We start from the raw sequence: 141555 nt of genomic DNA on the forward strand, positions 1-141555 counted from the left end.
CACGGCCATCTGATCCCAAATTAAGCAAAACTTGCGCTGTGAAAACAAGACAACTGATATACTACATATACTACTTTTCTTTTGTAAATACATACTTATATAGATAATTACACCCTAATATAATAATATAAATATAGAAATAGAATTCCAGGCTTGAACGATATAAGCACAAAGCATGTAAAAACAAAATTACTTGCGTTTGACTTTCACATTCCTTAAAAGATATAACAAACTTGAGTAAAAATAAGTAGTTATAGTGTTTTTAATGTTAGATTATGGTCAATGAAATATCAATAATTATATCCACTTAATTGATTCACTCATTTTATTTTTTGATTACTTTTGTTCTACTATAATTGCGATTGATGATTACATATCGTAATCGTTAATCATTACTCTGATTGCATTTTGCATAAGTCGGATTATATGAATCTTTTCTGGTGATAGTACTTGTTTCTATATTAAGATTTCGCAGATATTTTTAGTTATTAAATAAATTTACATGTCATATTAAAAATCATGAATAACAAGGCTTATTATTCTCTAAAAGACTGAATATTATATAATAAAAAATCCTGGAGTTGTAGTTTATTTTCATGCATATTTTCAAATGCTATATTAATTATTATTTTTTCAATTTAGTTTAAGGGTAACACATTTGCAATTGTTATTGCTTTGTATACTGTATAGTGTATACATATCCTATACTTTTAATACATATTATATTCTCTTTGCTTATTACCTATATTATTTGTAAAATTTATGATCTTATCTGTATTCTGTACAAATATACTATCCATTTCCCAATTTCCAAATGAAACAGAAATGGACTCAATTGAGGAAGAACAATGTTTACAACAGTGTGAAAACTATATACAGAATCATAATATACAATTATTGTTAAAAGAATGCATCGTACAACTTTGCTTGCATAAGCCCGAGAATCCCATAGTCTTTTTAAGGCAATATTTTCAAAAGTTAGAAAGAGTAAGTTTAGTTTTATATAAATATTAAAAAACAAACGTTTTGTCTATCAATAATTAGTAAGGGACTTATTTATAGCATAAAACATAAAGCGAATCCTGATGATAACTCGTTAATGTCTTGGACCCAAAGATTTGATCATCTGATACTTGAAGTGACAGCTAACTCAAAATAGAAACGCGCAAGATTCTCGAGATGTGATCTATTTAAACTATAAATATTATCTTAAACCTATATTTAATAACTGCGTAACTTTTGCTGTTTTCGAAGGAAAATTTCGTGTGCCTAACCTGTAATCATTCCGTTTTTTAGTATTTTAATATTCATACTGTTATACAAATGAAGTATTGTATGTTTATAATTCTTTGAATGAGTTAAAGAAGATTTTAAAATGGTAAGATAATATGAAGCATATTTTACTCACAGACTAGCCTTAAAAGAAAATTATCTTTATACTAATTAATAAAATAGCTACCTTTTTATGTGATACATTCTATTTGGCTGCTGCAAGCTATTCCATAACTATACTCCTTTTATATATGTATATATATATTCAAATACTATAATTACAAATAAGTTGTTTATTTGAATGCTTCATTATTTTGTATTTGCTTAAGACAAAGATATCTTTTGGCCATGGCACCCCTAGACTAACCAATTCAATTAAAAAGTCAATATGACTAATTATTTCATGGCATAACACAAAATTTTATGAAGGTCACCAGCTAAGAATAGAACAGAAGTAATTGTGTTTTTAAATCTTCATCTTATTAAAATGTTTTTTATTAGTTAGTACTACAAATGTGGAAGAAATACCATAAAAATATTTTGCAAATAACATACTGGTAGTGTTTTCTAGTTGTTACTTAACTATAAAAGAAAATATTAAATTTAATTTTATTATTGACTAAAACTGCAACTTTGTTTTATGTATTAATTTATAAGAGTAAAATATTTTCCTGTGTAAAAATTAATATTATTACATAATATGAATAGGAACTTTATATTTAGAAGGATTAGGTTAATATTTTCGATACAAAATACTTTCATTTATAGAAATGAAGTAGTAGCTGTATGTGGGACTTATTTCTTCATAAAACATATGTAATAAGGTTTTCTGATGGCAATAAATAATTTCTCATAGTCATGATATGATTATTATGTCTAATAATTAGCAATTTTATCATTTCACTAAACGAAAACAATTATGAATATGTCCTAAAACTCCATTTTTGAAGTATATTTATTACTAAAATGCAATTTTTATAAAAAATGGCAATATCTTATTCATTACTTCTTTAAAGCATTGAAAAGCCTACCTGTAGAATCAAAAATCAAGATCTAAATGATGAACTAAAGTTAATTTATTGTAATTGTTATAGATGTCTTTAACTTGATTATTTTAACATTATTTCTTACATTATTTCATTATTATATATTTATAGTCATGATTTAACATTTTGGTAAAAAGCTTAATATTTTTTCTGTATTACAACTGCAACTTAAAATGGGATATAAATTTGAAACATCCTAAATAGTAAATCAACCATAAACAGAAAATTGAATTGGTTAATAGTATCCTCACTCAGGAGTGAGGACTTTTTTTTTTCTTTTTTTGTATCGCTGGAAAAACGCGTTTACTCCTTTCCTCCACATGAAGTGGGCGGGTATGTGGGACTCGCGGACGCTGAAGGCGCCGGAATACCCACTAAAAACCACCAGTGCCCACTCTGTCTCTTAAAGGGACGTCACATGATCGCTTGTGCACACTTCCGTGCAGTAGTGAGGACTAGGTCAGGACCTAGTATTTCTTTGTTGTGACAACTGACCAGTTTCTCCATATATTTCAAGCTGTTTTATATGTTACATAAGAAAAAATATGCTAAAAATATTTCTAGGAACAAGTTAAAGCTGCAGCAGCAGCAGCCGCAACTTCAGAAGGAGAGGCAGATGGTGAATTATCACCTTTGCCAGTGCCTGGTGGGCAGTTACCACGTAGACGAGGAGGCATTAGTGCTGAGCCAGTTACAGAGGAAGATGCAACAAGCTATGTTAAGAAGGTAACAATATATATTTAGAAGCCAATAATATAAAAAAGTTGCCTAATATTTCCAATTATAAATTTTAAAATATTATTTTTCACTATAAACATAACTGGACATGCTATAAATACAGACATAAAAAATATTGAAACTAATTTTTCCTTGACAAATTATGAGATCTTGGGTGAAACTAAAATCAGTAATTATTTAATGGATTTTAATTAGATACGAAAATATTTACTACAGTTAGTAAACAACATTATATGTAAATATATTTCTCTTATGATAAAAAGATTTTATACACTTTGGGTATTCACATACATACAAATATTATAAAGCTGAAGAGTTTGTTTGGTTGAACGCGCTAATCTCAGGAACTATTGTTTCAAATTAAAAAAAATATTTTAGTGTCGGATAGCAGCCTTATCATTAGCATTTATCGAGGCTATAAAATAACATCACACTACGACCAATAGGAGCGTACCATCAATGAAAAGTGTTGCAAAAACGGGGAAAATTAATTTTGAGAGCTTGTGCTGCGTCAACTGTTAAAGTTACGCAACAATCATGTATGATAGAATGGTTCTAGAATGAAAAAGTTGTAAAAAAAGTCCGCAGTAACATATGTTTATCTTTTAAGTTTGACTCATTATAAACTTTTTTGTTATCAAAGTTGTTCATTATTTGCGAAGTCGTTTTTATAAACATGATCTTAATTCTTATAAAATATCGAGATGAGATCATAGACAATTATTACAACCTTTATAGTTATGACATATTTCTAAAAGGCAGTTGAGTACATTGATTGAAAATACTCTTACTTAAGTATTTGTTTTCGGTTTGTAAATAATTTTGTAAGTTAAAGCCAATAGATTAGGTAGGTATTTCGTTTCGTCGCCGTATAGATTTTCTTCTCATTGTTTTGTTAAATTTACACTTGGACAGTTTTTTAATGGTTAGTTGATAATAAGTAGCAAATAACAGCCTATGAATGTCCCACTGCTGGGCTAAAGCCTCTTCTCCTTTTTTTGAGGAGAAGGCTTGAAACTTATTCTACCACGCTGCTGCAATGCGGGTTGGTGGAATACACATGTGGCAGAATTTCAGTGAAATTAGATACATGCAGGTTTCCTCACGATGTTTTTCTTCACCGTAAAGCACGGGATGAATTATAAACACAAATTAAACGCATGAAAATTCAATGATGCTTACCCGGGTTTGAACCCACGATCATCAGTTAAGATTCACGCATTATAACCACTAGGCCATCTCGGCTCTTAGTTAATAATAAGTACTTATTTTTTAAAGATAGATTTACCTTTCAGTTTTAAAAGGAGTTTGTAGTCACAATAGACAAAGCACAGGGACAGACATTCAAGTCCGTCGGAATAGATTCAAGGGAATGCTGTTTTTCTCATGCCCAATTGTATGTTGCTTTATCTAGATCAGCGCGCGGCGAAAACCAAAACATACAAACCCCACGAAAATAAAACTGAAAATGTTGTATATACTGAAATACTATAAGTCTATTCTTAGTGATTTCTGTAAGTTATACGCGGATGAAACCGCGGGCACAGCTTGTATTATCATATTTATCTTTACTGTTCTTAAAACAACTCAAAAGTATTTTAATATTATCTGGCCACGATCAGAATGGGATGTGACGTTTTGGATTATTACGCCAGTTAGCGGTAGCGTCAACGATTTATGACATTACGATTATTTCAGTAAAATGTATAGGTGGATAGGATAGGATAATTGGTCACCTCATAGTAAGTAGTCACCGCCCACAGACAGCCACCAAAATTGGCAATTAAGATGTTTTGTCCCTTGTGCCTGTCGGTAGTTACACTAGCTCACTCACCCTTCAGACTGTAACGCAACAATAATAAGTACCTATTACTGCTTAGCGGTAAAATATCTGATGAGTGGATGGTAACTACCCAGACGGACTTGCCCTATCATCAAGTAAAGTAATCTTTTGACTTATATAGTCTGACAATTATTTTTCAGATCTGACCAATTTTTATCCGTTGACAAGGTATATTCCATCCCAATCTAATTATAACAATCATTTGAAGATTATTGATACCTATTAAAATATATACATACACGCTTTCTATTAACAAATCTTGGTAAATAAACAATCAATCATTTTTTAAACTCACAAAGGTTACTTATATTAGTGGACCGTTTACAAGCTGATGTTTTTGTTTTTTTACGTAGGTGGTGCCAAAAGATTACAAAACAATGGGAGCGCTATCCCGAGCGATAGCATCTAATGTGTTATTTACACACTTGGATGAATCAGAACGTGCGGATATGTTCGATGCCATGTTTCCAGTGCAATGTTTGCAAGGTGAAACTGTCATACGACAAGGTGACGAAGGGGACAATTTCTACATAATCGATTCCGGTGAAGTTGAGGTGAGTGTTATTTTAATACTTTTATTTATAAAATTGACAATGTTTTCATCATTCATTTTCCTAAAGTAAATATCACTTTCAATTTGCTTATTTATATGTATGTGGAAGTTTGGTGACATTAATGTGATACCGTACTTACATGGTTTGTCTTATTTTATCCACATTTTATTCCATTACCCTCTACAAAATTTGGTACAGAAATTAATTCTAAATTTTGAGCTTAAAAATTAAACGCTTATTGCTAACCTGTTATTACGTTTCTCCTGAACATTTTAATCCACATATAAGTGGTGAGGTTTTTGTAAAAAATAAATTTATGTGAAAAGAAGAGATTAAATATCAATTTGTATGTATCAACTGAACTTTAAAACTAATAGTACTTCTATGTCATTGCCATTTTAACAATAAATTAAATTTTCAATATCCATATTATGAATACTTGTGTGCCTAATGTTACTCGCACGCTTTTACTTTTTGTTATGAGGATGAAACATATTTTTATAGTACCTACTACTCCATATATCGGATTACAGCATCAAAATTGCAGCTCATTAGATTCAGTGTGGTTTGCTTTGGATGTTGAAGGTGAATCAGTAATTATAAATATAAGTCTAATACTTTTATAATTACACTAAAAAAAACTAAAAATCTTAAGATCCTTTAACACAGATAAATAGATTTATAAGTTAAGTCGATTCCGCTCGTCAGGTGCTGGTGAACGGCGAGGTGGTGACCACGATCGGCGAGGGCGGTAGCTTCGGCGAGCTGGCGCTGATCTACGGCACGCCGCGCGCCGCCACCGTGCGCGCGCGCTCTCCGCTCAAGCTGTGGGGGCTGGACCGCGACTCCTACCGCCGCATACTCATGGGCTCCACTATCAGGAAGCGTCGCATGTACGACGAGTTCCTGTCGCGCGTCTCTATACTGGGTCGGTTTCATATATTTAATTAAAGTTGTCATTTATTTCTTTAATCGTTAATATGCAGTCAGTTATATTAATGGTCAAAATTGATCCCGTTAATAGCTTACAACATAACCATGAGGTTACCCTTATGTCGTAGAGAGTCTAGAGAAGTGGGAACGCCTCACAGTGGCCGACGCGCTGGAGCCGGTGTCGTTCAACGAAGGAGAGACCATCGTGCGGCAGGGCGAGCCCGGCAACGACTTCTACATTATCGTTGAAGGTAATATGTTCTCTTTCACTACTAATCTCTCCGTAGTAACTACGACCGAAATCATCGAATACTATATACATACCCTCATTTTTGCTATCCTTTATAATCTTTGAAGATCTCTGTATCCACTGTATCTCTGTATCAGCGTCACTTGAAAAATAAGACAGTTAAAAGTGTTATATACATATTTTGATTAAAAAAAAAAAGTAACAGGCGATCCGATTCTATCAGTGTAAGTACACGTTGTAACGTCGAATTCTGTCGCTGGTCAGGCACGGCGGTGGTGCTGCAGCAGCGCGGCGCGGGCGGGGACGCGGTGGAGGTGGGGCGGCTCGGCCCGTCCGACTACTTCGGCGAGATCGCGCTGCTGCTGGACCGCCCGCGCGCCGCCACAGTGCGCGCCGCCGGCCCGCTCAAGTGCGTCAAGCTCGACCGCGCGAGGTACTGTCTTTTGACGACTCTCGTCACCTTACGAGCGTTTTCATTATAAATTCTCAGTATTGGTTCCGCTAATGCTAATACGTAATCATTATTTGTAATATTTTCATATCCAAACAATATCATATTATAACAATTCTATTTACATGTACTCATTTTTTACAGGTTTGAACGAGTGTTGGGTCTCTGTGCTGACATCCTTAAACGAAATATTGCGCAGTATAACAGTTTTGTTTCTCTTTCGGTTTAAATTTACGTGAATAAAAATAATGTATAAAGGTAAATTTAAATTATCCAACAGAAATGAATAAAATTGTTATATTATTTATAAAACACAATGTTGGAATAAATAGCAAATATTTCTATAAATACAATGGGTCGACACAACCCTATTTCTTTGCTTTGCACTACTTCGAATATTAAGATAACTCTCACTAGTTATAAGTTAAAAGTAATATTGCTTATTACTGTTTTAACATTAAATAATATCATATCTGATTTGGAACTTGCATTTGTTCTTGCATTACTATATTTTATGGGAGCTATCTTTATTAAATCTTAATAATATAGACTTAAAACATATTTATTAGCACTGTTATTTAGTTATTTATATGTTTAATATACTTTGGCCATCAAATCATATTATTTATAAGCATTTGACTTTTAATTATATTTTGTCTACTAAAATATTCTAATAAATTGTTTTATTTGTTTCATTAAATGTCAAGAATTTCAACATGCAATAATGTTAACTTAAATTATTTATTTTATGTTATAAATAAAGTTTTGTTTTGCCATAACAAAGTATTTTTTTTAATACTGAAGCACTAAAACATAAATCTTGTTTTACAGCGAAGTGGTTACAATTGCTTGGTTGTCACCGATCTATATTAAATAATTAACAGAAAAACATAAACAAACCAATTGAAGAAAACCCCAACAAATAAGCCTCTTATTTATTATTATATATACACATCATAGTAGAGAAAAAGGTATTCTGGCAATAATGCATGTTACTCCCTAGTTTTTCTGATTGTAGCTTCCAATAATCGAAAGATCTACTAATGTCTTTTAAACTTTATTAAAATGTATGTAATACAAAGATATATTTAAAATGAAGAGAAATAAAACACTCAAGAAAATATGATATTTTATTTCATGAGTTAAAAAATTACATTTTCATTTGAATAATTTGTTGAGTTGCTATTCTAACGATACCATCAAAATCTTCGTGAAGGTGTGATCGCCAAAACTTACATCTACCCCAAACTAAAGCTGGGAAATTGGGCGAAGATATACCTTGAAATATTCGCGCTATACTTCGTCCTGTAAATTTGCAATCTTTATAGGTCGCGATTAAAGCGCGAACGTCGGAAGCCACTCGTTCAACATGTAATGGTCGTTCTTCCAATACAATATTATCAGGCAAATTATTCTCTCTTGTGAAATAGTTATTAATTATTAATTTTAATTCATCAGACTTTTCTTTAAGTGCTTCTTCAGTAAAATTGATTTTGTCACACGATATATTGTTACGAAGTTGATAAAAAACTTTATTTATTTCTTCCAACTGACATAACATAACTTTTTCTTGAGTATGTACAGTCTCGTGCAACTCATCTAATACACTGTCTAACTCTGAAGCAGATAAATCACCCGGAGCTTTAAGCCGAAATCCAAGTGTATTAAATTCTACTTTCAGGTAAGACCTTTTCGATATGCCATCTTTTATTGTCCATTCTAAATTTTTTAAGTGATACTTTGTCATTCCACTTTCCCACCCAATTGCAGAAGCTACTTCTATAACATTAAATTCTAAAATACTACTTTTTGTTATGCTCGAGTCTTTTTTTCCTTGTAATAAATATGCCATGGCAAGAGGTGGACAAGTTTTCGCTGCTTCTAAAATTTTTATAGGTCCACCATAAGACGAAATTTTACATATTGTATAAGCATTGTTAAGGACTTTTATGTAATGTTTGTGATGAAGTTCTACATAACATAACAATGTTGCAATGTTTTCAGATGGTAAATCCAATTCTTCTACCGTATTATCAATCGGAATACCTACTTCGTGACCTGCACATCTTAGTGGTTTCACTTTTGTATTTGACAAATTTTCGGTAGATATGCATTTGCAAGGAATAAATACCTTCTGCAATAATTTTCTTATAACTGGTCTATCAATAGAGTTAGCATAAATATGTTTCAATAGTTCATCCTTGTCGTTGCAATTCTCATTCATAAAAACATGGCAAAATGCAGGCTTTCCATCTCGTCCAGCTCTACCAACTTCTTGTACGTAAGATTCAAAACTAGGGGGCATATTATAATGTATAATACATCTAATATCTGATTTATTAATACCCATTCCAAAAGCAACTGTTGCTACGATAATTTTTAATGAGCCATCCATGAAATGTTTTTGAATTTTTCTTCTCTGGGCAGCTGACATACCTGCATGATATGCTTCAGCAATGTAAGACATTCTCTTGCGTTTTTTGCTTGCTTTCTCCATATTGATTTTTCCAGGCTGTGAGAGACATGATCTTATTACAGCTGCAACCCTTTCACATTCATTTCTTCTAATACAATAAACAATTATAGAATTAAACAAACTTATTTTTTCAGATGCTAATAAAGAAACAATTGCCCTATCTTTATCTTTTTCAAAAGATATAGACAAATGGAGGTTATTTGGTAAAGCAGGATTTGTTAAAACACCTTTAAAACCATCTGATATATTAATATGACCAATAATACTTTTAATAGTAGCTTGACTTGCTGTAGCTGTTAGGCCAAGAATACATGTGACATTTAATTTTTCCCTCAATACTCTACAAATCATTAAATAACTAGGTCGAAAATTATGACTCCACTGTGAAACACAATGAGCTTCATCAATGCAAGCAAATGCAATTTGTGGTAATGATTTAAATAATCCTGCAAATCCACTAGAAGAATCTCCAGAAATCAGAGCTTCGGGTGACATTAAAAGAACATTAATTTCTCCACTTTTTACATACTCAATAATTTTACGCCTCTGAGTTGGCTGCTGATTAGTATGTAAGCATGCAGCTTTTAAAAATTGTGGCATGCTTAATACCTGATCTTCCATCAAGGATACCAGAGGGGATATAACTAGAGTAATACATTTGTAATATTTGCTGTAAATATAGGCCGGAAGTTGATAACAAAGTGATTTTCCACCTCCAGTTGATAATATGAGCAATGTGGACAATCCACAGAGAATCCTCTTTATGGCTTTTTCCTGACCTGGAAGAAACGCATTGTGCCCAAATTCATTTAGTGCTTCAGACAATTCTTTTGAATTTTCTTCACCTTCAGTGTATACAGGTTTAACTTTAGTTTTCGCTTCAGGTGTTTCAGCTAGTAACTTTAAAAAATCTTCAGGAATTTTGCTTGCTTCAAATAGCAATGAGCTCAACTCATCTTCTATTGGTTTATCATTTTCCTCTTTTTTATTATCAGTAACGATTTTTTGCATGTCTTCTAATGTCATCATGTTATGTTCTTCATAATTTTCCAAGGGCAAAAGTGTATCTTCACGATGTGCCGTACAATATCGCCCCATGTGACCTTCTAAGCCACATTTGAAACATGTTATTTTTCCTTGTTCAGGAAATTCCATTCCACCATGGAGAGCTTTTTTATCTTTCCATAACTTTTTTTTGTATTTCGAATAACTAATATTCTTTTTGCCCCTTACAAAAACTTTTTTTTCTATATTGATTTTAACAAAATTTTCATTTAATATGCCATTTTGAATTTTCTTTTCCATCTTATCACATTCCTCTACTCTTTGAGTAAGCTTGATTTTATCCTTCACTGAAGGTGTTTCTATAGTTTCAAGGATATCAGATATATTATTATGTCTTGGCTGTACTTTTTCATTTAATCCAAATGGCATATATTCAGAAACATCTGGTGGTTGTGTTGTTTGTTCAAAAGATTTTGAAACCTGTTTTTTAGTTTCAATCTTTTTAATATTGCTAACTCTTTCATTTTTCCTTTTTCTTATCTTATTTTCATTTGTGAGATCTGTACTATTACTAATACTATTTGTATGATCATTATGTTCTTCTTTATGTCTATTTTCATTATTATTTACTTTACAAGTCTTTTGTTTTTTAAGAGCTGGTTTAAGTTTACTTATAGCAATATCATCATCCGATTCACTATTTTCAACATAATCACTTAGTTTCTCCACTGGATGTACCATTGTAATATTTCCTAATCCAAACTTTTCTACTTGATTATTGCTTTGCACATTATCAGAAAAACCAGTTGCTCTTTCAACCCAACCCTTATTAATTTGTCTCAATGGAAAAGATTGCAACATATTTGTTAAATTTCCAGGAGCAATTAAATTTTCATTATTGTGTACAATTTTACAGGTTAGTCCTTGAGATGCTACACCGTTCACCTTGATTTCTATACTATTTTTATTAATAAAATTATCAATTTCATTATTATCACTTTTTATTTCAAGCTTTTCATGATTTGCAGATCCAGTACCATTGCTATTATCTATAATTAGCTTACTCTTTAAAGGATGCTCGACCTGACTTTTGGTTATTATACTTTTTCTAGGATTCCTTAAAGAAAATTTAGTATTTTGGAATAATTTTTTTGAAAATTTTTCAGTGAAAGTACTGTCATTAACATAATTAGGATTTGGAGTCGACAGCAATCTGTCGAGTTCTTGAACGCTAGGTAATGTAGGTAATAATGATTCTGGAGTTGTTGAATTATCTACAATATTTTCTAAGTGTAGAGTTGGTTCTGGGGACAAAACTGATTCTTCGTCAGGATCACATATAGACAAGGAGTTCTCGAGTGCTGTACTTTTAAGTTGAAAATACTTTTTATATGCATATTTTATGTTTGAAGGAGCTTCTTTTATATCAAACTTTGATGGAGTTCGCGAGTGTTTTAATTTGAAATCTTTTTCCCAATTTTTTACTATTAATTTACTTTTAACATATGCTCTATCTTTTTTGATAGCTTCTATTAAATCCATACTTCCAAATGAACTTAATTTCAATAATTTTAATTATTAAATATAACTATTACTGTTTTGATAAAAAATTAAAAATATCACTAAGCAATCACTAATTTCACGCCTTTGAAAGCACTGACAACTGACAAGACAGATGACAAATTACCATATCAAGACGTAGACAGAGAAACAAATAGACCAAGGGGCCGTGATTGAGACAGAGATAGTTTGTTAATGTGTGCGTATAATGATGCCATAGTAACTGCATTCCCTGCTTTGGGAGATAAATAATTTTCAGGATTTCATTAAAACAAAATAAGTTTATTAAATTTTACTTTTCAAAATGTATTATACTGTTTTAATTAAAATATTTTTTGTTTTCCAACTACACCCAAAAACTGTTGCATTCTTTGTTTTTGTTTCTGTTATCAATAGTAGTTCAGCATCTTTATATGGTACTGAATTAGCATTCTCCTCAGAAGTTGAAATTTAAAACACTCAATTAAATTATTACTAAAGAATGGTTGCCACATAGATTTCTATGTTAACCTCAAGAGGTTAACATAGTACATGAATATAACTTTTTATTTACACAAAACATCCCTTCCTGTATCTTAGAAAAATAAGAAGGGTTTTTACACCCTTTATGAATGCGTACATTTTATAATATTAAGAAACATTTATTTAGCTAAGTTCATGTAAAAAGAGTAGTCCAACTCAAGAAAAAAGTTATAATACGTGACTATATCAAGCATAGACATTTGTCTGGTGGTAGGACTTTGTGCAAGCTCGTCTGGGTAGGTACCACCCACTCATCAGATATTCTACCGCAAAACAGCAGTACTTGTTATTGTTGTGTTCCGGTTTGAAGGGTGAGTGAGCCAGTGTAATTACAGGCACAAGGGACATAAAATCTTAGTTCCCAAGGTTGGTGGCGCATTGGCTATGTAAGCGATGGTTGACATTTCTTACAATGCTAATGTCTAAGGGCGTTTGGTGACCACTTACCATCAGGTGGCCCATATGCTCGTCCGCCTTCCTATTCTATAAAAAAAAAATAGACGTATATATGTAGAAGGGGGTCCGATGAGCCGTACCCCCCCCATTATGGTCTAATGTCTACCCCAGGTTTTTGGGCTACCAATTCCAAATTATTAGCTGGCCACCTAAGAAATTTCAAAGAAAAATCATTGAAATCAAAATATTACTACAACCGATAAATCTATATATATCTCTATACTATAATAGTATGTAATAAAAACTAAGTTTAAAAACATTAAATACATATTAAGAAAAAAACATATATTTAACTCAAGACACAGACGTCTTTGGAGAAAAAATAAATTGAATAAAAAAGACCTCTTCAAGGAGAGATTGAGGCCTTAGCCAGCAGAGGGACAGTCACAGGCTGTTACTTTATTTACTTAATTTTAATGTTTTACTATTAGGCCGTGGACACATGCTAAGTGGAAAGCGGCGACGCGTCGACCCGCAGAAAGGTGCACCGCACCGGCACACCGCACGGCAGCAACCATCGTTTCCAATACAGTTTTTGTCTCGACATGGACCGCGAAAGACGTATTCTGCTTCTGTTGCTAAGACGACGAATGAAAAAAACAAAATCAAAGAAAATATTCGGTGAATCCATATATGTCTTTAATTAAATATGATAGAGTTCAATTTAAGAGGAAATATGAAGCGCTGAAATTATGTTGATGATAAATTTTACGAATATTTTAGAATATCTTATTAACACGTCCAAACTAAGCAACAGCAAAACAAACTAACGTGCGGTGCACCGTCCACAGCACTGCTGCGGCACGACGACGCGCCGTTGCCGCACCATAAAGATGTGTCCACGGCTTTATATAGTCAATTCATTGTTAAATGGTCATGACTATAACAAAACTAAAGTTAATGCACAAATGTATAATTTGGATTCATGGAATATCAATGAATTCATTATATTCCTGAGAGTTTTGGTGAAATAGCAGTTTTTTAGATTGATATATTATATAAAGAAAATGATGTGAATGTACTGTATTTGTATCCTTGCAGAGAGAGGGCCAGCCGCTAGAAGAAAAGAGGATTTAAAATAACGGAATTCAAATAAATACATTTTTGTTTTTTTTTTTTAAATTTAATTATATAATAACAATTATTTTATTAAAAAATATATAATTCAACTGTCATATCCGTTTTAAGCGGCCTGATTGTTTATCTACTTTGCCTACAGTTCCTTTTGGATCTGGTGAAAAAGAACTCCATTCTGATAATGAGCATTGTTGAAATTTATAATTCCCACATAAAAAATTATCATTGTTGTAATATGATATACATGAACCTAAAACATTATAAAATTCTAAATTTAAACTATCTATCCATTCTATTAAGTCACCATTTACTCTTTTTACATTTGAATTAGATATTTCTGCTAATAAATTTTTTTCTTCTTGTTCAGGTAAAAATTTTACAGGTTTTGTGAAAGTTAAATTTTTATATGAATTTTGCGAACCACTGTGAACTAAATTAGCCTCTTGGTGAGACAATTCCTTTCCGGAAAAGTATTCCAAGGGTGTAATTAGAAATTTTGTTCTTGCAATTAATTTTTTTTGATCAAACAAACCAACTTTCCATATACCAGGCAAAAATGGTTGTTTTATGGTAGGTTTAATAAAATTTGTTAAATTATTTTCATCTTTTTGTATTATATTTACATCTGCCACCATTCCAGCTGGATCCAACCATAGTACTGTTAAATTTCCTAAATTTTTATCAATATGTGTAGAAAATTGGTATAACAAGACTGGTTCAGAAAGTGGACCTAAAATATTTCCTAAATTTCGAAAAGTCATTTCTTTCTGATCATACTCTGAGCTTACTTTAAAAACTTTTATAAAATCAACATTGTGATTCTCAAAATTTAAATCTAAATGTTGTTTTGGTTTATACCATGTTTCCAAAAATACTTCTTTATTTTGAACTAATGCTTTGTGTAAAATTAAGTTACCCTTGTACACATCAGCATATTTATATACATTTACTTCAATTATTTCATTTATTTGAATCTGACAACCTTCTCCACTTAGTATTTTAGCATTGAGACGAACAATACTTCCAGCATGAGTTAGTATTGTATCATCCGTAGGAGCTGTTAAATCATTAATATCATAAAGATTTTGCCAATAAGCTTCCAAATTGTTAATTAAATAATGGTCTGTATATCCTATGTATTGTTCTACTCTTGTAATTATTTCTTGATTTATAATTGGTTCAAATTTCCTTGCAAAAAATAACTGCCGTGTTTGAGTATTTTGTATTCTTGGCCAGTCGTCAGTTTTGAAATCATTAGGAGAGCATCCACACCAATCCACAACATGTTTATATTGACACTTACAACCAAGTTTCCTTTTCCAATTTGTGACATGTAAATTGTTATCTACATATGTATTACAAAAGTGTGAATTTCGTAACACAGTGTGAAAATAAGACTCGGCAGGTAACAAAGTATGTTCAAATATAACTTCTAAACCTGCCAAAAGTTCATCATGTTTTCCAATAACATAATTCACAAATTTTGGTGATAGTGCTATCCAATCACTCCCACCATCTATAACTATTCCCTGAGGTAATTTCCTTTCACCGACCCTCCACATATGTGTTTCACATTCAATAAATGTTTTATCAAGGCCTTGTTTTTTAATGAACCTTTGTACTTCACGCCCATGGGACTTGATAAAATTAAAACCTTTATTTGCAGATAAAAATTTTTCAAGTTCTTCTAATGATTTAATAGGAAAGTCACTTTCACTCAAGTTAATAACATAATCCCATTTCCATCCTAATTGTGATATGTCCCTCATGGATGAGAGCAACATTTTAAGAAGGGATGCACCACCCCATATTGTGGAATATCTTTTTTTTGCTAACTTTATGTTCGGAAATTGTTTTTCCAATTTAAATAATTTACGATGTAAGTAATCCTGTCTCTGAAATATCAAAATTGTTTTTATGAATTATATTATTATTTTGATGTGGAAGTAAAACCAAAATATTATAACAGAAAGTACTCACTTTATCTACATGTATGTAAAAGTAATGGTTTGTCCTATAAAGAGCATTTATTAGTCTATGCACTTGACGCAGTGCTCTTCCATTTAATGTTAAAAGAAAGACAATTTGAACTGAAGTAATTTCGTCGTCACTAGGATTTTTAGGCATTTGTGGAATAAATTCTAGAAAAGTATGAGAATAAATATTATAGTTAAGAACTATATTAAATCACAATATAACTATTATTAGCTATTCCCACTTCTTTATACAAAACATAGGATGTTTCTTCGATAAGAAATAAGAATTCCTCTTTTTAATTTTAGTATAATTTAATTTATAAATAGTGTAGGATGTAAAGCTTATATTATTAAATAAAAACTTATACGTACTATCTAAACCAGTCTCATATATATTCATAGTAAAGTATCCCCCACACAGTTGTAATGAATCACCTGGACACTTCATGTCACATGATGCTTCAGAAGTTTTAGTAGTTGCTGGAGGTTCATTCTCACCACAGAAACATTCAGTACTAAAAAGACAATTATAATAAACATTGCAAGTTGTAAAAAGTTTAATTTTTAACATAAATAAACTGGAATATTACCTATTAAAAGTTTATATATTATATTTTCTTTTAATATATATTGTTTGTTTGTTTTAAGTAATAGGTAGTAGTTTTAAGTAATAGTAGTATGTATTTGCAATAAAAAAAAATTAACTTACGCATACTGTACTCCAGCATAAGGAAATCCAGCTTGTACACAGATATCCAAACAAAATGTTGGGGAATTTGTGGTTGCATAATTACCGTAAAAACTAGCTAGTAATCTCATTTTTTTTTCATCTAAGTAACATCCTAAATGATGTCCATAAGTTTTTTGTTTCGAAATGCAATAATTTGATAATTTTTTAGGATAAAAGTGTCCATTCTGTATGAGACAAGTCTTATTAACAATTTCTTGCTTACAAATTTGAGTTTTGGCTCTGTGTATAGCTGAGATGGCTTCTCGATTTCTAATTTCACAAGTTGGTATAAAATCTAGTTCTTCTAATCTCAATTGTGTTATAACTTTATTATAAGGACGATTTCTTGAATTCAAGTCTTCATCGTCTTCAACGCTAGGTTCCAGTTTCCTAGCGGAAACATCATCTACTTCATTTCTCGCTATTGACGTATATCCTTGCCTTTTAAGTAAATTGTCATGAACAGAAGGAAAGAAACTTATTGAAATAAATAATTGAGCAAAAAATGTTGTTAAAACTATTAACCCCAAACACTTTGCGTATTTGTAAAAAATCCTTCGAACCATCGCCATTATGATTTTTAAACATCTTGGTTAAATAATCTTAATTTTGTTTATCTTGACAAAATATAAAATGTTTCTAAGCTGTCTGGAAAAGTACATTTTAAATTAATAAAATAACGTAAATTAATATTTATGCGCTTGTAGGTACATGTTCATAATATTTCAATTAAAGTATTCTAATTCTATATATCTCTCTTAGTTTGCTATGGCATTTGGCACTTTTGGCAGATGCCTTTCTGTTTTTTTTATTGTAATATATAGCTCTGGAATCTAAAGATTATAGTGGATACAGATTATATTTCTAAAATCAATTAGCACACAATTTAGGCACAAAAGTGATAGTTTTATTATATAAAATTCATATTTAAAGTTTGAATTATTACGTCAAATTTAAAACAGTACAACTGTTTTAAAATAAAAATTGAGAGTATTTTTTTTACATAATATCAACAAATGTTGGTTGTCGTGAAATGAAATTAATAATTATGTCATTATTTAAGTGTCAGTGTCACTCACAGCAGTAAGTATTATTATTATATTCATTGGCTAAGCGTACCACCTCATGCTTATAATGCTGTGTGAAAACGGTTTTACAAAACATTTAATATCTTTATAATTTGCATGAACAAAATTAACATATTCTTTGTTTGGTATTTGATTTTATATTTGTGCATAACAAGCACGGCACACGGCATAAATAAAAAATAATACATTGTATTTAAAATTCTATTTTGTTACGGTTTTGTTTATTATAATCCAAATGTCTAAAGTTCGATTTAATCAAAAGTATGATGATACAATTCAGTGCTTTATCTTTTCTGCAAAAAATTATAATAATAGCGAATGGCAACAACTATGCAATTCTATAAATAAAACAATAAAATTGTTATCACAAGAATACATATGGCATCAAGACGAATTTAAAGTGGTTTTGCCTATTATTTCTGGTGAAAAAAATGGTATGTCTGAACATTTCTACAAAAATAAATTTGAATATTAATATGTTACTTTCATGCCTTTCATTTATATCTATGATCAAGTTGTAAACAAGAAAGGTTTTTCCCTTATATCAAATGATAATCAGGTACACTATAACTTACCTGATGGCCAGCAGTCATATTTATGTCTAAACATTTCTCTAAATATAATTTAGAATTTTAATATGTTACTTTCATGCCTTTCATTGATATCCATGATCAAGTTGTAAACAAGGAGTTTTTCCCTTATATAAAATGGTAATCAGGTACACCATAAGTTACCTGATGCTAAGCAGTCATTTCTATTTCAGTGGATCGCAAACTCTTTCAAATATTGGAACCAATTGGTTTTGCTCACCAGCACATCAAACTAGAATTGGCTATTAGATTATTTGTGTCTAATCTTTCTCTAAATATTGATATCCTAAAAATTTATTTAAATGGTATAATTAGAACAATCTTTTTTCCAGATATTCCACATCATCTTATTAGCATAACATGTTTTGGTGACAATGTTGAGGATGAGTGGTTTATTGTGTATCTTTTATTAGAACTTACAAAAAAGTACCCAGACCTAATTATACAAATTGAAGACAATGACGGCGACTTTCTGCTAATAGAGGCTGCCGATTATTTACCTACATGGGCTAATCCTGACACTACTGAAAACAGAGTGAGTATTATAACTTAATTCATATAATTTTTTCCTAACTATAACTTATCTGTTTATGTAAACCACAATATAAGCAATATTACATTACATTATATAAAAGCTATGTTTGGTTAACTTACTTACAATAGTGAGTAAAATTTATTTAATATTTGGAACATCAATAAATACCATTTTTACAGGTTTTTATTCATGAAAATTCTGTTCATATAATACCACCTTGTATTGTTCCTGTTGATTCAACTCTTACATTGAATGAGGCTTTACAACTTCTTACACTAAAGTCTGAGGAAACTAAAGCTTCTCCAGAAATACAACAAGCCATTTTCAAAAGGATTGAGAATTACCCTCAACAAATAAATGAAAGTTGCCACAAAACTATTATAAAACTGCCTTTAGAAATAGCTGCAGTATTGAAACTGAAACCATCTCTGATTTCTTATCTTGTGAGTACATATTGCAGTCTTGACACTCTTGATGCAAAACTTTGTAAAGATATTGATTTTAATGATGCTTTAAATGTTGAAATCAAGTTAACAAAATTTTTATATGCTATGCTTGTGCATACAAGGTTCCCAACTGGTTATAGATTTAAGGCACTGGGAAACGACACCAAAACTCAACTTGGGTTAAAGTTGATATGTGCTTATAAGAAAATCATGGCTAAGTCATCTAATGATGTTTTCACTACACCAGAATATATAACTTTTATTAACAGCTTGATAAATAATGGTTATTTCAAAGAAAATTTACAGGGGTCAATTGAATATACAAGATTATTAGCAAATGCAAAATCTTACTTCGCCAATATGGAATGTCCCATAAGTACCTATGTTTGTAATGTTATTAATGATATTAAATCAACTGATAAATTTAAAAGTACTATTGAATTATTACAAAACAAAAGTGATAGAGATTTATTAGAAGAGGATGATGATACATGGCTAAATATTCATCCAGACCAATTAAATGTATTTTTGAATGAACGTTATGGAAAGAAAATTCAAATAAAGAATAATGATCCTATAACTCCCCATATTATAAACTCAGAATTGACTAAATTTTTAAAAGAGACATCGGACTTTGAGGGTGTTGAAGAAGATAATAAAGAAAATAGAGAAGAAGATTCAATTGAGTTTAATTCGGAGCAATTTGTAAATTGCTTAGAAAAAATGCTAAATATAATTTCATGTAAGGATGTTTCTGATGATTCAGATCAAAGTAATTTTAGTGATGAATGTGACAGTTCTGCTGAAATGAATGATGTAAACTTAGATCAAGACAGAGAGCTTGCTTCAAAATTAAAAACCACAGACAAAGGCAGTGAAAATGATGAAAAAACTGTACTTAAAAATTTCATCCATAGCATGAAAGAAGAAGGCTTATCAGGGCCTGCTAGTACTGTATTTAGAACAATTGGAGTTAATAAAAGTGATTTAATCGATTCTGATGATGATGTATAATTATTTGTTTTATAAATACTTTCTAGTTCTATATTGTGTTTAATTTAATTGTCTTTAATATTATTAAGAGATTGAGGTGCAAAAATAGATTCAACTAATTCAAATTCAAATAAATTCAACAAAAAGACAATTTCTAAAACTCTTTTAATTTGAAAATCAATGATTTAAGAGTCAATTAAAAATATTGCTTTTATTTAAAATAAAAATATTTAAATTATAGATAAACACCCCATCAACCATAACAAGAAATAAATCTTAAACATTATCTTTCTCTAGTATGGTAAAAGTACCATAATATTATTAAAAAATGACAAATTTATAATATGACGCATATGGTCTCAAAGATGCGCATAAGTGCCCCCAGCTACGATCAATGTTTCTCCAGTCATGTAACTTGCGTCGTCTGATACCAGAAAAGCAACAGCTCCAGCTATTTCTGAAGGTTTTCCAAATCTGTTCATGGGCACTATTGACAGACTCTTATCTTTTCCCGCCTCTGAAGAAGTTATCTAAACAATACGAATAAAATTAATTACTGCAAGTAGAACTTACATATTGTGCATTTTAATTTCACCAGCACTTGAATAAACAAAATATTGATGTTGAATGAAGATCGTGGGTTCAAACCCGGGCAAGCACCACTGAATTTTCATGTGCTTAATTTGTGATTATAATTCATCTCGTGCTTTACGGTGAAGGAAAACATCGTGAGGAAACCTGCATGTGTCTAATTTCACTGAAGTTCTGCCACATGTGAATTCTACCAACCCGCATTGGAGCAGCGTGGTGGAATAAGCTCCAAACCTTCTCCTCAAAAAGAGGAGAGGAGGCCTTTAGCCCAGCAGTGGGACATTCACAGGCTGTTACGGAAGGATTGTATGACTAATTGGTAATTATATAAAATACAGTTTATAAATTAGCAAACGATACCGTGATCTTAAGTAGCCTCATTTAAATTAACACACACGTATGATTTATTGGTACAATACATAGGTTAATGGTAACCATATATATATCATCAGGATATTTACTCGACTGACTTCTTATTTTACGCCCGCTCTATATTCGCGGCGCATAAACTTTTTTAGTGTAAACGTACCAGAGGGTACGCTCGCAACCTTTATAAAAATTTAGAAAGTGTAGAGACATTCTAAATTCTAAATTTTTCACGCAGAGATCACGCGCAGATTGCGGCTAAATAAATTCATTAATTTCAAGCGATTCGGGCTTGAGTTTCTTGATTAGCACACTATTAAATATTGAATGTACTTGATACTTTAAAAAGTTATGGAATCGGTACAATTCGTCGATTTTAGTTTTTGGTTTGTGTTAGTGAATTGTTTAATTATTTGTTTACCGCAGAAGCAAACTTTGTCGCAACTATTCCAGGAGCTACACAGTTGACTCTAATATTGTCATGAACCACTTCACTTGCGATGGCCTTTGTCAATCCCAGGAGAGTTGTTTTACTGACGCTATAAGGTCCCAACGGCTGAAAAGAAAAAAATATGAGTTAAATAAGTAATTCTGAAAACGTAAAATTATATTATTAAGGTTATTTCAAATATAAACTAAAATTACTTGTTTTATATGTAGATTTGACACACGGGATGCGGTTTGAAGAATATAAATATGGCAAGACTTTGCCTGACGCATAGCCGCTTATACCATAAAAAATGTGAAGGATATCTAACATTATGTATATACTTATTTTTTAATCGCTTACGTACTTCCATAGGCTGGTAACCAGCAATAGATGATATGAATACGATGTTTCCACCTCCTCTTTTGATTAACTCTGGATAAACTTCTTTGGCTAATAACCACGAACATTTTACATTTACTTCAAAAATTTTGTCCCAAACTTTTTCATCGGTCTAGAAAGTATACAAAATCATTAATAAATATGATTATAAAATGATTATTTGAACAGACGATTATCTAGGTATCTATATACCTCAAGTATTGGTGACACGGCGGGATTTACAGCTGCGTTGGACACAAGAATATCAATACCTCCATATTTTGTTTTCGCCTGCATAATTAAAATAATTTTTTGAAACAATTTTAAAAATATCGATTAATTTTTACAAAGTCTAGTTTTACAATGTCTCACTCCTAGGCTAAGGCCTATACTGCAACTATAATTATCGTAAGAGTAGCTTTTTTAAAATATTTATTTTGAAAATCGAACCCTCAAAGGGTTTTTGAAATAATCCAGAAAACTTATCAAGACACAATTATTAGATATTGTCCTTAAAAAAATAAAATGAGTACTGTGTATTGCAAACTAAATAAAATATTTGTTACATTTAAAAATTAAAATAATTGTGCTGTTGTAATGAATATTGTAATTCTTCCTATATACTTACAAAATCAAATAGTTTTTGTCTATGTTCTGCATTGCCTACATGACAAACTAGACCTTCAGCATTTATACCATCTTTACGTAAACTATCTGTGGCTTGTTTCACATTATCTTCTTTTCTACTGCTTATTACTACCGATGCTCCTTCATCGCCCAACCGCTTAGCTATAGCGTAACCGATACTGTAATAATTGATAAAATGTTTCTGCATTACTTAAAAAAACATTGTTAATTTATTCAATAACTAACATAACTTTATGAATTGCGAAATTAAAAATTGTGTAAGAGCTGTTAAGGCCGTGTTGTCAAAGGCCCGCATAGGCGGGCTTGCCGTCAGAGCGGCATGGTAGCATTCGCAAGCGATCCTGTGGCGCTCCTCGTTAAGATGGAAAGGGTACCGCTGGTTTTTTAGTGGGTCAGGGGAGCCCCTGGGGCCTATCTTTCAACTAACGATAATACATATCAATTAGTGTCAATCGATAATCAAAATGTTACGTTGCCGCACGCACTAGTTCCTTTTGTCAAAGAATTAATAACCAAAGTCCAACTATGATAGTATGTAGGAATTAATATCGATATCTTGACAACTGACTATTTGGGAATCCTAAATTCCCATCCATTATAACTAATGCACTGAAATATGCACATTGTGCTCTTCATGTATTTGTTTACGTATTTACTTAAATAAAATGTCTGAAGCAACATTCGGTAAAATTATTACATCAGGGAAGAATAGAAAAACAAGCGTTGGCTAATCATATATATAGTTATGGAGATTATGGCGAATATGATGAGAATGAGACTTCGACATTCGATAATTTGATTCAATTAATGCAGTACATAATTATGTATAGTAAGATAACCTGAGATATTTTAACTTAGTGATTTTCTATAAATGAACTATTCTCTAGAGGAAAAGGTATTCGATATTAAGCAAGATAATTAGTATAAGAACTATCTTATACTCAGTTTTTTGGAAACATTAATGTTATTCCCGATTTCCATCAATTTCTCTAAGAGTAAGAAAATTATATTAACCCTTAAACTGTGACCCTTCGGCCTTCAATATGACATTGTCATAGTCATTGGATTGCCAGAAGATAAACATCGCATATCTAACACGCCAGAAAAGAGAGAAAAAAAATCAATATCGCTCTATTATTAAAAATAAAACTGCTTATCGTACAGGTGATGCACTTATGCATCTTAAGGCAAATACATTACATGTCTATGACGATGTTTTCATGTTTATTGAAAATATCTTCCACAGTTTTGACTTATCATTTTTTATAATGTGTACAATGGGGTATATAAACTTAGTGTACATTGTAACACGACAAACTATGCTAATAACTAGCAACCCTTTTTGCCTCAAATATCAGTTAAATATCTTTTGTTATCTTAGACTAATCATTGATTTCAATAAGGTTAATGTATTGTACATAGCTATGATTGACAAGAAACCATATTTATAGTTAAAAATATTTAATGGTATAATTATTTTCCCTTTTTTTTAAGATAGAACCAATAACAGGTACTTATTTTACAGTAACGATGATAAAATTATTGCTGAACAATATTAATAAAAGTACTACTGAGTGGTTTTTGTTTAAATAAAATAATATAATTTAATTTTAAAACATTACAGAAGTTTTAAAAATAAAAAATGAGGGTAAATTGTCTGTTAAATAATACAATTATTAAATTCATTTTATAACTGGTATTCACACTTTGAATTAGTATGAATTTATATAATAAGCTACTATACTTAGCAAAATGTACTTCTTACTATACAAACTGCTACTGGTGGTAGGGCTTTGTGCAAGCTTGTCTGGGTAGGTACCACCCACTCATCAGATATTCTACTGCAAAATAGCAGTACTCAGTATTGTTGTGTTCCGGTTTGAAGGGTGAGCCAGTGTAATTATAGGCACAAGGGACAAAACATCTTAGTTCCCAAGGTTGGTGGCACATTGGCGAGGTAAGCCATGGTTAACATTTCTTACAATGCGAATATCTATGGGCGTTAGTGACCACTTACCATCAGGTGGCCCATAAGCTCGTCCACCTACCTATACTTTAAAACTCTGGATAGGGTATATTGTTTATGTTATTTATATTTTCCATTTTATTTGGAATATTATATCCTTCTTAATATTATGAGAGCAAGAGTAAGTATTTTTATTACCCTTTCACATTTAACTACTCAACTGATCAACATCAACATTGCCAGAGGTACAGAGAACTACAAAAGGTAACCAACACCTGCCCGTTCCTCAACGCGGGCAAAGTCGCGGGAGGCAACAAGTAATATATATAATTGTAAAGCAATACATATCAAATGTTATGATAATATATAATTAGTTAACATTCAAATTTTTACTACTGATAAATATGTATAATATCAAATATATATGATAAAAATAAATACTGGAAATAAATTGGTGTTTTTTTGTAAATGGATTTATTATTGAACTTTTTTTTTAAATAAAATAAAATAATTTAAGAGATTTCAAAAATATTACAATAAGAATTAAGACGTTGGTTTCATTTGACTTACCCTTCAGTAGACGCTGTAATTACAGCTACTTTACCTTTAAGCCTACAACTATGAAAGTTATTTGCACTTGTAAATTGTGTATATAATTTTGGCATAGCAATTTTAGACGTTAAATTGGACGATAAAATCATTGTTAGTAGATGTTATAAGTATTTGAATTTACATTGAAGGAGTCTTTACTCTTTCAGTTATAAAGGTCGTTATCATTAGGGTTAATGTCCAACGCAGTGATAAAAAATAATAAAAGTAAAGACGTTCATAATAAAAACAGAGACACAACATTAAAAGTCACAGACCAGTAATACCAACTCCTACAGAATAATCCCCCTAGGACCAACTTCATATTCCCCTAAATATCGATTAAGAACCCCTAAATTTTTTGTTGTACACTTAGTTTGAGAGGTAATTTCAAATACAAATTAAAAATACATTCAAGTAGTATAAAATAGTTGTTGTATTTATGAGTGCATTTTACACATTTACATATATTAATTAATTAATGACCTAATAATATTAATGATAATAACAATGAAATTAAACGATTTTTATTTTTCATTCAGTGACCAGAAATCGAAGCCCGGACCTCCTCTATGTTGTACAAGCATGCTGACCGTTGAACTATTATTTCAATCTCAATATTTTATAGTTTTTTGATATTTCAATTATAGCCATAACTGGATTTATTTAATACGCGTTTATATTTGGTTCGGTTTGTTGGTTGCGTTCGAGGCTTAATATAAGTTGTATGAGGTGTACGTTTTTTTAAGGAAAAAAAATCTTGAATAATAGATACACTAAAAAATCCCCCTTACATAATGTATCTCCTAAAAAACCCCTGAACATCTTGATTCCCCCCAAATTTGGGGGGAAACTCCCCAAGATAGCATCACTGTCACAGACTACTCTAGTAAATACTCATATAATATTACAGTTATCATAGATAATACTTAAAATAGCTTTGAACATTTTCAAAGAAGATTTTGTTCTGATTTAAGTAAAATGCAATTTAAACAATACTGTGTTGTGATAAGTATCATTTTAAATAACACCAAAAATCAAGCAATACTTCTAAAATAGAAAAGAAAACTTTCGTTCATTGGCTTGGTATTTTTTTTACACAAAAATTAAATTAGAACTTTAATACAAATGTATCAAAATACGTATTTTAATATGCTGACATGGTCGCTCTACCTTAGTCTAAGGGATTACATCGAGGCTGTTATAAAAACAGCTTCATGGAAACTCGGAGTTCTGAACAAGGGGCGGCGTTTTTTCACGCCACAACTGTGCCTGTTGTACAGATACGGTCTTGCGTGGAATATTGCTCGCACCTTTAGGATGGCTCCGCTAAGTACCTACTGGAGGCCTTGGATCGGTTGCAGCGACATGCGGTCCGCATTATTGGCGACGTAAAGGTAACAAACACCCTCGAGCCTTCACAATTGCGTTGAGAGATAGCAGCGCTCAGCGCTTGCTATCGACTGTATCACGGCGAGTGCTCTGAGGAATTATTCTCTCTAATTCCTGCTTCTCCCTTTCTTCATAAGTCTACGCGTGCTGGCTCTCGATGTCACCGCCTAACTGTGACATCAATTCCATCCCGCATAAAGAAATTTGGCAACTCCTTTCTTTGTCGCACTTGCCAAAAATGGAATTCCTTACTAGCTCACGTGTTCCCCTCCTCTTACAACCTGTGTTCCTTCAAACGAGGCGTGAAGAGGCATCTTGCGGGCCGACAAGGTGAAGGCGGCTAGTGCAGAACATTCTTCCCGATTGTACTGGCCGTCGTCGCGTTTGGACTCTACTACCACTTACCATCAGGTGGAGTAGAGTCATTTGCCGTCCCAGCAAATATATATATAAAAAAAAGTTTTTATCGAAAATCGGGACATTCTTTTAGTTGACGCTGGCAGCACTTTCATGATAAATAATTATACGTTATGAGTGATAATTAGTGGAAAATCCTTTTATCTTTAGATTTTTAATGCGATATAAGGTTCCATCATGCTATGGCATAAATAATCATTGCTGAGAAACCTTTACTTACGCGTGAAAACACACGTAGGCAATTTTCTTCTTGCTATAGCTTTAACATGAAATAATACTACAATGCACCATTGTATAACCTTCGATATGATATAAGGATTATTTCTCTGTCTCTTCACTAGATTAGAATCGTTTTCTAACATAAAAACAAGCATAAATTGAACAATAAACACAATGAACGTACCAACTGTCAAGTTTGTTTCGCTACTTGAGTAGCCGACCTTGATAAAACTGGTTACGTGATAAGGGACAAAATTTGATAATTCTATCTCTGTCTAAACCATTTGTAAGGTTACCTTCGTTCTCTTTCTTGTGTAAGTGAGAAGGAAATCGTCATTGCGTCTATTAGTTTTTCTGTCTACGGCATTGATACATAAAAAACCCTAGATACAAGGTCACGAACAAAACTAAAACTCGAAACTTTCACCAAACACTCGGCAATTCTATATAAGTAGTTATAGTTATACTATAAGCATTTTTTTTTTTGCAAATTCAACCTTATGCGGATTGCTTAAGATTGTTTTTACAAAAAGCAATACAATTTTACGACCGAAATTAATCGGTAGGACTAGGCATGGAGTGGAGACGAATATTATTAATTAGTTAGAATTAGTTTTTAAAAGTTTGTTAAATTGTGTTCTAAGTACATATTCAAAAGTTCAAATTAAAAACTATATGATAATATATAAAGTATAAATATTTGTCAAAAACCTTAATACAAAAAAGTTCAAAATTAGGAATATGAGCTTATTTTTTTATGATCTCAAAAAAATCATATTTAAAATATTAAAAACACTGGTGAAATAATTTTAACGATATCAGTAAAAATGAATTTATTACAATTTTTTAAAGTTACGAGTTCTTAAATTCTTTTATGGAACGACCGATCGACGCGTGACGTCACATCGCCCAACGCCGCTCGCTCGCCCATACAATTTCACCTGTATTTTCGCGTTATTCTTGATTTTATTTATATTTCGGTTAGTATAAAAAAAACTTTCATACATTCATTTGTACTGTATGTACAATAGCATACTAATTCAACAAATAGAACTCGGGAAAAATACTTCTTCCATATATATATATATTATCAACAAAAACATTTGTTCCTTTGAAAACTAAGCGTTTCAAATATTTCAAATCCCCATGGATTACAGATACCATTAAAGCAATGATGAGAGACAGAGATGAGGCTTGTAATATTGCTAAAAAAATAAACTCTGATCGTGATATAAATTCATACAAACAATTGAGAAACGCTGTATTTGAGGTAACTCAAAAAGAAAAATCTTTTATTTCACAAATAAAATTAATAAATTCATTAATAATCCGAAAAAAACGCACGGTGAACTTAAAAAGTTTTTAGGCACTCACAATAACATAATTCCAGGATATCTATGTGATCCAAATATAATAAATAAAGCATTCCTTGACTCGATACCTAGTGTTTCACATAATAGTAGCATTATTAATAAATATAACTGGATGTGATTTTACAGAACTTTCCGCCGAGAACATCTTAAAAATAATTATTCTATAGTCTCTAATGCCGTAGGTACTGATGACATTTCTATCAAAATGGTAAAACTTACCCTCCCATACTCGTTAGTTGCTATTACACATATAATAAATACTTCATTACGCACGGGATACTTCCCAACAATTTGGAAAACTATAATTATTAAACCTCTTCCGAAAAAGAAAAATGTAGACTCAGTGAAAGACTTACGACCAATTGGAATATTGCCTGTTTTATCAAAGGTTTTGGAAAAGGCGGTAAATCAACAAATTGCTTCCTTTTTTTCAAAAACATTGCATTATTCCGAAATGCCAATCCGGTTTTAGAAAGTCACACAGTTCCACTACAGCGTTATTACATATTGTTGATGAAATTCTTTCTGCATCTAATAATAATATGGCTTCAATTTTAATACTATTAGACTACAGCAGAGAATTTGACTGTCTCAATATAGATTTACTTCTTGCCAAATTGAAATTTTATGGTTGTTCTGATCTCATATGTAAGTGGTTTTCTAGTTATTTCAAAGATAGATTACAAATAGTAGAAGTTTCTGGCATGAATAGCACGCCTACAAGCGCTATAAAAGTTAATAGAGGTGTTATCCAAGGTTTTATATTTGGACCTATTTTGTACTCAATTTATACGGCAAATCTTCACGAAAGTGTCAATACTAGTTTAGTCCACATGTACGCAGATGATACACAGTTATTATTGAACATCAATCCATATATAAATAATGATGATAAAACTATCCAAAATGTTAATGATGATCTTTCTCAAATTTTTAGTTGGTCGAAGAATCATGACCTGTCATTAAATCCACAAAAATGTACTTACATAATTTTTGGTACTGGGCAACAAATGGTATCGCTTGGTCAAATGTGACATAGGATTTTTATAGATGGTCATTCCTTAGTTGAGTCTAAGCTAGCGAAGACTCTTGGGGTTAAGTTGGATGGGTCATTACGTTTTGAAGAACACATATCATCTGTTACTTCGAAGTGTTACGCTTTACTCAAAATGATTTATAAGTTTATACCATTTTTGAGTGAATCAGCGCGATCAAAACTTGTAGAATCCTTGGTTCTATCTCAATTGGACTACTGTGATGTCCTTTATGGCCCCTGCCTTTATAAAAAGACTGAAAGGAAAATACAGAGGACACAAAATTCTTGTCTAAGATTTTGTTACAATATACCTCGATATTCGCATATTACACCTTATTTAAATTCCAAGAATATATTAAATATGAAAAATCGCCGTACACTTAAATTAAATAATATAACTTTCACCTTAAAATATAGTAAAATTCCCAATTATTTGGCGGATAAACTTAAATGGTCTGAAACAAATGAATCCAATTGTAGATTGAGCCGAGTTCCGCGACTAGTACTGCCTAGACCACATTTGCAAGCATTTAGAGGTAGCTTTCGTTTCGCTGCTTCTAAGTGTTGGAACGATATCCCACCTCCGATTAAGAACAGTATATCTCAAAATAAGTTTAAGGCACAATACAAGCAATGGCTTCTATCTATGCAAAAGACGCAATGTGTCTGGACAAATGTGTGTAACTAAACTTCAATATTTAACTGTTACTTTAATTGTAATTTATTAAAACATATATCTCTATTTGTTTAAACATTGTATTATTATTTTATTTTCATTTTTTTATTCAATATGAAATATTTTCCTTTACCTAGAATTAAAAAAAAAACCTTACTGTTTTAGTAATGCTTGCATGTTTTCTTTTATTTTAACCTATTGTGCGTGTTATAAATTGTATTAACTTTTATTATTTAAGTAATTTTATCTCCTTTTACCTTTTACTGCACTGAATGTAGCGTTTGTGTTGGCAGTATATGTACAAGGCGTAGACTGAAAAGCAGCCTAGCTGAGACTACGACCTTTTCACCAAATTATGATATTGTTAACTTTTTTTTATGGTTTTGTCTTACCTTAAGTTTTTTGTCTTTGTTTCTTTGTGGTGAATAAAGTTATTTATTATTATTATTATTATTAAAAAACAAGTAGATATTTTCGTGATAAGCATTTTAATGTACCTTAGTAGTAAAATTTATCGTATTTATAAGTGTTTAGTTTGACGATCAAATAATTATTTTTTACAAGCTAGTCATAGGTATTCGTTTAATATTAACATAACTCAGAATGTTCGTAATACGGCGTTGATACGTTGAATACCGATAGTGTTGTCATAAGTATTTGTATCGATGAAAAATGCATTTCAACGTTAATCTTAAGTTTATTGTTAATCTTGAAAATAATTTGTGAAAAACGCCGTATTGCCAATGGTATACGTTGAAAAAATCCTTAATGACTGTGACCCATTGAAATTGATTTTTACCATATTATATTCGTTGAAAGTCAAATATGTAGTCTAATGCTATGAATACATACTATGTATGATACAAATTAAATCAAATAATTATTTAATCAAATAGGCTTATAAGGGCACTTTTGAATTACCATGTTACAGTATTGAATTATACGTAAAGCTACTACTACTTCTACTAAAGTGATCTTCTAATTTACCTTTACTGGTGGGCTGAAGCAGTTGAGTCTAAGAGGCCGTCTCTTGGACTCAACTACAATAAAATTAGCAGTTAGTCTGGACATAGAATAAGCCTTTGATTTGGCTTCCCAGTAAATAATGCAACTAAATATACAACAAGGTCACTGTCGACGGTGCATACTCTTACTTAAAATTCGTCAATTCTGGTGTTCCACAAGGTTTTGTGTTATCACCTACTCTGCTTCTTCTGCATATTAATGACGTGTGCAAATTAGCACGCAGCAGACGACAACACTGTAGACTTATATATATTTGGCGAAAACACGTCAATGACTATAAACTTGTGCCTGAAATCACAAGTGCTTATTAACCAAAGTCTGAGATTGGGGCCAACCAAATTTGATGACTTATTGCCGATCATAGTTATGATCAATCTGCATTAACAAAAAATTAAAATAAACAATAATAATAAGCTCACTAGTATATTTCGCATGATTTGTGAAATAATCCGTAATCATAAGATCAACTTTCGGTAGATTATTTGTTAGTCTACGTGAAAATACTGCTCTTATTTTAGCATAAAATAATATATTAATAATCGCTCTAATATTAATATAAATGAAAGAATGTATTTGTGGCGTCAAATCACAAAGAGAGATAAAATAAATACAAAATGATCAACGTGCGTATCGCAAAAGAGTCGCCCGTAATAACGAATGGGCAAAGTGACGTCACAGTCAAAACTCGGTCGAAGCAGAAATTATACGAGAGCGCCAAAATTGTTTTGCTTATAAAAAAGAAACTTTACATGATATAATCATAATTTTTTTCACACATGTTATTATAATCATTTAATGATTACTTTAGTACAAAAAAATAACATTTTTTTTAATTTACATCTTCCTAATTATTAATTTATTAAACATAATAAAGAAAATCGACTCCATTGAATAAGAACAGAGTCATTTGTATTATGCGACTAAAATAAAAGGCGGCTGCTAAGCATCGTTCTTACACTGACAATGCGGCCATTTAAATTTGCCGTATTATACTTGCACCGATGAGTGAAGTTTTAAGACAAATTAAATTAAAATCACATATTGCGTTGTATATTAAGTCATAAAAACAAATCAATAAACACTTTTACTTACCGAAAATACGATACTCCATCCTTTTTTAACGTTTTTGACGTAATATTTTTACAATTTTAAACGAACAATTTGGCATTTTTAACGAGCGTGCAGTGACGCGGGCGACGCGAGACAATTCAAAATTGTGTGCTCATTTTATGCGGACGATTTTGAGACGCTGTGTGTATCTAGGGTTTTTTTATATATCAATGGTCTACAGTCTCGATCCATGTTTCACGGGCCTTTGGTCTATTAGTTCCTCTGTCTACGTGACATTCACAGACCACCAGTGTCAACTATCATATATCTGTCACTACTAATTGACACTTTGTCAGTAGGTAGTCCAGTCCAATTAAACCTTATTTTTTTCTATGTTTAGTACTTTAGTCGTGGCTTAGTCATAAAACCAATAGATTATATCATATATTTTTTATATAAAATAACAAACAAGAGTTTACTGCCCTCAACTGTGTAAGAACTTTTCTGTAATTTCATGTCTGCATTGGCTTACATTCGTGATTACGGAAGCGAAGAAGAGACATCAGAAGATAGTGAAAAAGAAGATTCTGAACATTGCAAAAAGTATGTAATTAGTAGTATCTGACTAGTTTTTTATTAACGCATCTATTATAGACTAGATTATTTGTCCGTAAACAACATGGACCATTATAATATAATTTGCTTAAAGTTTAATTAAATAAATGTCAAAATTGTTAAAATACTTACTAGTATCATACAGTTACAGTAACAGCCTGTTAATGTCCCACTGCTGGGCTAAGGCCTCCTCTCCTTTTTGAGGAGAAGGTTCGGAGTTTATTCCACCATGCTGCTCCAATGTAGGTAGGTGGACTTACCCGCATTGGAGCATACACATGTGGCAGAATTTCGGTGAAATTAGACACATGCAGGTTTCCTCACGATGTTTTCCTTCACTGAAAAGCATGAGATGAATTATAAAGAGAAATTAATTCATAAAAAATTCAGAGGTGCTTGCCTGGGTTGAACCCACAACCATCGGTTAAGAGTCACACATTCTTACCACTGGGCCATCATACTTACTTAGAAGCCGAGAGGCTTCTTTCCACTATTACTAGTATCATGTTATATCTTTACCTAGCTGTACAGTCATTTAAAAATACTTACATATTTGTATGAATCTCAATGGCTTTGTAATAACTACTAGATTAAAATTACCAACTCCAAATTTGAGTGGAGTCTCTGTTGTGCCATCAGAAGATCATATTGACGACCCCTCACTTCACAGTGGTCGTACTCGTTCCTTTCCACATGTTAGAGGAAATTGGGCTACATTTATTTATGTTGAATGTAAGTGTTTTGGCTTTTATATGTAAATAATAAAAAAATAGCTTAAATACCTTAACTATATACATGATGAATTATTTTTTAAGATTTGAAGATGATTTCTTGATTATTCATGAAGTCATTTCAAATAATACTTAGCACTTTGAACATTTCAGATCCAAATAAGGAAAATCTATTTCAAATAATAGCTAAATTAGAAGCTATAGTTACATCTTTTGATGAATCATGTATTGTATGTGAGGATGTTCACATAAGTCTGTCTAAAACATTTGTTTTAAGGTATCACATGATAAAGTCCTTTACATCAACATTACAGAATGTGTTAAGTAACAATAACAGGTATGTACATAAATATTTTAAAGTTATGATTTTTACAATTTCTCAAATATGAAAGAAAGTTATTACAAATCATAATTGAAGGCCATTAATAAAAAAAGAAAAAATGTTAAAAATTATCTAAAACATAATTATAATGTTTATTGCAGTTTTGTTTTGAATTTTGATTCTGTTGAAGTATATTGTAATGAAGAAAAAACTCGTACATTTATTGCCCTTGGAGTAGATGCTATAAGTCATGCATATTTGAATAATATACTCAAACAAATAGATAGCCTTTTGGATGACTTCAAACTACCGACATTTTATGAGGTAAGATATTCATATTAATTAATAATAATAATGAATACTATTTGCTGTAAAAATAAATTCCTAAAATTTTGCAATGGCATGAAAATGTGTAAAAGATCAAAAGATGCCATGGTTTAAGGAGTTTTGTTAATTTTCAAGCACTCAGTTTGAATTGTATTAAAACTGAAGTATCAGTAATTATTACTTGTTTTACTATAATAAACATTTAATACTATAATTTTTTTTTATGAAATTATTACTTTTAACTTTATCCATGAATTTGTTATACTTCACACTGTTATGAAATTATTGTTGTAAGAGAAATATTTTTTCCACAGAATCCATCTTTTCACATGAGCATTCTTAGCGTGATTGGTAATAAGAAAGAGTTACTTTTAAAAAATTTTAACAACTTATATGATATTTTTATACAACACAAATATATACTAAAATCTGAAAATATCAATAAGGTAAATTGCAAAAGTGGGAATAAAATTTATCAGTACTGTTTAAAATAATTTCCGCAATGGACAGAAATCCAAATAATAAAGTATATATTAACCCAAATTTTCAAAGGACTCCTCTTACAAATGCATGGTCATTTCAACACTCAGACAATACAAATTTATATACACCTTGTTCACAACAAATACAAAAATATGGTCCTGTATATAGATTTGGCATGGAACAAAATTTCAGTCGAAAAATATATGTTAATCCAAATTTCAAACAAATAAAACAAGAACAGCAGCCAATACCAGCAGCAATAGAGAGAAATGAAAAAATTGAAAATGTAAATGCTTACCCAGTACTAGTATCTAAATCAAAATATTCTCTTGTTTCCAATGCAAACAAGAATAAAGGTAATAAAAGTAACCATTCAGAAGACAGACCTCAAAGTCATAGTGTGGATACAATGCACAAAATTAACATTTTGCAAAAAGATAATTGCACCCAAAAAGTGTTGAATAATAAATATCCAAATGAAATTCCTGTTATAAAATCTCGTTATACTATTGTTAGAAAGAACAAAGTGCCGTCTGAAAATCAGGAAGAACTTAAGCAAAAGAAAATGAAACAGGATTATAATCCCACTATGTTGGTTACAAATAAGACTTTAAGCCTAGAGATTTCTTACTCGAATTCTAATAATGTACTTGGAAAGCAGGAAAATACAATAATTAAAAATAAACCAATTGAAAACATAACAAAAATTAAAATAAGTAAGTATAAAACAATACCTGCTACTTACTTGAAAAAGAATATTCCATTAAATAATGAATTTAATTCAACTGCAACATCACAATCATACACAAATGGCAAATTTTCATTTAATATAAACAAATATAAACTAGCTAGGCCCAGCTCAAAGTCTATTATGGAAGGTAACCCTTCAAAAACTATTGTTAAAACTGGTAAGAAAAGTCACTGGTCAAATCAAAGTAAAACTAAATTATTGAAAGCAAATTTCAAAGTTAATAACATTCCATGTCGATTATTTACAAAATATGGAAAGTGTCTAAGAAAGGACTATGGAAACTGTGAATATGTTCACGATAAAAAACATGTTTCACTGTGTAGAAAATTTTTGAAGGGAATCTGTCATGATAGTGAATGTGCCCTTTCACATGAATTAACTGCAAATAAGATGCCTACATGTTACTTTTATTTGAATGGAATTTGTACCAAAGACAACTGTCCTTATTTGCATATTAAATTGAATGACAAGACTAAAATTTGTCATAATTTTTTGAGAGGATATTGTGAAAATGGCGATAAATGTCAGTTTAGGCACATAAAAATAAACCAGTGCAAGAAATCTAAGGTATTTAATTTAAATTCATGTAACAGATACAAAAATGGACCAAGTAAAAGTACCAAACTCAAAACAACTAAGACTAAATGTAATATTAAAAAGAAAGATCTAACACAATTGAATAACAAAAAGGATATTAAGCCATGCAATGTAAAAGATATGGATGTTGATTGTAGATATTATAAAGAAAAGGTTACTAATGAAGGTAGTTGTAAAAACATAAAACCCACTAGATGCAAGATAGGAACTTTGCCTGCGTTTATACAGTTTTAGTCTTTATTTTAATGTTTTTTTTTTTTAAATTGTAAAATTGTCAATACATTGGAAATCTTGTAAATAAACTGAATAAAATTATCATTGTAATAATTTATTATAGTGTCCTAACCTACAGTGTCCTACTATCAAAAATAATATCCAAAATTTTTATACAAACAAAAATAAGTGTTTTATTTAATAATTGTGTATTCAATATTGTTTCTAAGAAAATTACAATATAAATAAAACATTTTACATAACAGGTTTTTTGTAGTAAAAAATCTGATGTGCAGTATTAGTAACAATGACTATAAAACTTAATATAAATACAAATAACATATTAATAATTTAGCAGACATGTTTAATTTTTGAACCATTTAGGTACTTTACTTTTAGATACAGATGATCCAATGCTAGATTGTTGTGAACTGTTATGAGGATTTTCCAACTTTCTTCGGCTAGGTGCACTGTAAAATAATTTATCATATTAAAACTTTTTAGATGTAAGTTTTATTCCGGATTTACGAAAAACTACTAATTCTTTTGATTTGGACCAGATATTTAAAAAAATAATTGTGAAAGTCATGAGCCAGGTTATGAAAAGTATTTTGGTACACATGGCTTGTTAGTCAAAAAATAACATAAAACATGGTGTAAACCATAGATATTAGGATAATAGGTAAAACTTAATAAATTATAAATCTGAAGGATACAATGTATATCAAATTGAATAAAATTTTCTCACCGATACTTTGAAGCTAAAATGCAAGCGGCATCATTTGTTGTCTTCTTAGAGTAAATTTCCTGTCTTAAATATGGCTGACCTGAATTTTCTTCCAACCATTTGAAATGCATATGAACACATGGTACAAATTTTGCTTCTAATAATGTTGTCTTTGGATTTAATTCTTCTTTTAATGTAGTTGTAACTAAGGAGAACAAAAATATTTTTTTAGATCATATTTTACTGGTGGTAGAGCTTTGTGCAAGCTCGTCTGGGTAGGTACCACCCACTCATCAGATATTCTACCGCAAAACAGCAGTACTTGGTATTGTTGTATTCCGGTTTGAAGGGTGAGTGAGCCAGTGTAATTACAGGCACAAGGGACATAACATCTTAGTTCCCAAGGTTGGTGGCGCATTGGTGATGTAAGTGATGGTTAACATTTCTTACAATGCCAATGTCTAAGGGCGTTTGGTGACCACTTAGCATCAGGTGGCCCATATGCTCGTCCGCCTTCCTATTCTATAAAAAAAAAAAAAAAAATATTACCAATGTAAAAATAGGGTGTTATCATTAGATTACAATTTTTGCAGATGATATTTTAAAATCATTGAATATTTATGAATATAATAACATTACTAAGTTGAAGATTATACATAGATTGATTTATTTAATACAAAATCAACCATCCAATATTTTTTATAATGTCCGTATAATGTTTGCTAAATTTGAATATTTGGTTGCAAAGTTTGTAAGATTAGTTAAAATGATAGCAAATCTTGGGAATTAAATAATAGCCTAGGCTAGGCTTCAATTGAAAATGAGAGGAGTTGTCTTGACTGTTTATAAATGTAATAAATCAATATTAAGAAACATTTGAATTTTACTAATTTATTTGTTATTCAAATGACTTCAATGGTAAATTAGTTGAAGCATCTAAATATATTTTAATTTTTTAAAATTACATGGTAATTTTCTAATCAAAGCCAGGCAAAAAAAAAATACTATGTCTATGTGGCCACATTGTCTACAGTAATTAAATATTAAGATTATACATTAAAAAAATTACTATTAAATGACTAACTGTTTAACTTACAAATATGAAAAGGTTTATCTTGATTGTGTAGATGCTCTTTAACAAAATTTTGTACTTCTTCTATAGTATTGTTTGGGGTGAACACTCCTTGCAGTATAATGTTATCCGGAAATTGTATTCGTACTACTACATTTTTGTACATGTTTATTTTGGAAAGGGAGGCCTATAAATAAAGAATTATAAAAATAATTTTAATATATTGTAAATTATATATTTGCTTCCTAGGATAGTACTACGTCAGATTATGCATATGTCAGTTTTTTTTGTAATCAATATGTATATTTCATGTAAGCATCCAAAGCGATTATACTTTGTTGCAGAAATAAAAACTTCTGATTATAATAAGAATAAAAAGAAGTATTGATTACAATTTTTTAATCAAATTCAAATATTTTAAACAAATATAGAAAATGTTTTTAGTAAAATTGATTTTATAATTAAGTTGAATTTAATTATTAAAGACCAATTATTTGTTTTTTATTATAGTATATTCAATATGAACTTAAAAATAAAATATTTACCTGCTGTGCAAATTCTTCTCGTTTTGTTGAAGTAAGGATTGGCATATTTTCAAGTTCAATACGGCGTTGTTGTAATTCATGGTAGATTTTTCTTACTTCTTCAATAGTTAACTCATAAAAATCATCAGGTAAATCAGATAATTCTCCTTCATTTCCATCTGGTTGCATGAAAGCTATGGCTTTTTGGGATCCAATCTATGAAGAGTAGTGACACAATTTGAAAAAAAATATACAACCTGTTTACATATAAGAACATATAAAATATATTTCCTATTGTGGTATAGTAAAATTAAAACTTCTTAAATTAAAATAATGTATTTAAGAAAATTAAGCTTTTAAGTATCTCACAGTGGAAATAATATCATTCTGCCAGTTTTTAGGATTAGTAAAGTAGTAAGTATCAATTACTTACAAAAGTAACTTCTTCTTCAATTCTCAAACGTCTTTCGAGATTCTCCTGAGTTATTTGAGGTTGTGGTGGCTTATGAGAAATTTTACTTTCATGCAGTAGAGGTAATGTTTCCTGATCTTCATTTTTAACATTTTGAACATTGTTGAGTTCATTAGGCAAGTCCATTTCTAATTTACCATCTATCTTCTTTTTTTCTTTTTGTATTAATTTCACTGTATCAAGGGAGCCATGTTCAACATTTTCATTATTTCTTTTATTAGAGGGGCCTGGTATTAATGTCTCATCATCATTTAATTTATCCTCATTATGAGAATGTGTTGGTTCAGTTGATGTTACTAAGGCATTTTCTGGTTTTTCAGTTTTGACTCGATGATACACTGATGATACATTTGCTTGCCTGAAATATATTTTTTTATTTATTTATTTATTTATTGGAAATAAATAAATAAACATATATTTATTTTATATAACAGATATGCAAATATAATAAAAATTTGAATTATTGGCCTACAGATTAGTCAATATGTTTTAAACAGTGTGGTTCCCATTATCATGAAGCAAACATGATAAAATAATATGACATAATTAAGACCAATGTCAAACTTATTATTATTTGTGGCAGTCACTTTCCATCTGATGAGCCTACTACCAGCCATCCATTACATTAAAAAAAAAAACTAGAACATTTAGCAATAATATGAACATTTATAGCTTGTTTTGTATGAATATATATTTGAATTTTTCATATTTTCACCATATAAACAAAAAAAAAAACATTTTAAAACTAAATATAAAATTATTTTCAAGTTACAAAACTGGAATCAATTCCCATTACACAAAGGAATTAAGATTTTAAATTTAATTTCTTATTTTTAAAAGTTTAGTACTTACATCGGTTCTGTTTTATCCAGCAACCGAAGAATTGCTCTACCTGTTATCAAGCCCAACTGTCGCAAAGATTTTTCTTTTAAAGCATTAACACCTGTTACTTCTTGTCTCATGTAGGAAATAGTTGGGTTTTGTAAATGTGGCAGTTCATTTGGAGCCAATGACATTATTAGATCATAGAGTTTTGTATTTGGTGTAAAATCACCAGTCTTCCTTTCACCTAACAAAATAGGTAATAATATTACTATTAAATAAAATAAATAATAAAGTAATAAAAAATATAGTTTTTTTTTTTTATTTACCATCATTTAACATGAGCCCTACAGTTATATTTGATTCCACTCGTTTCTTTTCAGCTTCAACCATTTCAAGAAAAGCTTTATTTGGCAAGTTACAGAATCTTACTGTTGTTGTTAAATCTAAAATATGTTTATGATGTTTTAAATCATAATTACTTGGTTCAAGCCCTTGCTTAGCACATACATCTTCTAAGAGCTTAAATAAAATAAAAACATTTTTAGTTATTCCATGCTACAATACAATAATAATGTTCTATTATATATAACATTATTATATTTATAATTTATTTACATAGCTATAATTTTTCATACAAATTTTATTTTATTTTTGAAATCATTATTATTATTACGATACCTGTAAAATATTTGTATCCGCTGTACAATGAACTTTTACTCTTCTTCCATTTGGTGTTAAAACAACGATATCTCTTGACATTTTTTAATATTTTTTTAATGTTTCCGGTAAACTTAATGAAACATAAGTAGGTAGGTATGTCAAAATTGCTAATCCACCAAGAAAGCAACTCATTACAAATGATCTGTCAACTGTCTGAGTTCTGTCAGTGTCAAGATATTTTATTTTACTGTTTTCTATGATATGTAATACACCATGCAGCCATCTCTCCGGTTTTTGACAAAAAGGTATATTTTTTTATACTGTTAACAACATCATAGGTGTGTTCAATTGTACCAGCAGCATAATTTTGTCGTATTGAACTAAAATATAACAACTTGATATTTAATATAATGAATTGATACTTTAGTTTAATTGTATTTTTGGTTTCTGTTTTGATATAATCAAAACCTTTCATAATTGAATGATAAATGTCTACAATGTGAGATTGATAAAGACATTCTAGGCCTAAAATTATTTTCTTTAAATGTAAAAATCTTTGTTTGCATGAAGTTTGTGTCCGCAACTCAAACAGATCTCTGTATTCTATTAATTTAAATATTTTACATTTATTATTCAAATAGATATTTAGGTTGAAATATATTATTAATGATGTGTGCTGATGATATTTGTCGATTTAGTTCATTGACAGAGAAGCTAATAGATCAAGGAACCGTAATCAACCGAGATTGAGACAGAGATTGCTTGTGTGCATATAATGTTGCCATAGTAACTGCATTCCCTGTTTTTTGGGATAAATTACTTTCAGGATTTAATTAATACAAAAAGAGATTTTTACAATTAGACTTTATAATATTTATTATATATAAATTTTTAATATTTAGAATATTTTATTTTTGTTATTTCAACTACACCCAAAAACCATTGCATTGATTTTGTTTTGTTTCCATTATCATTAGTGCTGCAGCATCTTAATTATATCAAGGATTTGATTAAGTTCTGTAATAATATCTGATAATTTATCATTTTGTTTCATTAGGCGCCTATTTACGTGTCTTAACATATACGTGACAGCACGTATTATTTTATAATTTGCAACAGCGTCAGTTTTTTTTAAATCAGCTTTAAGGTTTTCTTTTTTGGCGTATCTTCCTTTTCAGGCAATTGCAATTTTCTTCCAGTTGTTTTTATTTTTGCGTTACCTTGAAAATAGACACTTGAATATGTTGATGGTACTGGATTAGCATTCTTCTCAGGTGTTGAAATCTAAAACACTCAATTAAATTATTAATAAATAATGGTGTCCACATATATATCTATGTTTACCTATTGACTCTGAATGCATATTATGAATTCAAGAAGAATGTTAAATAATGTTGTCATTAGAAAATTACAAATAGGAGAAAGAATAAATTAAAATAATATAAATAGACAATAAATTACTTTAGGCTATAATTGGACTCCGTATTTATTTGCTTATATTGTCAACGAGTCAATATTTTTTCAGCTAACGCTGGCAGAACTAACATGATAAATAATTATAGGTTATGAATAATAAAAACTAGAAATCCTATTATCTTTAAGATTTTAATGCGACATAACGTTCCGTCATAATCATTAATGAGAAACTATATTTACGGACAAAATCATCGTACTTACGCGTGAAAACACACGCCGGAAATTTTTTTTTGCTATCGCTTTTACATGAAATAATACGGTAATTTTTTTTTTTTTTTTATTTTCGCCGGGAGGGCAAATGACTCTACTCCACCTGATAGTAAGTGGTAGTAGAGTCCAAACGCGACGACGGCCAGTACAGACGGGAAAAACGTTCTGCACTAGCCGTTTTCGTCTTGCCGGCCCGCAAGATGCCTCTTTACGCCTCGTTTGAAGGAACCCATCGTTTGAAGGAAGCATCGACACGGTCTAAGATGTAGCACGCTTGCCTAAAAGAAATGTAGGTAGGTGTACATAAAATGTTTCTAGTTTTAGTACATAATTTATTAAGATATTAGTTATGTAACATCCTCTAGCAAACCTTTAATAAATAAATAATCGCGCTTATATCATAAATACGAAAGATTGTGTGTTGTGAATATTATTTATATGTTCACGGTTTATTACAGCATATATATATGACATAATTTGCATATTTACCTCCCGTTTAACTGGATTTTCTGTACAGGCGCGGGCGAGTACCTACTAAGAACACACTGTATTATTGTTAATATTAGCCTTTGGTCTTTGTTTATACAACTATATACTATTTATTTATTTACTATAAACGTATTATTTAAAACTAAGTAAATCTTGAATTAATTAGGAAGATGTAAATAATTTTTTTTTTGTACTAAAATAATCTTTACACGATTATAATAACAAGTGTGAAAAATTATGATTATATCATGTAATTTTTTTTTATAAGCAAAACAATTTGTTCCGTCAATATATAAATCTTGTTCCGTCCGAGTTTTGACTGTGACGTTACATCGCCGGTTTGTTATTGCGGGCGACTCTTGCGATACGCGCGCTGATAATTTTGTATTTATTTTATCCTTCTTTGTGATTTGACGCCCCACGTATGTTCTTTCACTTATAATAATATTAGAGCGATTATTAATATATTATTTTATGCTAAAATAAGAGCAGTATTTTCACGTAGACTAACAAATAATCTACCGAAAGTCGATCTTATGATTGCGGATTCTTTCACAAATCATGCGAAATATATTAGTGAGCTTATTATTATTGTTTATTTTAATAATTTGTTAATGCAGTTGATCATAACTGTGATAAGTCCGTATTCTTCATGTAGATACTAGTGCTTTCGATAGAAGATAATATCGATAGAATATAATATACATTTCTTACATTTTAATTTTACGTACACAGCTTGGCGTACGATAGTTACGATATAGAGCCATGGCATAATATTGTAAATTTTCCTCTAATGAAAGTACAAATAAAATTAACAATCTCGACTGTGAAGGATGTAAACATACTATGTCATTGGTAGCGCTCATAGTGATGTGAGGAGCCTACTTTCAATAAAATAATCTGTTACTGGAAGAAACCTTTTTTATGTAAAAGGGGGGCAAACAAGTAGGAGGATTTCCTGATGAAAAGTGATTACCACAGTGGTAAAATACCAAGAACAGCAACACCGGAGTGCTTGCAGGTGCGTTGTCGGCCTTAAAGGAATGAGTAGGCTTAGGCTTTTCTTGAAGGAATCTATGTCATAACGATACGGAAATGTCGCCGGGTAATATAGTTCCGCAGAAATGGCAGGAAATGCTTTAAAAATAGCGCTGTAGTAGTGGTTTTGCAGACATCGAGATGGTATGGATGGAATTCGACACCGGAAATTCAGCGCATAGAATTAAACTAAACTATACAGTTCCACAGAGCATTCTTCGTAAAAGATGCGATAGAAGATGCAGAGTGATAACATCTCTCCCGCCTAGAGATGAGAGCAGTACAAGGAGTACTGCTCTCATCTGTAGGGCTGTGTTTTCACCTTGCAGAATTTTAGGCGAGGAGCTGACGTGAAGTTCACACAAAGCTTTTAGAGGCTAATTTGGCTTCACCTTCCAATAGACCGCAGAACCTAACGTCCTGATACTGGATTTGGTACCGAGGTTGTATTCTCAAAATGAGGGGATGGTCATTTTAGAAGTCGTCGTGGTCCAAAGGTGTCATTTTAGAAGTCATTGCGGTCAAAAGGTGTCATTTTAGAAGTCATCGCGGTCAAAAGGTGTCATTTTAGAAGTCATCGAGCTAACTTGTGTCGTATTGGGGTTGAGTTGTACCAAGTTCGGTTGCCCCCAACCTCAGGTTTTGGTTAACCAATAATAATAAAACTTGTTATTTCAGACACAAGTTTATACTCACTAGTTCCGGACAAATATTAGCGCTGCCGGTGTATAAGGCGTCTACAGTGCTGTCGTCTGCCAACATTGAATATTGCTAATTAGCACATGTCATTAATATGCAGAAGAAGCAGAGTAGGTAGTAGGTAGCAGCTTTACATTTAATTATATTCTGTAACGTGGCAAAAGTGCTCTTATAAGCCTATTTAAATGACGTTTGTATCATATGTACTATATAAGACTACGTATTTGACTTTCAAAGAAACATAATATGGTAAAAATCAATTTCAATGGGTCACACTCATTAATGATTTTTTCAACTTATATCATTGCCGATACGGTGTTATTCACAAATCATCTTCAACATTAACAATAAACGTAAGATTAACATAGAAATACAATTTTCATCGATATAAACTCTTATGACAACACTATCGGTATTCAACGTATCAAGGCCACTATTAAGAAAAAAGTATTTTTCCTGAGTTCTGTTTGTTAAATTAGTATGCTATGGTATATATAAATAAAATCAAGAATAACGCGAAAATTTAGGCGAAATTGTATGGGCGAGCGAGCGACTTTGGGTGATGTGACGTCACGCGTCGATCGGTCGCTCCAGAAAAGAATTTAAGAACTCGTAACTTTAAATATTTTTAAAAAAATCATTTTTTTAGACATCGTATTTTTTACGATGAATTTCGCTAGAATTTTTTATATTTTATATCTGATTTTTTTAATATAAAAAAAATAAGCTCATCTTCCTAATTATCATAGACCTTACTCACACGTAGCCTTGAGGCGGACTGTCAATACTTGCGAAATCTTTTGAAAGATATCGAGATGAGATCATAGACAATTTTTAGTACTTTTTATAATGTTAAAATATTCTTAACACTTACTTTTCCAAGTGTTAAGCCAATACTTTTCTCTGAAGCGAATCCTGTCTATTGTAGCCGGTTTTTCTTCGTAAAGAGATAATTTTCAAAAACATAAAGCTAATAATATAATGGTTGACTATATATTTAATTTGAGTAAAAGATTAATTACTGTTTTTCTTGTCAGAAATTTATCAAAGCTGTTTATGCATTTTTTATCAACTTTATCGAATTTGAAGAAAACTTAACCAAGTGTTGAATAAATAAACATTTGGTTAAGAAAACTTAACCAAGTTTTATGAATTCAATACCGTGTGTATTGAATTCATATATATAATCATGTATATAAATATAATTATATATTTAGGTTCCTAAGCAGTATAAATAAAAAAAAACAAGATTCAAATTAAATAAAATCAAACATAGTACACAAAAAGCTAAATTCAACACAATTATCAAAATTTGGACTCCCAAATACCCATTTCAATAAATAGGAGGTTTTATGTTTTCAAAGTTTTAAAGTTTTCAAGTTTAAGGTTGCACTTATAAAATTTCCTGTACTTATTTAGTACAGGTTTAGTAGTAGTATTTAGTGTATAAAATTATTTTCCTAACGCTATATTATTTCTACCTATATATTTTATTAGGCTATAGGGAAATTGTTCTCAAACAACTAAATAAAATTTGAGTTTATACATAGGTTGGTAGTTGTCAATAAAGTCACAATATTGTCCAAAAAATATATTTTATTGTAGTAGACAACACGAGGACGCGCGCCCGGCGCCCAGCCTGCCCCGCGCGCGCTTCCCACAACAACGCTTCGCTATCTACGTCCATCTCTCTGTTTTAATAATTGGAATAATTTATTTAATAATTACAACGTTTTTTTATCTGTCCATATTTTAACATTAGATATACCTAACTTCGTCTTGTATAACTTGGTGTAAGAACAGCCTTCAGAAATTGAAAAAAAATGGCGCAATATGCGCCTCACAGCACTGTTTCCATTTCGACCCGCGTCCGCTCCCTGAAAAACCACATCATAAGTTAATCAAAAATTAGGACCAACTTTTAAGTATTCGTGAAACTGATGAAGGATGACCGCTCTTATTTTAATTATGACAAAAACTAAATCTTTACATAGAAATAAAGAAGCCGATCGAAACAGAGCCGGTCAAAATTTGTTACGACAATTTGAAATCTGTTAGTAAGCTCAGAGCCCGTGACAGACCTGGCGCGGAGGTCCCCGCAAGAGAGCGGGCGGTCGAGATCGGGCAGCAGATCGGCGGGCGCGTGTAGCGTGCGCGGCCGCGTGGCGTCGTGTGCTCGGCCCGCGGCGAGCAGCGCGGCGGCCGAGGCCAACCTGCGCGGCGGCGGCTGCAGCCCGTGCGCCGCCAGCGCTGCTGCCAATTGCCGTGCGCGTGCTACCGCCGCATCACGCTCATGTCGTGCGCGCCAAACCTGGCCGAGTAGCGAAGATTTTGATAAAGAAAATTTTAGCTACTTCGGTGAACATAGCATGCTCCTAGAATTTTATTTCAACTACAGTTTGATTTGTGATTTGTACCTGAGCGGCACAGATTGCAGAGCGGCAGTGTCCCCGTTTACCAGGACCAAAACCACGCGCCGCCGCTTCTACTACTGCACCATGGAATGTTAATGATTGTCCTAGAAGAAAAAAAAACTTAAATTGTAACAATAATATACTTAATGAAATTTATATTTTATATCTACAAATACGTTACATTTTCTAAAGGATTTAAAAAATATATTTCGTTATTTAAAAATATATTTACTATATCTTAATTACTGCTAATTTGTGTAATTTCTCATATCATTTTCTAGATTACTTTTAGTCAGATTTTCGCTCAATTCTGTTCTGCATACATCATTAACGAATTTGTAAACAGTAAAACATATACGTTACAGAGGTGATTGAAAATAGGAAAGTAAATGTCCCATAAGGTCACATTGCGGCATTTGCCCACGCCTCACAACATTTAATAAGTTGAACGGTTTTTATCCTCAACATCAAAATAGCAAAGGTCACCGTTTGCCTGTAATACGCTCTAAAAATCTTTGGTCACTTAAGACAATGAATGTTTTGTATAAGATCGGTTTCCAACTGTACTTTACATACAGATGCCCGTGTGGAATGGAGGATTGATTCTTTCCTTAAACGGTCTTTCTTGACCAAGGAGTTCAGGTAGGCTTTTTCACTACGGTTCTCTTAATGATATAATAGGAAAGAACGTCGACTGACTGTTTTAACGGCTAAATTGTGTAATGAAATAAAAGTGAGAAAATGGAAACCTAGTAAATTAGATGATTTACCCATCGATAATGACACGAGAGCACAGCATGAGCTGGCGCTGGAGGCTGCGAGATGCTCCCGCATGTAGCGAAAGTATACGTGCTCGAGCAGCAACAACAGCGCCGCTAGCAAGATGCCAGCCATCAGTAGCAGAAACGCAGATAAGAACTGCTCTAGTGCTAAAGGATCTGATGACTTGTGCTCCTGCTTGTTCGGCTTACACGTGCCCGTCATCCAGTACCTGCGACCCAATAGTTGTACTAATATAATATTATACTCAATCACGACATCTGTCGTGGATGAAATATTTATATTTCTTAGCAAGTTTTATAATAATAATAATAACAAGTGTATAATTTATGAATATATTTACAGTAAATGTAACACACTTTTTATTTTTCTCAAACTTCTATCGATCTCTACTTTATTTAATCGAGGTATTAAAGCTATAGTACCAAATAACATGATAAATAAATATATTTTTTAGTTTTATTAACTCACTTATTAACTTATGAGTATTAATATCTTAATTTATAGATTATTTGGAAAATATAAGCATCTACAAGAAGGTTAAAATTTAGATAGTCAGTATTTATATCATTCTCTACAAAAATAAACTTGTCTCGTAAATGGTACTGGGAAGCCAGAGAGCATCACATTTGCTTAATACCTACTAAATATGCCATACCATGCTTTGATATTCTATTAATTTTATCGAACCTATTAGTATTTGGAATACACACAAACGACTTATAAGTTTTAAAAGAAAGAATAAAGATACTGAATCGTATGCTTAAAAATCACCCAACAATTTTTTTTATGAATATATGTAATAATATGTCTAAAGAGGTAATAAATATAATAATTGTCTATGAACATCTTAATAACTATAATTAAATAATGTTTTGTTTAAAACTGAAAGTAGATGAATTCGTTTGATCAACGAATACTATAAATAAAACTGGTTCATTATGTAATTTGAGTCAGATGTGAATAGCATATACTTAGAAAAAGGAGATAAAATACATTTCTTAATGCAAAAAAAGCAAATAAGTTAAGCCTACCTGCGTAACCGCTCTAGGTCACCATTGGAGCGTAAATCAAGTAACCTCTTATTAAACATGCTCAGGTATTTAGAATTTCGCGTAAATGCTAATCCATAGCCAGACATCGCGTACCACGAGCCTACTGTTAACAACCGGCAGTCCTCATCCTACAAAAACGATAAAACTAACGTTAGTAAGGTGCAACTGCTGAAGAGATATGATCGTCTATAATTTCAATTGTTTCGCAGACTTACTTGTGATACAAGGTAGTCCAACACAGTACCGTCGTATATAAACGCGTCCAGTTCTCCGGTAAGAACACCCGTTACACCCGCACTCACCGTGCTGCGGTTATATCTGAAAGTTTTTAAAAGTGCTCTAAACAGAGTAGAATAGACATTTCATCCATAGTATTGTATATAATATAAATACTATATAATTTTTAATGACCATAATACATATTTTTGTTTATATTAAGAATATTTTTTAAATTTATAACAGATAGGTAAGCAGAAAGTCGAAAACTTCATTGACAACGTCACATTGATTTCTTCTGTCGAACTTGACATCGTTATTGCTCCACTATAATTTATCTAGTTCTGTCAATAGCTAAAACTTTGACCACACTACTACTAACTATCGTTAAGTCGCGAACGGTACTCACGAGGACATGTATGCGTGCGGCTCGGGAAAGTACTTGGCGAGAGTGGCGTCCGTGTGAGACCACGGCACTGTGCCAAACTTGAGCGCGGGTCGTTGCGACAGCGGACGCGCGATGCGAGGATCATCGAGCCCGCTTAGCTCGTGGAACTCCTCCCGAGTGATCATGAACGCAGCCAGGTTCGCGGTGTATATCGCGAGAAACACAACCGCAAACATCGCCCACATGTTCGTCATAAAGCGAGCCGTAAAGCCACGTGGCGAGTCCACATGGACCGATGCCTGTTCGCGATGAAAAAGAAGTTATATGTGTGTCATGACAACATCGTTGTGTCCGATATGGAATATAAATTACAAATTGTACTCAAATAAAGTATACTTTTTATTTTTATTAATAAAAAACGATAATAATTTACCTGAAATAACACTGCCCAAACGATCCAATATGTTCGACAGAGCGAAAATCTGTTTTGAGGTATTCGTTTCGAATTGAGTCCGGTGGAGCAATCGAAACCGCTTGGAGAGAGCCACTCGAAAAAGAATATTGAAAATGTGGCTGCTTGTATAGCAACTGCTCCGACTAACATCCACGACGCTGTATCGAAGGGCTCCAGGAAGGCAGTAGGAGATATTATGCCTGTACGTTTCGCAACGACTATAGCCACTCCCGTTTCCATAAAAGGTACGCTAAAATCCACAACAGCTTCACGGTCTGAATTTATTATTAGCGACGTTAATACCTATAAAAAGCAGATTTTGAATACAGTAATGTAAAATAAGTCAACCAATTTTTATATTACTTCAGTATATATTTATGTGCTTACCATATCAGTTTTTTTGTTTACGAGCTCTGATATAAGACCATTCCACTTGCCGTGATGTAATGTGCCCCATCGCCCGTCTTCGACGCGCACTAATTCATACGTAAATCCAAGTTGTTCGGCAAGTTGTTGTAATAGATCGATACAAAATCCGCTACAGCATTGATAGAGTGAACTGTTTCTGTGCGCTGTACCCGCTTCTAATCTAAAGTTTGTAAATTACAATTAAACGCTTGAAGTAGCACGTTATGAGTAGCAAGCTCAATTTATGTATTTACATTGTAGATATTTACCCAGCAACTTCGACGTCAGGTGCCACACGACAAATTACACCTCGATCCAATGAACATCGTCCACTAACCGGATCAGGCGGAGCGAGGTTGATATATGGAGGTTCTTCGAGGAAAGTTATACGCATATGAAATTTTTCTGGAACTCCTTGAGGAGGCGTATGGAGCCCTCCTGGCCACACTATATCCTTTATTACTAATCGTTCTTTTGGATAAGAGTTCCAAGTCCCAATTTCCTCCCATACGAGCTAAAATAACGAAAAATCTTTTGAAGTAATCTAAGGCAGATATTTCTTATGTTCCGACGTTGAAAATTTCATATAATTATTACCTGATCACCTAATGTTGGTCTTAGGTTCATTATCTTAAGCTCAACCGCTCGAAGTTCTCCATCTGGAGTGAATTCTATGCTAGGCCTGCTCGATTCGCCTTCCACACTCACGTTACGCAAATGTCGATAGAACCTTTCTCCGGTCGACCATCGCGCCTCGCCTGTACCGACTCCACTACAAGAAAGTCTAGTACCAAGAGGATATCGAATATTTTCCGGTTCAGAGACATAAGACTCAACACCGTAGGCAAATACCTTAACTGCTGTTGCTATCTCAGCAATTATTGATGAACTCGATGTATCAAAATGAACACCTGAAAATTAAAAAAAAACAGTAAAATATACTGTATACATATACTGGTAAAATGTTCAATAAAACCGTTAATAGGTAATAAACGATATACATGACACTAATGCTGATACATTTGTTGATCATCTGCATAAAAGTGTTTGAAAGTAATTATTATACGAATGGGAGGAATATAGGATGAAAATAGGATTAGGAAGAAGGAAAAAAATGAGTATTTTTTGATACAAAAAAGTCAAGGCATAGGTTGAGTACATATTGTACAAAATTCTAAAATACATAGTAACGGAACTATAGTCTATTCTAATCAAAAGAGGAGCAAAGACAAACAAACAACTTTAGATATTAAATTGACGTCAAGAATCGAGGTCGAGATCTTCAATAATTAACATAAATTAATTTTAATTATAATCACAGGAATATGGGATTTTTTATCTCAGTTCGCTGGCGGGGTAAGCATAGGAGGGAGAGTAACATTTTTAATAGAGTGATGTGCGACATAAAATTTGTAACATACCTAGCATGCCAACTGGAAATTTATTTGGTTGTTGCATTGAACCAAGAACGCTTTGTGTAACGATCCAAACAAAATTTTCTCCAGTGAGATGGAGGTCTCCAGCTGACGATAGTATATCAGCAGCTTCTTCTTGTGTAGCATATAATAGCATTACACGAGCTTCGCTCGTTACCAATTCATTCAAAACGGCTGCTTTCTTTTTCTTTACTACAACCGCATTAAGTATTGTAAACTTAAATCGATCCTGTAAATAATTTAATAATTTAAAACATATTAACATAAATGTTTTAATAAACTATGTACAGTCATTTTATTTATATATTCTATAACTAAAATAAAAAAATAAAAAAAAAACAAAATACGCATTACAAAATTATAGAAAAAAAACTAAAGTGTAAATTAAAAAGTGAAAAAAAAAAGAATTTAAAACTTGTTAAATTCTATAACATTATTAAAATCAATTTAATATTACAAGTAAGTATAAGAATTATATAGTTAAATTTAAATATATACAGTTAAAATTTTAATTATACTTGAAGTGCTGTAACCCTCTCCCTGACAGCTTGTATGAAATCATCATGTCCAGCAATAGCTGAAGTGACGACGCTAAATTGATGCCACTTGTATCTCTCGAGTATAGATAGCATAGCTGCCGTCTGATGTTCAATCGTTGGCGCTAACTGGAGCCGTAAAGATGCGTGAGACGCATGTTTCTCAAGACCGCTGTTATCTGCGTTCCATGCAATAACCTACAGAATGAGTGACATTTTTTAAATTAACTAAACCTTATAATGGTTATTTTATTCGAAATCAAATAGGTAAAATAAAATTTTACCGGTATGCCAAGGTATCCGGCAAGTTGAAGAAAATATTGCGCAGAGGCAGTAGAACGCCCATATTGTTCATGATTCATAAGATATAGTATTGCAGATACGTTCACTGCTAAAAATTCCTTACACAGCGAGTCCAAGATAGCTGTAAGCATTCAAGTTAAGTGTAACGAAAGTGTTCAAAGTAATTGGCCCATAACTAGGCCCATAAGTATGTCAATATTACTAAAATATTACTCTTTTTTTTCTAAATAAGTATTATAATGTTCAAAATATAATGATTTTTTAACGTTAAAGGTTACTTTTTTTAAGGTTTTTTTTACAAATGGTAATTTGATGATGTCAGCATATAGGGCAGGTAGAGTTTATAGTTAGCTATAGTGTATTTCCATGGTGTCATTAACATGATATTACTTCTTTGATGGAACAGTTACAGTGATAACATATCTGCAACCTATTGATGATGTTCCAAATATCAATATAATCTTCCCTGAGCTATCTAGCTAGCTTTCTATATATAAGAATATATAAATAGAAAACTGAAAGTGAGTAGGCGTACCTACTTGCTTTACATTATAGGTAACAAGTAAAAATTCACACGTATTCGTTGATACATAGTCATAGGTCAATGCGAAATAGCTTTTATTTTATATAACAATTCATAATTATATTATTTGAATAACCACTTACACATAGGACTAGGCGTTAGGCCCTGCATAGAAAGCGTAACGTTTAGGCGCACATGTGAAAAAAGTTTGAGTTTTCGCGGCAGTTTGGATAGAGCCGCCTTCTCAGCTCGAGTATAGTCGCGTGCACCAAAGGCTTTGTGGGGCACGACGAGGGCGGCAGTGATTACAGATGGTGCACGAGGGGCTTGAGGTGCTGGTGAAGTTCGCGGGCGTCTCAGTCCATCAACGCCAAGACGAACGCCACCTCCACGTGCGCCCTCTCGCCCACCGGCCCCCGTGGCGCTGCTGCCTATTTTGATGCCACCGCCACGCTCCGCCGCCGCTCCCGTCGCCGCTAATGCGCCTAGCGCCGCCAGCGCCATTAGCGCAGTGCGCGCATGCATCTTCTTCTTTGATGCTATAAAAACATTCACCTGCTTTATTAGGGGATCTAATTTTGCATTTTAATTTATTTACTGGTGGTAGAGCTTTGTGCAAGCTCGTCTGGGTAGGTACCACCCACTCATCAGATATTCTACCGCAAAACAGCAGTACTTGGTATTGTTGTGTTCCGGTTTGAAGAGTGAGTGAGCCAGTGTAATTACAGGCAGAAGGGACATAACATCTTAGTTCCTAAGGTTGGTGGCGCATTGGTGATGTAAGCGATGGTTAACATTTCTTACAATACCAATGTCTATGGGCGTTGGTGACTACTTACCATCATGTGGCCCATATGCTCGTCCGCATTCCTATTCTATAAAAAAAAATTAAGCTGATATAAGTTGTTTTTGCTAATCATAATTAAGGTAGAATGCGCTGATTAATTAAATGATACAATAGATCACAAAGTACTCAGCTAATATTAAAAGACTAACTGTAAATTCTCCCGCGTTAAACAGTGCCGCTCTCGTGATTCACAGAGTATTCCTTATAACCTTTCTGAATATAAGTAAAGGAAATGACAATCTAATGCATAAATATATTTTATCAGATTATTAATTACTGTGATTTTTTATCAATAATTTTCATGTATTTTTCAAGTTTTATTTTCTTTGTGTTAATTCACTCCGCTAAATGCGAATTTTACATGTTAAATACATTATTGTTTTACTTTTCTAAATTACGTTTTTGTGTGACAGCCGTGGATCCTGAGCCGTCTAGTTTACACGAAGAAGAATTCATTTCGACATCGAAAACCTCGGTTGTAATCACCTTCTCGAAAATTACGACGTCCTTTCTCTTAAGGATATTGCAACAAATGCGTAGGATACGCTTTAGACGACCTGCAGTTTCGTTGTTGCTGTACGCACGATGATTACTATTTAACTCCTTAGTCCTTATGTCCATATCCTCCCTGAATAAAGCTTTCCATTTCTGCCAATGATATTTTTGTTTGCTGTCCTAGAGATGTGTGCACCTCTACATAAGTTTTTAGCTTATAGGCTATATAGTAAACAAGAGTGGGACGAATAAATAACTCTACACGCTTCATTCAGTGCATATTTTAGGTCCATAATTTCTGTGCGTGCACAGCTATCGCTGGGTGAGAATGTGTGTGTGTAGGAATAATATGTCAAAACTATAAAAAGTACTAAAAATTACCTACGATGTCATCTCGATAATCGATCTTTCATAAGATTCCACAAATATACCAATGTCTATGTCAGTTAACTCAGTGATAATTAATATGTTAATAGTAGTTAATAGGTGTATAATACAATGACTAAAGACCATTATAACAATAATACACTGTGTAATGATTATGTTATACAAAAATTATTGCATGTCTTAATTTATGTTATGTTTAGTCATATTTAAGAGTTTAAAACGACACATTTTAATATACTTGACTTGTAAGTATTTATATATGTAGTATGTAAGTAGGTATATATTTACTTTTTTTTGAAGAAAACGTAACGCTGTCGAAAGAACATTAATAACAGGCACTCGGAAAAAAATATCTTTACAATGGGACGATGCGTCAATATCAGTAATGAATTCCATTAATCAATTGTGAGAAGGTATCTTTTTCACGATAAATTCCAAATTAACACGAAGGTTCGATTCACTTGATTGAACACTTTCAGAGAAATAATTTTGATGAACACACCTAATACCTCCACCACAAATACAGCATAGTGAATTTCGCAAAAGTACCTAATATTTGTCGTCTTAATAGATCAGATAATGCTTTGAACTAAAATGTATTTACATTAAGTAATATAGGTAATGAAATCTCACCATAGATACTCGCACAATTGCAATTTAAACTTTGATAATAACGAAATAAGCAAAGAACCATTATAGCAAGAAAAAAATTTTTAGCAGGAATGATTTTCAATAAAGAAATGAATGGTTTAAGATCTTTATTATATCTCTATGATTTTAATACTGTATTATTGTCACCATACGTCTTCTGTCATGTAAATTTTATATCCACTACTTACGTGTTAATTTTTTTTACAATTAATATTTACACTTAATTGTAACAGAGTTATCCGAAATAGACACTATTCATAGATAGCCTTGTAACACAAAGATATAAATTTTACAATATTAATAAAATAAAAAATTTAAGATGCTCAATAAAGTGGTCTTATTTTTATGCGCCTAGCTATCTCCTCTTCCGATAATTTGATGATCACCAACTATACTCCTATTATTATTATAAAAATGAACAAACAAACTCGTTTGCTAATAATGCGCTACTTCGAATTTAAAAATATATTTTTTGTTGATACCGCATTTATTGAGAAAGTATATAATATATTATAATATAGGTCGGCGGGCGGCCCAATGGGCTACCTGATGTAACCTACCTGTCTATGGGCAGTGGGGTCACCACTGCCCATAGAAATTGGCGCTGTAAGAATTATTAATAATCTCTTACATCGCCATTGCATCACCGAACTTGGTAACTATGATATTATGTCCCTTTTGCCTGTAGATACCTTAAATCGCCTCAAGCTGAAACACAACGACACTTAATATTACTGTTTGGCGGCAGAGTATATGATGAGTGGATGTTAATTATCCAAACGGGCTTGCAAAAGTCCTACCACGAGGTGTTTCATGATACTAGGTGATGATACAGTATAATTTATAATTGCGAAAGTGATTTTATTTATTTATTTGTTTTATTGTGACGCTTCAACGCTACTCAACCGATCATCATGAATCATGAAGATATGCATACATATTGTCAGGGGGTACAGAAAAGGATATAGGGTGTCTAGCAATTCCTCTGTTAAAGACGAGCGGAAACTAGTCAAATAAGATATGTCAAATTATAAGTATTTAGCAAAACTACATCCGGTTTCTATGTATAGTATACATTATATACAGTATAAAAACAGCTATGACTATGACAGCTAGACTGAGCTATATTTTATTACATTCCGATTTTTTCGGTACATTTTTGTAAATCAATAAGCAATGTTTGTTTAATAAGGTTTTTATTTAATTAAATAAAGATTATTGTTTTTGTTAAATATAGTTTGGCAAATAGTTATTTTGAAATTGCTTTTAAATAAATTTGATTTTTTTTTTCAAAATTTCAATTGAATACTTTAATAACGTACAAGTATTAATTCAATTGTTTTTATGTAATTGTATTGTCTTGGATTAACTATACTATGTAAATTAACATAATGATTTAGAGTTAGTTTGATATTCAAGCAGTACCTATTTAAAGAAATAAAACAATATTCCCTGATATTAAAGGGAGCTAACAATGTTCCGTAGTCTCGGGCGAATGCATACAAGTCTACATAGGTACTCTAACTCAACAACTCTTGACAGTAACTCCACCACAAAGGTCCCGAAGAGTCGATTGCTCACTTACGTGATGCACGAATGGCTGCATATAACATGGTGAGGCAATCAAAGGTCATTTTATTTTAATAGCCGATTGTAAGACGTTAGTATTTTTTTTTTGTTAAACATACCATATAAGTATATTTTTACTGATACGGATTATTATATGAGCTATTTCAAAATGCACTCCCTCAAACAATTATTAAGGGTTCTTATGGTCAGTTATTTCAAATTAATATTACCTCACTATCTTAATACGAGTAAATCATAGCATAGGTTTAATATGTTTGAATTAAATATCTAAATGCAACTAGGCAATTAATAAAAAAAATATTATAAAATGTTTCTTTTCTGTGACAAATTGCGTTTTTTTTTCAGGAAAGGTAGTAGGTATATAGAAAAACTTAAAACTTATCTAAATACAAAGTTTTGAGCCTTGGAATATATAATGAAACGCTACGAAATTGATAGGCGTTTCCTAGACACGATGTATATACACACACAAGAATTGCTGGTTTAATATAATATTACAAGATAATACCAACGTAATGAATAGGTTTACTTTAGAGTAACGGACTTGCTTATGGTAAGAATTTATATAAAGTCAATTAACAAAACTATAGGCACTTCTGTAATGCCATATACAATAAATTCTATGAAAAATTAAAATGAAGCTTAATAAATAAAATAAGTTTTTCTAGCAAATAAATATTAGGTACATGGTCTCAAAGGTTTTTAAGATTAGATTTTAGTTTAGTTTTACAATCACTTCCTGCCTTATAAAAGCTCGGGCGCAGCCGGCTTAGGGGTGGTCTATAAACTATAATTTATAATAAAGTTTATAAACTTTATGTTTTTTGTTTATTTTATAACACTGCCTTTAAAAAATAAGACACTGTCCATTAACGCAACTATATTACGAAAGCGGCTGTATAAGTACTTAGCCTAGAAATTAAAAAGTTTTCATTGCGACAAAGTTGATCTATATTTTTCGACATAGTCGCCTAAAAGCTCCATGAACTTAGCTCATCATCCAAAGTCTTAATTCCATCTTTGTAACGATTTTATGAACGTGAAAAATTACGGTTTACATCAGACTTAAATAAAGTCATAGTCTTAATTTTTTATCTTCATGAACAAGTTTCCAGCTTAAAGAATAAGTGATAGGTGATAGACGCGCATACAAATCGTAATAAGAATGAATCAAGCTATTTCGGTTAATTTTAATCGCTGGCTAGATAAAACTACATCCTTTTGTGATAATATTTACAATGTCGTGATACTCATCGGATGGCAGAATTCAAGTTCATATCTGTCGCTATTTGTCACAAAAGAAATCCATAACCATATTTTTATGAATATTCAACAATTTCTCGACCGACTGAACTAGATACTCAGCTACCTAGCATATCCCATACATTTTTCTTTAATGATTTTATTATAAAAAATATTAATTAACCATTTCCAGAAAATTGAAAACCATATATTTTAGTCTGTAATAATTAATATATAATATATTCTTGTATTAATTTATTGATTCAGATTATTTAAGCTTTGATGCAAACTTTCAACTCCAAACCTTCACCTCAAAAAGAGGAGAGGAGGCCTTTAGCCCAGCACTGGGACATTCACAGGCTCTTACGGCAAGCTTTGATAAACGTAATTATTGATTGAGGTATACCTACTCACACCGATACTTTCGTAGTTCACTTTCCTTATAATTTAAGTTCAAATAAATTAACATAAAGTATTATTATATGTACATATGTATTAATTTAATTTTGATACGAATAGGTATATCAAAATTAATGACATGGTTATTTTTCTCGGTTCAAAGTTACAAATTGCAACGCCTCTAAATGTCATTGTAAAAAAAAAAATTAATAAGTTAACGTAAATTTTAACAGTACTGATTATTTTCCGGATAAAATAGATAAGTATCTACCACTCTCGCTACTAGACTCTCGACCCGACTTACTCGACTTACTTACGTACCTACTAGACGGTCGACTACATATATTTTTCTCCGTAGTACATATAAAACTGTTTATAAAAGTATTTAATCGATAATTTGTCGTACTCGTATTTCTTATTTTGTATGGGAATTTAATGAACATTCAAAATATTAAATTGTATCATCTTATCGGTGTAATTTTTCTAAGGACAAACCAACACATCTTTATGAACTTTCAAGCAGCTTACAAGTAGGTTTTTTTGTGTCTAAATTAGATTTGCATAGTTCAACAAGATTGTGAGCCACATATTTATTTATAAATAAACATATTATTAAAAAACAGGACACTTCGTAACACGAATTAACATGTATCGGTGTATGTAGGTATAACAAAAGTGGGTACATAACATTCGCACATTATATAATGCAAACTTAATTTAAAGTATCATATAATTTATACCTAATGTAGGAAAAATAAATCAAAATATATTAATAAATAAAATAATTTAATCAAATAAAAAAAATAGCTACTCATGAAGTAACTTTAAAGCTTATTCTCATTGTTGCGATGTATCCACCGAAAATTGATGGTTACGTTTTTCTAAAAGCACAATGTGAATCATGAATATGTTATGATATTTCATTATATTTAGCACATATACTTATAATGGGGGATTGATTTCAGAGACCAGTTTTCGCGAACGTGTTGTTAATTTTTTAGAATTGTTCAAACGGAGATATCTGAATACTCAGAACTGATAACGATATGCGATCTAGAAATTCGCTGTACTTTATCATTAAATATTTCATATAGAAAACAAAGATCAAGACCATTACATCTACTTCGAAGAGATATTAATTTAAAATCAACTAGTCATTTATGGTAAGGTTGTCTATATAAATATACATTCTCTGTCTTTTATTCAGTGCATACCATATATTCGTAAACAAACTGTAAGGGTCTTTCAAGGTTAATAATTTATTTAGATTTTTGCATTATTAGTCACCATGAATTTTCAGATTAATTAAATGTTTTTGTGTAATCTGTAGGTTGGTTAATTTCGTTTTGTTAAGATTTAGGTACCTTTAGGGCTTCGAGCAACGCTGCCTAGATAAACATCGACTCATCATATATGTATGTATTACCGTCAAACAGCAATACTTTGTATTGCTCTGTTCCTCTTTAAAGACTGTAAGACAGTATACAAACACAATGGACATTTTAGATCCCGAGGAACACAGCGCATTGGCGATGTAAGAACTGTTTAATATTTCTTAATGTTGCCAAGTAATAAATATAGATTTGTGAGTTTACTTTTCCTGATGATTATTAAATATGATGTAACTTATTATATTAGGTCCTTAAATATGAAATTAGCGTTTTGTCGTACTGAGCACTTTGATCTGAAATATCTCCTCTTTGGTTAAGAATTACAAATTCAAATTTATAAATTCATTGAGCTGGTACATTTGAGTTTTGAAAACAGTCATTCATTTGTTTTTTCCTCATTATTTTTTTCTTTGGCGTTGCTTATTACCGCACAGTGGAAAACATGAAATATCAGTATATTTACGAGTACGAGTTTTACCGTAGCACCAGTGCTGCAGAAACAGCTCGAAGGATTAATGATGTGTACGGCGCTGGTGTCGCAAAAGAAAGCACGGTACGTTTTTGGTTTCAACGTTTTCGTTCTGGAAATTTCGATCTTCAGAACCAACCCCGTGGACGGCTGGAGACCAAAGTGGAAAATGAAGAATTAAATGCTATTGTGGAAGCGGATCAATCACAAAGCATTTCATAGATAGCTGCAGGATTCGGAGTAAGTGATAAAACTGTATTAATCCACTTGAAGCAAATCAGGAAAGTAAAAAAACTTGAACGATGGGTACCTCATGAATTGAGTGAATCGAACTTGCAAACACGCGTCGACTGCTGTGTTACTTTGTTCAACCGACACAATAATGAAGGGATGTTAAATCGAATCATTACTTGTGATGAAAAGTGGATACTGTACGATAATCGGAAGCGCTCGTCGCAATGGCTGAACCCTGGAGAGCCAAATCCTGCCCTAAATGAAAATTGACTCAGAAAAAGTTAGTTGAGAGTGTTAGGTAGACTAGCGCTGGTGTCGTTCACTACAGCTTTCTAAAATCTATCCAAACGATTACGGCAGATATCTATTGTCAGCAACAACAAACCATGAAGAAAGAACTAGCCGCTATATAACCGAGATTAGTCAATCGCTCCACAACGCAAGACCACACACTGCACAACAAACGACCACTAATTTAGATGAGCTACAATTGGAATATCTGCGACATCCACCGTACTCCCCGGTCCTTATACCGTATCTTGCTCCAACAGATTACCATTTTTCCGGAATATGGACAACTTCTTACAAGGAAAAAAATTCAACTCCGATACGGCAGTCCAAACTGCCTTCAAAGAGTTTATTGATTCTCGTCCCCATGGTTTTTTTTAGTAAAGGGATCAATGTACCTATGAGATAGCAAAAGTGCTTAGATAACAATGATGCATACTTTGATTAATTAAATATATTTTACAAAAAAAAAATTGACTTTATATCCCTCTCCTACAAAACGCCAATTTCATATGTAAGGACCTAATATGTTAAAGTAATATCATATTTAAATTTGCCTTAAATTTTTATATAAATATTTACATTTTTATTTAAAGTTTATTAATATATTTAAAAAAATAGTAGATACCGACTAACCGATTATAATTTAGAATACGGCTAATATTTATGTATTTTGTATGTGGAGAACACACATACATACAATAAATAAAAAATATATATATAAAAAAATATATGTATATATTTAAAAACAATTAATATTAATTACGACGCAAACCGAAGTTTTTCAAGGAACCGTTTAGTCTTTATTTCATCAAAATTGGTTGAGTCTAACAAAAGATATAAAAATTTAAGTTTTTGTAGTTATAATATATGTTGTGGATTAAATTGCTTAGTTTTATCCTTATTTATCGTTTATTAAGATGTTCACGTATTAATTATATTAAGGTCATGAGATAGCGACGCCGTGATTGAATCGCTAGTAACCTATAAAATTCAAAAAAAAAAATTAATTTAAGACTAATAGAAAAAAAACCGAGTTAATAATTGCAACCTAAAGCCTTAAGCCGCTATGTGTTTAATTTAGTAGTAAATAAGATTACTTAGTTTAAATAAGAAAAAAATCAAAGCAGTAAGATGAATCAACAACGCGATTTTATATTTAAGGCAAATTTTAATAAGATGTATATTAGAAGGTCACTCAAATTCGAAAAATCTGGACAGCGCGATTCAGAAATTGACATTTTGAACACACCACCATCTATGAACTAATGGCCGCGACATATGTTATAAAAACAAAAAGCGTACGGTTTTATAACTTTTGATAGACTAAACCGATTTTAATAAAACAAAGACTAAACGGAACCTCTAAAAACTTCTTATTTTAATTTACTTATTTCAATTTGTAATTTTTAGCCGTTTCCGAGATTAGCCTGGACAAACAAACAGACAGAGAGACAAAAAAAACATTTTTTTTTTTTGTATATCGCAAATAGCCATATTAACTTTAAAAGAGGCAGTTATTTTGAAATCACAGACACATTTCAATTTTATTTATATGTATAGATTACTTGACTTGTTGTTGAACGGATTCTGATAATTACAATTCGTATCGTGAAATAATTTTAATTTTTTTAAAACGAAATTACTATTTTTTGTTCATCTTAGAAAGCAACCGGGTTCCGAGCATTTAAAAAAACAGTAAAGAAGTTTTATTTTTAACAGTTTTTTATAGGATTTTACAAAATTATCTATATAAAATAAAATTATTTATTGCTCTAAAAATATAAGACCTGGGTAATATTATAATTTTGATTCATAGTGAATAATTACAGTACAGTACAGTAACAGCCTGTTAACGTCCCACAGCTGGGCTAAGGACTCCTCTCCCTTTTGAGGAGAAAGTTTGAGGAATAATTACTATTTATAAAAAAAAATATGTCTACTTTCAGTTAGTAGGTACACCGTCAATTTTGACAGTGCTATCTTTAGTACGTAGCTATGTATTACCTAAATTCACTTCGTCAAATATTTAGGTAGTCGTTTATGTTTTCAAAGTACCGCACTGTTTAATATTCACACTTATTTAAAAAAAATATATGTTATAAACAACAATTAAATTTAAGTAATAGAAGAAACAAAAATATTACTCAAAGTACAAAGCCAATAGGGCGCTGGAAAATGGCGCAATTGTATAAGCTTAAAAATATATTCCAATACGTCTGTACGTAGTGTTAGGCCTACTTTTCTAAACACAAACTTACCACAATCACATAATAAAACAAGTTGGTTTTTAAAGTTTTGATATAAAAAAGTAATAGGAGAGTAAGTAATGTAAGTATCAACTGATATGGGTACATCATATTATTAAGGACCCGTCCCTTAAACGATATGTAGATAGCTACACATATTTGTTGGGTCCGGCGCCACCGTTTCACGAGATATAACTACCTATAAAACAAGTTGCCAATATTTATATGTGTAAAAAAAGCATACTGACATAAGTACATGTACCATACTTTAGATATTCGATCATTCAATTAGAGTTGTTTGAATTCAGTATTACCTACTTATACAGATAAAATGATCTATCCGGTAAATGAAAGTATTAAATTGAATCGAAAATCAGGTACATAGAATTAGGTACATAAGGATAATATTAATAACTGTTAAAAATTATTTAGATTTTTAAAGTTTAGCTTTTAAAATGATTTCTATTCCTGTTTCAAAGTGTGATTAATATTCAACATTGTCATCGATATTGATCATGAGAATGATTTTATAAATTATATGAAATGCATAAATAATTTATTTAATTTACAGTACCTATAAGCGCGGTAAGCGGCGGTGGCAGTGGCAGCGGCGGCGGCGCGGCAGCGTGCTGTGAGCTATCCACATATATCTCGAAGGCGGCGGGCCGACATGGGGTCGTTCTAGGACGGACAGTGGCGTGGCCGCCGCAGCGCGAGTACCACGCGTGTTTACGTAAGCGCCACGCCCCGAGCCACGCTCTGGCGGTGAGGGGCGCGGCGCAAAGCGCGAAGCTTTACCGGTCGCCGAACGCCGACTGACGCACCCTCATCCCTCGCGCGCAGATCTCAAACGCGCTTGCGTCAGAAAATTACAACCTCTACGCCTCCTATTATATAACCGTCTACAAAGCCCTGTTAACTGAGCATTGACAACTCACTTCACAACCGAAAGCTGTGATTAAAGACAATACCCCATTAACATGAGCTTCAAAATCGTATTATACGAGTAGTGGATTAGCAATAAGTAGCAGTTAATAATAATTTTAACGATAAAATAAACATTTTTTCACTCTAGTCAACTCTTATTTTGATTTTTCAACATTTAACCTAAGTCCTAATCCTGGTCAAGTGTCGGTACAAATTTTAATTATATTATTTCAGTGATGTAATTTGAATTTTCAATATTGCTCTGAATATTATAAAGTACTATAATGGTTTACTTAAAGATAATATTTTAGCTAATAATCCTATTGTACCTTTTATGCTTAGGTACCTACTTACCAGGTACCTAAGTATTGCAGTAGATTTTTATTTTAGTATCATTTTTTTTTTTGAATAATAGGTAGACATACAGTAGTAAAAAGCCGAGATGGCCTAGTGGTTAGAACGCGTAATTCTTAACCAATGATCGTAGGTTCAAACTCGGGCAAGCACCACTGAAATTTGTATTATTATGTGTTAAATAAAACACAGCGTTGATGACGTAAGGGAATAAGCAGTAAACTTACCGGAATCTTGCTCATGCTTTCTCTTTTTGACTCACCGCAGGACGATTCAATAGCACCTGACAAACACCTGACAGTGACAAGATTCAGGAAATCTTAGTATTCATCAGTGCCTTAACCTTGGATTAACCACGTATAATAGCAATTGCTACGGGCCCCGCGCAAAAGGGGCTCCGCATATTTGAATTCACTCATCTCTGCCTGAGCGTAATTTTTTGAGTGAAACTTATTAGACGTGGTATAGAGAATTTACTTGATATCACAAAAACGTGAAGCCAAATCGTTACACCTTTTCCTACTAAGATAATCCACGTCAAACAATAATTTTCGAAATTCAAGTGGATTAAAAAGAGTTAAGGAACACTATGAGTCACGAACGTCTGAATTATCTCGCTTTGATGAATATAGAATATGACCTGCTCAGAGAAATTGAAACGAAGTATTATTTCTAAATTTGCCCACATGAAATATAGAAAAGTTACTATGTAAATTTTTAAAAATAAAAAAGAAACAGATAAATAAATATAAAATATACAAGTAATTTAAAGTACACTATTGATAAAATATAACATAAGCTATTCCTAATAATATAATAAACATACTTTTTTAATAAATATAAACCTTGAAATATGTAATTAAACAAAATCTTATTTATCAAATTTTAGTAATCAATTGGTAGTTTCTTATTAGGGTAATCTCATCTCTGTCTTTTGTACTTGTTAGAGCCAAACAGGACCTATAGTATTCAACTGTACGATTAATCACCCACAACATTGTAACCTATGAGACCCAGAGCCGAAATACAAGGTGGTAGGTCTGGGAAAAATGCCACGGGCCCCCGACCCGACGGAGGCCCGAGAGGCCGCAAGCTCAAACTGGTCGTCAGGAGGACAATTATATTGTCAGTGGTAGCTGACATTTGCACTGTAATATTGACAGACTAGTCGTCAGGAAGACATCATAATATTGACAGCTGACATTTGCACTATAATACTGGCACACTGGTCGTCAGCTGTCAAATCAATTAAAGTTAGTCAAATAAAGACCATATTATAAAAATTCAAATAAATTATTAAGATTTCAATGCATTCATTTAATTTTTTGTCGCGATGCCAAATTGTTATATTAATGAATATTTGATTTTTAATATTTTTTTAGCAATGTCTATATAACATACCTAGGGGTCATCCCTTTCGGTTCCAACAGGATGTTGTTAACACATGTTTATATATATGCGGGATTTCACGAATTCAACCAATTTATTTTGCTTAGATTTCAATTTAACTAATAGTACTTGGCTAGTAAGTTCACTCTTTTTATATATATTTGAGAAAAACATTCGACTGTATGAGTTGATTTTTTTCAGATGATTAAAACTCTACAGAACAAATGACTATCAAATTGACATCCTAGTTCTACAGAAAAATAGATGTTATAAATTTATGGTGCAATAATAATAATTTCACTACACCAAAATAAAGGCTTCTTTATAAAATTTACTTGCAAAAAAACAAGATACCTGTTTCTTTTTAAACAATAAAAGTATAGAAGAGATTGACAGCACACGGGACATAGGCGTTATTCTAGAGTCATCTTACCTTTCGTAACCACATTGATATCATTAATCGTTCCTCGCAGTTTTCAGGTTTTATATCAAGACATTTCAATATTTTCAAAGAATCAAGCGTTACAATTTTAATTTTTAATATTGTTCGATTATCTTAGAATATTGCAGTATTATGGAATCTGGGTTATCAACTACATACAGAACGTCTTGGACGCGTACAAAAGCGCTTTCTGTGCTTTATAAGCTTTATAAACTTTTAAAGAACGATTAACACAACAACAAACAACCAATGCAAATAAATGAATGTAATGATTAGTCATACAATGTTGGACATAATATTTTTATTTAAATTAATTCATGGGTACATTTACTGTCCTGTAATTTTAGAACCAATTCCCTTTTCTATTCCACGACGAAACAGTAGACTCAATAATCGTAAAACCTTTCATTTATCTTTTGCTAGAACAAACATAGGTCTTAATTCACCAATATATAAATTGTGTTCTTCTTCTAATAATATTAGATTCGATGATGATATCTTCATTAATACTATTGCCTCATTAAAAATAGACTCAAATCATACTTTGCAAATTTAACATCATTTTATAAATCATCAGGAAAATTGTGACTTTTTCATTGTGAAAGCGCATACCTGTGTTATCTTGGCTTTAAGCTCAACAAGATTATCAGAACCCCATTTGGCAATGAGCTGTTACGTCTTATTGAGTTAAACAACAAGTTGTTTCCTCCGCCACTCCTCGATTTCCGCTCGCCTGTCTACTGCGCGTCCGTGATATCCTTCATACACTGTACTATCGTCTGCATAGCAATGTATGTTCCTAAAAGTGATTATATCATTGATATGCAAAAGAAAGAATGTGGGGGATAGCACAGATCCCTGGGAGACCCCAGCATTACATAGAATTGTGAAGCGCAACTATGGAAGCTGGCTATCCAGGTGCAAAGATGAATAGGAAGACCGTATGCGGCTGCTTGGAGAGAAGACTTCTGAGTCTAACTCTGTCAAAAGCCTTGGACATATCGTGGCTGACAGCCAATGATTCTCCCATGCTTGTCGATAGCTTCACCCCAGGGACGCTAGAAGATCACCTGTGGACCGTTTTGGTCAAAACCAGTACTGACTAAATCCGTTCAAATATGTAAGGTTTATTTATCTTTATCTTCCTTCTATTGGTATAGGGTACACAAATTTCGAGAATCTTCGAGAATAATATAATGCAATATACGATAATACTGAACATTACAGACAGAATAGCATAAATTATTGCCTTTTGTTGTTACACACTGTACTTGTTTTACTTGGTGGTATGGTATGATTATGGTATGGTTGTTAGGGCTATGTGCAAGCACATTTGGGCTTCACTAAACAGCACTACGTAGTTTTGTTGTGTTTCTATATTAACATTAGTGGATTTTTGCTCGTGATTTATAAATTAATATAACTAAGTATTTAGTCTTTTTTTATTCAACATTACACTATACACTGTATTAAATATGACAAGGGTATCTAGCATAGCCCATACTCACATGCTTAATTTGTGTTTATAATTCATCTCGTGCTTGACGGTGAAGGAAAACATCGTGAGGAAACCTGCATGTGACTAATTTCATTGAAATTATGCCACATGTGTATTCTACTAAACCGCATTAGAGCAGCGTGTTGAAATAAGCTCCAAACCTTCTCCTCGAAAGGTGGAGGAGGCCTTAGGCCAGAAGTAGGACATTAACAGGCTGTGACTGTACTGTTACTGTAACTTGACTATATAAATATTGTCCGCGAGTATTTCCTTTATATATTTAATCATTCTAAAAACATATTTTATGTTCATAATATTTAATTATTTTATTTAAATATAACGATAATGAGATATATAATATATAATAGAAAGGTTCACAACAATGAAAATTTGATTATGTGACAATAAAAATATAATAAGCCATGCTTTTATCAGAGCTAAAGAATTTAATAAATCCAAAACCTAGCTGTGTTATCCTTCAGAAAATATAGCCTTATGTTTTAAGGATATCCAAAATATAGGTCATTTTTGATATCAAAAATATTTTGTAGATTTTTCTTTTTCAAATTGTAAAAGTCATATTCTTAGAAGTATTTCATTGATTTAAGAGGGCTACTTTTTTTTATAGAATAGGAAGGCCCACTAGCATGTGGGCCACCTGATGGTAAGTGATCACCAACGCCCATAGACATAAGCATTGTAAGAAATGTTAACCATCGCTTACATAACCAATGCGCCACCAACCTTGGGAACTAAGATGTTATGTCCCTTGTGCTTGTAATTACATTGGCTCACTCACCCTTCAAATCGGAACACATTAATAACAAGTACTGCTGTTTTGCGGTAGAATATCTGATGAGTGGGAGGTACCTACCCAGACGAGCTTGCACAAAGCTCTACCACCAGTAAATATTACATTATTTTATTATAATATTACATTTCAACCGCAATTTTTCATTAAACGTTTAACAGAAAAAAAACTTTGAAGTTTTGAACTTTTTGGAAAACGAAGAACAGTTATTAGTATAGATCATAGCGGCCTCAATTTTCTCAATTTAGTTTCAAGTTCAGTTATTTATACAGTCAAAATGCGCGAAAACATTTATTTGAGTTCGTAGATTGGACTACAGCGTTGACCAATTTGAATGGAAAAAATACAATACTATATTTTAAACAAAAGTGATTTAGTCCATAGTGGCTTCGAAATTTTGATATTTGTATGAAACTAAAAAAAAAATCACATAAAAAGGCAAAAAACTACTAAAAACGCTCCGAAATAGTCTTGAATTTCTCCTGAATAAATAATTATTATTAAGATAAAATTGTACCAAAATTGACGTTACTTCATAAAGAATTATTTTTTTTTAATTATTTAAAAAAATATCACAACAGACAACGTCTAAAATGCTACAAAACGCGATGCATTAGGCGTTCGAATACAGTGCTGCGCGAGCGCTTCTGTAGGACCTATGCCGAAAGAGCGTGAACTGTATAGTGTGCCTACCTATTGTTAAATAATTAAATACAATCAAGCTCAATCAAAAAAATTAATTTTATTTAAAATACTTATCTAACGGTCTTAAAAACAAAAATAAAATATAAAGTTAATACAAAACCATATAAGGACTAATAGCGCTACGGCTTACGAGCCGCACACAAGTCCCAGGTTCGATCCTTGGGCTATTGCCACATTTCCCAGCACAAGCTTTTATGTTTAATTGGAGAGGTAAATTGCTAAAATTCCTAAAATTAGTAAATGCCTTAAATGGCGATTAATATTATTCTAAAAAATGGTATAATAATGTACACGACGAAAGCCGCGGATGGATAGCTAGTGGCAGCACCTCGAATGCATTCAAACTCAATCATTGAACATATTCAAACCACACAGTGTAAAGCACTGAAATTTCACACAAAAAAATGTTATATTGGATTTTGAGATATCTTCCCTAATTATTGAATAGCTTATCATAATTAACAATATTTAAAAAATCAATAAATTAAATATTAGAAAAACTTCAAGATTGCTTAGTCACAGCGATAGCGCTATGTCGTAAACTCAAGAAGCCGATCGTGCCATCCTCGTGCGTAAATGTCTAATTTTGTAAAATGTAATTTTGTGATAGGCCTCTTAACCATTAATATTATTATATAAGCATGGTGTAGATCAATTAATAAGATGTTTCTGGTAAGATAACATATTACAACGGGAAAGATGATAATACTAAGAAAACTTTACAAATATAATATAAGAAAAATTAAATAAAAAATTAAAATATTTTTGTTTTTTATTTTTGGTCCTATTAATATTAATAATTACATATCAGTATTTTTGAACAATTCTTTTTGTATTATTGTATCTGCTTCCAAAAATATTATCTATATTTATTAAGGTCATTTTATATACTTAAAACTATTAATAGGTATGTTCTATCATGTTTTTCCTTTATTAAATTTGATGCTTACATTTGGAAGTACAAAAACAAATTTAGAAAAAAAAAATTTGCTACTTTAGAAAACCAACTTTAAAAGTATACATGAAATCATGAATAAGTATAGGTATAACTTGTAAACAGAGAAACTAATAGACGGATTGACGATTTCCTTCTCACTTACACAAGAAAGGGAACAAAAATTACGTTAGTTTTAGACAAAGAAACAGTTTTCACATTTTTTGTACCTTATCGCGTCACCCGTTTTATCAAGTATTATAACTGTCAACTTAGAATGTCAATGGACATTCAGGGAATAAAAAAAGTAGAAGGACAGAAGGCTTTGTTTAAGAAAAAAAATTAACTTTTCAGACGGATCTTGACAAGAAGAGGTTTTGGACAAAATCGTCGCCGGAAAACAGCATAATATACTATTTTGCACGTTGGTGAGGAAAAGGGATTTGACAGTTACGGTGGCTCGTTCGAGTAGTATTAAATAATATAAATATTTTTAATATGTTTATTTTGTCGATATTTCATAATTTGTATAAAGTCACGTAAATTAATTATTACGTAATGGAGGAAAGGAATTAATATTTTACTTCTATTCATCAATATTTAAATTAAATATATGTTGTTAAGGTCGCTTATTAATTATAATAGGTTTGTTTAGGTTAATAAATAAATGGGGTGCATGTCAGTCACCTCCACGTGGTGCACCCTGGGCAACGGGGTCGACCAGCAATCCGATGTTTTTTTCCGGATTGCTTGTCGATCGCGGCTGAGACTGACGCGGCGGAAGTGTCGCGGGCCTCTCCTGGTACTTCTCTGTTGCGCAGAGTGGACCAGCGCGCGGCTTCGTGGCAAACAGGAGGACTCCGGGGTCCTTATGGGCCGCCGGAGAGAGAGAGGAGGAGTTGGTCTCCGGGGTCCTCTCGGGCTGCCGGAGACAGGAGGAGGAGTAGAATAAGGAGGGAGAGGCGGGTTCGCCCAGCTTCGGTGTCGATGCTGGATGGACAGACTTCGGTCACCGCCTCTCAAACTCGTTTTCCCATCCAGGCGCCAGCCTGTGGTAGGACCGAGGGCCTTGCCTTCACCGGCTGGGCCAAGAGGAGAAAACCTCAATAAAAACAACCGTTGGGTCGCTAACCCATAGCGACGGCCGCAGGCGGGGTCGCGGTGGTGAGCTAACGCGTTCCCGTAACCCCGCCACCATGCGGTGAGGCGGAAACGAGGAGGTTTTAGTGGGTAGGACGGTGGCCTTCTGCCCCGTGAGTCCCACATACCCGTCCCGATCGTGTCCGGGCGGGAGGCGTAAATGCCTTTCCTCCTCGAAAGAAAAAAACGTTAATAAATAAATACGTTAAATCATATTAATTTTGTTCTATTAATTTTTATAGTTAAATTGCTTTAAAAAGGCTTGATCGATTTAGCTTATCTACTAAGAAAGGAAAATAAAAATAATTTGTACCGATGAATATACTTGTTCAATTAATAAACCTTCCCTGTTCCTAATGCATGTTTAGCAATTTCAGAAGTGGGATAATGCCTAAACGTGCCTAAAAACAACTGGGAGAACCATCAACGCATCCTGTACAATTTTGGTGCTCTTGGATATCATCAGATTCGTCTGAAGAAAAATTAAGTACAGAATTCGAAACCGATCGAACCGTCATCATAATAACAAACGATCATTTGGTGAGTCTGTTCCACGTCGCGGTGGTATACGCAAGAGATCCCATGACGCTCCTCGTTATGACGGAAAGGCTACCGCTGGTTTTTTAGTGGGTATTCCGATGCTCGGGACGCACTCGGCGCATCGAACATCGGCGAACCCCACATACACCGCCCCACACTGTTCCCGTGGGGGAAACGCGTAATGCGTTTTTTCAGCTTAAAAAAAGGTCTGTTCCTTACAAAAAATTGAAGTGGATACGGACACTTCAAGCAAAGGTATTATTAAAACTAGGAATATTGTTGCAGAGACATGATAAACTCTTGAGACCGGTGGCATTCTTTAGTCACAAAACTAGTAAGTAAGAAGCACTCTATCATTTCTTTAAACTTGACAGCTTAACTGTTGTAGAAATGCTCAAGAGATTTAGGGCGTATTTGGCTGGCATACATTTTGAAACTATCACAGATTGCATAGCTTTAAGAGAAACTTTTAAAAATAAAATATCTCTTGCCCGGAGTTGCTAGATGGTGGCTTACTATCCGACAATATGATATGGATATAGCCCTTAAGCCAGGAGTATGCGATAAATATTTTGATGCTCTTAGTAGGTCACCAGTTGATATTAAGCAGGTGCTTGTTCTTGACTTGTTAGATTGGGTTTGTAGTTTGGGATACACAGGGGCAAGATCATAGTATTCGTATAATTAAACAAAAACTAGAGAACAATATCAAAGATCCTGATATAATAAACAATGTTCTATAGGATAAAAAAAAAGTATACAGAAAAATTAAGGACGATAACTTACGAATAGTAGTAGTCCCAAAGCTAGCTCGATGGAATATAATGCGAAAATATCATGATGATATAGATCACGTAGGCCAAAAAAAAATCGATACATTGATCAAGAACTGTTGGTTCCCATGTATAACAAGATTTATTATAAAGTACGTGGATGTGTGAACAAATTGTCTCTATAAACGAGATCGAGATTAATATACTTGTTTAATTACTAAACCTTCCATTTTCCAAACAAGATCGGCTACTCAAGTAATGAAAGAAACTGACAGATGGCAGAAAATTGCCGGCGTGTGTTTTCCCGCGTAAGAACGACGGTTTTGTCCCTAAATATAGTTTTCTCAGTGATGATTATTAATGCCATAACATGACGGAATCTAATCACACATTAAAATCCTGAAGATAATAGGATTTTCTCGTTTTTATAATTATTTATCACGTAAGTGCTGAAAGCGTCATGTTATCAATTAATACTTCCGGTCCTGCATATACGGCTAGTTCGGGTACATCTTGATGATTATTTATAAGTATAGATTAAAACTTCTGTTTAACAATTTAATTAGTAATTTCATAATCAAATAAATAGTTGATTCATATTTGTTTATACTTGGAACATTTTATTATATATTATTCTATTTATTAATGGCGCCTTCTGCTTGTCAGCTTCCGGCGCAATTAATAAATAGTGCTTATTGTTTATTTATATTTTCTCAAATTATGTCGATTAATCAATGCTATAATAATTTTGTTTTATTATGTATAATGTAAGGATTAAGCTACTAGAATCTTATTTTACTGATCTGGCTAGGTTATCTGCTGCTTATCAACTTCCGGTGTAATATATTAATCTTTAATATTTAATGTTACATAATCCTGTATTATGAAATAATAGTTGTCCGTAAATAATCATTAGAATAATTAAGATAAACAATGTTTAATATTATCTTTTAAGTTTGTAAATTTAGTATTAAATTAGGTCAAGATGTTTTTGTATAAATACCGCCAGTTTAAATATATCGGGCATTGGTATTGTAACCGTTGTAACGAACATTACAAGTGTTTTCTTATATAACGTATCGTCATTTTCGCTGCCACCCTGGTAATCCACTTTCTATAGTCAGCTAAAAAAATGTCCCGATTTTCGATAAAAATTTCGACTCATCGACAATGTACACAAATAAATACGGAGTCCAATAATAGCCTAAAGTGCTTCGTTATCTATAAATATGTTATTTTAATTTAATCTTACTCCTATTGGTGATTTCCTAATGACAACATTATTTAACATTCTTCTTGAGTTTATAATATTATGCATTCCGATTCAAGAGGCTAACATAGAAATATATGTGGCAATCATTCATAAATTGAAGTTGAAAAAAAAATATAACAAATATTAAAAAGTAAAATTTTAAAAACCTCGTTTTGTTTTAATTAAATCATGAAAATTATTTATCTCCCATAACACGGAATGCAGTTACTATGGCAACATTATACGCAACATTGACAAACTATCTCTTTCTCAATCGGGTTTACACGGGCCCTAGACAGAGAAACTAATAGATCATTAACAAAAAAATCAAATAAATGTATTACTTTCGTGTCAAACTCTAGATTAGACTTGTAGCTCCCGTAGGTATCAAATTATAACAAACAGTTGGAATTTTCCGATGAGGGGCCTATACCAACTTTTTCAGTGTTTTTGTTAAAAAACTCTGTTTACGTAAATTTTGTAAGTTATTTTATGAGATAAAGTATAAAGTTGTATTTGATTATTAGTACATCAATTTTATACATAAGATTTTGATGTTTATCCTTTTTCTTGCGTTTTACCAGTTGTAGTGTAACGTAGCCCCGTAGTTTATTTTACACAGATGACCATAAAAACATTAGAAGGAGAATGAGCACGAAAAACCCTTTAAAGCATACGAAAAAATGTATATTTATATAAGACTATGCTCTTGATATATAAAAAATATTATCAACAGTACAATATCGCGTATAAATAGATAATGAATAATAATAGAAAGTTTGTAAACGGTTTTGTAACTACCCATTACATTAAAAAAAACTCTAAGAGCGATTTTTGATGTCTTGCAGAAAGAAGTCTTGAGAACGTCTTATGATTACTGTTCCTCCTTTCCTTAAATTGCTGAATTACAAAAAGAAAAATTAGGCACTCAAGCACTGATAATTGTAGAAGTAAGGGTGAAAAAAATATATAAGCGTACGCTTGGAAAATGTATAAATTCTTCAATGGGTCAATGTAATTAATTGTACTAAGCTGATAGACTAAAATGAGTTTTACCGCTACAATATACCATAATAAGTTTGAACTACGAATCACTTTTTGTGTATGAATTATTACTAAGAAAAGAGGGTGGAATAGAAGAGTTCAAAACTAGACATATTAAATGTATAAAACATTTTTTTCGCAACCTTAGTCGATCCAGTTATTCAAATATCCATTCGTTTAAATTATTGATATCTGTTATATTCTAGGAATGAGGAAAATTGTTCATTATTAATCGTCCTATTGCTTCATCATCAGTTTTTTTCAATTGAACGAGTAGTTGTCAAGTATTAAAAATAAATAGATCTATTGCAGCTTTTTTATTGATTGATCTCAAATTACTAAAATTAACAACTGAGGAGATGAGCTGTTGATTCCTTACGGCGTTCTACAAGGTAATATACTGGGACCAAAATCTACGCTTTATTTATTATTAGAACTTTTATACTCAATGATCAATTTGTCTTCTTGAAGACACTGCCCATATCATTTTCATCAAAAAAATTGTAACGAATACACCCAGACACCTAGACACACACACAACACAACACAAGCAAGTAACATATGCACATACACAGAATTACGTTTCGCTATTAATTTACTTTGTAGCTCCTAACTTTATGTGAATAATATAGGTAATTTATATATTTATAGCTGACATTGCTAGTGACTATTGACTATTTATGCTTTATGGGAGAGGCCTGGTTGTCCTTAAAACAGTATATAGTTATTTAATTAAATAATCTTAAACATACTATCATATCTTATTAGCCGATCACTGCTATCACTGCTGGGCGAACGTTATAATGTTAAGCGTTTGAGGCTGAAAGGTAAACAAGTACAATTTTCGATTGTATGTAAAAAATATCTTATTTCTTATCTTCAAATTAAGTAATTACAATTTTCACAAAGCAATCAATAAACACAATAAAAATAAGAAATGCTGGATACGAAGTCAGCTTTTATCTATTGTAGAGCCTGCCGTCATCTTCTAATTTCACTATCCTAATGTTACACTTGCCTGATAAACAGTACGTAAAAGAATATTAATATTCTCATAAATTTCCTGCATATCATTTGTTCTGGAAGAAAAGGTAAGTGGGGCATAACTCGGAACATGCTGCACTCTCTACTGCCCAACCTACACCACTAAATCCAAAAGAATGTTTAAAGTATGAAGTACACAATTTTGTTTGTAGATTTAGAATATTTAAAAACAACAAATATGCTTATACATAATATTAATATTAAATATTTAGTCAGTCTTCTAATATCACAGATTGACACAGCCCCTCACAAGTAACAGTAATCTAATAATACTTGTTAATTTTTATGTTTAAAACCTTTGTTACAGAAGATAAACAAATGATGTACTAAAATTCCAGGCTGTAAAATGCAATAATAATATTTGTTTAAACCTTTTTTATGAAGTAAGCTAGTTTTAAATTAATAATATAAATTTTTTAAATTAATAATAAAATAAATTGTTTCAATGTATGTATGCTATTTGTAAGTCCATTGATGATTCTCATAGCACTTATTACCCCATATCACTTTCACAATTTGTAATATTTTACATAGTCTTTAACAAAGAACAAAAATTAATTTGAACAGTTCCACCAGTAAATCAAAGAAAGTTCCCAGTGTATAAAGTTTTTCACAACACTTGTAAAAGGCAATAAAGTTCAAAGTTCATACACAACTTTTTATTAGCAATCATAAAATAATTAATACATCGGTGGTATATTTACTTTCAACGACGATCTCTATATGATCTGTGTGATTCACGTTCCCGACTGCGACCATGTGATCTGTCAGAGGTTCGCCACAAAAACTCATCTACTGAACGTTCATATGACCTTTTATCATAAACAAGCACTGAACGAGGATAATCAGCTAAATCATAGTATCTTGGTGGTGGTGGTGGAGGGGGCAAGCCCTCATATGTTGCAATGGCACCACTAAATCCTGGTGGAGGTACGTATGGCAGTGGAGGCAGTTGATGGTGCATAGAGCGCATGTATTCTGCAACATATGCTTCTGCCGCAGCAGAGCCAGTATTGTTATAACTTTCGCGGTTTCGTGCATACCATGAAGGTAATCGATCTCTCATATATGGTGATGGTGATCTCCTCTTAAAAGAGGAAGATCCTAATCGATTTCTTGGGGAAATAAAAGGCTTTCTTCTACTCCTTGAAGATGTATTCATACGATTTCTATAGCTTGTACCTCTAGAGGCCAATGGTGCTCTATAGGTTCTATAGCTACCCCCACTTTTTAAATAAGCTTTCTTAGAAGCCTCCTTAGATTTTCTTAATATAGGTGTCATTTCTATACCCTCATCTTCAGGAAATAGTCTACACAATTCTTCAGCAACTTTAGGTTCTATTTCTTGACCATCTCTGCCAATTTTCACTGGTTTACCCTCATTCCAGGGATTGTATAAATGGAGCGTACTGCTAAAAGACAGTTCTTTCCTGCAAATCCAATCTACTTTGAAAACCCCATCTAAAACTTTAGCAGAAAGTCCAGGAGGAAGTACCCAAGAAATTGGAGGAACATCTCTACGAGATTCACTTGCGAGTCTTGCAAATCCAGCAAATTTACCACTTTCTTTAACAGAAAATATGAGTAGCACGTTTCTAGATTCTCTATATGCTTGATTTAAATTTGCTTCATTTTGGGGTAATGTTGACCATACACCCTTTGCTTTTGATAGTGTTATATTTTCTGCATTATTGGATTTAATAAGAAAGAATCGTGTATCTCTAAATAAGTAATTTAGTTTTGTCATATAATCATAGGTTTTGATCTTTGAATTAGTCGAAGTAACACAACGTCGCTTAGTCAGAACGGGAGAATGGCTGTCAGATTTAGTACGTTTACGATTAGCACGTCTCACTTTAGACTTATTGCTACTAACTGAACTTATACTTGGCGTACTTGAATCACTCGATGAAGAGCTAGATACTTCGCTACGAGTGTCATAATCTTTTCCCTCCTCTAATTGTTTTAACTCTTCCCCGATTTCTGCTTCGACTTCACCAACGCCAAGATTTACAGCGTCAGTGTTATTAGACACCTCCATTTTCAATATGCAATGTTTTCTATTTAATTTAATCAAAAAATTACATTCCTAAAGGAATTTTAAAACACAGATTGTCTAGGAGTTTCTCTTCAATAATAAATATTTTATATCATTATAGCTATATATTCCGAAACATTGAACTACATGAAACAATAATTTTCTTAAAAATATTGCATATCGCTTGCGCTTCTGCTTCTATTGTTATAGATAATGATAAAATTTCTACAAAAGGTACACAGATAACACTATTACAAAGTGATCATTTAAATTTGTAGGCCAATTCACACTATCAATTTTAGCCTAAAAATAAATATATATTTGTTTAAAAAAAGACATCACATAACATAGAAAAAGGCTTCAGATTTCCTAAATTCAAAATAGAAATATACTCACCCCTTTTTTGAAAATAAATCTTCATATTTTTTTTATAATATTAAAAGAATACTTTTTTTTATAGAATAGGAAGCGGACGAGCATATGGGCCACCTGATAGTAAGTTGTCACCAACGCCCATAAACATTGGCATTGTAAAAAATGTTAACCATCGCTTACATCACCAATGCGCCACCAATCTTGGGAACTAAGATGTTATGTCCCTTGTGCTTGTAATTACACTGGCTCACTCACCCTTCAAATCGGAACACAACAAAACCAAGTACTGCTGTTTTGCGGTAGAATATCTGATGAGTGGGTGGTACCTACCCAGACGAGCTTACACAAAGCTCTACCACCAGTTAATACTAAAGAAGAAGTAAGAAACAGCCGAGATGGCCCAGTGGCAAGAATGCATAAATTTTAACCGATGATCGTGGGTTCAAACCCGCGCAAGTACCACCGAATTTTCATGTGTTTAATTTGTGATTATAATTAATCTTGTGCTATATTTCTTATCTAATTTCACTAAAATTCTGCCACATGTGTGTTCCACCAACCCGCATTGGAGCAGCGTTGTGTAATAAGCTTCTCCTCAAAAAGCGAGAGGAGGCCTTAGCCCAGCAGTCGGACATTCATAGGCTGTTACTGTAAGTGAGAATTGCCGCGTATGCAGAGTCAGGGTTAATAAATTGTTAATAACTGAATATGATTAATTTAGTTAATCTGTAATCATGATTTACGATTACACATTGTAACCGTAAATCGTTATCTTTAATATTAATCTGATTTAGCAAATTACATATAAAATACATTTACTTTCATGTTTGCATTTGATTACTATTGTGTTATTTGTCATTGCACTCTATATAATAGTAATATTTGAACAATTGGTTGTTCTTAAACTAATAATTTAAATCACAATGATAATTACGTGAGATTTAAGTTTTAAATACAATGATGAAATCTCTATAATGCCAAAGCAATAACAAACAGTAGATATATTTTAAGTTTTATTATTTCAGTTATTTAGAACAACGATTTTAAGAAATGAAAGAGACAGAACACCTTATGGTTACAACCTTGCAAATGACGACTTATCTTAAAACTTCTGAAAATGCTAAAATTGTTTCTTATAAAGATATTATTAATCTAAAAGTAAAAAAGTAGATTCCTTCCCTTGGAATCTATTATAAGCGTTAATAAGTTTACATATAAAATATATAAAATGTACATACCATAGGTTACTATATACATATAAAGAAAAATAAACCTTTTCAATTACACTTATCACCTGATTTTATTTTTTAAATGTTGGCAGCTTGTGTTTTGAATTTACAGAAGTTAGCGAAAATTAAAAGTTCGCAAAGTCTGCGTTTTAGATTTTGCCTATGTTTTATTTTATTATAATTAATTAATTTGATAAAACAAAGTGAATTAACCTAATTAATACTTTTTTCGTGTATATAACTCACTTGCAATAATGCATTATATACAAAAATATTTGGATAAACTGCAAATCCCTAAGACAAATAATAAACCGATAAGTAATGGATATAAAACAAATATCTTTTTATATTGCAATTATTATAGCTTTTATTCTCAAAAGGTAAGATTTTTATTACGATGTTAGTTTTTGACGTTAATACTCAACTTTTTATTAAAAATTATACCTCCAATGAAAGTATTTTGTTCACTGATATTTTCTTTTGATAAGTTTTGTATTTATTTGCAGGTTCTAATGGCCCTGTATGAAAAAAATATTGACTTTGAACCTCTAGTAATAGATATCACCAAAGGAGAACAGTACTCTCCATGGTTTCTTGAAATAAATCCCCGTGGTGAAATCCCAGTTCTCAAAGTCAATAAGTCTGTTATACCAGATTCTACCCGAATTCTAGATTACCTAGAACTCTACTTAGACCATGGTGTTTTTTTTTTTAGATAAATGAAGTATAAATTTAAAAACTTAATATTAAGAATTGCTTTTGTTTTAGATATGCCACCACTGATTGAAGTATCACAGGACAGCAAAATTCTTGCAACTATTACAAAGTTCAGAGATCTTATTGAGGCTCTACCAGCTGGTTTAATTACAGTGGGTTCATTTTTTCACCCACATCTATGTGGCAGCCCTAAACTACCTTTTATTCTACCAGTTAGAGAAGTTCTTAAAAGTAATTTAAAACAATTTACTGACAGTTAAAAGAGTTACGTCAATTGTCAATATACTCCATTACAATTAATTTCCAGATGGAGACTTGAGCAGTTCAAAAAATCTAAGAAAGCTAGCTGAAGAAAATCCCGTAGCTAAAGGAGTTTTATTGTATAAAGCAGAGATACAAGATAGAAAACACGAAATCATTGCTAATGAAGAAGAATATTTAAAAGTATTAAATATAGTAGATGAAGTTTTAGCCCAAGTTGAAATACAACTTAAAACACAAAGTGAAGGTAATTTATGTATAAATTTTTAAATATTATCAATGATAAAAATATAAATATTTATATTTAGTAATTTTTGTAAGTATTTTAATAATAATTGTTTAAGTATAAAGTATTATCTGGGTTTTTAAATTGTATTTTATTTATAGGAATAACTTTTTAGTTAAAAAAATTGAGAATATTAAATTCAAAGTTATGTAAAATATTTTTTATTTTTCAGATAATTGGCTTTGTTGTGAAAAATTTAGCATAGCAGATATAAATTTAACTGTTCTTCTGCAACGTTTATGGGAACTAGGCTTAGAAGAAAGATTCTGGACAAATGGTAAACGGCCCAATATAGAAAATTATTTTGCTCGTGTTAAATTACGTGAGTCCTTTAAAAAGACCATACCTAATCTACCTGTTCACATAAAGATGATTTTAACATCACAACCTCCTATCTATGTTGGAGCTGCAGGTGCAGTTTCTATTGGAGTTGTGTTTGTTTTGGCATATGTTGTCAAGAAACTTATCCGTTAATAATATTATTCCATATATAACAATATGATACGATAAACGAAAGCATACCATACCAATCTTTATGTATAAAGTTATTATTCGAAATGTGTATCTTAGTATAGAAGTCAATGGACATATTATATATTTAGGCTATAACCATATTTAGCCTTCTTTTAAACTTTTTCATATATATAGTAATTTAGTATCTTTGACTATATTATGAATACAGGAAAAAGCAAGAGGTAAGGTGATAGTATAATGCATCTATGAAACTTATTATATTTAATAGCATTTGGCATGTACATTTGTTATTTTGCATGTTGATTTTGCCATTATATAGAAATACATTATTATATTTACATTGTAATATATTTACTATAGTTTTATATAAGATCTGAGCAGAGAATACAGCATTGGTTAATTCTATCTCAAACATTCTTCTGATTTACCTAAAAAATGTACATTACTTAGTTTTACTTTTATGATGTAAAATATTCATGCTTTATTCTTTGTTCTGATGTTATCGAAATCTAGATAGATTATTTAAATAAAAAAATAAATAAAAAAAAAAAACAATATTTTCTTAGTGAAATAAATTATAATTTATAACCCTGTTATATAATATGTGCAAGATATATTTATTTCCCTTAATATTCTTTGTAGATGTTCATACCTACAATAAACTTCATAAAATAGCACCTTTAGAATTAATATGTAATATTTATATGTAATGTATCTATATTATACGGTTATTATGGACATAGGTTGGTATATCGGTATTCTGTATGCATTTAAATCAAACAAAATTTTACTAGTATTAAATTAATAACAATAAACAGCTACCTATCGGCAAAACAAAAAGTGCCTTACTAAATATATATGTAAACAGATATATTATAAATAACATAAATATTATCTTTTAGGTACAGGTAAATTTTGTAGAATTACGTAACTACGTTTAGATTTAAATGATATTTAAATTTAGTAAAAGATATAAAAAAAATTACAGGTTTCCGTGATGACGACATTGTAATTTGTGTAATGTAGCTAACCGTGCGTCCTTAGTTTGACCTGTAGCTCGATCAATACGAAACCACTATTGTACGGTTGACTTGGTTACACTTGACTTAATTAATATCTTAGTATTGCTACCCGGTGTTCTAACCCCCAAAATTAATTATACAAATTTAAAGTTGAAACAGTGTAATTACTTTGGAATAAGATTATTTTTTACGTATACCTATGTATGTCCATATAAGCAAACACACTTTAATTGTGAATTTATCTCTATGGGCCCTTTTTTTTAAGAGATATATATATTTAAAGTGAAAACGTTACTTTTTTTTTAATCGGATCAACCGTCAACCTAGGCTTATTTTATGACGTAATTGCTGCAACGCGGGCTTTCAAAAATATATATCCTTACGGCATATTTAATACAAAAAATTTCTTTACGATAAGCAATTTTGATGTCTGAAAATAAACATCTAAGGTTAATTGAGTAGGTACTATTTAAAAATGTAAATCCTAAGCCGAAGAATAAAAAAATCTTCATGTAATGCATATTTATTACTGAATATACTACATTGTAGCGTAATCACATTAGTTCTTGCAGGTTTTTTTCAACTTGTGTGTGATAACGAAATTTATGATTTTGGGAAGTAATCTATCAATTCTTTACATTATCTGAGCTATCAGTAGGTAAATATGAGAAAATATTATTTTTAGGCTTCATAAAATTATGCACTTGAGATAACGAAGAGACAGCTTCTTTGGAATAACAAAAAAAAATATATATGTGTATATAAAAGATATATTGCACACAGAAATGTTTACATTATGTCAGTGAGTTTTATAATAGAAATATGTAACACAAACTGGCTGGATATATTAATGCGTATAAAAATGTGATTAAAGTAGTAAATTTATTATAAGTTTTGAAATTGATTATCGTTGAATGCATTTTAATTAAAATCCTTTACTTTAAAAATGTTAGTATTTTGGTAAAATGAAATGTACAAAAGTATAAATTAGAAGGATTGCAAAAGGATTTATATTACTTATAGATTAGGGTTTAACTTACAAAAAAATATACTATTAAATAAGTACCTTGTAAATTTTATTTACAAACAAAAAAAATGTTGATGCCTTAAAAATGAGGAAGTAATTAAACAACATCTTCCATAAAGGCAATATTTTTACAGCCACCAAAACAAACATGTATAATATATTATCACACCATTTATATTTTAAAGCTTAAGGTAAATATCTCCCAATATATAAAAACACTCATCATAATAAATATTAAACTACAATTGAAAAGACAATAAATGTAACAAAATCATATATAATTATTTAACCCTATTTTGTATCATTAGATTCTACTGGTTCTTGAACTTTGTTTATTGGCATTCCCATGAAGTGTTTACCATTACTAATAAGTGATCTTCTTCTTTGTGGTATACTTGCAGAAGTTGTTTTGTCTGAATTGTATTTAAAAACTCCTTGACCTGGTAAGTTTGGAAGTATGTTAGGTATTGTGTACCATACTCTGTATGTTACAAACCATGTAAGTATTGCTATGATTCCACTTATAAATTTCTCAACCATAATGTGATAATACAATATTGTTGATACCAACATTACATCCCATAATAGTTGAAAAAGAGCAATAACTATTAAAAATGCTCTTACATATGGAGTAAACTTCTCATAGGATGTTTTTAAAGTATTTAATTCATCGGTGTTGATATTTCTTAGAGGATTAACACTAGGTGACTTGTCATTAACACTTCGGTAATATTTCTCATCACGGATATAGTCTTTAATTCTTTCCCAACCATTAATAGCTCTTGCTTCTTCTATTAAAATTAAACTTGAATAAATTAAAATAAAACAGTGACCTGATATATCAAATCCATTCCAAAAATGCCCATTTTTTAAACACGTAACTTTATCATCATAATATTTTGAGTTGCAGCGGCCATACTTTGTTTCAATTATGTTAAATATTGTTGTCCATGTATACCAAAATACAGTAGCAATTAGAAGTCTTAATAAATGAGCTGTTAAGATAATCTTTCTTTTGCCACAACAAGTAGTGTAAGAGGTCAAAAAGACATATGGAATTGTTAGAAATAATGTCCAGAACCATCCAAGTTTTACAAAATACTGGTTGAATATGTTATCGCTTCTTGAGAAATATGACTTTGGAAAAGTTAGGACATCAGCTATAAGGGATAATAAAAAGAGAGCTCCTAAATAAATTGCTATTTTTAAACTTGTGTCAAAGAATAACACTTTCTTACAAATGTGCACAATCATAAGTATTAGAATTTCTAATACAGACGATGCTTCTCGGATGGGCTTTGTACCTTTTGAATCTGGCGATTCATTTTGAATTTTAAAATTCATTCGTTTACTTTTAAAACTGGCTCTGCTTGTCATGGTTTTAGAAAAACTTTCATAACTATTTCACAAATCATTTACGATTTCTACTTTTCTTTTAGTTAGATTTGACAGATTATTCTGTCATCTATATAGTGAGGACATAGAGTATATAAGACAATATCGACGTTGAATTGATAAATAAGTATTATAATATTATGTACTCGATACTATAATGTACACGCTGATCATTTGCGAGATACTGTAAAAAAATTTAACATAAAAAATGTGTTGTTGAAATGATTCTCAAGATTATTTTAATTAAAATATTTGTGTTCAGCATCGAAGGAAGAAGCCACAACCACTCCAATTTTATTAGGGTTGATGAATATAAATGTGGCAGATTTTCATCAGACATGTATGCAAGTTTCCCCACTAACAATACTGTTTCTCCTCTTAGTAATAATGCTAATGTACAAAATACCTGATAAGATTTATTTATCACCATGTTTATTTTTGTCAATGTCAACAAAATTCAATTATTATTATTCTGTGCAATTTGCTATCATGTCTTTTGTGTCTATGTTTATAAAGCGTTCATGGTCGTTCTATATATTCTATTTTCCCTCCATTGTTTTTTAATTTGCGTGCAATTTTAAAAGAAAATCAATTGATAAAACGTTTATCAACTCTTCCATTATTGTTTACTTTCCAAAGTTCAGGATGCGGAAAGTATCAAAGAGTCGTACGGACGATGATATTGTTTCATCAACGAATGGATCTGGATCTATAAGCAATGAAGAGCATCAGGAAGCGGATCAATCGGTACATGACGAAAAAGAGTCTAATGATAAATTAGACAGTAATGATTTTGAAAGTGAATCTGAAAAGCCTAAAGAATCAACTAAGAAAACTAAAGCAAAAAGTAAATCGAAGAAAAAAAAGATTGATAAAAGCAACAACAAAAAAGACGCCGAGGAAGAGTTTGAGGTTTGCATAAATTCTTATTTACTTTCCATTATAAACTTGTTGTTATTATTATTATATTATAATATTATTAAATTTTAATTATCAACTATTAATAGCTCTTGCTTCTAATAAGACATATTTGTGTGAGTTTATTTTTATAAGTTATAAATATTTTTAAAAGTTTTTGGCGAAGTTCTTGTTCTTATGGCGAATTATTTGTTGCAAAAAATTTATTTTATTATTAACTGCAATCATTACCATTACATACAGGTGGAGAAAATTGTAGATTCCAAGAGAATCAAGGGCAAATTGCATTACTTAATTCGTTGGAAGGGATATTCTGTTGATAGTGACACTTGGGAGCCTGCTCATACTCTATCATGCCCTGACTTGATCAACAAGTTTAATGAAGAAGTAAGTTTACAGCGTTTTCATTATATATGAAAACAAAATTAATGGATCTAAGCCTATTCCAACCACAAGAGTAGTAAACCCAAATAAACAACTTTTACACCAATATCATTGGCCGAGATCTTGAAAAATCAATGATATTCAATATAGTTCATGAAAAAAATGCATTTCAAATGTCCATGAATTTGTAATCAGAACTTCAAAGTTAAAATAATGTGGCTATAACTAGTTAAGTGGAATAGTGTTACTTAAAAAAAAGTTAATAAAATAACTAGGCCGAGATGGCCTATTGGTTAGAGTTAGTATAGGTTAGTGTGAATCTTAAATGATGATCATGGGTTCAAACCCAGGCAAGCATCACTGAATTGTCATGTGCTTAATTTGTTTTTATAATTCATATCGCGCTTGACGGTGAAAGAAAACATTGTGATGAAACCTGCATGTGTTAAATGTCACTGAAATTCTGCCACATGTATATTCCACCAACCCGCATTGAAGCACATAAGCTCCAAGCCAAAAAAGGAGAAGAGGCTTTAGTCCAGCAGTGGGACATTCACAGACTGTCACTGTGTAATTTTTTTTTGCTTCCAAAGAGAATTCTTGACCAATGATATCATGTCAATTCAACATCTAAGTTGTTTATTTGTCTTTACTTCTGTATTGGAATAGGTATGTCATGTTTATGATATAACCAGTGGTAGCCAACCAACCCAACTAGCTTCAATTTTTATATTATGAATACAAAATAAGATTATTTTTCTTAAAACTAGAAGGAAAACTCCAAAAACACACCCAAGAGTAACAAAAAGAGAAAAGGTGTAAAGAAAGAGAGCAAATCACCACCCAAAAAATCTAAAACAGAATGGGATGGAAAAAATGCAGATGCGAATGCTGAGTATGAGGTAAGTTTTAAAATATTAAGCAATTTGTGTTAACATTATTGGACATTTGTTTGCTCTATTTGATAATTTATTGCTGATTTACTTATAAATCATTTATTGTGTATTTGTATTATATATATCTGTATTTATATTGTAACATATTTGACTGCCTCGTTGGTCTAGTAGCTTGATGTAAGGCTGCAGACCCAGAGGTCTTGGGTTCAATTCCCAGGTCGGGCCAATAAAAAAGTTATCGGGTTTTTCTGTCAGAAAATACTCAGTAGCATCCCGGAGTCTGGAAGTTGGAAATGTGTACACTCCCGTGCCTCGGAAAGCACGTAGCCGTTGGTCCTGTGCCTGAACTCTTTCCGGTCTTGTCAGATTGCCGTCCCATCTGATTATGAGAGTGAGGGAAGAGAGAGTGCAAATGTATTTGCACACATACTTGTGCACTATACTATCTCCTGCGCAGTTGGCTAATCCCTCTTGAGATTGGCCGCCGTGGCCAAAATCGGTCTGAAGGACATTATTATCAACACACACATATACATATATATATATGGCGCATTGAAACCATATGAGGCAACATAATCACAAAAATTTCATATTTACCTACTCAAACACTTAACATAGTAATCTGGTTAAAATATTTTAATGACATTTCAAATATAATAGCTATATTTACAAAATTATAGAGGAAAACATGTATTTATTTTATTATAAAAAAGGAAGACGGATGGCTAAATGAGCCACCTTATCATAATTGGTCACCACTGGCCATAGAAATTAGGACTGGAAGAAATATAATCCATTTTTTAAATCACTAATGAGCTACCAACCTTTTAAACTAAGATGTTATGTCCCTTGTGCTTGTAGTTACACTGGCTCACTCACTCACCCTTCTCTGAATTTTGTAATAGCCGTTGTGCCTCTACATTTCTATATTAATGTCTCCAGTATTTAAGTTGGTTCTATATTTTTTAGATCATGCCACTCTTTCTGGTCATGTCAGAATTTCTGCTCAATTACATTACGGATTGCAGAGCTGCAATTAGTTAATTTTTCGACATCGTTTATTTTAACATATAAAATGATGTCATTATTGTATATACTCATATATGTGCTGAAAAGCAGAAAACTGACAATTCAACCTCACTCAAGACCCTTTCCGACAAATCTGCCGGGTTATCATAATGACGGAATAAATAATCCTTAGAGAGATATTCAGCTGTTTTAGTTTCTAATAGAGTGAGTAATAAAGGAAAGAAATTATCAATACTGAAGATAAAATATCTAGAAAAACATTGGCAAAGACTACTCCAAGGTCTAATGTAAGATGAGTATTAATAGAACCTAAAAATAACAACAAATTAAGAAAGCAGAAGAATATACCTGCTTTCCACTATCTAATTCAGCCAATCATTCTGTATAACTAGCGTGGATGATAAAGCAAACTGGATGTTAAAAATTAATGTATATCCTTTGCTTATCATAGTCTATATGGACATCAACAGAAATAGAATAAGTTGCCAGTTAGAAATTTTAAGCTTATATTTTAGGAGAGGATATGGATTGTTGGAAGAAACGAATCTATTAACAAGAGAAGAATAGGAAAGTAGTCACTGTCAAAATTATTTGATTCGTGAGGATAGGGATAGGGAAGGTAGATGATAATGATAGAAAGAGGTCAACAACATATTGAATAATCTGGTTTGGATAAACACTTACAACTCCATGTGAACTCCCTGTGAACCATTGAGAATACAGATATTGACATCAATGATGTACACCAACAACGAAGCAAATACTTCAGTGTTGAGATCCCCGAGACTGAGACCCTTTCAAGCAGTGCAATAATTTTTCTCGCTTTTATCACTTGATCAACCATTTTTCGAGACTGTTAGGGTCCGTTCACACAGACCGGCTCGGAGAGGAGAGCAGATTTTTATCACGTTGGAAACAGTGTTTTGAGTGATTGTAGTAAAGTTTATTTTTGCATTTGCACCTTTTTTGTCATTAAAAATGCCTGAACGCGCTTCGTGTGAAGTAATAAAAGGAGCCGACCGGCTCCGCTTGCGTGCTCTTTCTCGCTCGCACCCGCTTTCAGATCTCTTCCAGCCGGTCGATGTGAAATAGTTGGCGGCTCCGCTCCGGCCAATTCCAAGCGTATACGACCCGGTCTGTGTGAAAAGAAAAAAGCAGGCCGATGCTCTCCGAGCCGGTCTGTGTGAACGGACCCTTAGACATACTTTAAAATGTCAAGAATATGAGATAATTCAATAAAAATGAGCTGAAATAGAGAAAATTCTTTAGTCTATACTTACTCACCTTTAAAGTTATTATATTATTAGAGTCGATACTAACTTTTAAGGATTCGCGCCAGAAATAGTTATAATAAGCCATTTTCTTTAAAAATCAAAATCTCAGTCAAAAATTAAAATTTAGAAAGTAAATAAACTACGGCAACGTTGTAACCTGCCGCTAACGTTCAAATTATTAAATCCTTTTTCGATTTGTATTTAATAAGAAAATAAATTTGCAAACCGCCCTTTTCTTTGCAAATGACTATATATCATAAATCCTAAAAAATAAATATATATATAGTATGAAATTACTTATACTACTAGACATTTCCGATTACACGTGTTACAATTATGTCTGAGGCGGGGGATGTTTCTTCCCAAAGCACATTTAATGAAAATATTAATGTCTTAGAAATCGTACGGTTTGATATTTAACATGATGAAGTAATTAGTGTTAAATCTTTAACAGGTGGAACGTATTCTTGAAGTACATCACAAAAAGAATGGTGCTAGAGAATTTCTTATTCATTGGAAGGGATGGGCCAGCCAGTTTGATTCGTGGGAACCTGAAAGCAATCTAAATTGCCCCGAATTAATAAAGAAATTCATGGACAGGGTAATACCATCGACCGAATTTTATTATTAAATATAATATTTTTTTTCATTTCTTAATATAAAAACGGGTTAATTTCTTATTTTGTCCAAAATCTGTGCTTACGTTCAAAATTTCTCCCTGCTTATTTGTAGAGCTTACCTTGTTTTACAGGTGGAAGCCGCTCGCTCGTCGGAGTCTAGAAATCTCAGGGTGGCACCGGAAACAACACATCGTTTTACTTTGCAAGATCCATCGTCAGGCCGCCGACTCAGCAAGCGTAGAGGGCAACGTCAACGGTAATTTTTCATTTATATCAAAAACATTAATAAAAAAAACATGAATGCATAAGTTGATTATTATGTTTGATTTTGTTAACTGTAAATTAAGTAATGATTGAGGGATTAAAATCATAATAAACAATCATTTGAAATTATTTACTACCCTTTTTTGTTTCAGTGTGCGATATGATAATGCTGAGTAAAGTTTTTAAGAATGGATTATTATGATAATGCTGAGAAAAGTTTTTAAGAATGGATTATTATATTACTATTTAAGCATATAGTGCACATAACAAAGTGCGCCATTAATTTTTGTTTAAAGGCAATGACTAGACTTTATGAGCAGTGTCAATGAATAGTGATGACTTACACTAAACAGAAACACATTCTCTAAAAGGACTATTTCGAAACAAGTTTAACGATAACTTCTTATTATGATAAATAAAATGTAGAGATTCTCGTTTAAAGTGATGGAGTTGATATGAATAAGTAATAGTAATAAATATATGTATTTTTAAAATAATGTTATGTCTAACCATATTGTTGACTTTGTGGTTTTGTCGTACGAACGCAATAATAAACATTTCGTACATTTGTACGATGATAAGCAGTAATTTAAACGCTTTTCTTTTTTTTTTTCAACTACTATAATAGTCAAACTTCAGCTTTCCAATAAGGAATTGCTGAAGATAGTCTTAAGATTTTTTTTTATTGCCAGAAACATTTTCTTTAGTTATTGTCCAATTACAGTTCCGCAAACAGGTGAACTAACAAAATGGAAATAAAAAAAGAGGAAATCCTTTTAATTCAATTAATGGCCTCAAAATACTTTCTAAATTAAAAATCGTTTTACAATAAAGATACAATAATGAGTTAACCCCGAATAGTGATATAATTTTTCTATGATTCTTTAATTCCAAAACATATTTTCGGTTAGCAATAGTAATTACTGGCGTATTAATTGAAATGGAGAATTGATAAATAAATTAGTCACAAAATGTATTTTACATATATTTAAAGATTATTTATTGGGTACTTGTGAGGTTTTAATCACATTCAAAAGTTCATTTCTTATTTGATAATAGGTTGAGTGAATACCTTTGCTCTAACCTAACCTTTTGACGGAAAATTTATAAATTAAAAAGTAAACGAACATCAAGCTAATTAAAATTTGGAACACTTATATATAAATAAATATATAAAAAAACTATTTTTACATGGTCAATAATTAAAGATAAATTGAGGCTCGATACTTTCACATCAGATGATTTATTTATATTGCCCGGTTTACATTATTCCAGTCCAGCGATCTAGTGCAGTACTGGATTGCTTACTGGAAAAATGTAAACCGGCACTGGAATGAACTGGATTGGATTCAGTTTATATTTGTTTACCTTTTTATTAATATAAATAGCTTGTGAAAAGTACTTAGTTATAAATCATTGGTTAGCCGTTTAATGAGTATATAAACATCATTTATTATTATGCCATAAAACTTCATTACTCCATTTCATACCAATTCTTGACACAATATACATATTGTTATTTGTTTTTAATTAATATTTTTTAATAATTTTGTTATATAAATAAATGTATACACCACAAGACTTGGTAAAATATGCTCATTTATATATATATTAAAAAATGGAAATGAGAAGTTTAATTTTTTTAATCTTGCATTGAAAGTGCACACACTTTCAGTCATTTGTCTCATTGAAATTGTTAATGTATGGTGTATGTTAATATAATAAGATAATTATACTATATTACATGGATTTCTTCTTGAAAACTGTATGTATTAGTATTAAAACTACACTAGCTAACCTTAGTCTGATATATGTACTTTGCTGTGTGTAAACATATTCATTATACATAAAGTCTTAATATTATATAGTTGAGTTTTCTAACTTGTCTTATTAAATGAATGTTTGTTTAGGGATGACTACAGACGTATGACAAATTGATGTATTCATGAATCATGAAATTATTTTGTGCTCGGTACAGTCGACACAATTTTAACCAAATATGCATTGTGTGTACATTTGCAAGGAAGAGTGTATTGACCTTGTCATCTTTTACAGTTTCGTATTATTCTTATTAGTAACATGTCAAATATGTTGTTCTTTTATTATCAATATACTCTTTTCACACCATATGCAGTCAAATTTGTAGCCATTTAATCGTCAAAAAAATATTCTTACAGTTTCGACTATATTTAAGTCCAAGTTGTCTTATAAAATGGTTGAACAATTTATCAATGTCAACGATATAAAAACTATATTAATAACGTTGCTATTTCTTTTAAAAAATGTGTGTTATAATATATTTAAATAGTCTAAAACAAAATTATTTTAGATATTAGGTTTAATAAAAGTCATACATCTCTGAAGATGTTTTTGATTTTATGTGACATTGAAGTACATTTATATTCCCTAGAACGTGTGAACTAAAATTCTAATAGGCTAAATATATCTGTAAATTTGTGTAGAATTTGTTTCAGTTAAATTTATGCCTTTTTTTAATTCAGTCACATATCTTAAAATTTTAATTATACATATTTTGTTTAATAGCTACTTTACGAATTATTGTAGTGTTTATTGTAACTTTGCAGTAAAAAATAAATAGTCTATTTACATAAGAGTTTTACTTACATTAATCAAATAATTGCTCTAATACCTTGCTTATTTTTAAATTACTTGTAAAGCAAAAGTTGTAATAATTATTTTGTTATTATTATATTAATCCTCTGATACATAAGGGGACAATTGCAACACATTGTATTTCTTGCTCAATATTTCGGCACATATTTTTAATAGTCTCGAATTAAAAATTCTTGGAGCGTTCGCCGGTCCCTTAATATTCTATCACAGCAAAGAATATAGCGATAAAAATTCAGACTTGTATAACTCAAAACATATTCGTTAGTATGTTTATAATGCCACCTCACTTGCTCCGAAAACATGCTCTCTCTCATTTTAAACTCTCATACTCTTGTTGAAAAATGTAAAATTGCCCGAACTGCTCATTTACCTAACAACTTGCAACTTTTATTACTGTTAATCTCTTTGAATAAAAACAATTAATTAACAATGAAAATAACATAATTTATATAGCTCGATAAAATATTTATTCATGAAACAGATGTTTTAAAAGTTATTAGAATATAAAAATAAATTATATAGGCATTTCTCCACTACTGTCCCAAACGAAGGTCATGGACAATTTCTGCCCGCAAGCGCGATTCTATGTCAAATGTAAAGTCATTGCAGACTTTCCGTTGCATTATGTTTGTTTTTTGCGATTCGTTTCTAATATTATTTAATACCCGCTTATCTCTACGGACTGATACCGAAAGATAATTTTATTAAATGCAACAAATACCTATGAAGACATTTTCGTACAAATAAACTGTTCGTAATAGGAGTTCATCTCACTTGTATATGCAATTAGTATGCATCGTCTTGAACGTTCATTATTATATTTATCTTTCTCTGTGCTCCATTATGGTGGAAGTTGATAAACGGTAGGTACTTAAAATTCATCTTGCATCACATAATATTTTGAAATAAAAACTCCCAAGTTCAGAGAGATTAAAAACTACGTAGTAATTAGTTTTTGAAACTTTTAATATAGAATATATTTACTATCTATGTGTACGTGAAATGTACTTTTAGGCCACCTCATTTTGTATATTAGATCTTATTATTACTAAGTTTTATGTATTATATTAATAATATATTACCTATGCTTGGCCCGTCGTAGGTCATTTCGTAATATAATATTGTAATATTGAATTTATTGCTCTTCAAACACCTCAACATTAATAGTGTCGTGTCCCATTTCCAGAATTGGAAACCTGATGACAAATATTCTTTGTCTCATTGATATTAGGTCCTTACATATAAAATTAACGTTTTGTCGTACTGGCCACTTTGATCTGAAATATCGGTTCTGGTTAAGAATTCCAAATTCAAATTTATAAATTCATTTAGCTGGTACATTTGAGTTTTGAAAACAGTCATTAATTTTTTTTTCCTCATTATTTTTTTCTTTGGCGTCGTTTATTACCGCATAATGGAAAACATGAAATATCGGTTTATTCATGAGTACGAGTTCTACTGTTTCTGTAGCACCAGTGCTGCAGAAACAGAGAAGGATTAATGATGTGTACGGCGCTGGTGTCGCAAAAGAAAGCACGGTACGTTTTTGGTTTCAACGTTTTCGTTCTCGAAATTTCGACCTTCAGAACCAACCCCGTGGACGGCCGGTGACCAAAGTGGAAAATGAAGAATTAAAGGCTATTGTGGAAGCGGATTCATTACAAAGCACTTCAGAGATAGCTGCAAGCTTTGGGGTAAATGATAAAACTGTATTAATCTACTTAAAGCAAATCGGGATAGTAAAAAAACTTGAACGATGGGTATCTAGTGAATTGAGTGATACGAACTTGCAAACACGCGTCGACTGCTGTGTTACTTTGCTCAACTGACGCAATAATGAAGTGATTTTAAATCGAATCATTACTTGTGATGAAAAGTGGATACTGTATGATAATCGGAAGCGCTCGTCGCAATGGCTGAACCCAGGAGACGCAACCAAATCCTGCCCTAAACAGAAATTGACTCAGAAAAAGTTACTTGTGAGTATTTGGTGGACTAGCGCCGGTGACGTTTATTACAGCTTTCTAAAATCTGGCCAAACGATTACGGCAGATATCTATTGTCAGCAACTGCAAACCATGAAGGAAAAACTAGCTGCTAAACAACCGAGATTGGTCTATCGCTCTAGGCCACTGCTGCTTTACGACAACTACGAAACTTCTTACAAGGAAAAAATTCAACTCCGTTGCGGCAGTCCAAACCGCCTTCAAAGAGTTTATTGATTCTCGCCCTCATGATTTTTTTAGTAAAGGGATCAATGAACTACCTATGAGATGGTAAAAGTGCATAGATAACAATGGTGCATACTTTGATTAGTTAAATATTATTTTACAAAAAAAAATGACTTTATATTCCTCCCGTACAAAACGCCAATTCCATATGCAAGGACCTAATATAAATAATACTAGAATACAGTTAGTATCTATTTAGAAGAAAAAAAAAAACGTATTTTAAAATTAAAAAATATATATATTAAACTGGTATTCTAATGTTGTCCTCAAAATTTTTGAACAGTTTCCTGTTACAATTTGAAAATTGCGCTTAATTACACTATGCATTGACGCGGTTGTTTATATCGTGTAATGGTTCCAACCGATGTTTTTTTTCAATTTTAATCAGTTGTAGAGCTAAGTGAATTACTTGCCTGGGCCGCTAAGTCCCATGGTAAGCAATTTTTCTATTGTTTTAAAAGATTAAATTACAATATTTTTTATAATATAATTAATAACTACGTTATCACATCTACCTTTTAAATTGAAAAATTTAATATGATTTTATGATACGAAACTTTCTACGTAAAAATAACCGTCCCCTGACGTTTTATGTCACAGGGGACTGTTTCTTTTAGGCATCTTGGATTCTAACTTGCCAGACTGTACCACCCATTCCCATTCAAACAATTGATTTTTTATAAGTGAATTATACCACCGAAAAAGACATCACTTACAAGGGAAAGAGATATTAGAACCAAAGTATATAGCTGAACGTTTCATGTAACGTCTTAAAAATTATATTTAAGAAAGAGAAGAAATGAAAGAATTCTTTTCTTTCAACAAGACTTCAAAAAACATTTTGAGAGAACAGATCAAAAATTTGTTTTGACAAAAATTATCAAAACTTTAAAAAATTGTCCGATCCCACCTCGGAGCAAAAAAAAAAACAAAAATAACTTATGAGAGAGTGCTACTGATGAATGAACGATTGAGTCTTAACCGATGATAGTGGGTTCTAACCCACAAGCACCACTGAATTTTCATGAGCTTAATATGTGTCTATAACTTATCTCTTGCTTGACGGTGAAGGAAAACATCGTGAGGAAACCTGCATGTGTCTAATTTCACTGAAATTCTGCCACATGTGTATTCTACCAACCCGCATTGGAGCAGTGTGGTGGAATAAGCTCCAAACCTTGTCCTCATAAAACGAGAGTTGACCTTAGCCTAGCAATGGGACATTCACAAGCTGTTTAGTTTATAAGTTTCGGGGTAATTTTTTAATTAGCATTTTAAAAATGATTACATAAATAGTACCGATCACGATACCTTTATATAACCGCTTCACGAATCGGACAGTTTTTTTTACGCACTGAATATCGTAACATAATAAATTAGGAATCTACGCTCTAGCATAGTTTTTGTAAAAGTCATAGTACAAACAAAATTCTCAGTTGCAAAAATCATTCAAATATGATATACATTTCGAGTTCGTGTTTATATGAAAACTAAAAATTAAAGTCCTTAGCTAAGATCTCACGATTCTTAAGGATATTCGTCGCCAAATATCATATTTTTTATATTAACTGAATAACTCACCATGTTAAATATAATATTGGTCATAAACGTTACATTCTTTTTTTTGATTACTTTGTTTGATGGCGGGATGTATAAAACCATAATTTTTTGATAAATTTACTCAGACGTAACTGACATTTATTAATATGTCGACTTAGATTGTACAACTTATTTGCAAAATCCATTTAGTGGTTGCCACTTTCCACGCGATGCGAGTCGAAGTCTATATTCAATAGTATTTTGCATTACGAAAAAATCCATTATTATAATTGTTTGTTAAAGAGTATACACGAGGTATAGAAATTTTCTTTTAGTTTTATCAGAAATATTTATGCATCAAGTGTCAATTATTCGTTAGTTAAAATGCACCTTGTCCATTGTAATACTCTAAAAACAACGTCATATTATTATTTTAAAAAAAATTAACGCAAGGGCGGCAAGATAGTGCTTTAAGATAATAAAACGGAAAAACTCATAACATATTATATTATACTAAGCAATAAATAAGGACACAATTATTTAAAAAAATAGAGCACCGCTCACACGACACCTTCTAGGTCGGGTCGAGGAGGCGCAACCAATTGCAGGTTGTAGTCCTGCGGCGCGGCAACACGACGGCGCGGCAACGGTGCCAGCGAAAGCGACTCGGTAGGCGCGCGCCGGCCGCATGCGCAGCTCGCCTCGGCCTCGCAGTCGGCGTGGAAGGCGCGCGCGCAGTGCGCCGTGCGCGCGCCGGCCCGCGCCGACAGCGCGCGCTCGCAGCGCCGGCAGCGCCCGCGCACGGCCAGCCCGCGCCGAGCCGCCGACAGCGCGCGCGCCAGCGCCTCGTGCGACTCCTTCCTCAGCACGCGGGTGACGCACTGCCACACCTCCCGCCTACCTGCGCCGCCCGCCAGTATGGTGAGGGCCACTCGTGTGGAGTCGCAGGTCTCTACCACCAGCTTCTCGATTGGAAGAAACGAGATGGCTTCGAAGAGCAGAGCCGGCGGCACCGAGCCGACGCTGCGCAGCAATCGCGTCCACATGTCCCCGGCCGCCTGCGGTGGGACGGTCGGCGCGACTCTCAGACACAGACCGCTGGCCTCGCTTATCAGATCGGCTTTAGTATTTTCGTCTTCGTTTGTCGATATCATAAGTAGGAGAGCTTCGAGAGCGCCTGCGTAGTCGCCGGTGGCTTCTAGGCAGACCGGTTCTGCCTCATGAAGCCTTAGATCTCTTACAATACTGAGGGCATCCTCTGGAATTATAATACCTGGGTTCTTAATTAGAAAATCTTTAACGTCACTAGGATGTAAGATGCCCAAACTACGCAAGTAAATTGCGGCAGCATCACCACGGAGACGCCCCATTTCGAGTAAACATTTACCGAATTCAATTTTACATTTTGGGCTTAGGCTGTCTAAAATCGTGCCGAGCGACTCATTAAATTGTTCGTCCAACAGAGCTGCTGCTAATCGTGGTCGTAGTTCGACAAGAGCAGAAAAATATGGTTGGATGCGAATTCTTGTATCGGCATCGGCCTCAACTCTCATTCTGAGATACTCAAAAAATTCGTCGACGTCTTGATCGGAGGGATTTTGAATATTAAGAAATTGTTTTAGAGCTTCATCGTGTCGATCGAGCATTGAATCTATTCGCCAGAGAACGCGCGGCCGTAGAATCGCGTCTCTATACTGCAAGAGCATTTGGTCACGCTGAGTTCGTATTCGGGTGAGTATCGCCAGCCACGCCCGATCGGCTCGCTCGCAGTCAGTATTGTCAACTAGCTGTTGCATATTTTTTATTACTTCTTGGTCGAGTGGCAATGCACCTGCTTGTAGCTGTCCAGCGATAAATTCTATAATTTCTACTCGTCTTTCGGCCTCCTGAAAAAGTTCATCAATACGAACAATCGTTAAAATTATCATTAAAAATATTAAAATTGAATATAATATTAAATTTGAATATGAAAGCCGAGTCAATTTCTTTCTCACTCACATCTTTCACATTTTTTTTTCTGCAGCGGCTGCTGATTATCATCTACGAGTATATTTGCGAAGATGAAAAAAAGAAGGTATGATTATATTACGAAGCTTATAGAGAATGTACGTAACAAAGTGTAACCAGGACTTAATTTTTTTTTATTCAAAATCGTTTTGCTATTTTACACTATTTAAAATGATATTATAGTATAGCAAACTTTAAATTAAGCATGTTTCACTTACAATTTTGATTGTACATTCGTAAAATATCTTTTCCAGAAATTTAAAAGCTTTCACTTTCACTGTTTTTCAAAAAAAAAATGTTCATATTTCCTATTTATTTATTTTCCCCTTTGATACTGTCCGATTAGGCTTACTTTTCAACAGTATGTACATATATTATTTATTAGTCTCATAAATTGTCAATACTTTTTATCAAAAAAAAAAAGTATTGACTTTTTACCTTGTATAGATTTGCCTTTACTAACAAATGTAAAAACTTTCGTCGACATAAATAAGTATTTTTCACAAGCACGTTACGAATTAGTTTAGTTTTTAGTAACCCTCTGTTTTAATTCAGCTAAGAGAATGTGGTAGTTCTATGCTATTCCGCTAATAACCCCTACAGATATTTCCACTCTACCAGTAAAAGCGATCACAAAATCAATCAGGCAATCATCGAAGATCCAACAGTATAGCGCACGCACCTGCAGGTCGGCGGTACAGGCGAGCAGCGCGCGCGCCACGCGCAGACGGTTCTGCTTGCCGAGCGGGCCCGCGAAGGGCGGCTCGCGCGCGCACTGCTCCAGCAGGCGCACGGCAGCCGACGTGTCGTGCCGCACCAGCACGCGCAGCGGCGAGCTCCCGCCGCTCTGTGCGTGAACGCAGCTATAGCACGTCGACTGACGCTCCCATTGTCGGTGTTACCGCCATTGCATTATTATACTAATAGTTTACTAACTACTAATACATATCTAACCTACCTCCTCCGCGAGTAGCGCGTGCAGTGCGTCGTGGCGGGCGGAGGGGCGCGCGTGTGCAGGGAGCGGCCGCCCCCCCGCGCCCCGTCCCCCCAACGCGTCCGCCGCCGCTAACAGCAGTGCGGCGCCCGCGCAGCCGCAGCGAGCCGAACCAGCGCCACCGCATGTCGGCTGCACGTGCGCCACTAACTCGCGCATCGCGCCACTACATCCGTCTGAGAAGACGAGCGGAACGGACAATAATTTCGTTTCTCTATAAGTTATAATATGTATTGATATAAATTCTGTTTTGGGAAATAATAATAATTCACCGTCGACCACCACACACACATTTTACACGACTTATCGCCCGAAAACCGTATGCGACGATTGGACGCTAAATGTGTGAATATCGTCGAATACCGATACTGGTGCCGCCGTATAAGAACATCATTTGAAATCGTATCGCTTATCGTTCACTAGCTTCACTGAAGTGACGAAACGAAAACTATTTTTTTTAAATGTCTGACCAATTCTATTTTTTTTTTATAGAATAGGAAGGCGGACGAGCATATGGGCCACCTGATAAGTGGTAACCAAACGCCCTTGGACATTGGCATTGTAAGAAATGTCAACCATCGCTTATATAGCCAATGCGCCACCAACCTTGGGAACTAAGATTTTATGTTCCTTGTGCCTGTAATTACACTGGCTCACTCACCCTTCAACCCGGAACTCAACAATAACAAGTACTGCTGTTTTGCGGTAGAATATCTGATGAGTGGGTGGTACCCACCCAGACGAGCTTGCACAAAGCTCTACCAGTCTATAATCTATACAAATAAATAAAATTGAAATGTCTGTCTGTGATTTCAAATTATCTTACTTTTAAAGTTAGTATGGCTATTTGCGAGTTAATAAATATTTTTTTTTTGTCCGACGCAATTTTTAAAACGGCTAAAAATTACAAATTCAAATAATTGAATTATTATAAGAAGTTTTTCAAGGTACCGTTTAGTCTTTGTTTCATTTAAATCGATTGAGTTTATCAAAAGTTAAAGTTTACGTACGTATTTTTGATGAGGTGTGCTTAAAACGTTAATTTCGGATTTGAGGTATCCAGATTTTCTGGAATAAAGTGACCTGCCATATTTGCAATTATTAACTCGGTTGTAATTTTGTTCTTTTAGTCTAAACTTCTTAAGTTAATATTTTTGTATTGAATTTCATAGGTTATTACTTATTAGTTTTTATATTCTACTGCTATGTTGAAGGGTTTTAAAAAGTTTGCATTAAATTGTTTAGATTTGTCCTTATTTATAATTTAATTAGGTAAGAAAGGTTGTAATTTTAATGTAACTATTTATTTTAGCCTTCTTATCCCGTTAAAATGGAATTTCGATTATGACGCTGCTAGTGTATGAATAATTTACCGAGAATTATAGAACTATCATTAGGTATATGTTATGGATAACAGTTTATCCTGAACTTTTAGCATGTTTTGGTACCCTGGCCAGTACGCACCTAGAGCGGCGGCGATGGCCCCCACGCCGCGCCACAGGCCGCGCTGGCGCGTGAACACGCTGGCGCGGTGCGGGTCCAGTGACGTCAGCGGCAACGACGCCACAACTCGTTCCACCAACTCCGGCTCAAATTCGGCTAACTTCTCGATGAGGTCCTGGAACCGCATGGACGAATAAAAACGTTAAGATGTCAGGGTAAACTACAAAGTATTGAAATGTTCCTTAAAAATAAGATGTAATATTTTTGCATTTTATTTACATAGGTAAATAAATTTAATTTTTCTGAATTACATAATTATGTTAACCCCGATACTCAATTACCTGCGTAAAATCTGGCGAGGGTGGTGAGTTAGAAAATTCGCCTCGCACCGCGGCATCTCCTAACGCTTCAACAAAAGCTTGTTCGCCTGAACAATTCTCCCAAAGACAATTCCACAATTCGTCACTGAAATTCATAAAGATATTTTTTTTTTGTATATAACGTTAGTCGTTCAATTATTTTGTATTCAAATGTAATAAAAATGTCAAATAAACTATAAACATACCTCATATCATATTTAAGACACAGCTTGACAACTTGGATAGCAATATTTTTATTGCTTAATATATGGGGCCTATCTGCTAAATTTCCAATGAATTCGATAGCTAGTTTCTTCGTTTCTGAGCCTTGAGATGAGCAGAGCAATCTCAAAGCTTGCGTATAACGTCCAGATGTTATAAACGCTTGTGCCCTGGCTAGAAGATCACGAGGCTTTACACGAACGACACCACGTCGACCCAATAAGGCCAACGTGCCTTCCGATATGCAAGCACCTCCTAAAGCACTCTCACCCGCCTTGCACATAGCTCGAGATACACGACCATCTGTCCAGTGACCCTTTAAATAATTGAATAAATTATTATAGAAAACATCAGCATTTGATTATTATCGGCGTTCTATTTTAATACTGTGACCTAATAAAAAAGTCAAAGTAGAGTTTTAAATTCGAATGTAAACTACATTTTGCCGGTAATCTGGTTGAAATCGGTTAAAATATCAATGAAATTAAAATTGTGTTACAACTTTTATTTATTATAAAAATAATTTTCATTTGCTCACCTCCCTAACTCACCTTAAAAAAAGCAGATGAATATACTGGTTCTATTTGAGACAAATCTAACGGTTTATCATAATCATCGCCCCATAGTCGAAGGTTTTCATCAGAATCAAAAATAGCCAAAACACCACCAAGCCATCCGAGCCATATCGGCGACGACTTCAGTTCCACGCGTTGAACAGGCCGGAGGTTAATTGATGATCCACTTAAAGATACGGCAAGCCATTGCATAATGTTTGCACGTGCACATACGAGCATTCTAACTTCTAATTCGCACCACTCTAGGACAGGAAGCACATCTGAGGGTCCATCCAATCGTACTCCGGCAGCTCGGCCTCCTGCTACTATTATCACTCTCGATAGAGTCGCTAGAGCTAAAATACGAGCATCACGAGCACTCATGGCCACAACTTCACCACGGGCTCCCGAAAATAGGCAGGAAACTCTTGCAGACCTTACTCCTAAAGGCCTTGAAAACTTTATAAGCCACACAGACCCTCCTGTGTCTAATGCCAGACCAGATGTTCCAGCCCAGGTGACTCTTAATGTTCCCCATATTTCCCCCCCAAGTACAACACGTCGAAGGATAACGCCGCGTATACTCTCGTACTGATACACTAAGCCACGTGCAAAGCCAGCCAAAAGTCGAGTGCTATCATGGTTATATGATAAACATGTAACAGCCCCATTGTCTCCATTAGCATCACAAACCCATCGTAACGTTTGGTCATGAAATGACAGAATATGTCCATGGGCTGTCCCTACACTCAGTCGACCATTAGGTCCTATACTTAATGTTGTAGCGGCACCAGCTGATGATCTTTCCTTAAAAAACGATTATAAAGTATAAATAAATTCAACCCAAAAAAACCATTTGTAAACTTAAATAATTCAAAGTTTTTAAACATATTGGATGTTTGTACGATAAACATATGATAACAGTTGCCTGTTATCATACAATGTTACAGTAATTCATAACTAACGTCAATAGTACACTATGTAATGACTGAATACATCTTTTGTTATTTATTTAAACTAGTAAGTCACCTTGATTTGAGTATTAAAATATGTATTGTAAATGAAAATATTTTTGTAAGTCTTCAAAATTAATATTGTCAAATGTTATTAATGTTTGAACACAATCTTGATAAATCATACATATACAATATCACTTTTATTGTTATACAAAATATAATCTCTTTGTAGAAGAACATAGGTATACTAGGAAATTAACTAATTATATCACATAAAATTATTTTTTTGCAGTGAAAGAAGACTCTACTCCATTAGATTTTATCAATTTGTCAATTATCAATTGGCAAATTAATTGCTACAATTGAAAATAATATTAATACAAAGTCTATTATATAAAATAACATCCTAAAAATGAGTTATTCATGAACTAAATAGAGGTAAAAGATTATATACTTTCTTTGGCACTGAAAGTTTCAAATCATAGTTCTAGTAGTAATTTCTTATCAGGTGATGCCCAAGAACTTCTACTTGTTGACTAGTTAAATTAATTAGTAGAAGGAAATAAATAAACAACTTTGACCTTAAATCAATATGACATTTGAGTCTAACTAATGAAGAGGACAGTACTGAATGGTTCCGTGAATAAAAGTAATATATGATATATTTTATTGTTTTTTTATATGTAATTATATTTTATTTTTATAGATATGTGTTATATGGATTGTAGATATAATTAATATTGTTTGAATGATTTAATTTTTGACACTAAACTTTTTTTTTCTATCCTACGTCCAGTTATTGAGGTACTAGCATTGAATTATTAAATTAAAAAGAGTTTGTGAATATATTGTACAATATTTGCTATAAGTTTAATAAAGATGATCATGCATGACTAGAGTACAACAATGAACAATAGAAAGGCAGAAGTTGCTTGTAGGTAATTATTGCATTTTTGACAACCCTAAAGACAATATTTATTACAGCAATGGAAGTCAATAAATGTCTATTTTTTTTAATTTATGTTAAATGTCAAACAAGTCTATGACTTCTGGCTTGTTCCTAAATTACAGTGTTGACTGCAAAATATTCTAAAAAAGGATCTTTATATCGATGGCAGCAAAGTAGATACGGACATCTGCATTTTTGATGAAATGCCATTTAAAAAAAAATTAAGCTTATTACCCTTATCTACAAGTCTGTATTAAAGCTATTTAATTTTTCTAAGTAATTAAAATAATCTGGTACGTAAATGAACACTCGCATTTTAAAAAACGCCCAGTAGAAACGGACATTTGAATTTGTCCACCTTTACTTCGGAGTACCCACAGATGATTGAAACGCAAACAAAGACATCTGTCACTTGTCACACTCTTGCGCATACGCGATTACGCGGGTACGCTGTTAATTTATCGCCTTTTTGTTAAAATTATATTATTTATAGTACTCTACATTTATGTATCTTTAAAATATTAGTTTCTATCACCTACAATTATTTTTACAAAAATATCAAACACTGTAGCGTAGGAGAGTCAACAGCTGTTGACGACGCAGAATTTAAAGAACTTATTTTATTCGTACCTCATCGTTAAGGTTTTGATCTCTTTTCTTCCTATGAGAAGTAGTTTAAAAGTAATAATAATTGTTGAGTTATAAGATTTTTTAAATTGTATACTTAATAACTAATCTTTACTAATATTATAAAGCTGAAGAGTTTGTTTGGTTGAACGCGCTAATCTTAAGAAATACCGGTTCAAATTAAAAATTATGTTTATGTTGACTAGCCCATTTATCAAAGAAGGCTATATAGGCTATTTAACATCAAGCTACAACCAATAGGAGCAAAGCATCAATAAAAAATGTTGCAGAAACGGGGAAAACGTATTCTTTTTGAGAACATCCGTATGTCAAAATTATTGATCTTAAAAGTTAAAAAAAGCTATATCATTTGTATCATTTACGGATGACTCACTATAACCTTTTTTAAGGGTAATCAAATTAAAGTTTCATTAAATTCAATCAAGTTTTGTTAAATTTATACGTAGTCGGGTTTTTAATAGTTTAAATACAGCAGTTTTCTGTTTTAAAAGGATACAATTTCTTGTGAAGGTATCGTTTGCAGTCAAAATAAATAGGCTAAGTCCGCTTTTAGTGATTTCTTCAAGTTATATGCGGGTAGAACCATGGGAACAGCCAACAAAACATTTAATTGAGGTTACCAATTTCAAACCTGTTCCAGCTTTCTCTTTTTACAGGATGTGTAGGCGGCTTGGAGGGAGGCTAATGTGCAAGCGGTTCCCAAAAAGGGGACCGGTCTGACCCGGCAAACTATCGGCCAATAGCTATGACCCCAGTAGTTGGTAAGATGATAGAACGGATCTTAAACAACCAACTGATACATTACCTAGAAGATCACTGTTTTATTAATGATCGTCAGTACGGGTTTCGACCTAAACGGTCCACAGAGGATCTTCGAGCGTATGTAACTCACCTCTGGGGTGAAGCTATAGACAAACATGGGGAATCGTTGGCTGTCAGCCTCGACAGCCAAGGCTTTCGACAGGGTCTGGCACAGAAGTCTTCTCTCCAAGCTGCCGGCATATGGTCTCTCTGCTCAGTTATGCACCTGGATTGCCAGCTTCCTACACAAGCGTAGCCTTCGTGTTTTAGTTGATGGTTGCAAATCACAATTCTATGTAGTGAATGCTGGGGATATCACAGGGATCTGTGATATCTCCTACACTCTTTCTTTTGCATATCAATGATATGCTCTCCCTTGGGAACATACATTGCTATGCAGACGATAGTACAGTGCATGGTGGATACCACGGACGCGCAGTGGCTGGGCGAGCGGAAATTGAGGAGAAGCGGAAGGATCTTGTAATTGAACTCGATAGGACATTAGAGCTCATCGCCAAATGGGGATCTGATAATCTTGTTGAGTTTAATGCCAAGAAAACACAGATATGCGCTCTCACAGCGAAAAAGTCAGCACAGTTCGACAGACTCTGGCACAGAAGTCTTCTCTCCAAGCTGCCGGCATATGGTCTGCCTACTCAGCTTTGCACCTGGATTGCCAGATTCCTACACAAGCGTAGCCTGCGTGTTTTAGTTGATTGTTACGCTTCACAATTCTATGTTGGGGTTCCCCAGGGATCTATGCTATCTCCCAAGCTCTTTCTTTTGCATATCAATGATATGCTCTCTCTTGGGAACATAAATTGCTATGCAGACGATAGTACAGTGCATGGAGGATATTATGGACACGCAGTGGCCGGGCGAGCAGAAGTTGAGGAGAGACGGAGGGATCTTGTTGTTGATCTCGATGGAACGTTACAACTCATAGGGTTCTGATAATCTTGTTGAGTTCAACGCCAAGAAAACACAGGTGTGCACTGTCACATCGAAAAAGTCACCATTTTCCCCTGTTCCTTCCCTCTGTGGCACTACCCTGATGATACAAAGCAAAATTTCCATGCTGGGAATCGACATTCGATGCGACCTCAATCCAAGGGATTATATCGAGGCTACTATCAAAACAGCCTCACGGAAACTCGGGGTTCTGAACAAAGTGCGACGTTTTTTCACGCCACAACAACTGCTACTGTTTTAAAACGCAGGTGCGGTCTTGCGTTGAATATTGCTCGCATCTTTGGGATGGCTCAGTTAATACCTACTTGAGGCCTTGGATCGGTTGCAACGACGTGCGATTCGCATTATCGACGACGCAAAGGTCGCTAACACCTTCAAGCCTTTGCATTGCGTCGAGAGATAGCAGCGCTAAGCGCTTTCTATAGAATGTATCACGGCGAGTGCTCTGAGGAATTATCCTCCCTCATTCCCGCTTCCCCTTTCCTTCACAAGTCTACGCGTGCTGGCTCTCGATGTCAACGCCTTACTGTGAAATCAAGAAATTTGGCAACTGTTTTTTTTGTCGCACCACTAAAAATGTAATTCTTTACCAGCACACGTGTTCCCCTTCTCTTACAACCGGGGTTCCTTCAAACGAGGCGTGAAGAGGCATCTTGCGGGCCGGCAAGGCGGGGGCGGCTAGTGCAGAACATTCTCGACTGTACTAGCCGTCGTCGTGTTTGTACTCCACTACCATTTACCATCACGTGAAGTGGAGTCATTTGCTTTCCCGGTATATAAAAAAAAATTATATTTCGTTTGTAGTAGCGATCATTTCGTTTGTAGTAACCTCTTTTCGTTTGTAGTAATCTCTATTCGTTTGTAGAAGCAGTCATTTCGTTTGTAGTAGCGTTAATTTCATTTGGAGTATTGTTTATTCGTTTTCAGTAACCTCTTTTTGTTTGTAGTAGCGTTAATTTTGTTTGTAGTACCTTCTATTCGTTTGTAGTAGCGGTAATTTCTTGTGTAGTAACTTCTCATCGTTTGTAGTAGCGGTCATTTTGTCTGTAGTAACTTTTTTTTGTTTGTAGTAGCCTTCATTTCGTTTGTAGTAACTTATTTTCATTTGTAGTAGCGATCATTTCGTTTGTAGTAACTTCTTTTCGTTTATAGTAACGTTCATTTCGTTTACAGTGACTTGGTATATCTCATTATCGTTTGTTTTTGTTTTGTTCAGGGAAAAATATATAATTTTTTTTTTTTGCTTTAACTACGTACGATTTTTTTTCCACTACAATCAACTACAAACGACTCGGTTCTAGAATCAACTATTAATTTTGAGTGCCGACATAACCGGGGGATGAGTTTTTTTCTATGTCATCCACTTATGTTTTAGAGTTACTACAAATGAATAAAGTTTACTACATACATACATACGAATATCTATAAGAATAAAAAAAAGAAAAAATTTGATCTTCAAAAGTCGGGTGCCAATTTCAGACAGTCCTCGATTATTTCAGCAAAACAACGACATAGCGATAAAACCCGTTATATAATAAATAAAAAATTGTTATTTTAATTCATCATGGAAAATTTCATGTTAATTGGTTTATGTACCACTATCTTTTTTTTTTATAGAATAGGAAGGCGGACGAGCATATGGGTCACCTGATGGTAAGTGGTAACCAACACCCATAGACATTGGCATTGTAAGAAATGTTAACCATCGCTTAAATCACCAATGCGCCACTAACCGTGGGAACTAAGATGTTATGTCCCTTGTGCCTGTAATTACACTGGCTCATTCACCCTTCAAACCGGAATACAACAATACCAAGTACTGCTGTTTTGCGGTAGAATATCTGATGAGTGGGTGGTACCTACCAGATGAGCTTGCACAAAGCTCTACCACCAGTAAATGTAATATCTCAAAATGGTTAACATTTTTAACTCAGTGTGATCTCCTGAAAAATTGCTATTATGTAGATGCCTGTATCTACTTTGCTGCTATTGATATATCTTTTACTTTAGTCTTATAATTTCTTTTTTCAGTTACATTACAATACATAATAATAACCATCACAATTTATCAGATATTTGTGGATCATAAAATTTTATACAGTTAATATTATATATAAGTTAATAAAAAAAAATGAATTTTAAAATATCAAAACATTTATAATATAAATATAAATTTGTGCAAATGGCATTTTAAATATTGCCATTTTTTATTTGTAGAATAAGAATCCACTTTAAAAGTAAATATATAAAAAATAAATGAACATATACTAATAAACAACTGTTTGTGCTGTTGAACTGTGCATAATATAGCAGATTTATCAGCAAATTACTTTGAATATGTAAATTTAAGGTTTGTTTATCATTATTCCTTTTGTGATTAGAACAGACTATAGTAATTTAATTTGTTGAAGAAAATAAATATTGTGATATTGATATTAAACATACCAAAAATTTAACTTAAAATTAAACTTACCCTATGAAAGTTTTACAGCTTTTATAAAACAAATATTCAATTATAATAGCAAAATAATATCATAATAATTTATAATCTTATTTTTTACTGAACTAGGTTCAGAAACATAGCCATAATTGTCTAAGTTTATGAACCTCAATCTTATAGTAGATAGTGGAATGAAAAAATAAGATATGGTTAATATTTCTTAGTATCAATATCTATGTTTGATTATGGCCACCATGGCTTGATTTGATAACATACCTGAGCTTGTGTCAATTGCTGAGAAATGGCTTGTAAGAAATCAACTTGTAAAGCAGAACATGTACTAGATTCCTCAAGATTCTTAAATTGAAATTTGTTTTCTATTTCTAATCCATCTGAAGACAATACTTCTGCAAGAGTTGGAGCTTCACTAGCAGGTAAAGCATATTCCACTTCATCAAGCTAAAATAATATAAATTTATGGTAATAGGTAAGAATTAGAGGAGAGGAGGCATAAGCCCAGTAATGAGACATTTACAGGCTGTTACTTTTTATTAGTTGATGATAATAAGTAACACTATATTATATACATAATTAAAAAAAATACTTGATAAAATAATAAAATGAATAAATTTAAGCATTTTACTATTACCTCTTCGAAATCCACATATTGAAGACTTTCAACCGACTCTAAATCAGAATCTAACAAAGATTGGGTTGAAGGTGTTTTTAATAAATCCATTTTTGCCATATACTTTTGAACACATATTTATAAAATAAAAACTTATAACACCATAATTAACAAGGCCTTAGTAGTCAAATTTATTAAATTTAAATAGCAGTAAGTTATTATCGTCTAAAAAAATATAATACGAATGTAATGACTTTTCATCGAATGTTGAATGCCTATGACACATGTCATGTGTAATTTTTTGGCATTTTCATTTTTATGGCTCCAAAAATATTTTTATTTTACTTTAAAAAAATGAAAATATCTTATTTATACCCTCCTTCATTTCAATTTTCTAGATAATTAAACGTAATAGTTAATCTATCACAAACGTTAGTGTTAGTCGATATGAGTCGCAGTTTGAATTTTCGAATTTGCGAGAAAAAAATCGGATAAGGAAATGTTGTATCCTCTTTAATGTTGTAATGTAATGTCTTTTTACATTTCATAAAAATATTTTAGAAACATATTTTAATTGCCATTAACGGTTGTATGCTAGTATGGCAGCACTGTGATTAAATATTTACTGAGTTACGGACATCTTTAATTCTTGAGTTTCTATTCGCAGTTTATCTAGCTTTTCAATTTTGAGGAAACAATTTGTGAATGTGTTAAACTTGATTAAAGAAAGGAGTGATTTTTTCCGCTTCAAAGTTGGAATGAAGTTAATGTAGTTTAGACAGGTAATTTGTATTAGGTGAACCTTGGCAAAAATAGGCTGTGGCTGGTCGCCATCTTGTTAAAGATATAATTTTGGCCCATCTACAAAATCGACGATAAATATATAATATATTTATAATTTATGTATAAATTTTGTCATCATGACTGATAATACTTCTAAAGAACCCCCGTTGCAAACTATGAGTGGCATGCCACCCAACCACAACCCATGGATGTACAGTCTTTATCACCAATACAATGGGTATCACGGTGGCATGTTCCCGCAGTTTTATAATCATCAATACTTCAATCAAATGGGAAATACTGGAGGATTTCATAACGACGGTCATCATTTTCAACAAAATAAGGACAGTAAAGTTGAATTCGGTCATCCTCAGTTTTCTAAACCTCCGCCGTCTCTGTTAGGTATGTCTCCACTTGATACCAGTCGTCCGTTTAATAATCAATCCCCCATCAGGTTCAATCTCTCTGGTAATAGAAAGTCCGCCCCAATCCCACCAAATGAAAATCCTCTTTTGGCTAATAGCAATGCTAAGAAGAAGCGGAAGAAGGGAAATAAAACAAACAACGAATCGAATGAAGTCTTGTTACCCCCTCTGCCAGATCATCCGCCTCCGCTTCCACCTTGCCCACCACCAGATTTACCTAAGCCTCCTCCTCCACCATTGGATGTCCCATTACCACCACCTATTGCAACTGAAGATATTCCCGAACCGCTAGAAGAGCCTAAAAGTAACAATAATGAAGATAATGAATTGGAGAACATTGTCCCAAGTGACAATACTTCAAATTTTTTAAAATCCTCACCAATACAAACATCAGGAACTTGGCCTGAAAGCTTAGAAAGGTACATTAAGAGATGTTATGAGAAGTGTAAAACAGCATTTGATCGTGATCAAATTGATATATGTTTAAAGGGACGTATTACAGCTGCAGCAAACAAAGATGAAATATGGACGAGAAACTGGGACGAGGAACCAATTCCTAGTGTTCATAGTGAAAGGAATAATTTGTCAGTGAAACCTGTTCGTGGTACACTAGCACTATATCAAAAGTCTGAGGCTGTTTCAGAGCTTTATAAAGGAAAACCTGCTTTAGGCACAAGAGGTTTTAATGGACACAAGAGCCCTTCCCAAAGGAGGCGTAAAGCTCATTCTAGAAGTCACTCCAAATCTAAAAGCCCACCAAGGAAAAGGAATAGGTAATCTTATTTACCTACTTTTGTCAAGTAATTAGTAAATTATTTTATGTGGTCTAACTATCTGACATCCCTTAACTTTAAATTATAATTTCGAATTATATAATTATTAGTTCAAAATTAATTTAAAAAAGATGAAACTGCTTCTTTATAAATGTAAGTAAAGTATATAAATATTTTCCAACTGTTATTTTCATAATAATATAAAAGTCAAGAGAACTAAGCTAGTAAGGGTCCGTTCACACAGACCGGCTCGGAGAGGAGAGCAGATTTTTATCACGTTGGAAACAGTGTTTTGAGTGATTGTAGTAAAGTTTATTTTTGCATTTGCACCTTTTTTGTCATTAAAAATGCCTGAACGCGCTTCGTGTGAAGTAATAAAAGGAGCCGACCGGCTCCGCTTGCGTGCTCTTTCTCGCTCGCACCCGCTTTCAGATCTCTTCCAGCCGGTCGATGTGAAATAGTTGGCGGCTCCGCTCCGGCCAATTCCAAGCGTATACGACCCGGTCTGTGTGAAAAGAAAAAAGCAGGCCGATGCTCTCCGAGCCGGTCTGTGTGAACGGACCCTAAGGCCACATCGAATTATTTACTAATTACTTGAAGAAGAATTACTTTACTTATGAAAGAAGTTTAGGACAAAAATGAAGTTATAACACTAAAATTTTTAATACAATGTGTTAACTTAAAAATTCAAATATTTTTCAACAGCACTTCATCTGGTTCCAGTGATGAAATTGAAGATAAAAAGAACAAGAACAAAAATCGCCAGAAAGTCAAAGATAGATTATCATTGGATCAAAAGAAACCAGAAAAGTTTCAGAAAAATAACAAAAAGAAAGCTTGTAATCAATTTATTGTTGAAGATGTCCAGGGTAATGCTGAAAAATTGCAGAAGAGAGCACAAAGGTTTGGAAATTTAAGTATTCCAACCATAGCTAGTTCTGTTCAAGCAAATATGAAGAGGCAGCAACCATGTTCAAGAAAGCCTATTATTCAAGACACAGAAGGAGACTACGAGTTAAATAACATGCATATTGTGGGAACATCTACTGAAATTGAGAAGTCTTTCTTAAGGTTGACTAAAGCACCAGAAGCTTGTGATGTACGGCCTGTGACTATACTCAGGAATTCTCTTAGAAATGTTAAAGAACGTTGGATAGATAGACAAGATTACAGATATGCATGTGATCAATTAAAATCTATACGGCAAGATTTAACAGTAAGTATTCTATGTATTTTTATCAGATCGCAATCATTGCAAACAATAATGAATCTAAATCAATAAAAAACTCTTAATAATTACTTTTAATAGGTTCAAGGAATACGAGATAATTTTACAGTTGAAGTTTATGAAACACATGCCAGAATAGCTTTAGAGAAAGGAGATCATGAGGAATTCAATCAATGTCAAACACAACTTAAAATGCTCTACTCGGAACTACCAAATAGCAGGGCTAATGAAGCTGAGTTTAAAGCTTATAGGATATTGTATTATATATTTACCAACAACACATTGGGTATGTTATTTATTTTCCATTTTATGACCTCCAAACAAAAAAGACAAATTTCTCTACAACTATTTTATTTATTGTTTCAGATCTTACAACAATATTTCAGCATCTTTCTAAAGAGGATAGAGAAAATGAATGTATTAAGCATGCATTAAACACTCGATGTGCATGGGCAACTGGAAATTTACATAAATTTTTTGTGTTGTATAAAACAGCTCCAATGATGGCGGGATATCTGATAGACTGGATTGTGGACAGGGAGAGGAAAAATTACCTCAAATTCATCATAAAGTCGTATGTCTTTTTAACATATATTGAATCTTCATTTTCAATTATAGTGATATTCATTATCAATTTGAATAAAAACTTTTTTAAATATTAAATAGACTAGTTCAAATAAGATATATACATATATTTATTTATTATTAAACTCATTTCTTCTAGACCATTTTTTTTAAAGAAAGACCAACCTTTGGTTGGTTTGTGTTACTTAATTTTTAATTATATGTGCAGCTACAGACAGACTGTTCCTGTGGACTTCATCGTTCGAGAGTTGGCGTTTGAGTCGAAATCTAAGGCTTTAGAGTTCTTGAATCAATTTCCTCTGTCATACACTGGCAGCGATCAGAGTCACATTGATTGCAAAGCCAGTCTACAAGTTGTTAACCAAAACATCTAACATAACATATGTACATTTGTGCATAGCCGTCCTGTTAAAATAAATTTTTTTGTATGTGTGATAATGTAAGGCTTTTATAGTCTTAGGGTCAAACACTTCATCGGAGTTATATCGGCCCTCAACGTTATCCACCTTCATTTTATTAGGCTCAGACGGCAACACAATATTGCATCACTACAGCTTTTGCTGATGAAGTTCTGTTAAACTATTTAGTAGCAGTTTTTGAAGAATAGTGATTGTGTGCAAGGAATCTGCTACATGGAAGGGGAAGATTAAGTGAAGGAACAATTCAGCAGTGCTAAGACTTTTTAGAAGATGTAATGCACATGTATAAAAGGACATTAAATTAGAATAATATTTAATTATTCTTTTATTGTAAATACAACAATTTTTTATTCATCTGTATATACTGTGATTATAATCATAAATTCTATTAATTACATTAATCCCTTGTATGGATCAAGTTCTAATATTAAAATTAGATTTTTATATGTAGTTATTTTATTTTATAGTTCCTATTTTCTTTTTTTTCACAGCATGTATTAGCTTTTTATATACGTGTTTGTTGACTTCATTACGGCAGATGATTTCAGAAATAAGAATTTATATAAAATAATAATTATAGCAGTTTAAGTGTGTAATAAATTATTTAAAGGTTTTTGTACGAAAATCAATACAATGTGTGGCATTAAAAAAAAGTGTAAATATCGTAATGCATCTAAGAATTACAATTTTATTGAATGATATCAATATAATGTATTGCTTGTTTACAAAAAATATTGTTACGTTTGCTTTATAGGTACACAATATGTACCTCAATCTTTAATTACTTATTATACGTATAATATATGTTAATTTTGAACAGTTGATTAAAATGTCTAACTTAATTTAACCTTTACACTTAATTGTAGTATAAATTACGAGTAGACGATAGTTAAGCACAGGTAAATTATATTAATAAGATGTCTATTTGCGAACACTTAGACTATTTTGAAAATAAATTATATTTATTTAAAAAATGTTAGTATTTTTGGTATCCTACGATAAAATAACTAAAACAGTCTGAAATTAATTTTAAACAAACTTATCTGTATCTATAAACATCGAACAGAAAGCCAACTTCATATTTTAATTTACAGTAATGTAGGTATATTAATGGGTTTAATAATTCTAAACATGATCTTATGGTTAATTATCGAAAAACTAACGATTAGTTTAAAAATGGACAGTACGTTTTACGAAATGCACGAAAATAGTCTAAAGGCTCGAGCAAAAAATGAAATTTTTATATTAGTTTATACTTTTTTTTTGTGCTTAAATACAATTGAGATGGATTAACTATTGTCATTTCAGTTGTGCTCATTCGGTTATTACTAAATTGATGATAGTAAAGTAAAAAATAAAGTACTTTACAAATACTAACAAGTGACACACTAGATTTTGGTAGTGAAAAGTATATCTACCACCTAGCGAAATCGACGTTATTGTAACAAAGAGTAAAAACAATTTCAATACGTGGTTATGTACTCTGGTTCCTAGCGAAGCGATTATACAACTACCATTTCATAATATCAAACCAGTTAAATATATTAAATAAAATATTGCAACAATTTGTATATAAATCCTTACGTTGAGTTAACGTGTTCGTCTGGCAGCCGACGTTGGTAGTCCAGTCGGATAAACATAATCTAGCAAAATCCGTCCGCAAGTTTATCCTATATATAACCTTATTTTATAGTACGTTTTATTTCATATACAAAAATCAATTTCAACATAGGATAACGATAGCATTATAGACAGACAGTTGTTTATGCATTCATAACATTAGTATAGATAATTTTTATTTTTTAATCTATGCCTTGTTGGATGAAATTGATTTTTGTATATGAAATAAAACGTTATCGAATGCTCAAAACTGTTGAGATATTGTCTCTGGTTCAGGATTCCCAGAAATGTCTCGATCGCCAACTTATCGAAGTCATATAAATATCAACATCCGAACCAAATTTCTCAATACAAGTTCGCAGCTGCTTTAATACATTAGATAGTTTTTCGCAGTATCATTATCATAATTATATAATGTCGCGTACTAACGTACTTGCTATTGATTGCGAAATGGTTGGAAGTTATAATAAAAGCTTATTGGCGCGTGTGTCAATTGTAAACCAGAATGGAAGTGTTATTCTTGACGAATTTGTTAAACCCACTTCAACAGTCACCGATTATAGGAACTCTGTAAGCGGCGTCGAGAAGAGTGTTTTGGAAAATGGCAGAGACTTTTCCCTTGTCAAAAACAAGGTGGCCAGTCTTATACAAGGATGTATTCTAGTTGGGCATTCATTAAGCTTCGATCTCGAAGGCTTGGGTTTGTCTCATCCGGAAAGCAAGCGAAGAGATTTGGCGAAATATAATCGTCTATTGGTAAGAACTTCTTGTACTTCTTTATTTTATAATTTATTGACTTCATTGAAGAACGCAATGACAACATGACAATGAATTATTTATGAGCCTCTGGTGAGTCTGATGTTACCATGCGGAAACTGTTCAGTGGCTAAAAATTTTTATTACAATGTACATTAAAATTTAATAAAAACAATATTGTTCCTTGATATCTGAACGGGATGATAAGTTTACGACGTAGTATATTATTAATCTGCATTTATATTAACTATATATAATGATTGTAACGTTACGAAACTTTGCTTTCTATATTATTCTGGTGGACTGTCGGTGATCAGTGATGTCTAAAAATTTTCATAGTTTAATCAATTTGTCGTAATAAAAATGATAACTTCGGTACGCACTTGACATCACTCTAAGGTTATTGCAAAAAAAAAAACTTTTTGCGTATCTATGTAAGTTTTTACATAATCTTATCCTAAAGATAAATTGACAATTGTAAAATAACGAATAACATTTGTAATAAAATTTAAATTATTATCACTTGTAACATGAATTACTAATACAAAACTTATAAATGAAATGTACATAATTCACCAATAATGTTTCATTTGTTGTGACCAAAGAAATACCGCTGAATGTGTTATTTACTGCACAACGGCAAATATTGTTTTGTACGATTGATTTTTCTTTTCAGCGAAACGGCCAACCTGTTGCTCTAAAGACACTAGCCAGAAATTATTTAGGAAGACTAATTCAAGAAGATAAACATGATTCCGTGGAAGATGCAAAGGCATGCATGGACATATACCTTAAACTAGCCAATGAATGGGAAAGAAATTTTTAAACATTTGTTTCATTTTTCTTTAGTAATATGCCTTACTTATTGTAAACAGCGTACATAATTCTTTGTTATTATTTAATTACATATCGATGATTATTATTTTTGTTTGAATTAATGGTTTTTTTTCATTATTAGTTTAATAAATGTTGTAGAAACTTTGGTAAAATAAAATTTTATATACATGCTTGGATTTAAATTTATATTGAAAACTTGTAATCACTACTTTAACCTTTATTTCCTTTTATATATTTTTTTATTTATTCATGGTTAATTCATAATATATAAAATGGGATATTTCACAGAATAGTTTCCTCCACTTAGCATTTAGAAAACTAGTAGCCACTAGGCATGGACGATACAAATCGTATATAGATACAATATCTCTATATCGGTACAAAATCTAATATCTAGATATCGGAGCGCACAGTATCTATATATTCGGATATCTACTGATATCGTTTCTGTATAATCTGTATACGGTATTGTTATGGTACTAAATCTAATATCTAGATATCAAAGCGCACGCACAGTATAATATTCGGATATCCACCGATATCGGTTTTGTATACTCTGCATACAGTATATCCGATATCGAATATCGTTGTAAATTTGTAAATATCAATTGTCAAACGAGTAGGCGCGAACGCGAGTAGGATTGTTGGTAAAATATCGATATATCGAACTTATTATTTAGAAATGTCTATATTTACTATTTATTATTATTATGTTATTTATGTTTATTATAATTATGTAATATTTTTTATTAAAGTTTTATATATTTTTAAAATAAGTTTTTATTAGAATTAATCTTTTAGTGTCTAATAATCGCAGTAGTCGATCCGCCGAACATATAATACAACGAGTATTTTTAAAATATCACTGAAAAATAGTGGTACACATAATTGTCTTATTTAAATTAAAAAGTATAAATTTGAAAATTATAGTACAATAATTGCGTCACAGCTATTTTTGAATATATTTGTAATATGGTTTTTTATTATGTGACGTCTGTTAACACCTTGCTCAATAAAAAATAGCTTTTTACCGTAGACAGAAAAACAAATAGACCAAGGGGCCGTGAAACCGCAATTTTGTTGCCATAGTAACTGCATTCCCTATTTTGGGGGATAAATAAAATTCAGGATTTAATTAAAACAAAATAAGGTTATTAAATTTTATTTTTTAATATTTATTATACATTTTTTTAATTAAAATATTTTTTGGTTTTCCTACTACACCCAAAAACCGTTGCATTGTTTGTTTTTGTTTCCGTTATCAATAGTACTTCAGCATCTTTATGCTGGATTAGCATTCTCCTCAGATGTTGAAATCTAAAACATTCAATTTAATTATTAATAAAGAATGGTTGCCACATATATTTCTATGTTAACCTCTTAACTCTTAAATCTAATAATATTATAAATTCATAAAGAATGTTCTATAATATTGTCGTTAGGAAATTATAAATAGGCGAACGAATAAATTAAAATAACATATTTACATATAACGAAGCACTTTAGGTTATTATTGGACTCCGTATTTATTTGTTTACATTGTCGACGAGTCGATATTTTTTATCAAAAATCGGGTCATTTTTTTTAGCTGACGCTGGCAGCACTTACATGATAAATAATTATAGGTTGTGAATAATAAAAACTGGAAAATCCTATCATCTTTAGGATTTTAATGCAATATAAGGTTCCGACATTTTTTTTAGCTGACGCTGGCAGCACTTACATGATAAATAATTATAGGTTATGAATAATAAAAACTGGAAAATCCTATCATCTTTAGGATTTTAATGCAATATAAGGTTCCGACATGCTATGGCATAAATAAAAATCACTGAGAAACTATATTTAGGGACAAAATTGTCGTACTTACGCGTGAAAACACATGCCGGCAATTTTCTTCTTGATATCGCTTTAACATAAAATAATACGACTATGCACCATTGTATAACGTTCGATATTATATAAGGATTGTTTCTCGGCCTTTTCACTGGATTAGAATCGTTTTCTAAGATAAAAATAAGCGAAAATTTAACAAAAAACACAATGAACGTACTAACTGTCAAGTTTGTTTCGCTACTTGAGTAGTGAAACAAACTTGACAGGGTATGTAGTACCCTAGAGTTCGCAGGATACATACTAGTCACTCAATTAAGTGTGCTATTTTCGAAGATATGAACCTACTGTACGTCGAACTTCGAAGTGACGTATGGTTGTCTTGTACATTACTTTTTGGTCGTCGATGTTATTCATATTTTTGACATATTTTTCCGATATATTTATTTAACTTTTACTTTTAAACATAAAAAATAATTATTATTTTTTATGTTTAGGTTAATGTTAAAACAACATGATGACGTCACAAAGTAGGTTAGGGTTAAGCGAATATACCGACCAGGGTTCACAACCGTACGATAATAGGCATGATGACTGATTTTGAAATAACCTTCTATAATGTAGGTATACGTCTATCATTACTGAAAATAATTTTGTTTCAGTAATAAACTAACTGTTTACGCAAATAATTACATTTTCATTTCATTCACCTATTTTGAATTTCGCTCGAAAACACCCGCAGGTGTCATGGCGCCTGCACGTGTCGTCATGCCTCAGTAAACGACAGTAAACGTTGTATTGTGTCTATACTCAACGAAGAAAGCCAGAAAGTATTGCGTATTTCCTAAGGTTAAAAATGAATTCCAAAGTTTACAAGTGGTGTGCGGTCTTTCTATGTAAAAATACATTCGATTGCCAACCAGACTGAAGAACAATCTACAGAAGCAGAACGACCACATTATAAACGAAAGATGATGGTTCTTGAAGAATATGAAAAGCAATTAAAAGAAAGTATGGTTACAAAACATTTTGAAGAAATTGCAAATTGAGGCAGAGATTAATAAAGATTTATTATATATTTATGATATATTTATTATGACAGATTTATAGAAGTATTCGTAAATATGTAAATTCACAAATTCAGTACTAGTGGAGCTAAATGAAATATTGTCTTAAAAGTTCTAAGTGATAAAAATATTAGGGCTCTTCATATGCGAGTAATACTATATAGCTAACAGAAAAAAAACCTATGATAACACTAAAAATAAATAAAAATGTACTTACAAGGAAGTTTTCACATTTCGAAATTTAGATAAGCAAAAGTCTTTATTTGATGAAAAAAGAACTCTCCTAACAAATCCCGGGCAAATTAGAGGAATTTGCCTTAAGAAAACCTTGTTCCGTCATTGATAGATCTTGGATGTTTTATTTTCTTCACAAAAGCGCGAATAACCAACGACTCAACTAATTAAATGATGCAAAATTAATTTTGAAACGCGTAGAAAAAACAACTGTTCAAGAGAAACGGTTATAGATACTGAGGCGTGACGTCATTCGCTCTGATTGGTGTTTCAAATAAAATGGCCGATTGCAGAATTTTATATTAATATATTACTAAAAATCTTATTGATCTCAATGTGTATATTAAAATTGGATAATTTTTTAGATTCTTTTTAAAATAGATTCTTCTTTAAAATCATTTATTTTTTAATTCTTTAATACTGTCATCATGCCTATTATCGTACAAGTACGATAATTTCATACCTACGTGCGATGTACGATAGTACACTACTATCGTACGTGGATTGTACGATAATTTCCATTATGATGTAAAAAAATTATAATTACACAAACCAATAACAGTTTTTATTGTCAGCGCCATCTTGGCTCATTTCTTTCTTAGGAACAATGGCAGCCGCTACATATCTTGGTTTGATGAGTGTTGGCAGTTACAATATTTCGCAGGATCAAAACGAAAAAAATTGTGCGGATGACTTTTTTTTTTAGTTTACTGCTGATTTCAACTGTACCTACTTACAAATTATTTCAAATATATTGTTGTGATTTTGTATAATATTATTGTATTTTATAATCATTATCTTGTTGTACGATAATGTACGATAATTTTAAGGGCCCTGGTACGAGTACTGGCTGGCTTTAGGTTGTGAACCCTGATACCGACTATTTCAAGAAATCAGCGAGGAAGTGGTGGACAAACCAAACAGAGAAATAGAAGATAATTTACATGAAGAAAATAAGATGATGTACACGTTATCTTCATTTATTGTGATGAAGAAGGAAAAATAAATACTTCAAAGCCAAATATGATCCATTTTTATAAATCAAACGCGGTGTCGTCACCTTTGATCAGATGTGTTCGAACATGTGATGTAGCAACAAGACTAACAGATAGCCAATGGCTACGTTTTATGAGATTTTGAACATGGCGTATGTAAATAGATTTGCTATTTACTATAACAATGTTATACGTAAACAAGAAAAACCATCGAGTCGGCGTAATTTCAAGAAAAATCCCAGCAATAGGCTCCGACTTTGGGCTGCTTCTGAGAAAAAAGGATTTTCGCGAGAAAAACCATTGATATATATAAAAACCCAAGATGCACAGTCACGAACAAAAGGTACACTCGAAACTGTCACCAAACACTCGGCAATTCTATATAATGTAGTTATAGTTTTTTTTGCAATTTCAACCGTACACGGATTGCTTATAATTGTTTTCATAAAGCAGTGTAAGTTTTAAAAAGCAATAAAAATTTACAATTGAAATTAGCCGGTAGGACATGGCATGGAGTGGAGACGAATATTATTATAAAATTTATTTTGATACGACATTGAATTAGTTTTTAAAAGTTTAAATTTTGTTCCATATACGTATTTATACTTTTATCTTAGCGTAAATATGTTTTGGGTAGGACTTGTATATAAATCAATGAAACAAATATTTACTGGTAAAATTATTTATTTATTTTTTTGATTCCAAAAGTATTTTATCGAAATTAAGCAGGTACTTATTTAGTTTAAGCGAGCTACCGAGCCCGCGAAACTAATTTTTTTTAAGTTTCAGGGTGTATCCTATGGATCACTATTAAAAGTTTAAAATTAAAACATTAATTTACTTGGAATAAATTTAGTTTATTGTAGTTGTCTTTTTGAATTCGATTTCAGGGTTTCTGTTGTTTTCTTTGCGATATAATGTAAACGAACGTCTATAAGCTTTTCTACAATAGTTTTTATAAGACAAATTTTTAAAATATCTAAATTAGAAACTATATTATAGTATATAATGTATATTTGTCAAAAACTTTAACACAAAAAAGTTCAAAATTATAAATTAAAAATTAAACATAATAAAAAAATCGACTCCACTGACTAAGAACAGTATTGGTCATATTATATGGTCATTTGTATTATAGGACTAAAATACTGATATTGAAATTTGCCGTATTATACTTGGACCAATGAGTGAAGTTTTGAGACAATTTAAACAAAATCATATATTGCGTTGTATATTAAGTCATAAAAATAACAAAAACAAACCAATAAACACTTTTACTTACCGAAAATACGATATCCCATCCTTTTTTAACGTTCTTGACCTAATATTTTATTAACACTTCGGCATTTTTAACGAGCGTGCGGGTAACGCGGATGAAGCGAGACTATTTTTATAATTCTTTTTTTTTTCTGCATGAATGTATGCTGTTGGCCCTATTGGCCTTTACAGCGTCACCGGGCGTTGGGGCGAGTACTAGACTCCGCCTTGAAATTTGTGCCGTTTCGGGCTCTACATGACGTCCATCCTGAGGGTGTCTCCTACGAGATCGCACCTCGGCTCAAAACGTAGTCGGTGGGGTGGGAAGCGCTTCTGCAAGAAGTACCATCTATGTCACGACCGGTATCGTGACGTCACTAGTCGGGGACCTCGTTTCCGCCGGCGGAAACGGTGTATGTATGTTGGGTATAGTGTCATCCCTTCGAAGGGAGTTTAAATTAAACACTGTGCGCTAATTTTATACGATTTTGAGACGCTGAGTGTGTATCTTGGGTTTTTTATAAATCAATGAGAAAACCCCAATAACTTTTAATTGGTCCGATGTGGGATTCGAATCTTGGAGCTTCGAGTCTGCGGCCTTAGAGCTGGCTACTAGAGTCGACCAACGAGGCAGTCAAACAATTGCTATTATTACACTATACTAGGCATCATTATGCGTATTAGGTTATTATTATGCATCATCATTCTTTCAAACTATAATAAAGTAGTGACATCTAAATTTCTGAGATTTTGTTTAAGGGACACTTTTTTACAGAATGATCCTCTCCTTACATTCATACTCCATAAGTCCATAGTCTACAACAAATATACAGTCTACACTTTATTGATTGTAATTAATTTGACATTTCTTAAAAATAGCTTACAAAGTGTCAATTATTAAGTGCTATGTAGTATGTAAACAAACCAAATAAATTATAAGTCGTTTTGTGTGTTTAAACAAAATCTGTTTATGTAGTTCCGTATTATACCAAGAAAATGGATAAGCTTACTGTCATTTCTGGAACTTTGTTTATGACTGCAGATGTTTTTGCAATTGTAAGTCTTGCTATGCCAGATTGGATAATTACGGATGTAGGAGGTAAAATAATTTTATTCTTTTTACTTTGTTAATACTGTTATTTACTTACTTTTTTATATACAATGCTTTTAAAAATATTTGTGTAGTGAATCATAGAAACATTATTATTTTCAACACTTACTTTAATCAATGTTCAATTATAGGATAAATCAAACATTTTCCTGATAAATAAAAGGTTTTGATCATATCTTGAATTTTTAGATTATTGAAGTATTTTGCAGTATAATGTAATTTATGGTTTACTATATTCTATTACATCAGTAATAACTATAAATTTATATGAACATTATGACATTTATGCTAAACAAAACAAATAATTCAGGCATACATTTTTATATGTAACATAAATCATGAATTTGTTTTCTTTATTTCAAATAAAGCAGATAAGCTTTTACTTTATAAGTTTGTATTATTTGCATTGACAGAATTAATTCGGTTTTTATTTATTTATAGGTGATACTCGACTTGGATTGATGTGGTCTTGTATAACATTATATAACCGCCCGCAAGTTTGTTTTACCCCAGATCTGCAGCCAGAATGGTTATTAGCTTTGATCTGTATATTTATGGGATGCATTTGTATCACTACTACTGTAATTTTACTTGCATCAAGTCATTTTGATCGTAATGTAATACCTTATGCACGCTGGGTTGGATTTGCAGCAAGTAAGTATTATAAATACAAACATAATAATTAGAGTTGCATTAAAAAGTTAAAACTTTTTACAACAAAACTGTTATAATTTAAGCTAACCAGGTATTTATTATGTACTTTAGTTTTGACTTAATAAATACTAACAAAACTCAATACTTATTCATACCAAAAATTTAATTTTATTAAAATTACATGGTGGTAGGACATGTGCAAGCTGGTCTGGGTAGTTACCACCTCTTGTCAGATGTTCAAGCACCAATACTTAGTATTGTTGTGTTCCGGTTTGAAGGCACAAGCACTTGAAAAGCACAAGAGACCTAACATGGATATTCCCAAGGTTGGTGGTGCATTAGTGATGGTAGAAACAATTCAAGTTGGCATTGGCATATTAATGACAAATAAAACAATCCTAAATACCTAATATGTTTTGAAAATAAGGGTGATGAATTATGGGTTTTTGCATTGAAAATTAAAAATCGCCCCCCACTACCACTAGTTCCATCGATCAAAAAGTTAACACTGGTAAACAATGTTTACTAGGGGTAATGTCAATAATGTTTCATTCATTGATAATATGTTATGTAACCTTGAAGTCTAGATCAACACCAATTTATTGTTTAGTCTTGCAAATTTTTACTTACAAATTAAACATGTGCACACAAAAAATCTACTTATAATAACTTACAATCACCAGCACCCATAATCTGTTTATAATATAATGTCAGTATAAGAGATATTTGAAAAGAAGATAAAGTATGAAGTTAATATTCAATTACTATTAATTTATTTTTCAGTGGTGGTATTTTGCCTTGCTGCTGTTATATTTCCTATGGGCTTTCATGTGGACGAAATAGGTGGTCAACCTTACCAACTACCTAATAGTCATCAAGTTGGAATATCATATATATTATTTGTTCTCTCATTATGGATTACTGTGATATCGGAACTTTTTGCTGGAAAAGTCTGTCTGCCTCATTTTTAAAAATTATTTTATTTTATAATATGTATGCTTATAATATTAATTAATTTATAAGAAAAGTTATTTTGTTAAGTATTGTATTAAAAATTTACATTTACATAAAATTTCTGTAAATAATTTTATAAAATGTACAATTTTCAAAACAGTAATGGTAATATAATTTCCGTTTTGCATTGCATTGCATTTGCAAAAAAAAAAGTTAAAAAAATATTTCTTACTAATTTAAGAAATTGCACTTAAATTTATTGTTTTAAACATACTTTTTATGTAAAGAATGGACAGATAGAATAAATCAATTATGAATCTCAATGTATAAAGATAATTATAATAAAATAAATGTTTTAATAAATATGGTGGTTGTATAGAATATATATTTCCCTTTTGAGTTTTATAAATAATAAAGTTACAATTTTTGAGTGATATTTTTATGAATAAGCATTAGATTGTACCTTGTACAAAAAGATAATTTGCCACTAATATTATAATAATACTAACAAGACTAGTAGTACTAACCACAAAATAAAGACTTTATTTTTTAATGTTTTTCTTTTATTATTGATTTCATGTCTTGACAATTGATATGAAAATCCTTGATTCTCATTTGAGGAGAAAGTTTGGAGCTTATTCCACCACGCCGCTTCAATGCGGGTTAGTGGAATACACATGTGGCAGAATTTTAGTAAAATTAGATACATGCAGGTTTTCTCACATTGTTTTTATTTCGCCGTCAAAAACAAGATTAATTATAAACATAAATTATTAGCCATGATACAGCAAGCGCCAAAATCCTGTTATTCTCATTTCTTTGCAAGCACCCAGGAGGCACGACCAAATACGGTGAAGCCACACAGAGAAGCATGTTGCTAGAAAGAAAGCTACTTCTGGGTGGGCCGGGCCGCCTGCCTGACGTCAGCAGTGAAACTTGTTTTAATAATTAAATTAACAACTAATAAAAAATTATAATAAGGAGTGCAATAAAACTTATCTTCTATTGAGAAGGTTGGAGCTTATTTTGGACGGTTCGGGCGTCGTCGAGTGAGGTTGTGTGCATACGCTTCTTATCTACGCTTTCCGAATGTTTCACGACTACCCACTTTGGCTTTGTTTATTGGTTTCTGATTTTCTGACGCGTCATATTATTGAATTTTGGCTTGAATATGGACTTTTGTTTTGTTTAAGAATTGGTTTCGTTGTTTGGTATAGGTCTTTGTAGACCTGTTTTTATTTTTGTTTTAGGTATAAGTCTTTTATAGACAAATTGTTGTTTTGAGTTGTTTTTTTTTTTTTTTTTTGTTTTTTGTATTGACGATGGACACGGAGTTGTCCTCAGATGCCTTTGCTTATCGGAAGCGCCCACAAGCTGATGCCAAGCGGGCTTAGGCATTTTTGACTCTGGCTCTGATACTGAGACAGAGGGACGAGTTACGGCGAAGTGTAATAGTGCACGTCGCGGGAAGCCCACTTCGAAGGGACGCGGAACTGCCCTAACTCGGGCTAAAGCTGAGCTCAAGGCGAAAACCGCCGAAGCCAGGGAGGAGGCGTTCGAGCGCTCCTTAAGAAGTCGGGCTTTCCGTAAAAATGCAACCGAAGTCGTGCTGGACTCTGACGAATCCTCTTCCTCGGATGTCCGTAGAGAGGATCCCATAAAATTGGGTGCCGAGGAGCTGCGTGCGGAGGCTGGCCGCAACGCAGTGCTCATTTTGGAGGTGGCCCAAAAGTCGGGCAATTTGAAGAGTGGCTTCATTAAGAAGCTAAATGATTCGGCGGCTTCGTTTCAGTGTATCGTCGAGGCTCTGGCGTCAAGGACTGAAGCGGAGGAGACCCGCAGGCTCCGTGTGGATAATGGTCGCCTCCGCAAGGAAATTGACGACCTAAAGACCGAGCTTAAGGCGCATCGCCGCGAGTTCACCGAGATGCGTACCTCGGTAGCAGCGGCGAACGGGTCGGGCACTAGCCCCTTGCAAGATTTGAAGGCTTTGGAAGAATTCAGGGCCTCAATTGTCTCAATGATAAACGCCAAGTTGGCGGGAATTGAGGAGCGCCTCCTTTCTGCGAAGATACACCGTCCCCCGCTAGCCGCGGACATAAGGCGGGATGCGATGCAGGAAACTGCACCTACGTATGCGCAGGCCACCTGCCCGGTCCCACCGAAAAATGCTGCAGCCGTACCCAAGCGCGTTCATCCGTCCGCTCCATCCAAGCCAGCTACCTCAGTCGCACCGGCAACACCGATAGCTGGCTCATCGAATATCCCAACCGCGCCAGAGTTTGTACCACGGGAGGCCCAAGAGACGTCTTGGTCTACCGTGGTCAAGAGAGGAAAGAAGGGGAAGAAAGCTTCCCCACCAGCCGAAATCTCCGCTCCAGTTATCTCAGCGGTGACAAAGACACAAGCGGCCAAGCCAAAGCTGACCGCCCCTCGAACCGCTGCAGTTATTGTCACGCTGCAACCGGAGGTGGAAGAGAAAGGCGTAACATACGCACAGGTCCTGGAGCGAGCTGAACAGGGCATAAAGCTCCAGGACCTCGGGATCTGTAGCGGACTTAAGGTCCGTCGCTCGGCAACAGAGGCTAGAGTGTTGGAATTACCAAAAGCACAGTCGGAGCAGGCGGAGAAGCTTGCGGAGAAGCTTCGTACTGTGCTTGACGGGGTGGCCAATGTTGTCCGGCCCATAAAAAGAGTTGACTTAAAGGTGACGGGGCTCGACGACTCAGTCACCCCAGAGAAGCTGGTTGCGGCAGTCGCACGTGCAGGGGACTGCACGCCTGAGGCAGTCAAATGTGGAGCGTTGCAGCGGGGACCCGGATTTATGGGTATGGTCCGCGTCACCTGTCCCATTACGGTGGCGAAGAAGCTGTCCGACGCCGGTCGTCTTCTGGTCTGCAGTCCGTGGCGGAGTGGCAAATCGACCTGGCTGTGGCCTGCGAGCCTTATTTCGTCCCTCCCTTATCTCACTGGGTAGGGGACTTGGACGGCACTGTGGCAGTCCTCACTCGGAGCGGTACGGGTCCTTCCCTACGTAGTGGCGGGATGGGGAGAGTACGTAGTAGTAGGAACGTATTTCTCCCCCAACCGCGGCCTGGCGGAGTTCGAGAGCTACTTCGGTTCTGTCAGAGTGGCGGTGTCCAGGCAGTCGCCGAAACCGATAGGGGTTCTCGGTGACTTCAACGTGAAATCACGTGCCTGGGGAAATCCTGATACAAACCCGCGAGGGAGGGCTGTCCAGGTGTGGGCCCTACTCTCCAGCCTGTCCCTACTTAATAAGGGGCAGGTGCACACCTGCGTGAGGCAGCAGGGAGGGTCCGTGGTGGACTTATCGTTCGCTACGCCTGTCACGGCGCGCAGAGTGAGAAATTGGAGAGTAGAGGAGGAGGAGGAGACTCTGTCGGATCATAGATACATCCGATTTGAGATCTCCACCTCTTGCAGTCTAGCGGAACCTCTGAGGATGCCAACCACGCTCCCCAGGTGGTCCCTTGGCCAGCTGGATCGTGAGCTGGTCAGGGAAGCTGCTATCGTGCAGCGGTGAGGTCCCCCGGGGAAAGGAGGGAGGGTGCCAGTGTCGACGAGCTGGCGGACGGCATGCGCAGCGCTCTAAAGGATGTGTGCGATGCGGCCATGCCGAGGACCCGGCGCAGGCTACCGCGCCGCCAGGTATAATGGTGGTCGCCCGAAATAGCGGAGCTTCTTTCTTTCGGAGATTGGTAAATTATTTCCACAACCAGGCGAACACGTCCCACCAAGTTTGCCCCCTCACTCTGTAACAGATAACAGTGCGGCTCCACCACACGTTACGGAGCGAGAGATGGAGATGGCCCTCGATCGATTGAGGGCCAGAACCACAGCGCTGGGTCCGGATGGGGTTACAGGGCGTGTTCTGCGTGACGCACTGGAACATCTAGGTGGGAGGCTTCGGGAACTGTTTGATGAATGTCTTTCCAGTGGGCAGTTTCCGAAGCTGTGGAAGGAGGGAAAATTGATTCTGTTGCCGAAGGAGGGGCGTCCACTCGATTCTCCTTCGGCATATAGGCCAATTGTGCTGCTGAATGAGACGGGCAAGCCCTTCGAGAAGATCCTCGCTGCCCGTCTTATTCAGCACCTCAACGAGGTGGGGCCGGGTCTTTCAGAGGCTCAGTACGGGTTCAGGGAGGGTCGATCAACCATTGACGCCCTGGACGCCCTAAAGACCTGGACCATCGAGGCGGTGGCCCGAGGAGACGTAGTCCTGGCGGTATCGCTGGATGCAGCGAATGCCTTTAACAGTCTTCCCTTCGAGACTATAAGGGAGTCTCTCCGATACTACGGGGTGCCTTCCTACCTCAGAAGGCTGTTGGGGGCATATCTCCGGGACCGAGTGGTCCTCTGGAAGGGGGGCGATGGGTGACTTGTCTGGCGTTGGGTAGGCTGCGGCGTTCCACAGGGGTCGGTACTCGGCCCAATCCTTTGGAACGTCGGATTCGATTGGCTCCTTAGGGCCCATCCTTCCCGGAATGAGGGTGTTGTGCTACGCGGATGACACCCTCATCACGGCGACGGGGCAGACCTTTCAGGAGGCGGCCCGCCTGGCCGAGGTCGGAGTATCGCTCACGATGGATCGGATTGGGATGCTGGGCTTGAGGGTCTCTGTCACAAAAACAGAGGCCCTCCTATTCCACGGTCCACGTCGGGGTCCCTCTCGAGGGGCGTCTATCACCGTCCAGGGGACGGTGATTGAGGTGCAAGCCCAGATGAGGTATCTCGGCCTGATCCTAGACGGAAGACGGAGCTTCAGGCAGCATTTTTCCATCTCGGCCCGAAGCTCATAAGCGCTGCTGCTGCTCTGGGCCGCCTCCTACTGAATGTAGGAGGGCCGGAAACACCATTTCGGCGTTTATACGCTGGTGTGGTACGCTCCATGGCGTTGTACGGTGCACCCATTTGGGTGGATGCTCTCACCGCTCGTAACAGAGCTCTTTTGCGGAGGCCGCAAACAGTCATAGCGGTGAGAGCGATACGTGGGTACCGTACGGTGTCATGGACGGCAGCGACACTTCTCGCGAGCGATCCGCCCTGGGAACTCCAGGCAGAGGTGCTTGCGGAAGTGCACCGGTTCCTGGTGGAAACGAGGTCAAGCGGCGTCCGTCCAGGGTCGGTGGAGGTTGAGCGAGTCAGAGCCCTAGCCCAGCGAGCCTTGATTCGTAGGTGGGAGGAGGACCTCAGGTCCCCCTCGGCAGGCCTAGTGACAGTGGAGGCGGTCCGCCTCCACTTGAGTCGCTGGGTGGAACGGAGTCACGGCACACTCACATTCAGGCTGACGCAGGTACTTACCGGACACGGTTGTTTCGGTAAGTACCTGCACCGGATAGCGAGGCGGGAGGTGACACCCTCCTGCCATGAGTGTGGTGCGCCTTCGGACACAGCGTGCCACACTCTGATGGAGTGTGCCGCTTGGGGACCTCAGCGCCTGTCCCTGGCGGCCTTAGTCGGTGAAGACCTCTCGCTGCCAAGTGTGATAAATGCCATGCTTGGTAGCGAGAGGTGCTGGTTGGAGACGGTCTCCTTCTGCGAAAATGTCATGTCGCAGAAGGAGGCAGCGGAGCGGGAGCGTGAGGAGAGGGCCTCCTCCGACTCGCTTCGCCGAAGAAGACCGGGGAGAAGGCGTCGGCGCTATGCGCATCTTCTCCTCCCGCCCTAAGTGTTGCCGGGGTTAGGGGGTCTTTGTACCCTGAGAACCCCCTAGGATTTGGAGGCCTGCAGAGGCGGGCCAACCGTCGGGGCGTCACGGTAGTATGCGCAAGCGATCCCGTGACGCCCCTCGAAAAGGCGGTGTGGGTACCGCTGGTTTTTTAGTGAGTATTCCGGCACATACTCGGCGCCGGCGAGTCCCACATACCCCCCACTTCAAGTGGGGGAAACGCTTAAACGCGTTTTTCCAGCGAAAAAAAAAAAATAGGTTGGAACTTATTTTAAGTCGATTTTTCTAGATTTTTTTCACCTATTATATATTTATTCACCGCCGAGCACACTATTTATTATTAGAAAAATATATATGTATTATAAGCACAAAGTAAGTACATCAAAGTTCAGTGGTTTTCAGGTTCAGTGGTTCAGTTGAACTTGTAATCTTCGGCTTAGATTCACGTGTGTTAACCACTAGAAAATCTCAGTTCTTTATCATTGTAAGTTTAAAATTAGTATGTTAAATTTATTAGATTTAAAAAAACGAAAAAATGCTTCCTAAATTCTGCGGGTCTGCGTGTGAAAAACTTTTAACTTAAACTTTTGACAATTTTCCATTGTAAGGTTTTTTGTCTATCTTAAGTAAAGGAATAATGTATTTATATCTACAATAAAACTAGAATAATGCTTTGATATCATGTCATTTTTATTTAATTTTGATATATTGCATGTTATAATTATAACATTAACAGTTTAATATAAATAATCAAAGTACCGTTAGCATAGCCATTTCGTTTTTATGTCTCCATTTTGATACACAAAAATAATCTCATTTTGAGCTTAAAACTAAATAAAGAAATCATTAAACAGCGTTAAGGCTTCTCTTTTTTTTTTGTTTTTGCATTAAATATTTATTAAAGCTAATAAGATCAAAGTCCATTGTATTCGCTTGATTCGTTATCGCTATCATCAGTTACGCTGTTGCCGGTGCAGAAGAGTTTGCTGTGTTGTTGGTGCCCGTTGAAGCATTATCATCTGGCTCGTTGATTTGGAGCCAAGGCATACGTCTCTGAAGTTCTTGTCTACAAAATGATATATAAGTTTTTCCTTATAGTATTTGGTTACATTACTTTGATATAATTTAGTGTCAACATATACAATTGAATTATGTTACTTTATAGGAAATTACAAAAAAAAATAAATATGAATAATAGGTAGATATTTTGAGTTTTAGTTGTAACATGGTTGAACTCTTAAACACCCTTCATATTTTATTGCTTTTGAATTTTGACCAAATTTGTAGTTCAAGTAAATCAGGGAAATACAACTAACCTGTATTTTGGATGGCTGATTGCATATACCCATGGGTCGATACATGCTACCACCTTACACGTCACCGCAGGAATCATGGTTACCTATGTAATTATTGTTGAAATAATTAAAATTCATTGCTTTCTATTGTATAGAATAAAAAAAAATGTATAAGATATAGGAGTATCAAATAAAATAGTTGACTCACACCAGGTGTTAAAAGTCGCTGATCTCCAAAAGCTCCTATTAGCGACATTACGCCGTAAGGCGTCCATGAAGCGATAAAGAGAAAGCATACGGTGAGCGCTGCCTTCGCTATTCGGATCTCAGCCGATTGCGCGGATGCGTTCTGATTTGATCTCAATGATTCTACGTTCATCTTCTTCGCTTGTTCCCTGCACATAGATAATTTGTTTAGAAAGTTGTAATTCTCATGGGGTCTTTTTTGAAAAGTACAGATAAAAAAGATCTTAATTATTAGGTAATATACTTAAATTTAAACGTTAAAGTGCTTGAAAGTACCTTAGTGCTGCTTCATGTGCAAACACTTGTTTGACGATTCCGCTGTAGAAATAAATAATGAAACTCATGGGGAAAACATAGCTGCATACAAATATGCAAGCTACAAATAATTTGGTGTCGAATGTGTTGGAAAGGTAGTCAAATGTACACGATGTTAAGTATCCCTCTGAAAACACACAATATATTCTGAAAACACATAAGTACAGTTGTTAACAAGTGCATATTATTGAAAGCTGTTTTGTGATTATTGCACCTTTGCCTGGCACTATAAAATGTAAAATATATTATTGCAGACTATAGTAGACAATAAACTCATAATATTTCATGCCTATTCATAATATTCTTATTTTATTTGGGATATTTTTTGTTAACATCTATATGAAGAATTTATATTTTATATTATTAAATTAGTTTTAAGGACTTTAAGGAGTCCTCTAGAAGACAATAAATAGCTATTGGTAAATACGTTAATTTTATTACCAGGTACAAATCGCCCCCACACTTTGAACAGTGGCATTAATGACCAAGGTGTTGCGTAAATCCATATGATAGCTATCATCAATAAAGCTTTTCCACGCGACAACCGCCCATCAAGTGGACGTGTTATTGTTGAATGTCTGTAAAAAAATATTAAATCCACATTAGAAAAAGAAAAACATTTACCCACTATAGGTATAACAGTGCTATTTTATTAGCTTATTTAAATTATTTTTAAATACAACAAAAGTAAAGTACAAATGCCTAATAAACTACTCGGAAGACAAAATTTTCGCAAAAGGTGGCAACCATTAGGAGGCGTCTAGTATTGAAACTGAAAATGCATATTGATACATTAAAGTGTAGGTTAGTGAAAAAAAAGAGATTTCGAATTGTATAAAATAGAAATATATTACCTATCATATGCGATACAAGCGTTAGTCATCCCCGCACCAATGCCGCTATAAGAACCCATAAGAGCGAAAATTTGACACCCCATAGCTCCAGTAGCAAAGCCTCGCATGGCGCTGTTGTAGATGAAAATCGGCGCCTTTGCCATCATTATAAAATCAAGAATTGCTAGATTTAGAATGAGTAGATTGCTGGATGTTCGTAAGCTTTTTGTTCTGTTGGAAAGATGGTAAAAATTATTTTAGTTTATGAGAACAGAAGTATGTGCAATATTAATATATATTTTTAATTTTAATTTATTTTAATGTAAGTGTAATGTGTAACCATTTATTTCCATTAAAACCAAAGGGTGGATACTGACGTGGAAAATATAAATACAACTAGTCCGTTTCCAATTAAAGCAGCAGCAGTGAGAAAGCAGTAAAGTAACGCCAATGCGGTATGAGCGCTGGCAGGTGGTGCGGCGTATGAAAACCAGTGTTCAGGAATTACTGCCAAGTCTTCGCCCTCCAGACCGTCGACCAGCATTTTGACGCCATCGCTAGATCTAATCAAATTCCAATATTACTGGTGTAAATATATTACGTTTAAAAGTTTAATAAAAGTTAATATACTTAATTTAGCTATTTATATTTTAAGTTACCTGAGAGGAGCAAAGTAAGCACCATAGATGTTAAAATTTTCCGTCTTATTGTCCATGTTGAGTACCGGGATCATTCTGTGAGCAGTCCTCGGTAGTGTGCGTGGCCCATACCACAGACTGACTGCTGGCTCTGTAAACCCATCCCTTTATTTTATATTAGCTAGCCACTAACGAGATTCCCAGGATTATCTATATCCATGGCCGTGTTAGGATTAGTCGTGATTTTACTGACATAGATTTGTGGTGATTTGCGCAGCATTAGCGAAGATGGTTACATTTCACAGGCGTTAGAATTATAGGAAACCTTATAAATAATAAATAGGTTTCATGTGACGCAATAAAATTATATTTTACTTTGTATTTAATTAAATAAATAATTATAATATTAATGGTTACAATATATATGTATAATTTTTTGCATGCCTTTCTGTAATTATCACCAGTGTGAATTAAAGTAATTACGTTTATTTCAATAAAACTAATATACATGTAGTTGCATATATTAGGTACATAATACTATTAAAATAAAAAATATAAATATTGTTTTTAGTAACTTAGATAATATTATTCTATTTGATTTTAAAGTAACTAGAAGTAAAAGATTTAGTCATCATCAACAACTTTAATAGACATCACAACAATCATTTGGATTATCTACACAATGGTACATTTGAAATTCTTTTTATTTAGAAAAGCTACTTTTACAAAACATTTAATAACATAAACAAGGAATATATTTAAGTTACGAAAAAGCGATTCAGTCAGACGAAGACCATGTCTTGATTTAAATCATTCGTTTAATAAATTAATTAACTTATTCGTATAAATGATAGAATGAGATGTTTATTTGTAATTTAAATATATATACATATATTTAAATCGTGTTACCTTAGATAATAATTGGCGTTTTTTTTATGAAATAGGCAGCTCTTACTAATGGCTGCTAAATAGAAACACAATGACTTATTAATAAATTTAAATAAAAATAATTTATAAACATGCTTGTACTTTACTTTTGTAAATAATAACTCTATGCTTAATATAGGCATGTGAGTAATTTTAAGCAATAACACATTCCAAGTCTATAGTTAAATTTTCATACTTTCATGATTTAGTCATACTTAACATTTCCTTATCTGAATAAACGCAAACGGGAGGATATAAAGTTATCACAACCTACCTATTTAAATGTTGGAAAAAGTTTAGTTGAACGGAAAAGAACGTTAAGTGATTTAGATTTAACCTTTTTTATTTATTGTTTGTGGGATAAATAATAAAACATTTTCTTTGCTTAACCGATTTTATCCACTGTGGCCGTTCTCAAGGGAAAATAACCAAATACGCAGGAAATACTATTGTGCACAAAAGTGTGCGCAAACCCAAGTGCAGCCACTATTTTTTATTTCTTTCAAGTTGGTTGAACTTACAGATAGTTTAATTAATATATATTTCATCAATAGTTAATTAAAATATTATTTAAAATAAATTTTGATGATGGTGGTTTACAAAAAATAATCGATAATAATTTTTTGCTCCGACACTGTCTAAAGATACAAAATAATTTGGTTTGTTATAAATCGATTACTAATTAAAATTAGGTTCAAAATTTTTCCATTGTTGTAGATAGATTCAAAAAATAAAAAGCTAATTTATATATATTAATTCTATCACGTGTAGGTAGTTAATTTTTTTTTAATCGTATTAGAACTCTAAGATTACCCTTATCAGTTATACTATTGATTATGATAATCTATTCTTATTTTTAATACGCAGTATTAGTTACTAAACTAATAGACAGAATAAGACATTTAATTTAAGTTATTTTATCGTACGAAAAACATTCCTTTGAATAATTTAATGGACAAGATTCGTTATCGATCGAACGAGAAGTGTATTATGTAGAGTTTTAATAAAAATAATTTAATTTATAATCAATATTAATTACCTCTTTCCGTATTGTTAATATACCCATACTTTTCCATAAAACTACATCTACTTCACATTCCATTAGTATTAATAATAGTCTTTATTGTTTATTTTATCATAGAAATATCTGGTTAATTCTTTACAAAATTCGCTTTTATCAGTCTTTTATCTTAAGGGGTTGTAAAGTTCTCGAGAAAAGCGTTAATGGTTGAATCTAATTATTCTGATTTTCTGCATTTATACTAAACCGCAGTTTAGAGAGATATTTTTATACGGACGTACCTTGTAAGATAATATACAGTGTCCACTAATACGCACCGATCGTTTTCATATATTTTATAGTAAACAATAGCAATAATTTTAGTAACAATAAACAATACTAATTCATTATAAAATATACACAAATACAATTTATAAAGTTAAACTGTAAATTTTTGTAAAATGTTTACAAAGGTTTTTTGAAATTATCAAATGTTGTCTCAAAGACTTACGACTAAATTTATACATTCGTTACTCATTCGCCTGGTGGTGGAGGTTGTTCTAAGCTATCGTTTATAAGAATATTTGTTTCCATTCGAAGTGAAGGTGATAGTGGGGGCGATATTACAATTTGGGGCGACAGGGGAGGTGAAGTTTGCGAGGGAGGAGGAGCACTTCGCGCACGCGCTTCCTGTTCTACGTTCAGATGAACCATTTCAACAGTATCGCAGCTTTTCTCTTCGTTATTTCTAAAAAAAATATATTATTGAATTATTACTTTAAAGTTACATAAAATAATAAATATGTATAGAGATAAATTTTATAAAAGTCTAATTAGTTACTTCGGTGGAGATTCTGCTATGTTGCCAATTATACTGACGCTTTCGACTGGAGCTGTTAAAAAATATAAAGTAAGTTTATTACGATAATATTTATAAATATACAGGTTAAAATAACGTTTATAATAAGCACAAACTAATTTATGTTTTGTTGCCGATTATGTTAATGTTAGCCGAGATGGCCTAGTGGTTAGAACGCGTGAATCTTAACCGATGATCGTGGGTTCAAGCCCGGGTAAGCACCACTGAATTTTCATGTGCTTAATTTATGATTATAATTCATCTCGTGCTTGACGCTGAGGGAAAACATCGTGAGGAAACCTGCATGTGTCTAATTTCATTGAAATTATGACACATGTGTATTCTACCAACCCGCATTGGAGCAGCGTTGTGGAATAAGCTCTAAACCTTCTCCTCAAAAAGGGAGAGGAGGCCTTAGCCCAGCAGTGAGACATTAACAGGCTGTTACTGTTACTGTACTGTTGTCTTATATTAGTAAAGAGTGGGTTACACATATAACATTTTCAGAATACTGAAGAGCGCGGTTAAAACTGTCGGTTATATTGTCTTTTTTTTCATGCGCGAATGGTTTTTTTGTTTGTTTTTATAGAATAGGTATGCGTACGAGAATATGGGCCACCTGTGGTCACCAACGCCCATAGAAATTGGCATTGTAAGAAATGTTAACCATCGCTTACATCGCCAATGCGCCACCAACATTGGGAACTGAGATGTTATATCCCTTGTGATTTTATTTGTTAGTTTATTGTGGTTTTACTGAATTGTCTTATATTGTACGTATTATAAATGCTGCAATATCGCTAGTCCTGGTTGATTTATGGACGGCTCTTTAATGCTTAAAGAAAATTTTAGCTACCCCTAGGTTAAGTTATATACGTTGAAGAAATTCATGATATCTAATTTTTGTGTGTATAATTAATGTATAAATTCCAAATCTCACGGTGTAAGTCTTCCACGAGCCTCTGTTGTCGCGCGAGTGGACGTCGTCGTGTGTTGTCGCGCACTCTTAACGTAACACCTGCGCACGCGCCGCTTGCGTGTAGGTCCAGTGCAAGAGACGACTGCGATCCACACTCTGACTCCGCTGCACTCGCACTGTATAATGTAAGTAATTGTATTGTGTAGTACTAATATAAGAAAGTAATTGTATAAGGTAATAAATCAACAAATAGGAACATTTTTTTTTAATATTGTGCCGATAAATAAAATAATTCTAAAATTAAAAAAAATTAAATTACCTATAATTATAGTGTCATAATTATGGTACGTAGAAGAAGTTGAATAATAAATTACATACATTCATTTGGATAAATTACCTTTTACCATATTATACAATTACGAATGTATAAAAACAGTTTGCCTAGTATACTTATAATTGGAAATGACAAAGTTGATAATTGTTGCCGCCATTTGTTGCCTAAATATATATTTACAAATACAAAAATATTGTTCCAGAAAGAAACTACATTCAAAGCAAGCAGTAGGGATAACGATCTGATGTTATGAATGGCTGATACCTGATGGCTGAATGTGGCGGTTCATCTACGGAGAGCGCGTAGCGACGTAGTGGGCGGCGTAGAGCCGTGACGGGTAGCGTAGCACGCGTACTACCGATCCGCAAATCAGGCGCGGAGCCAAACCGCGCGCGTTCTTTTGTTTTTTCTCCGCCAACTCTGTACATATACTCACTGTCCTATCTCTCCACGCCTGCCATTCCATGCCAGATTAAAGGCAATACGACGTGTATCGTGACAAATGATTTATGAAGTACAAGCAATGTTCTAATAGGAATTAGTAACTGAGTTTTCAAAGCTATGATGTGAATTACAATAGATCTCGGATATATAATTCGTAAAAATACACCTACTTTGAATGGAGGTATGGCATTGTTTTACTTTTTACTAGGGATGTTTTATTGTAGCGTAATTTATATGGCTAAGTGACATAAATTATTTTGTCATTATGACATATACAAAAATATAATATTTGCATATACTAGCACACATATATATTAGCGTAATGTTGGTATATAGTAGCATAAAAAAAACATAAGCTCAAATTATACTTAACTTTTCTTTACTTTGCGTATACTTAATTATACTAAAGACATATACTACAATTTGGTAATTATATATAAAAATTGTATTGCAGAGGACTTGAACAACTTATACAACAAAATTACTCCGTTACATACATACATTTTAAATGGTAATGGTAACTATTATGTTACCTGTGGCAGACGTGTGGCGGTCTGATTCGATGTGGAGGCGCGAGTGGCAGTGCGTGTGGCAGAGGCAGAACATGCGGCAGACGGTATACGCCGAGCTGGTCGAGGCGAGCGGGTGCAGCACAAGGACCTCTTCGAGGCAGAGGCCGCGGAAGTGTCTGTGGGCGAGCTGGTGTCACTTTTGCTGCACTGTCTCGGGCTTCGAAAGTCATTACGCAGGCCGCTACAACTATGAATCCTGTGGTTATCGAATGAGTAATAATTACAAATGAGCATGATAAATTATCAACTTAAACGTAAAAGATTTTTTAAGGACACTTTAATCATAAAAAAAATGTCACTACATAATATTATTAAGAAAAGAGCAATTTTAAATAGATTATAAATTATAATGATTTTCGTATTATCTTTAAGTAAGACAAAAATAGATAAGTTGTAAATAGTAGATGCTAAGACAAAGTTACCTCCGAAGCCCATCACGATTGGCCCGGCGTAAGACAAGTTATTGAGATGAAATCCTCGTGCCTCATCTTTCACCGAAATCGTGGAATTGCCTCGTACTTCTTCAGCCACTGACAATGTGTCCGCGTAGTAACCTATTATTCATATATACATATATATATTATAGACTTTTTTTTTATTTCCTTTGTTGTTATATTTGTATGTATATATATTTTTGATTATTAATTACCGCATTCACGAATTTCTGCATAGCCTACAAATAATAGCAATAAACAAGTCTTATAAATCTTTATTCCAATACGCACAATTAGGATATTTTAATTCTACCATTCTTGCTATCATTCCACGCGAATATTATTTGTATAGTAGCTATTTTTAATTTTGAAATGAATATGTTTATTTACCGTAATTGTTCTAATTTGCCTTAAATATGCATACTTACCCATATGTTACTATATTTTACTATTGTATACATTTACGAAGCTTACTGTCATAATTATAAAAGTATATTTTCAACTAGACGACTAATTTTAAAACAATATGCTCAGATTATTATTTAAAATGAAAAAAAAAACAAGCAAAATAATTTACTAACAAGAAAACTAACAAAATAATTTACTTAGTTCAATTGAGTTTCAGTTTTAAACTATAAATTTTAATAAATTTGATATGTCAGTCATTGACTGTAATAAATCGATAGACAACTTGTTTCGGAGTAAGCATATAGTTATTTGATTAAATAACTAGTGTTCATTTCATAAACATTTTGCATCAGATATCTTATGTGAATAGGGAACGTCAAATTGACAACGTAATGAGGTTTGCGTTCACATGAGCATTTCTATTAACAGCTACGGATGCTGAAACCGGACATGTCACGCTAGAATATAACGCAGGAAATATCCGCGTCCGCGTCATACACGTCGCGAACAAAAGTTGACCTTAAAGCTATTGGTGTTTGCTGAAGCTTTACTTTCTTTGCTGTTTACAGTTTTCGCTTTCAAATGTCGTATTTTAAATAGGTTCAAGTTTAAAGTAGGTTATATTAATGTAATCGAATGTCAATGTCTACGATTTTCCGTTGAAGTTCGGAATAAGACGTTACATATCTAGAAATTAGGGGTGAGATGTTTTTGAAATTTTAAAATATAGAAATGACAAAAATAAATAAGTCAAGTAATAATTCAATAAAATAGAAAACGGTAATCTATGGTCACTATGAATATTTTGACAGAAATTATGTGAGTTTTGTAACGTTGTTAAGGTTTTTTTATTCACTTATTATGATTATGCAATAATTCGTAATACAGATTATTGATTCCATGCTAATTCTCATGTACTTTTAAAAATATATTATTAAAAAAAGCATACTTGGCCAATGTGTAACCAATCTTGGGAACTAAGATGTTAT

General features: G+C 33.0%; 18 protein-coding genes across 22 annotated transcripts in view; 8 read left to right on the forward strand and 10 right to left on the reverse strand.

Annotated features, from left to right (window-relative positions):
* Positions 1-724: 724 nt before the first annotated feature.
* LOC126774443 (cAMP-dependent protein kinase type I regulatory subunit) lies at positions 725-7390 on the forward strand. Of its 2 annotated transcripts, none has more exons than XM_050495973.1 (7): positions 725-987; positions 2883-3044; positions 5253-5453; positions 6162-6381; positions 6515-6637; positions 6901-7069; positions 7232-7390. In XM_050495973.1, the coding sequence occupies exons 1-7, from the start codon at positions 763-765 to the stop codon at positions 7314-7316; spliced, it is 1185 nt and encodes a 394-aa protein (XP_050351930.1). In that variant the 5' UTR covers positions 725-762; the 3' UTR covers positions 7317-7390. The 2 variants fall into 2 exon arrangements, with proteins under 2 accessions (XP_050351930.1, XP_050351932.1); XM_050495975.1 differs by lacking the exon at positions 725-987 and adding an exon at positions 1111-1378.
* An 825-nt stretch (positions 7391-8215) lies between these two features.
* LOC126774507 (ATP-dependent DNA helicase Q4) lies at positions 8216-12173 on the reverse strand. Its single transcript, XM_050496068.1, has one exon. The coding sequence runs from the start codon at positions 12108-12110 to the stop codon at positions 8238-8240; it is 3873 nt and encodes a 1290-aa protein (XP_050352025.1). The 5' UTR covers positions 12111-12173; the 3' UTR covers positions 8216-8237.
* Positions 12174-14190: 2017 nt separating this feature from the next.
* LOC126774373 (xylosyltransferase oxt) lies at positions 14191-17664 on the reverse strand. Its single transcript, XM_050495865.1, has 4 exons — positions 16869-17664; positions 16532-16674; positions 16164-16324; positions 14191-16078 (listed from the first exon to the last, which is right to left on the reverse strand). Exons 1-4 carry the CDS (start codon positions 17459-17461, stop codon positions 14279-14281), a joined length of 2697 nt encoding a protein of 898 aa, XP_050351822.1. The 5' UTR covers positions 17462-17664; the 3' UTR covers positions 14191-14278.
* A 336-nt stretch (positions 17665-18000) lies between these two features.
* On the forward strand, positions 18001-20593 carry LOC126774364 (protein ecdysoneless homolog). The gene is made up of 3 exons (XM_050495851.1): positions 18001-18411; positions 18900-19102; positions 19282-20593. The coding sequence occupies exons 1-3, from the start codon at positions 18213-18215 to the stop codon at positions 20560-20562; spliced, it is 1683 nt and encodes a 560-aa protein (XP_050351808.1). The 5' UTR covers positions 18001-18212; the 3' UTR covers positions 20563-20593.
* Positions 20594-20687: 94 nt separating this feature from the next.
* LOC126774365 (dehydrogenase/reductase SDR family member 4) lies at positions 20688-25770 on the reverse strand. The gene is made up of 6 exons (XM_050495852.1): positions 25491-25770; positions 22935-23112; positions 22520-22597; positions 22293-22439; positions 21920-22054; positions 20688-21071 (listed from the first exon to the last, which is right to left on the reverse strand). The coding sequence occupies exons 1-6, from the start codon at positions 25619-25621 to the stop codon at positions 20901-20903; spliced, it is 840 nt and encodes a 279-aa protein (XP_050351809.1). The 5' UTR covers positions 25622-25770; the 3' UTR covers positions 20688-20900.
* Positions 25771-33051: 7281 nt separating this feature from the next.
* On the forward strand, positions 33052-36838 carry LOC126774273 (U6 snRNA phosphodiesterase 1-like). Of its 2 annotated transcripts, XM_050495711.1 has the most exons (5): positions 33052-33300; positions 33902-34044; positions 34197-34380; positions 34527-34689; positions 35007-35471. In XM_050495711.1, exons 1-5 carry the CDS (start codon positions 33212-33214, stop codon positions 35184-35186), a joined length of 759 nt encoding a protein of 252 aa, XP_050351668.1. In that variant the 5' UTR covers positions 33052-33211; the 3' UTR covers positions 35187-35471. The 2 variants fall into 2 exon arrangements, with proteins under 2 accessions (XP_050351668.1, XP_050351667.1); XM_050495710.1 differs by lacking the exons at positions 33052-33300; positions 33902-34044; positions 34197-34380 and having other exon boundaries at positions 34532-34689; positions 35007-36838.
* A 12-nt stretch (positions 36839-36850) lies between these two features.
* On the reverse strand, positions 36851-41198 carry LOC126774274 (tether containing UBX domain for GLUT4). Its single transcript, XM_050495712.1, has 8 exons — positions 41035-41198; positions 40683-40875; positions 40384-40600; positions 39493-39889; positions 39081-39275; positions 38560-38722; positions 37485-37668; positions 36851-37206 (listed from the first exon to the last, which is right to left on the reverse strand). Exons 1-8 carry the CDS (start codon positions 41113-41115, stop codon positions 37101-37103), a joined length of 1536 nt encoding a protein of 511 aa, XP_050351669.1. The 5' UTR covers positions 41116-41198; the 3' UTR covers positions 36851-37100.
* Positions 41199-46513: 5315 nt separating this feature from the next.
* LOC126774444 (glutamate receptor ionotropic, NMDA 2B) lies at positions 46514-64363 on the reverse strand. 3 transcript variants are annotated; one of them, XR_007669810.1, is made up of 17 exons: positions 64258-64363; positions 53585-53980; positions 52900-53039; positions 52598-52813; positions 52065-52308; positions 51241-51554; positions 50913-51157; positions 50623-50824; positions 50215-50538; positions 49803-50080; positions 49393-49495; positions 49157-49305; positions 48113-48333; positions 47346-47446; positions 47010-47239; positions 46697-46805; positions 46561-46619 (listed from the first exon to the last, which is right to left on the reverse strand). XR_007669810.1 is itself a non-coding variant. In XM_050495976.1 (16 exons), the coding sequence occupies exons 2-16, from the start codon at positions 53964-53966 to the stop codon at positions 46769-46771; spliced, it is 3186 nt and encodes a 1061-aa protein (XP_050351933.1). In that variant the 5' UTR covers positions 53967-53980; positions 64258-64363; the 3' UTR covers positions 46551-46768. The 3 variants fall into 3 exon arrangements, 2 of the variants coding, with proteins under 2 accessions (XP_050351934.1, XP_050351933.1); XM_050495976.1 differs by having other exon boundaries at positions 46551-46805; XM_050495977.1 differs by lacking the exons at positions 52598-52813; positions 52900-53039; positions 53585-53980; positions 64258-64363 and adding an exon at positions 52578-52583 and having other exon boundaries at positions 46514-46805.
* A 12817-nt stretch (positions 64364-77180) lies between these two features.
* Positions 77181-78763, reverse strand: LOC126774508 (YTH domain-containing protein 1). The gene has a single exon (XM_050496070.1). The coding sequence runs from the start codon at positions 78575-78577 to the stop codon at positions 77243-77245; it is 1335 nt and encodes a 444-aa protein (XP_050352027.1). The 5' UTR covers positions 78578-78763; the 3' UTR covers positions 77181-77242.
* A 1521-nt stretch (positions 78764-80284) lies between these two features.
* LOC126774144 (ganglioside-induced differentiation-associated protein 1) lies at positions 80285-82541 on the forward strand. Its single transcript, XM_050495491.1, has 5 exons — positions 80285-80558; positions 80685-80877; positions 80947-81126; positions 81203-81403; positions 81615-82541. Exons 1-5 carry the CDS (start codon positions 80433-80435, stop codon positions 81914-81916), a joined length of 1002 nt encoding a protein of 333 aa, XP_050351448.1. The 5' UTR covers positions 80285-80432; the 3' UTR covers positions 81917-82541.
* A 1451-nt stretch (positions 82542-83992) lies between these two features.
* LOC126774143 (acyl-coenzyme A diphosphatase FITM2) lies at positions 83993-85428 on the reverse strand. Its single transcript, XM_050495490.1, has one exon. It carries the CDS (start codon positions 85340-85342, stop codon positions 84257-84259), a length of 1086 nt encoding a protein of 361 aa, XP_050351447.1. The 5' UTR covers positions 85343-85428; the 3' UTR covers positions 83993-84256.
* Positions 85429-85848: 420 nt separating this feature from the next.
* Positions 85849-91339, forward strand: LOC126774145 (chromobox protein homolog 1-like). The gene is made up of 6 exons (XM_050495492.1): positions 85849-86272; positions 86522-86665; positions 87433-87564; positions 90316-90462; positions 90613-90737; positions 90898-91339. The coding sequence occupies exons 1-6, from the start codon at positions 86006-86008 to the stop codon at positions 90920-90922; spliced, it is 840 nt and encodes a 279-aa protein (XP_050351449.1). The 5' UTR covers positions 85849-86005; the 3' UTR covers positions 90923-91339.
* A 6308-nt stretch (positions 91340-97647) lies between these two features.
* LOC126774109 (vacuolar protein sorting-associated protein 8 homolog) lies at positions 97648-110361 on the reverse strand. Its single transcript, XM_050495439.1, has 9 exons — positions 110144-110361; positions 109771-109953; positions 102726-103535; positions 102159-102490; positions 101935-102058; positions 101615-101768; positions 100115-100326; positions 99839-100003; positions 97648-99035 (listed from the first exon to the last, which is right to left on the reverse strand). The coding sequence occupies exons 1-9, from the start codon at positions 110240-110242 to the stop codon at positions 97710-97712; spliced, it is 3405 nt and encodes a 1134-aa protein (XP_050351396.1). The 5' UTR covers positions 110243-110361; the 3' UTR covers positions 97648-97709.
* A 362-nt stretch (positions 110362-110723) lies between these two features.
* On the forward strand, positions 110724-114781 carry LOC126774110 (leukocyte receptor cluster member 8 homolog). Its single transcript, XM_050495440.1, has 5 exons — positions 110724-112103; positions 112809-113319; positions 113413-113617; positions 113698-113905; positions 114125-114781. The coding sequence occupies exons 1-5, from the start codon at positions 111043-111045 to the stop codon at positions 114288-114290; spliced, it is 2151 nt and encodes a 716-aa protein (XP_050351397.1). The 5' UTR covers positions 110724-111042; the 3' UTR covers positions 114291-114781.
* A 1485-nt stretch (positions 114782-116266) lies between these two features.
* On the forward strand, positions 116267-117718 carry LOC126774124 (RNA exonuclease 4-like). The gene is made up of 2 exons (XM_050495457.1): positions 116267-116711; positions 117388-117718. The coding sequence occupies exons 1-2, from the start codon at positions 116370-116372 to the stop codon at positions 117535-117537; spliced, it is 492 nt and encodes a 163-aa protein (XP_050351414.1). The 5' UTR covers positions 116267-116369; the 3' UTR covers positions 117538-117718.
* Positions 117719-123804: 6086 nt separating this feature from the next.
* LOC126774122 (uncharacterized protein C16orf52 homolog A) lies at positions 123805-125673 on the forward strand. Its single transcript, XM_050495456.1, has 3 exons — positions 123805-124033; positions 124487-124699; positions 125483-125673. The coding sequence occupies exons 1-3, from the start codon at positions 123931-123933 to the stop codon at positions 125668-125670; spliced, it is 504 nt and encodes a 167-aa protein (XP_050351413.1). The 5' UTR covers positions 123805-123930; the 3' UTR covers positions 125671-125673.
* Positions 125674-132011: 6338 nt separating this feature from the next.
* LOC126774115 (opsin-2-like) lies at positions 132012-134823 on the reverse strand. Its single transcript, XM_050495445.1, has 8 exons — positions 134691-134823; positions 134409-134594; positions 134053-134262; positions 133640-133776; positions 133160-133325; positions 132846-133032; positions 132659-132741; positions 132012-132408 (listed from the first exon to the last, which is right to left on the reverse strand). Exons 1-8 carry the CDS (start codon positions 134762-134764, stop codon positions 132300-132302), a joined length of 1152 nt encoding a protein of 383 aa, XP_050351402.1. The 5' UTR covers positions 134765-134823; the 3' UTR covers positions 132012-132299.
* A 2307-nt stretch (positions 134824-137130) lies between these two features.
* LOC126774528 (uncharacterized) overlaps positions 137131-141555 on the reverse strand; it is a 6859-nt gene continuing 2434 nt past the window's right edge. Inside the window, exons 3-8 of the mRNA XM_050496093.1 lie at positions 140147-140278; positions 139697-139920; positions 138973-139139; positions 138396-138550; positions 137438-137489; positions 137131-137344 (exon numbers count right to left, since the gene is read on the reverse strand). Of these exons, the coding sequence (XP_050352050.1) occupies positions 137131-137344; positions 137438-137489; positions 138396-138550; positions 138973-139139; positions 139697-139920; positions 140147-140278 (944 nt within the window). The remainder of the gene's footprint in view (positions 137345-137437; positions 137490-138395; positions 138551-138972; positions 139140-139696; positions 139921-140146; positions 140279-141555) is intronic.

This window comes from Nymphalis io, chromosome 16 (assembly GCF_905147045.1).
Source record: "Nymphalis io chromosome 16, ilAglIoxx1.1, whole genome shotgun sequence".
Classification (NCBI taxonomy): domain Eukaryota; kingdom Metazoa; phylum Arthropoda; class Insecta; order Lepidoptera; family Nymphalidae; genus Nymphalis; species Nymphalis io.

What these genes read in the sequence shown, in the direction of transcription:
- LOC126774443 (XM_050495973.1), top strand. Translation starts at nt 763, where the DNA reads ATGATCTTATCTGTATTCTGTACAAATATACTATCCATTTCCCAATTT. An exon ending in ATTTTCAAAAGTTAGAAAGA is followed by an intron (nt 988 to 2,882) that starts GTAAGTTTAGTT and finishes AAATATTTCTAG; the next exon opens with GAACAAGTTAAAGCTGCAGC. An exon ending in CTTCTACATTATCGTTGAAG is followed by an intron (nt 6,638 to 6,900) that starts GTAATATGTTCT and finishes GTCGCTGGTCAG; the next exon opens with GCACGGCGGTGGTGCTGCAG.
- LOC126774507 (XM_050496068.1), bottom strand. Translation starts at nt 12,110, where the DNA reads ATGGATTTAATAGAAGCTATCAAAAAAGATAGAGCATATGTTAAAAGT.
- LOC126774373 (XM_050495865.1), bottom strand. Translation starts at nt 17,461, where the DNA reads ATGGCGATGGTTCGAAGGATTTTTTACAAATACGCAAAGTGTTTGGGG. An exon ending in ATATGAGACTGGTTTAGATA is followed by an intron (nt 16,325 to 16,531) that starts GTACGTATAAGT and finishes ATACTTTTCTAG; the next exon opens with AATTTATTCCACAAATGCCT. An exon ending in TTTACATACATGTAGATAAA is followed by an intron (nt 16,079 to 16,163) that starts GTGAGTACTTTC and finishes TTGATATTTCAG; the next exon opens with AGACAGGATTACTTACATCG.
- LOC126774364 (XM_050495851.1), top strand. Translation starts at nt 18,213, where the DNA reads ATGTCTAAAGTTCGATTTAATCAAAAGTATGATGATACAATTCAGTGC. An exon ending in TATTTCTGGTGAAAAAAATG is followed by an intron (nt 18,412 to 18,899) that starts GTATGTCTGAAC and finishes TCTTTTTTCCAG; the next exon opens with ATATTCCACATCATCTTATT. An exon ending in CTGACACTACTGAAAACAGA is followed by an intron (nt 19,103 to 19,281) that starts GTGAGTATTATA and finishes CCATTTTTACAG; the next exon opens with GTTTTTATTCATGAAAATTC.
- LOC126774365 (XM_050495852.1), bottom strand. Translation starts at nt 25,621, where the DNA reads ATGATTTTATCGTCCAATTTAACGTCTAAAATTGCTATGCCAAAATTA. An exon ending in ATTACAGCGTCTACTGAAGG is followed by an intron (nt 23,113 to 25,490) that starts GTAAGTCAAATG and finishes CAATTATTACAG; the next exon opens with TATCGGTTACGCTATAGCTA. An exon ending in CCGTGTCACCAATACTTGAG is followed by an intron (nt 22,440 to 22,519) that starts GTATATAGATAC and finishes TATACTTTCTAG; the next exon opens with ACCGATGAAAAAGTTTGGGA.
- LOC126774273 (XM_050495710.1), top strand. Translation starts at nt 35,195, where the DNA reads ATGGACAGAAATCCAAATAATAAAGTATATATTAACCCAAATTTTCAA.
- LOC126774274 (XM_050495712.1), bottom strand. Translation starts at nt 41,115, where the DNA reads ATGTCAAGAGATATCGTTGTTTTAACACCAAATGGAAGAAGAGTAAAA. An exon ending in TTGAAGAAGAAGTTACTTTT is followed by an intron (nt 39,276 to 39,492) that starts GTAAGTAATTGA and finishes TACTCTTCATAG; the next exon opens with ATTGGATCCCAAAAAGCCAT. An exon ending in AGATAAACCTTTTCATATTT is followed by an intron (nt 37,669 to 38,559) that starts GTAAGTTAAACA and finishes TGTTCTCCTTAG; the next exon opens with TTACAACTACATTAAAAGAA.
- LOC126774444 (XM_050495976.1), bottom strand. Translation starts at nt 53,966, where the DNA reads ATGCATGCGCGCACTGCGCTAATGGCGCTGGCGGCGCTAGGCGCATTA. An exon ending in CCTGACGTCGAAGTTGCTGG is followed by an intron (nt 50,825 to 50,912) that starts GTAAATATCTAC and finishes TACAAACTTTAG; the next exon opens with ATTAGAAGCGGGTACAGCGC. An exon ending in CCGCACGCATACATGTCCTC is followed by an intron (nt 49,496 to 49,802) that starts GTGAGTACCGTT and finishes AAAAACTTTCAG; the next exon opens with ATATAACCGCAGCACGGTGA.
- LOC126774508 (XM_050496070.1), bottom strand. Translation starts at nt 78,577, where the DNA reads ATGGAGGTGTCTAATAACACTGACGCTGTAAATCTTGGCGTTGGTGAA.
- LOC126774144 (XM_050495491.1), top strand. Translation starts at nt 80,433, where the DNA reads ATGCATTATATACAAAAATATTTGGATAAACTGCAAATCCCTAAGACA. An exon ending in ATAGCTTTTATTCTCAAAAG is followed by an intron (nt 80,559 to 80,684) that starts GTAAGATTTTTA and finishes ATTTATTTGCAG; the next exon opens with GTTCTAATGGCCCTGTATGA. An exon ending in ACTTAAAACACAAAGTGAAG is followed by an intron (nt 81,404 to 81,614) that starts GTAATTTATGTA and finishes TTTATTTTTCAG; the next exon opens with ATAATTGGCTTTGTTGTGAA.
- LOC126774143 (XM_050495490.1), bottom strand. Translation starts at nt 85,342, where the DNA reads ATGACAAGCAGAGCCAGTTTTAAAAGTAAACGAATGAATTTTAAAATT.
- LOC126774145 (XM_050495492.1), top strand. Translation starts at nt 86,006, where the DNA reads ATGCGGAAAGTATCAAAGAGTCGTACGGACGATGATATTGTTTCATCA. An exon ending in TCAACAAGTTTAATGAAGAA is followed by an intron (nt 86,666 to 87,432) that starts GTAAGTTTACAG and finishes TCTTAAAACTAG; the next exon opens with AAGGAAAACTCCAAAAACAC. An exon ending in TAAAGAAATTCATGGACAGG is followed by an intron (nt 90,463 to 90,612) that starts GTAATACCATCG and finishes CTTGTTTTACAG; the next exon opens with GTGGAAGCCGCTCGCTCGTC.
- LOC126774109 (XM_050495439.1), bottom strand. Translation starts at nt 110,242, where the DNA reads ATGGCAAAAATGGATTTATTAAAAACACCTTCAACCCAATCTTTGTTA. An exon ending in AATATGTGGATTTCGAAGAG is followed by an intron (nt 109,954 to 110,143) that starts GTAATAGTAAAA and finishes ATATTATTTTAG; the next exon opens with CTTGATGAAGTGGAATATGC. An exon ending in TGTCTTAAATATGATATGAG is followed by an intron (nt 102,059 to 102,158) that starts GTATGTTTATAG and finishes TATGAATTTCAG; the next exon opens with TGACGAATTGTGGAATTGTC.
- LOC126774110 (XM_050495440.1), top strand. Translation starts at nt 111,043, where the DNA reads ATGACTGATAATACTTCTAAAGAACCCCCGTTGCAAACTATGAGTGGC. An exon ending in CTATACGGCAAGATTTAACA is followed by an intron (nt 113,320 to 113,412) that starts GTAAGTATTCTA and finishes TACTTTTAATAG; the next exon opens with GTTCAAGGAATACGAGATAA. An exon ending in CTCAAATTCATCATAAAGTC is followed by an intron (nt 113,906 to 114,124) that starts GTATGTCTTTTT and finishes TTATATGTGCAG; the next exon opens with CTACAGACAGACTGTTCCTG.
- LOC126774124 (XM_050495457.1), top strand. Translation starts at nt 116,370, where the DNA reads ATGTCGCGTACTAACGTACTTGCTATTGATTGCGAAATGGTTGGAAGT. An exon ending in CGAAATATAATCGTCTATTG is followed by an intron (nt 116,712 to 117,387) that starts GTAAGAACTTCT and finishes TTTTCTTTTCAG; the next exon opens with CGAAACGGCCAACCTGTTGC.
- LOC126774122 (XM_050495456.1), top strand. Translation starts at nt 123,931, where the DNA reads ATGGATAAGCTTACTGTCATTTCTGGAACTTTGTTTATGACTGCAGAT. An exon ending in GATAATTACGGATGTAGGAG is followed by an intron (nt 124,034 to 124,486) that starts GTAAAATAATTT and finishes ATTTATTTATAG; the next exon opens with GTGATACTCGACTTGGATTG. An exon ending in CTGGGTTGGATTTGCAGCAA is followed by an intron (nt 124,700 to 125,482) that starts GTAAGTATTATA and finishes TTTATTTTTCAG; the next exon opens with TGGTGGTATTTTGCCTTGCT.
- LOC126774115 (XM_050495445.1), bottom strand. Translation starts at nt 134,764, where the DNA reads ATGATCCCGGTACTCAACATGGACAATAAGACGGAAAATTTTAACATC. An exon ending in GCTTGTATCGCATATGATAG is followed by an intron (nt 133,777 to 134,052) that starts GTAATATATTTC and finishes ATTTTTTTACAG; the next exon opens with ACATTCAACAATAACACGTC. An exon ending in GTGGGGGCGATTTGTACCTG is followed by an intron (nt 133,326 to 133,639) that starts GTAATAAAATTA and finishes GTGTGTTTTCAG; the next exon opens with AGGGATACTTAACATCGTGT.